The 138,736-nt window shown below is 62.5% G+C and overlaps 2 protein-coding genes across 8 annotated transcripts; both read left to right on the forward strand.

Annotated features, from left to right (window-relative positions):
• Positions 1–1,462: 1,462 nt before the first annotated feature.
• SNTG2 (syntrophin gamma 2) lies at positions 1,463–87,019 on the forward strand. The gene is made up of 18 exons (XM_049096046.1): positions 1,463–1,471; positions 1,586–1,663; positions 1,940–2,158; positions 7,518–7,574; positions 7,655–7,712; positions 14,547–14,590; positions 14,680–14,721; positions 18,081–18,168; positions 23,294–23,385; positions 43,639–43,766; positions 50,183–50,312; positions 51,555–51,593; positions 55,104–55,220; positions 61,381–61,452; positions 66,349–66,549; positions 80,715–80,807; positions 84,041–84,151; positions 86,794–87,019. Exons 1-18 carry the CDS (start codon positions 1,463–1,465, stop codon positions 86,917–86,919), a joined length of 1,704 nt encoding a protein of 567 aa, XP_048952003.1. The 3' UTR covers positions 86,920–87,019.
• Positions 87,020–95,654: 8,635 nt separating this feature from the next.
• TPO (thyroid peroxidase) lies at positions 95,655–131,593 on the forward strand. Of its 7 annotated transcripts, none has more exons than XM_049095407.1 (16): positions 95,655–96,157; positions 100,674–100,758; positions 106,052–106,221; positions 107,025–107,157; positions 112,220–112,349; positions 114,949–115,155; positions 116,443–116,979; positions 119,761–120,019; positions 120,433–120,603; positions 122,164–122,269; positions 122,939–123,147; positions 123,862–124,032; positions 126,704–126,835; positions 128,107–128,206; positions 130,500–130,631; positions 131,405–131,593. In XM_049095407.1, exons 1-16 carry the CDS (start codon positions 96,028–96,030, stop codon positions 131,463–131,465), a joined length of 2,733 nt encoding a protein of 910 aa, XP_048951364.1. In that variant the 5' UTR covers positions 95,655–96,027; the 3' UTR covers positions 131,466–131,593. The 7 variants fall into 7 exon arrangements, with proteins under 7 accessions (XP_048951364.1, XP_048951362.1, XP_025310582.1 ...); XM_049095405.1 differs by having other exon boundaries at positions 95,748–96,157; positions 122,164–122,401; XM_025454797.3 differs by having other exon boundaries at positions 95,775–96,157; positions 116,470–116,979; positions 122,164–122,401.
• The last annotated feature ends 7,143 nt before the right edge of the window (positions 131,594–138,736 follow it).

Consider the following 138,736-nt stretch of genomic DNA (forward strand, 5'->3'; position numbering starts at 1 on the left):
AGCAGCCGGGAGCCTTTCTTCCGAACTGTGTGGTTTCTTCCTCGGGTGATGCGGCGCGTCCCCTTCTCACTGGGGACGCCCGGACCTTGCGTTGGGCCCAGATCGTGGGCAGGGGCCCGGGTGCCTGCGAGCAGGGAGCCTGGGTGTGGCCCGACGGAGGGGGAGACGTGGGGGGCTCCCCCTGCGCCACTGGGGCTGCGGGAGGCGCTCGTGCCCTGCAGCTCAGCTGGCCGGGTCTCCCCGAGTCACCGGGTGACGCAGTCAGGGGCAGCCCGGTGCCTGGAACCGAGTGCGGGTCCCCCACCCTGTGCAGACCGCGGCCCTCAGGAGGCAGCGTGCTTTGCGCACCGCAGCTCAGCGCTCAGTGTGGTGCCCATGGGCCCTGCGGTCCCCTCCACTCCCGGCCCCGGCGGCTGACGGCGGGGGTCGTGGGCACCGAGGGTGCACAGAGGCTCTGCGGCCGTGGGGGACGCCGTGGGACGTCCCGTTTGTGTATGTTGTCAAGTCAGATGGAGTTTCACAGCAGCTGGGATGTGGGCTGTCTGTCTGACCTGCTGGGGTTTGGGTCGGCGGCAACCCGGTGACAGTGCGTGCCTGCGTGGTCGCGGCGTGCGGACAGCGTGCGTCGTGGTCGCGGGTGTGTCCGTAGCCCGTGTGGTCGCGGCGTGTGGCTGTGCAGTCAGCCCGGCCTGTTCCTGTATCCACCCTAAACCGGCAGGAAACGGTGTCCACGGGTTGCACCCTGGGGTGTGCAGGGGTGCAGGGGCATTGGGCGAGGGGCACTATGTGGGGTGGGGTCCACGGGCAGGGGTCTGTTCCAGGGCGCATGCAGGGGGCGCCCCCTGGTCTGAGCTCCTCCTTCCCAGACTTGTGCTCAGTCGCAGCCCCTGCGCTCGGTCCAGCCGGGAGGCCCAGCGCACAGCCCGCAGGGTGGAGGTGGGGCGGCCGGGGCAGGCTGGTCGCGCCCACGTGTTCCCTGCTCGCCAGCTGCCCTGGGACCCCCAGGGTGGGCATCCGTGTCCTGGGCCCGTCCTCAGGGCCCTGGCCCAAGGGGGCAGCCCCTGCCCTCTCACCGAGCATCCTGCCCCCTCCCCACCCCGCATGCTCCCTCCCCACCCCGCATGCCCCGGCACTACTCTGGGTGCCCCCTCCCTACCCCCACGTGCCCCCTCCCCACCCCTGCGTGCCCCCTCCCCACCCCGCGTGCCCCCTCCCAACCCCCCATTCCCCCTCCCAACCCTCATGGGCCCCTCACCATACCCGCGTTCCTCCTCCCCACCCCCACGTGCCCCCTCCCCACCCCACGTGCCCCCTCCCCACTCCCACGTGCCCCCTCCCGACCCCTGGGTGCCCCTCCCCACCCCGCAGGCCCCTCCCCACCCTTGCATGCAGGGTGACCCTGAGGCTGTGGGGCAGCTCTGTGCACGTGGCCATCCTGGGCCTGGCAGGGCACCCGAAGTCGATGCCGACCGTGCGTCTGACACGTGGAGGCCACCCCGGTCCGTGAGCCTGACTCCGTCCTCCGTCCTCACTGCCGGCCTCCCGCCTCCTGACCACCCCCCGATTGCCGTGTCGGGCGGGTGAGGGAGCCCCCGGCCCCGCCTCCCCCCGGAAGCCCCCCGAGCCGGCCCAGCCCGCGGCCACCGCTGACACGGGGGTTCCGGTAACGACCAGGATCCTCAGACGAGTTTTGCTCATTTTCGGCCTTCGCTGCTGCAGGAGATCCTCACACAGGTGCTCGCTTAGCCTCTGGAGCCCTGGTCGCCGCCCACACGGCCCTGGGGAGAGCGGGACCGCAGCCTTTGTACAGGTAGAAAAATAGATTCCAACAAGAGCAGTAACTTGTAGCTTTTAGAGAAAACTGATTTTCTTTTAAGAAGGTCCTTATTTAAATCCCGTAAAAACCGTTCAGAGACGTCAGAGTCCGGACTGTGCTTAGACTGACGAGGCCGCTGGGTGCTCTGGCCGACCCCACGTGCTGTGGCCCCGTCCGCGCTCACGCCCTCTGCTTCGCCCGCAGCCCAGGACCGGCCTCGCCCGGCTGCACCACGAGGGGCCGGGCGGCGCCTGTGACGTCCGCCTGAGGCTGACAAAGGACGTCCTCACGATCCAGAAGCAGGACGTGGTCTGCGTCCGGGGCGGCAGCCACTGCGCACACGTGAGTGCCCTGCGCCCCCGGGCTCCGATAGCTCTGCGGGCTCCGCAGGGGGTGGGGGGACGCGGGTGCGGGGGGGCGGGCGGGAGGCTGCGGGCAGGAAGGACACGGGTGGGAGGTGGACGCAGGTGAGGGGGGACGTGGGCGGGAAGGGATGTGGGGGATGCACATGGGGGGCACGTGGGGGTGGGGGCCGCGGGCAGCAAGGATGCATGTGGGGGGATGCAGGTGGGGGGAGACATGGGGGGATGCACAAGGGGGGGATGCGGGTGGTGGGGGGATGTGGGTGGGGGGCCTGTAGAGGGAGACCATGGGCGGGGGGACATGGTGGATACACATGGGGGGGACGCGGGCAGCGGGGGACACGGGGGGACACGGGCGGGTTGACCACTTACGGCTCTGGGGCTCTTCCTTAAGGAACAGCCGCCCCCATGGTTTTCGTGTCCCCCGCGTGGCGCCCTCCCTGCCTTCCTAGTTTCTCCCGTGAGCGCCGTCACCCCCCACCCCCACCCCCGCCCCACGGGCCACGGTGTGAAGTGGACACGTTCTCGTGGAAACGGAGAAGACGCGGAATGAGGGTCACCTATGGCCGAGCACCTGCTGCCGGAAGTGGGAGCAGCAATGGAGCCGCGACGTCCTGTTGGGAGCTGCTCCTCCGTCCCCGGCGTCCCGGGACCGACCAGGGGCCTCGCTGCCCACGCTGCGTCCTTCCGGCCTCGGTCACTTGGCCTGAACTTCTCCGACGGGGAAGCGACGTGCTGCTTCGATGCCACACAGTGTTGCCTGGAGATGACGGGAAAGAGCTTGGGGGCCTCCGGGGAGCTCGGCTGAGATGGGACACACCTGCCGCCTCCTGCGCGGCTCCGACAGCACGTCCACATCCACACGGACGCCACGTGTCGCTGCGCAGGCCCAGGCAGGAGCCACACGGACGCCGCGCGGGAGTCACATACTGCACAGCAGTTCTCCCTGTTTGGGGACATCCTCGCCGCGACCCCGTCCCGTTCGCCGTGGCCCCGGGTCATACTCTGTGGTTCTCTGGGTCCTCACGACCTTCTCCTTGGAAATGTGGTGCTCGGAGCCCTGCCCCCATCTCTAGCCTCGACCCAGAGTGTCCTCCATGGGCGCAGATGGCAGAGTGTGGGGTCCATCCTGGGACGGCCGATGCGCTCCCCCCAGAAGCGATGCCGGGCTCGTGTGCACCTCACACACGTGGAGGACGCAGGTGCACGTGCCTCCCGCTTGAAGCCCTCCTGCGCCTCCCGGGACCTCGCCTGCCCCTCCTGCGCCCTCCCCGGTCGCTGGCGCCGTTCTGGACGCTCCCTGCAGGTCGGGACAGAGGGCGGGGGACGGGTGCTGCCCCCACTGCCGCTGCCCTCCCTGTGGTCGGGGTCAGGGTTGGAGGGCGCGGGTCACCAGCCCCTCCTTCTACCTCCCAGCCCACTTGTCCTGGTGGGATTGGGGCAGCGGCGTTAGGGAAGTGTTGGTGACCGTTTAGGAAATCCTCCTCCCTCCTCCCACCTTCCCCTCCCCCTCCCCCTCCTCCTCCCCCCCCCTCCTCCCATCCCCCTTCTCCTCCCCCTTCCCCCTTATCACCTAAAGAAAATGTCTGTTTGTAGGGTAAGAAGTAGCTTTTTCCCATGTTTCAGAGTCTGTTTAGATTGATTTATTCTGCTCATCCCTGTACGGTGACACGTCTTCCTGAGTCCTGAGTTTATGCTCCTGGTTTGAGTCCGCACAAGGGGGTGGGTGCTCCCGGGGAGGGTGCGAGGGCGCGGGTGCTGGTCCGCGCTTACAGTCCCGGTGGGGGTGCCGTAGGGGACTGTGTCCTCGCGTTCCCGTGTAGGATGCAGGGGTTCGGGGTCTGAGCTCAGCTTAATGTCCGCCGCCCGTCTGCCGGCCTGGGCCCTGGGGACACCCTCGGAGAGCCTCGCAGGGAGCGGGAGCGCAGGAGGACGGGCGGCGTGTCCGCGGCAGGGAACGAGCCCAGTTCTGGCGTCGGCCCCTCTGGCGTGCGCGGGGAAGCGGGGGAGCCGGCGTCCGTCCACCTGCACGACCCGGGCCGAGCGGGTACAGGTCGTGCCCCCTCTGTCCCCTGCCACAGCAGGAGCACCAGGAAGTCCTGGCCTCGGGGAGCGGACATGGAGACCGTTGCGGACGTTGGCATCGGACACTTGGGGCTCCCATGCAGGCCGGGGCTGCATCACGGGGGCGTCTCCTGCGCGGACACGGGGGGTCGTGGGAGCATGACGGCCATGGAGAGTGACGCAGCGAGCTCCCAATGGGGGTGTCTGTGCACCAAGATGAAGACAGAGCAGGGAGCCCACACCTGTGTCCAGTCCGTCAACGCAGGAGACGCGGATCGCCGTCTGGGAGAGGACCCGAAGCCTCGCGCGCGCCGGCGGGAGCTGGGCCCCGGGTGGGCTCCCCAGGGTGGGCTCCCCGGAGGCAGCGGCCGCGTCCGGCAGGACGGCCAATCTCACTTGGTGCCGCTGACGGGCATCAGGCCTCGGGTCTAGGAGCCGGCGGGTTCTGGGCGGAGGGGCCTGCACGGCGGCAGGTTCTGCGCCCCGAGGGCCGGGTGGTGGCTTCCGCGCCGTCGCACTGGCTGCTTCCCCTCTTTGCTGCTTCGAAAAAGGGTTTAAAGGTCTTAAAAGTCTAGAGGTGTTTTTAGAAAAAGGGGCGCGGGCGGGTCAGTGGAGTCGGCTGAGGAACGGCAGGCGCTGCGGCCGGTGCCCCGGGCTCCACGCGTCACGACGTCGTCGAGCCCTGGGTTCACCTCTTCCGTAGCAGGCGCCCGGAGGACTCGGCTGGCATTTCAGTTTGGAGCAAAAGAGTCAGACTTGTGTTAACTTCCCGAGCCGGGGAGCCTGGTGTCGGGCCGTCTCCCCAGGTCGCCGCGGGCTGCCCGGCTCGGTGCTCGGGGACGCGGCCCTGTCGTCACCTGATGCTGCTTCCTCCCTGGGCTCATGCCCCGCGGTGCCCTTCGCTGCCCGTTCTCCGCTCCCTACGTCAGGCGGACGTAACCGTCAAAGCCCGGTTCGGGACCAAGGGATGAGACGGTATCTCCGTGAGGACCTCGTCTCTTAGGTTTGTGAGGAACACGGCCGGATTGGGCTGGGAACGGGGTTTTTGAATACTTTAGATTCCAGACTTCATTCTCCGCAAGTCTCATTAGACGCTTGACTGACTTGGTGATTGTTCCCCGACGAGCAGGAGCAGCCTGGCCGGAGGAGACCGTGTGTGGGGGGACAGGTGTGTCCCGTCGGGGGGACGTGGACCCCACGATGAAGGACGACCAGCCGGGCGGTGGAGTTAGGAGATGCCGTGGGATGACGCCCGTGTGCACCTGCGGGTCGGCCCGCAGGAGGCTTTAGGAGCTTCTCCAGGACTTTAAGTCCAGCCGTCGGTGTCTGGAGTGGCTGTGAGGTCACGGGGGGTCGGGACCCGCCGGTGGGGCCTGGGCCGGGGACGCCTGGTTTCATTGCCATCCATGGATGCTCACAAGTCCTGTTCTGAAACTCGGAATTCTTACGTACGGACGAGGCCACCGTCAAGCTGGAGCCCGGGTACGGACACCGCCCCCATCACGAGCGCCCGACGGCCGAGCCTTCCTCCCCGTGTGGACCCAGTGATGCCTCCGCGCTGCACGGGGGAGTTTGGAAGACCGGGAAGCTCTTCCCGAGAGCCTCCGCATCCTGACGCTTCTGTGAAGCCTGGCACTTTCCCGGAGTTCCCGGGGCTGCTCCGTGTCCGCGGCCCAGGCTGCCCACCCCCGACGGCATCCCCCCGCCATGCCCGCCGCGGCCCGTGCTGGGGTCCCCCTTCCTGTTCTTCTGCGGACGGCGGCCCAGCCTGTGACCCTCCAGCCCAGATCCTCTGCAGATACCGTCCCACGGGGATGGGACGGCGACATGGGTTGGGGGGCAGGCAGTTGGGCGCGGGGCCACTTCCTACGTGGGAACGTGACCCTCAACTTGCAGATGGAGATCTCGGCCTCGCAGGCGTCCCGTCACGCAGCCTCGTTTGCTCTGAAGGCAAGTCGACGGGTGGCAGGGAGTGGATACGGTAACGTGAAGACCGGGCCGCGGGGTCTGCGGGCTCCTTACCCACGTGGTGGAGCGTCGGCGACCTGTGTCCCTTCCTCACCTGTTGGGACGGGCGCCCCGGAGCTCTGCGCGCATGGACCCATTTTGCCACAAGGCGACCGTTTTCTGTTTTCCCCCACGATCCTCCCGAGGCTCCGGGGCTTTGTGGGGGAAGCTCCGCACGCACAGGGGCTGCGCCGTCCTCCCGCCCCGGGACTCGGGTCGCATCTCCTTCCGTGGCCCTCTGCGTGGCTGGGTCGTGCTCCCAGCATTCAGGGCGACAGACACCCAGGTCCGTCCCGTCGGCCTGGAGCCACGTCCCCGACCCTCACCCACACGGTCCCCGGCGGGAGCGTTACACCCACAGGGAGGCGCGCAGGGCGAGCTTCCCAGGTGAAGTGTGACCTCCTGGGGTGGGACAGACGCCCCGTAAACCCTGGCTCTGTCCTCATCCCGGGTCCCGCGGCCCCGCAGCCCCTGCCTTGTCCCCAGTCACCATGCTCGCACCCACACTCGACCAAACAGACCAACAGTGTCTACACTGTCGCTTGGAAGCAGGAGGAAGCGTGACATTCCTGGTATTCCCATAAAATCCTTCTGGGGCTGGAGCCGCGTGACCCTCTGCCCCCTCCGCCCCCTCGGCTGGCACGGCTGGCTGACGGTCGATGGTGGGTGTAGACCACGCAGAGCCTTGCTGGTGACGTAACCATGTACCGGCCTTGGAGTCGCTGCTGGTTGCAGCCGTGCCCAGACCCCTGGCTTCGTCACCACCAGCCGCGTGAGCCCAAGACGGGGATTCCAAGCACGTGAGGCTCAACGCCAACCCCTGAGACACGGGCCTGGAAGTGGTGGGACTCGCAAGAGGAGCGGTGGGAGGGAGCCAGGCTGGGGCCGTGGGAAGAACGGGTGCGCTGGGAGCGGTTGCAGCTTCGCCGGCCTGTCCCCGGGCACGTGGCCCTTTCTGGGGCCTGCGACCCTCGACCAGCGCAGGCGGGGCCCCTGCAGGACTCGGCCGAGCATCGTGCATGCGGTTGTGGGACGGCCTGTCCGTGTGTCCGTCGTCCGTCCGCTGGTTTATCAGCGTCCTTGTGGCCCAGGAACTCCGCCTGCAGGGGCGAGGCTGCTGAACGTGAGCACGTGAGCAGGGGTCCCTTTGCAAACGTGTTTCAAACGGTGACTTCAGTTTAAACAAAGAATCTTTTATCTGCATTTTGCACTCACTGTGATGCTGCGTTTTAACCTAAACTTATTCTGTTTTCTAAAATCTCTTAAAGCACAGAACTGTTACGCTTCGCAGACAGCCCGGTGGCAGCTTGGGTCTGAGCATCAAGGTAGGCACGTGTCCTTCCCCGTGAGGCTCCCCCGTGCGCGGGTCGGCGCGGCCCTAACCCTCCGTCCGTGTGCGTTCCAGGGAGGCGCTGAGCACAGGGTCCCTGTCGTCATATCGAGGATGTTCAGAGGCCACACAGGTAACGCGGCCGGACGCTGCTGTGCACCGGGGGCGGCTCGTCAGGCGGCGCGCTGGAGGCTGGCGGGCGGCTGCGCTGTTTGTCGGCTTCGTGGTTTGGCTGCTGTTTTATGTCCATCTCCTCTGCGCCCCCCGACACGGCCGTGCGGATTCACCTCCGCCGACACCCCAAGCCCTTAAGGAGGTACCGACTCCCCGCGGGGCCATCGGAGCCGCGCTCCGGGCTCGGGGACCACAGGGGCTGGGACGCCGGGCAGTCTCGGCAGGTGACCAGGCGCCCCTGGCTGCAGTCGGCCGCGCTCACGAAGCGTCTTCGGGAACAGCCGCGTCCCGCCCTCCAGGAGCAGCGGCCGCGTGGGCCTTGGGGGCGAGCACACCGCACCCGCCGCTGCCTCAGGTCACCGTGCGCAGAAGTGGAAGGTGCACGTGGGGTTCCTGCCCACACTCCCGGGTTGGGCGGCTGTTTTTGCAGCAGGGAGAGCTTTCCAGTAAATTCACTTTGTTAGATGGTGTGTAGGAGCTCAGCTCCTTCCTTGTTTTAAGAGTTTATTTACGTATTTGACAGAGCGAGTGAGTGCAGGCAGGGGGAGGGGGAGCTGGCTGCTGGCTGAGCCGGGAGCCCGACGCAGGACTCGATCCCAGACCCTGAGGTCATGCCCCGAGTTGATACGAGGGGTCAGACCCGACCCGACCACCCAGGCGCCCTGACCTGGTCCCCTGCGACCGTGCACCCTGCCAGGGTGGGAGCGTGGGACCCCGGGCTGCGTGTGCAGGGAGGGACTCCTGTCCCCGAGCCGGACGTGAACGGGAAGGGGGAAGGGGCCTCTTGGGTCCGTGGACCTGAAATCAGGGGCCGGGGTGCGGTGACCCACGTGAACTGGGCTCCTGAACACTGACGCCCCGCACTAGGGATCCGGCCGGAGGGAGCACTGGAGGACCTGCTCTGCTTTCTCTCAGACGCTCGTACTGTTCGCCCGCCTGCCCGCCTGCAGCCCCATGTCAGAGCACCCGGCAGCCCAGGGACGCCTGAGAGCCAGTCCAGGCCTTGGGCGTCCACCGCGTCCTGCAGAGGCGAGCGCATGGGGACACCGACTGTGACTCATTCGTGCAGAAATAAAAGATTTCAGGAGCACCTGGGGGCTCAGGGGTTGAGCACCTGCCTTCGGCCCAGGGCATAATTCTGGGGTCTTGGGATCGAGTCCTGCGTCGGTCTCCCTGCTTGGAGCCTGCTTCTCCCTCTGCCTGTGTCTTTGCCTCTCTCTGTGTCTCTCGTGAATAAATTCTTTAAAAAAAAAAAGGTTTAAATCACCACTTTGCATCATCCAAACCACTACGCAGTCCGGCGACTTGGCGAGTTGGGATTTGCTCCTGGAGACCAGAGACTCCGGGTGGGTGGGTGGTGGGAGGTGGGACCCTGTCGGGCCGGGGAGATGGCCAGCACCCTCTGCGGCTTGGAGTCCTGCCCTGGTGGCGGCAGGTGTCGCCGTCCCCAGAGGGAAGGCCCAGCCGTTGACGCAGCTTCCACCTCCCACTTGGGGAACCTGACGTCCTGCTGGTTTGGGGTCAGGAATGGGGCGGCTCTAAGCTGTAGGGTCGAGGGGCCATCGGGCTGCCACTCGTGCAGCCACGTTGACAAGCTCTTGGGGAGAACGCATGTTCGGGGCGTCGCGTGTTCGGGGCGTCAGCTGCAAACCTGCTGTCAGAGACCTGGGAAACCAGGCAGCGCGGGGAGGCCCCCACGTCCAGGAGGCGGCCGCCATGCATGAACTCGCCTGTGCGGGGATGGGCGTGAGGGGTGTTGGTGCGACGAGCTCCGGGGACGCAGCCGTCGACAGGGTGCTGGCCGTGCACATGAAGGGGCACGCGGACAGCCTGGGCGGACCTGCGGGCGAGGACTTTGCGGACGGCCGGTAACATCTGTCGTACGTCCAAGGGCCACGGGGCTGCCATGGGGAGCAGGCGCGCTGGTGGCTCGGGCACGTGCGCAGGAGGGGCCTCGCACGCGGGGGACATTGGGGAGCATGGAAGCGAGCGGCCGACCCGCGTGTGCTCTGAAGGGAGCCCGGGTGCCGTTCTGAGCTGCCGGCCAGCCCCGCAGGGTCCCTGTGTCCGTAGCGGCAGCCGCGTCCAGTGGCCTTGGGTCGGATACGCGGTGGCTCCGGGGGTCAGGGGAACGTGGGGGGGTCACAGCCCATGGCAGGTACGTGCCTTCCGGTGCGCGGTTATCTGTGTGAGGCTGAGGGGCTTGGAGCAAGAGCATTTGAATTAACGGGTGATTTCCCAAGGATGTGACATCCACAGAGGGGAGCTGCTGGGGGCAAGGGCGGGGCGTGGGCGGGGCGCAGATGGGGGGCTGGGTGGGGTGCAACCGGGGGCAAGGGCAGGGTGTGGGTGGGGTGCAGCTGAGGGGCCAGGTGGGGTGCAGATGGGGTGTGGCTGGGGAATCAGGGAGGGTGTGGGTGGGGTTCAGCTGTGGGACCGGGCAGGGCGCAGGCAGGGTGTGGCTGGGGGGGTGCAGGTGGGGTGCGGCTGGGGTGTGGCCAGGGGGTTGGGTGGGGTGCAACTGGGGGGCTGGGTGGGGTGCAGCTGGGGGGCTGGGTGGGGTGCGGATGGGGTGTGGCTGGGGGCTGGGTGGGGTTAACTGAGGGCATGGGTGAGGTGCGGGCAGGGTGCAGCTGGGGGACCAGGTGGGGTGCAACTGGGGGCCCAGGGAGGTGCAGACTGGGAGCCTGGCCGGGGTTGCACCTTCCATGTAGTTCCCGAAGCGCTTGGTGCTCTTCGGCTCTGCAGGCAGCGCCGGCACACCGTGCCCCGTGTAAGGCCGTGCCCGTTCGCTCTCGGGCATGGGCAGAGCTCCAGGCACTAGCTTGTCCTCCCGCGGATGGTGCCCTCCCAAGTGTGCATTGCACGGGGAGGCCAGGGCACACGCACGGACACAGGGCGTAACATCGGTTGTCGATGGTACTGTGACGAGAGCCGTGGATGAGCCGGCACCCCCTGTGCCCAGGCGTGAACCGTGGACCTTGAGGGAGCCTATCAGTGGGGACGTGCGGCACCCTCGTCGTGCGGTGGGGACGCTGGGTCACGTGCACCACAGAGATGGTCCGAGGCCCCAGGGCCGACTCCCAAGACCCCGTGAGGTGGGGCCGAGAATGAGCATCACGGAGGTCGTGGATTCAGGTCCAGGTGGGGAGGCGTGGGGCCGTGAGGTGCCCCAAAGGAGCGGGGCCTGTCCTCAGCACGGCACACGTCCAGTCGTCCGCGTCCAGCTCGCCCATCCTTCCGCGGAGCCGTCCTGAGCAGCCAGGGCTTCCGCTCCGGTTACACCTGCAAGACGGCCCCCGTAGGGCACGGAGACACGGGGCGGCGAACCCTGGGAAGGGCCATCTGCTCATCCGAGGAGGAGGAGGCCTTCGAGCAGCCTGTCACCCCCTTAACTGGAAGTGGACCCCAGGCCTACGCAGGCAGGGGGAGGGAGAAGCAGGCTGCCACTAGTGGGGAGCCCGACGCGGAGCTCGAGCAGCGTCCTGAGCCGAAGGCAGAAGCTCAGCCGACTGAGCCACCCAGGCCCTCGACTGCTCCGTCTTTAGGGCCCACAGCGCTGCGCCCTTCTTCTTGCTCGCCACGTGGTGACGGTCACGTCCCTGCTGGGCCCTCGCCCTTTCTGGCTGCACCCCGCCTCCTCCGCTGCTTCTCCCTGGTTCTCCTGTTGCAGGAGCTCGTAGCTGCCTTCCCAGGCTGTGCGCTTGCATCTGCGCCGGGCGTGCGCTCGGTCCTGCCAGGGAGCCAGGGGCGCACGGGGACGCGCGGACGAGTGGGAGGGCAGGTGCGGCGGCTGCGGGACCGCGTCGCGGAGCGAGCGTGAAAACTCTTCGAGGTTCCGGGTTCACACGGAAATTGTTCCTAATTTACTGTGTTTTATGCATAAATTTCCGGCAACGTGTGGCCGTTGCCGCCTGACTCTTTACTTGTTACTGGTTGAGGAGCCACCGGTGGTTACCCAACTGCGAAAAAAATCTTAGACGTGACGTAGTGAAATTGTGCTGCTCAAATCTGGAAACTCCAGCGTCTCGTCCCGGTTAGGCCTCTGTTTCGCGGTGACGAACGAGCTGGTGAGCACTTGTTCCTCGAGTCTCCGGTTGACCTCAGCGCCTCGCAGTCGTGCATCTGGGGCGGCGCCGCCTTTACCTTGTACAGAAATGTCTAAAATGTGTACGGGAAGCGCCTGCATACTCGTGGGCTTTTGTTTTTCTAATGATGACACGAAGGAATAGGATATAAGGGGCAGAGGAAATGGTGAGGATCGCAGCCCAGGCCGCGTGGGGCCCCGCGCCTCCGCGTGCAGCTCTGCGACCCCCGCCCACCGCCCTCCCTGACAACCGTCCCTGCTGCGTACGCCTGGTCCCCGGGGACTGCGCAGGACCTCGGCCTGGAGGAAGAGCAGGATCGGTACCTGGACGCGTGCACACGTGGATGCCCGTGCTCGGGCCGGGCCTGTGTGTCGTCACAGACCCGTGTGCCTCTACACACCTACGTGTGAGCGTGTGCAGAACGCACCGTAGCCACCTTACCGGAGATGTAAGCTCCGCGGTGGAAGGCCCACTACCCCGGAGGGTGTGGGGAGAGCTCGCTCGCCGGCTCCGGTCCGAGGATGGAAACGCCACCGGGGCCTCGCGGCTGGTGCGCGTAGGATGCCCGTTCTGGAGACGGCCCTGGAGTCTCGACGCGGAATCGAGGAGGTCGTTGGTCCTGGTTGGCTTCACTGTCCTCGCCGTGACGCGACGGGCGGGGAGATCTCGCCGACGCACAAAGATCGGACATGAGCGAGAGGCCGGCCCAGCTGGGTCTTGCGGTCGGCAGAGGCCATCAGGGCGTCAGGACCACCCCTCTGTCGGGGGCGCTGGGCGGGGCAGTCCCCCCTTCCCTCCAGGGGTGCGCCACGCTGAGCCGCCATCTGGGGCTTTCCCTCGGTCGGCGTCCTGGGGCAGCAGCAGGATGGACCGTGTGAGCCACTGAGGGCTTCATGGGGGAGCGCCGCAAGGTGCCGGGCAGCGGGGACGTCAGTTGATGACCCCGTGAGAATGTGGCCCAGTTACTAGGCTGTCCCCTCAGCCAGGACTGGGGCGGGTCCCACGGCCGGAACCGGAAGCTCGGGGCTCAGCTGGGGTGGGCGGGGCTGGGAGTGTGCGAGGGTCTGAGGCCCCGAAGGACGCACCTGCCAGTGGGACGCAGGTCTGCGTGCATGCATGACGCGCGTGTGCATGAGAGCACACAGGTGGGGAACGTGCATGCGTGGGTGTGAGCACGTGTGTGTATGGCTGTGCGTGTGGGTGCATGTGCGTCTAGGGCTCGGCGCCCCCTCCCTGGCCCGTCCTGCGTCAGCCCATCCACCTGACCGAGCCCCATGTGAACCCACCTGGTTCCTGCCCGGCCTCCGGGCAGGACCCTGGCACGTGTGTTCTGGGGTTTCCCGAGGTCCCGGCGCGCCCACAGACTAGGTGTCCTGCGCCGAGCCTCAGCTGCCCGCCGCCCGCACCTCTCGTGGGTCAGGCCGGAGTCGGATGTGGACTTGACCACGTGAGACTCCACAAAACCCGTGTAGGCCCAGCGTCCGTTAGCCCCGTGTTGCCCGGCGCGGGCTCCACCTGACAGAGAGTGAGCCCCTGACGCCAGCCTGTCCTGCTCCTGCCCCGGCTCGGGCCGCACGGGTCGGTCGGGGCGCGGGGGGGGCTTCCTGGGCAGAGTCCGTGTAGACGAGAACTTGGTCGATTCCCTGAACTCAGGACCGTGGCGGTTGGCAAACTAAAGGCCGTGCTGCCTTCTCGTCGTGTGCGATGCTCGTCGGAGACCAGGGATGGCATCGCTAGCGGCAGCGTCGGGCGTGCGTGGGCCTGGGGCCGGCTGCCGGTTGGAACGGCGCCGGCTCCCGTATTTAACCAAACACTAAAGACTGAAGCCAGCTCACGGGGCGGAAGTGGACACGCCGTAGTGTCGGGCGGCTGTGCTCGGGCTCCCCGGGCGCCTTCCCGTCCGTGTCCTCCGCACCGAGTCTTTAATCACACGCGAGTGTGTGGAGTCCTTCCCGAGGAAGAGCGGGCACGCGCATGTCTGTGGGCACGTGATATTCATGTTCCGTGTTGTGAACACACGCGTGTCGTGGAGGTAACTCTCTTAACGTGCTTAGCCTTGGTCTGTCTGCTCGCCGGGTGGGGCTGCTCCTGCGCTGCTGCCATCTTGCCTCCTCAGGGGCCCCCGCACGCGCATGTGCACACACGCAGCCCCTGCACGCGCATGCAGGCCCTTGTGCACCCACATTGCCGTGCCCCACGCACACTGACACACACGAGCTTGCATGCACGTGGTCACCCACAGGCGTGCACACACCCAGACACACGTGTTCACATGCACACTCATGCACACACGTTCACACAGGTGTGCACACATGCGTACTGGTACACAAACGTGTTCACATGCACACATTGCCCATACCCCACGTATGTGCGCCCTCCTGCACACACATTCCTTTGCATGTCCAGCCACACACATGCACGCACATGCACCCACACATGCACGCGTACGCACAGCCATACATACACGTGCACACACCCACGCATGCACATGCCCCACCTGTGTGCTCTCATGCACACACGTGCCCACACAGTCACCCACCCTCGCGTGCACGCCCACGCAGTCCCCATGCACACGTGTGTGCACGCTCATGAACATGCATGTGCCCCCACACGAGCCACCCCAGATGCTGCGACCCTAAGCTCGGGCGAGTGCACGGTGTCCCTGAACGTCTGCTAACACCTGTGCCGCTGTTGCGACCCTGCAGCCGACCGGACGGGGATGCTGTTCGTGGGAGACGCCATCCTGCAGGTCAGTGCTCCGAAGCGCAGCCGTCGGCTCTGTGTACACTACGGTGATCAATTGTCACCCTCAACCTTCTCCATTTGTCGTCTGTTCAGGTCAACGGCATTAACGTAGAAAACGCGACCCACGGAGAGGTGGTAAGTGTGGCTCGTCTTCTAACTTTGGTTCTGCTTGTCGTGTCCTTTGGTTAGTGTTTTTCTCTCTAAATTACGTTTCACCGAGTGGGTCATAGACGCGGAGATTGAGAAGGGGAGAGAAGCCCGAGGGCCTAGCGGGCGCGTCGCTGAGGCCCCTGGCTGCACCCTGCGCCGTGTGCGGGCCATGCGGGCGGTGCGTGCTGGCCGGCGACGGGCCTGCAGAGGCGTGCGGGGCGCTGGTGCTGCTCCGCGCCGACCCGGGAGCTGCACGCTGGGGACTGCGGGCGCGGCAGGCGTGCTCTGGGCGCTCCGCATCCCATGGGCAGGCAGGGTGGCTTGTGGGGCACACACCTGCGGACGGCCCGGGACGGGGACCCCGTCCTTCTGGGTCGGGTCAGGCTGCAGGATACAGGGAGGACGTGAGGGGCCCTGGTGCACATGGGGCGGGGGCGGGCCGGGTGGCTCCGCAGGGCGTCTCAAGTGACGGGGGGGGGGTGAAGGGGTCTCCGGGGGGCCCAGGGCAGGGCAGGGGTGGCCCGGGGGGGGTGAGCCCAGAACACCTGGTCCAGGGGCACTGGCATCACCGCCCCTCACGGGGAACAGGCGTGATTTCAGCCTGTGACAGCCCCGAGGGGGCGGCAGGCGTCCCTTCCTCAGGGTTCAACTTTCCATAAAACCAGCCTCAGCTCCCGGCGCGGGTGACAGCTGCTCCCCGACGGTCACCCGAGTGGGGCCCACTGAGCTCTGGGACTGCGGCTTGCAGCCCGTGCTGTTGCCCGCCCACCAGGAGCTCGCGTGCACCCCTCCTCTTCCCTCGGGGCCACGCTCGGCCCCCGATCCACGCCAGGCGTTGGGGAGGCACTTATGGCCGGGAGCAACATTTGTGGGTCTCGAGGGACCGTGGTGTGGGTGTCGGTGCCCGCGGCTGGGGCACCCCCACCTGTCACGGTCCAGCCGCGCGCCGGGTGGGTTCCTCTGCGCAGGTTTGCTTTCTCGGGGGACGGACAGGGCGCGACCCCGAGGGACCCCGGCCCGGGGAAGGCCGGGGAAGGCAGCGTCCCCCTGCAAACTCCTGCCTGCGCGAGTGCTCGGCACCTTGGAAACAGGCCTGCTCCGATCCTCGGGCCCCACGAGCTTCTCAGTCAGGTTGTGGGGTGTGTGCGCGCCTTGTCACAGTCATAGCGCCTGCAAGACACATGAAACCTGCGAAGGTCTCATGGATCACACGGTCCACACCAGCACGCGTCAGAGCAAATCATCGGAAAAGGAAGGACATCAGCCCTGCTCGAATGCCGAGCACCCCAAGACGACTCGTCCCCCCACCCCGCCGCGCTGCCCCAAGCTTCAGAGGAGCTCTGTGCCGCGGCAGGACAGAAGTCTGCTTATTTCCAGGTGACACGTGTGGGACACGTACCCCTCTCCTCTCCGGCACATTCCGCACCTCGCTCCGCATCGGGGCCCGGTCAGCAGCCGAGCGCGACAGCCGTGTGCGTGGGCAGGAGGAGGAGGAGGCCACCCTGCGGGTCGGGGGCCAGGCCTGGGGCGTGTGTGCAGGCGCAGCTCCCGGGCCGTCGAGGCTGGAGTGGTTTGGTGTGGCAGCACGTGTCCCGGGGATGTTGTCGTCACCCTGCGCCCTCACTGCCCGGCCTGCCCCTTCCAGGCCACCCCCATCCCCGTGCCCCAGGGTTGCGGTGTGGGTGGGGGGAGGCCCCGTGAGGACAGGATGCAGGAGGACATGGGGCGCGGCCTCGGACACGGGGCCCAGCGTCCACGACTCGCCCCTGACCTGGGCTCTGGCCTCAGGACCCTGGGGAGGACCCTGCAATGGAGCCCCGCCCCCCGGCTGGCTAAGCCCCTGGGTGCTCGAGTGGCTTTTGTTGAGATCTCGGGAAAGTCGCATGGAAGCTGCATCAAAGGATGAGCCTGGCGTCCCCAGGACCTGACACAGCTGGGCATGAGTCGGGCAGCCACCCGCAGCCCCGGGGGGACAGGACACAGGCGCCCCAGGAGCACAGTGCAGGCCGACGGGCGCGGTTACGAGTCTCCTTAGGGGCAGGGGCAGCCCCACGTGTGCAGATGCAGCTCCCGGGCCGTCGAGGCTGGAGCCTGTTGTTGCAGGGGCTGAGCTGACGGGAGAGGGTTGGAGGCGTCGGTGAGCGTGGACGCCCTTAGTCGGGGCTCACGGATGTTGTCGAACACACATACGGACGTCACAGTAGGATGGAGACGATGCAGGATGAAGTGGAGCCTGCATGACCCCAGGAGGGGCCAGAACACCCCGGGCACGCAGGACGTGGAGGGCGACGGTCCCCCGGAAGAGCCGCCCAGCTGCTCCAGCCCTGCGCCGCGGGCATCACCGTCACTCGGCAAACCCGACGTGGTGTCGCCGGCACTCAGCACACCTGCCCCAGGACACGCTGTGGTGCCCGGGTCCTCGGGGGCCTGGTCAGCCTTTACTAAGGGGGGAAGCGTTAGCGCTTCCCAGTACATTTTGTCCCCAGAAAGGCTCAAGCGATGGAAGGTGCGATGGGCTCAGACGTGGAGCGTGTGGGACGTGCGTGTCTCGAGTCAGGAAGAGCGTGAGCAGGCCGGCCGGCGCGTGTCTGCCCGCAGAGACGGGTCACGGTGACCTGACTTGCCATCGGGGGACGCTCACTTTCCAGGCTTCAATCTCCGTGAGCTCAGCGCATCTCGGATGCTCCGGGGCCGTCCCCTCCTCGAGGTGGCGAGCGTCTGCCGTCCCACCCATGTCCAGAGAGGGGGGCTGCTGCAGGCCGTGGGCTGTGGGGTCGCTTGGGCCAGACGGCGACCTGCGCGGCGCTCCCGACAGGTGCGTGATGGATCCCAGGGGTCCCGGTGGCCGTCGGGTCCTGCTGCATCCTATCCGCGTGGAGAGGCCGGTGCGGACAGTAGGGATGCCCCACTGTGCCCCCTGGTCCGGGGGCCGTGACGCCCCATCCCCCCCAAACCCTGAGGGTGACCCAACGTCCAGCAGGGAAGCGTGGGGTGCGCAGAGGGGGCGCCTGCCCGTGTCTCTGGGGTAAAACCCTATGGAGACCCCGAAGCTCGTGCGTGTGGCTGTGTCTCGGTTCCTGGCTCCCCACGTCTGAAAACTGGCGATTTGAGCCGATAAACAGCCCTCACCTGACCTGACCTTCAGGTGCTCGTCCTCAAGGGCGCGGGAGGCTGGTCTGCCCTGAACATGGGTGTGGGCCGCTGTACGCGACCTGGGGTACCTGGGGCCGTGGGGTCATCGCCCGCGTGGAGCAGAGGAAGCAGGCCAGGTGCGTAGGGATCTTGTCTTTTTAGCTGTGTCCCGTCCTTTCGTGATGGTCAAGTCGCTGTTCTTGTGTCGACAGGTGCACCTGCTGCGAAGCGCCGGCGACGAAGTGACCATCACCGTCGAGTATCTCAGGGACGCGCCGTCGTTTCTGAACCTCCCGTCAGGTAAGGGGCCGCGCGACCTTCGGGGCCCTGGGGGGTTCCTGCTCCCCCTGCACGTCCACACGGACGGCGCTGCCCAACGGGGGCAACTCGGGGCCGCGCTCGTGCTCTGCGGGGGGGACGCGTAGGGACGCCTCCGCTGTGCGTGGGCCTGCAACCCCGCGTGCTCAGCATCCCCAGGCGTCCTGTGAGGCCCCGCCAGGTCAGCTCGCTGGGTATAGTCACCCCCCCCCCCCCCGCACCTGCAGAGAAACACGTTTGCAGGTAAAATATCTGGGTCAGCTTGAGGAGTTTATACCACAGAACAGGGGATGATGGTGAGTCTACACTGGGCAGAGCCTGCCCTGCGCTCACGCGGGGGTTTCGTTCTCATACCTGAGCCCTGACCCGGTGGCAGGTGGCGAGTCGCACGTCTAGGAGGACGTGTTAATGTTGGGGTCGCCGTGACCTTTACCGACTACATGGCCGCCGTGTCCTCACAGCAGGTGTAAGGTCACCCCCTGGGGCGGAGCGGGGTCGGGTCCTGTCTTTGCAGCCGGGCCGGGCGCTGGGCACCTTCGTGCTCACGGGGCTGTAGCCGTGCTCGTCCCCTCGCAGTCACGTCACATCCCCTCGCGGTCAGGTCTCCCACCCAGTGAGTGTGTGGATCAGCCCAGGGCCACCCCGTGTGTTTGGTCTTCTCTCCCTCCTGCGGCTCCCCTGCTGTGGAGCCTCCCATCCCCCTACCCGCATCCCTGCCATGGAGCCCCCCACCCCATATCCTTTCTCCCACCATGGAGCCCCCCACCCTCCACCCCGTCCCCCATGGAGCCCCCCACCCTGCACCCCATCCCGCACTGTGGAGCTCCTACACCCCATCCCCGACCATAGAGCCCCCCACCCAGCACCCCATCCCCACCGTGGAGACCCCCCACCCCGAACCCTGTCCCCTGCCCCAAACCCCGTCCCCTGCCATGGAGCCCCCCAACCCCACACCCCATCCCTCTCCGTGGAGCGCCCCCACCCTGCACCCCATCCCCCACCATGGAGCCCCCCCCCACCCGGCACCCCCTCCTCCATGGAGCCCCACACCCCACACCCCATCCTCTGCCGTGGAGCCCCCCCTGCGCCCCGTCCCCTGCCATCTGGGGCTCAGCCTCCGCACTTGGGGCATCTGTGGCAGGAGGAGGGTCCACGTTTGACGGTGGTCGAAGGCCTGAGGCCCTGTGCTTCCCTCCCTGAGGACTAGAGTGGACCGGCTTCGGGCAGCGTGTCCCTGCCAGACCCCAACGGGGCGACGGCACCCCCGGCCTCTGTTCTTGGGAAGCTGGGCTTCCTCCCGCTGCTGCAGAGGGGCGGGGGAGAGGCCGTGTGCCCCCTTCCTGGGGGACGGCATGTCGCGGTTGGGGCGCTGGACGCGAGCCCTGGGGGCGCTGGGGTCGGAGCGCTGTCTGCGGGGCTGAGACAGGGCGCCCAGGGCAGTGGGAGGGGGCGGGAGAGGACAGAAGGTCAGAGCGCCGCAGCCCTCCCCGGGTGGCTGTCCCTCCCCAGCAGCCTGCCCGCCAGCCCCCAGGAGAGGACGACCCTCGGGGACGCGGGCGCCACAGGAGCCCTGCCCTGGCAGCTGCGCCGGGTGCCGGGGACTGGGAGAGGCGTGTGGGCGCGTCCAGCAGCTCGCGGGGAGGCGGCAGGCGGCTGGTCCTCTGGGCTGCGGTGACCGCGCCACAGCATGTCACGTCCTGGAGGCCGCAGGTCCCGCAGGACGGTGTCAGGCGAGGACCCTGCTCGTCATGTCCTCGGCACCTTTTACAAGGTGACCTCCCCGCCTTCTGCAGCACCAGCGCCTGCGTGTTCGGGGACTTAGCTTCAACCTACGCACCTCGGGGACACCCCGTCAGGTCACTACGGAGGCGACGTTCGGGTGAAGCACGGGGACTCGCGTGGGCAGGTGAAAGCGCGCGGAAGCTGGGGCGCATGACGTGGGGACGTCTTCCTCGCCCGACAGCACGACGGCTGGGGAAGCGTCAGTCCTCGTCCTTCTGAGTCCTGGGATGTCGTACAGCGACGTGGCTCTGAGACGCTCGTCCCACAACGGCCTCTGGCCCTCCCGCCGCCCGGGCTCCGGCCTCAGGCTCCGTGAGCGAGGACGCCAGGGTGTCCCGGGTCTTTCCAGAAAAACAGAAAGGCCCCGAGTATCGGCCATGCACACGGACGTCACACGTGCGGCATCGTGGACGTGGACGGCGGTGCCCTCGTGGCCTGTGTGTCCGTCCCTCCACCAGCCCCCGACCCCAGCATCTGTCCCGCAGGCGTCTGTCCCGCAGGCACCTGAGGCAGGTGGGGAAGGATGCTCGGTGCTGCAGGCCAGCAGCAGGGGCTTGACCCGGAGCCACCGCGGGCCTGAAGGGCGTGTCCCCGGCCGGGGACGTCGGGGGACTCTGAGCTGCCGGCCAGAGGGCAGGGGGCTGCGCTGTGGAGAGATGCGTCAACACCGGCCGTCAGCGGCCTCGTCGCTTCCCCGGCACCGCTGGCCGCGTCCTGCCGGCCCTGCGAGGTGACGTCGGCTGGACACCCAGGTCCCCATGTCTGTAAAGGCCTCTGGCTGCCATGAGGAGGGGCGCCAGCTGTGGCCGGGCCCCTGGGCACATGGACTTGCCCCCAGGCTCCCTCGGCCGCAGGGACACTGATTCTGCTCGTTCAGTAAACGTCCCTCCTGCTGTGGTTTGGTTCCTTAGGAAACTCTGGTGCCCTGAGCGCGGGGGACACGCGGGGCGCCTCCCACACTCAGGCCGTGGCGCCAGGGCAGGCTCGCCCTTGCCTCGCCCCCCCCCCCCCCCCCGCCCTGCAATCGGGTCATCACTGGCGGGAGCTGCTCTGCGCCGCAGCGGGGACCGCGCCTGGACCCCCCGATCCCGCATCCCTTGGCTGCGGCGCCGTCCTTGGCCATCGTGGAGGATACGGGACTTAGGGAGGCGTTGACTGCTCTCCAGCCCGGGGAGCCAGATGAGAGCCCACGTGGAGACGCTGAGGGGCGCCCCGTGCCGTCCTGGGGGGGTGCCGTGCAGTCAGGTACTGGACCAGTGGGGTCGCCCGATGCCAGCGAGCACCCCTGGGGGAGCAGAGGAGGACCGAGCGCGTCTCCCCAGATCTCGGGCTGCGCGGGTCACTGTAAATGCAGGAACGCGGCGTCCCACATGTGTGGAGAGGGGTGTGCGGGGGCGGGGGAGGGGGTGGCCGGTGCGTCTCTCCACGGCAGGGGCGGGTTAGGGGCCGTCGGTGTGGCTGCAGCTCCGCGTGCCCCAGCGCTCAGCCTCTGTCTGCGGGGAGCGAGCCCGGTGGCCGGGAAGGGCTGCACACGTGGCGTCACCGGACCTTGGTTTTGATCCAGGGAAATGGGTGAAGCTCGAGGGCATCTCGAGTTCACGTGTCCCAGACGGTGCCAATCGGGCTCCGGGGCCTCAGGCTCGCGCTCCCCTTCCTGCAGGTCCTTGCCGGGGGGACACTCCCGGGACACGCGTGGTCACAGGTGGCCGGCTGTGACACATCCTGCAGCTCTGCGTCCTTGGTACCCTCCCCCCATCCCCCGTCAGGCACCCAGACGGCCCCAGGCCAGGACCCGGGTCAGTGCGGGGTGCACAGAGGTCCCCGTGGGACAAACCTGGGTGCTCGTGCTCGTGGCAGGGGTCTCAAGTTCTCGTCTTCACGTGGCCTCACCACCAAGATGGGGCCACAGGTGCTCAGGTGGTGCCGGAAGACGTCGGGATGGGGTCGTCGGAGAACGCCTTCTGTTTGAAGCCATCCTCGCGTGTGGGGAACGGCAGGAAAGCTTTCTCCTTTCCCTGGAAAATTCGCTGTTGCGTGAAGGTCTGTGGCTTCATCTTCGTCTCGCTGAGCCGTTCAGAGCCGGGGGCGTCCTTCCCAGAGAGGGTGCTCTGAGCCTGAGCCTGAGCCCCGAGCGCCCCGAGCGCCCGAGCCGCGTGGACTGGGACAGGCACGAACCCAGCTGATTTCCTTGCTCTGTGGATCGACGGCGCTGGCTGGAGCGCCTGGGGCAGAGCCTCGTATTTTGAGGAAGCAAATAAAACACTCTCGGGGCTTCCAGCCTGGTTCCCGGGAAGTTATGGGGACGTCGACGATGGTGTGACCGGCGCAGGCGCCCTTTCTGTCCCTGCCCGGGGCCACCTCACGCCGCGGCCCTGAGGGGCGGGGACCCCAAAGCCACGGGCGGGCAGATTTGGGTGCAGCATGGCCAGGACGCAAGGGGCAGGAGAAACGGACGTGTCGGGGCGTCCGGGGGACTCAGTTGGGGAAGCTTCTGACCCTTGGTTTCAGCTCAGGTCACGATCTCGGGGTCATGAGGTGGAGCCCGTGCTGGCTCTGCACGGGGTGTGGATCCTGCTTGGGGTTCCCTCCTCCCCCACCCCATCCCCCATCCCCCATTCTCCACCCCCCTCTCCCCTCCCCCCTCCCCCCTCTCAAAATAAGCCCCTACACGAATCTGTAGGGCCCGTTGAGCTTCCCCGCGGGCAGCTTGGTGTCTGCGCCCGATGGGATGCATCGTGTCCAGGCTCCCCGGCGGCGCGGTCTCCATTCAGCGGGGGCGACGGGCGCGTGGCGGAGGAGCCCATAGGTCCCAGCGGTTACCTGCTGACGGCGGGTGAGGTGCAGGCGTTCCCGGCCCCCGACCTCTGCTCCCGGCCGGTCACGGGGTTTCTGCGCATTGAAGACCTACCTGATTCGTCATGGGTCTTCCACTAACGCGAGTTGCCGTGGCAGGATTAGCAGAAAACGTCAAACAAATCAGTAATTCGAAAATTAAGGACAGAAAGTCAGGACTAGCGTCTACATTAGCCGACACGACCGTAGTGGCGGGAAGTACGGGCGCTGAGGTCCCCAGGCCGGAGTGGACAGGCCCCCCGGCCCAGGCGGGCGCAGGCTCTGCACCCTGGCGCGCGGACCGGTGAGGTGGCCGGTCGTCCACTTTCTGCGTGAGGCCAGACGGAGGGGACGCTGCGGGCCGGGGGCCGGGAGGGCGGGCGTTGGTGGCACCGCCTGTCCGGGAGTCGGCGGGGGCCGCGGGAACCTCACGTGCTCCGGGCCGGGGTCGGTGCCTGCGCTCCTCTGAGTGACCGTCTCTGCTTGTTTCCAGGGTCCCCGGGGCCGGCCGGCGACCACGGCAGCGGGGCCTGCTCCCCCCTGTTTGACAGTGGCCTGCACCTCAACGGCGACCCCAGCAGCACAGTAAGCGCGGCTCCTCTCACCCCCTCTGAGCGGGAGCGCGGCCAGCCCACACGCCCCGGGGCTCGCGGGGACCGAGGAGGGTGCACGGGGCAGGGTGGAGGCCGCCCCTGCGCCGTGCGGACATCAGGCGTGATGCTCGGGCCCCGCGAGGCCGTGCTCCGAGGCCAACCCCAGGCCGGCCCCATGGGCCACGAGCCCCCCCCCTCCCCCGGCTGCTGACCCAGGGCTCAGAGCACGGCCAGGCTCCCTTGAGAGGGCGCAGGACGGGCTTCACTCACCCTCGGCAGGGGCCCTGAGCCAGTAGGACGCCCCGTGCAGGCGGAGCACGTCCTCCTGCCCCAGTCTCCTCCCCACCCCGATGGCTGGGCCCCCGCGGTGCCGCCTCCCGCAGGCCCAGAGCCCTCCCCGCTCCCCGCGGCGCCTGCAGCCCCACAGCCTCCCTCCAGGGCACGCAGACCCGGATCCTGTGAGCGGCCTCAAGCTGGTCTGGGGGAAACAGAGCGGCTGCTCTCCTCAAACGCCCGGCCGCTGGGCCTGCGGGGAGGGCCTGAGGACACGTTCCTAAAATTGCACCCTTTTCATTTTAATCTTTTAAGGTAGCTCTTGATATTTAAAAATTGCGTTAGCGTCTTTGTGAGTTTTGAAGCAAAACACTAAAATACTAAAAACCAGAGCCCAGGAGCTCAAGTCAATGATATGGGTGCCAGGCCCCGTACCGTTATCTGGCGCGCCCAGAAATTAGCGGCGTCCTGAGTCCAGAGCTGCCTTCTCCTTGGTCAAGGATCGCGTCATCGGTGTGTGGACGTCCCTGAAAATAGGCCGTTTTGTTTTATTTTCAGGCTTATAAAACATCACTCTGTTAGAGGCTGCTCGGTTTGTGCCTCTAGTTACGGGCCTGTTTTTAGGGCCCATGCGTGTCGTGTAGGGGCCGGGTGTCCTGTGTCTGCCGGTTGCAACACGGCATCTAACTCTGTGGATGTGCTGCTGTTTATTTATCGATTATTGATCAGCAGCGAACACGCAGCTTGTTCTCTGGGTTTTCCATCACTCGGTGCTGAGGTACGGCTGCAGCCACCCCCCGCCAGGCCCCTGCTGCAGACACCGGGGCTGGGCTCCCAAAGCAGCGGCGCCGCGTGTGCAGAGGCGAGCAGGTGCGTGTGCACCCGGGAGTCCCCGCTGGCCTGCGGCTTCGTGCTGCTACAGACCTTTTGGGTTTAATGTTTGCAAATACAGGTGTGTCGCGAGGATTTGTTTCCATTCCCGCCGCCAGCGCGGGGCCGTGTGCTTTCTCCTCTGCATTCGCCTTTGCCTGTTCGGTGAAGCTCTGGCCACGCGCTTGTGCGTAGACTCGAGGCTGCCCGTGTCTTCCTTTCTGACCCGTCGGGATTCCGCGCGGATGCTGGGAGCCGATACCCTGGGCTCCAGGTCGCCGATCCTCAGTTTACAGCTAGCGTTTTTGTTGTCCTTGCACAATTTTTCTGTAAATAGCCGTTGATTTCAGCGTCGCTGAACGCACCTGCGTCTCCATCTCGTGGACTTAGGGAAGCTTCTCTTGCCTTTGCCCGTAAAAGAGATTTGCTTGTATTTGCCTCTAAATACTTCCCGTTTGCTTTCCCCTTCAGGTCTCATTTTTGTAAAACGTGGGAAAAGTGGGGGTCAGATTCAGTTTTTTGGGAACCACTGGTGACCTGTTTCCTCAGGGACCATGGTGCCACCTGCATCCTCGGCCACGCGTCCTGACGGCGGGTTCACCGCTGACCCCAGTGTGCGCCGTCCGCGTCCCTAAGCCGGTTCTGCTCTTAATCCCTACGTGTCTGTAATTCATCCTCCCCTCTATGGCTCCCATCCTCTCTCTCCCCTGTTTTCGTGTGAATTTTTAAAAGCTCTGGTCGGGTTCCGCGGGACTCTGGGGATCGTTCTTGTGACCGCACAAAGTTTAGGCCGACAGGGCACGTCCTCTTTCCTGTTGCGGAAGAAACTTCGGGCATCTTTAATATTTTTCCGTAGGGTTTATGTTTATCCTTTTTGAATCCTGACAACAGATTGCTCATCCTCCCACCTCTTGGCTCCACGGGTCCACACACCAGCCGTTTCTTCTCATGCTGACCCCGTAATCCTTTCTCTCCGTTTGCACCCTTGCGCGCTCTTGCTTCTCGCGGCACAGTCTGACGCCTCATCAGGGTGTGGGGATGGCTGACCTGTGCTCTGGCTTTTGTCCCCGATCGCGGACTTTGAGGTTTTATTGGTCCCATTTTGCTACATCATCTTCTTCTTGATTTTAAATTATTTTGCTTAAATTTTTCATGCGTCTTTCTTCTAAAATTGTCCTCTGCACGTTTGAAATGTGGATACTTGCTTTCCATTCCTTTAGAGCCTGCCCTTGAGGCTGTGCGCTGGGGCTGCTTTGTTTACGGCTTAGAGACCCACGGCGACTTGAGCCCCTTCCAGGAGGATGCGGGACCCGGTGACTCCGCCGTCCCCGCTGCCCCCGCTGTGCGGGCTGAGGCCCCTCGCCCCGCAAACGTCGCTCTACGTGGGGAGGTTTACGGCCGCCCGTCCTCTACCCCGACCTGCTGTGCCTGATGCTCTCACGGAATCGGCGTCCCGTCTCCTCACCGACTCTGCTGGAAGCCACGGCCTGTGGGCGGCAAGTCTGTGTCCAGCTGTTTGACAACAAGTGACTGTCTCTAAACGTGGGCGTGTTTCCGTGTCTGTGGTTTCTGGCGTCGACGCCGGGAAGCTCTCTCCATGTGGCTGCGGGTACAGGGGTGTCTCCCGGGGCAGCTTCCAGCCCGGTGACCGGATTCCTTGTCTTCAGCACCTTGTGCTCCCCGAGTGTGCGTCCTCGGTCTCCATCCTCTGTGCACCCTCACGGGCCTCCCGCCATCCCCAAGTGGGGCTCCGACCGCCTGCCCAGCGCCCCTCTGTCGCGGAGCCTCGCCTCTCCACGGTTCCCTTTGCTGCCCGAGCATCTCGTAGGCCGGTTCCTGGGATGTCCAGCTCTGTCCAGCGTCCTGGTTGAACCGTCTGCTGAAGGCTGTTTTCTTTAAAACCGTCACGATAATGTGATTCCTCCTAAAGGAGAGAGTATGTGCACGGCGTGGGACACACCAGCAGTCACTCGGGAAAGGGGACACGGCCTGTGGGGGCGGGGGGCACACTCGGGAAAGGAGCACACGGGGCGGGGAGGCCCTCCCGCGGCCCCCGGCACCTGCTCACGGCCTCAGGCCGTCCGTGTTCTTGGGCTCCGTGCACACGAAACTCTCGCTGGTGCAGGCACGGTGACGGGCGGGTGCTATGGGTGCGTGTCCTCGGCCGTCCTCCTCACCCTTACCACGGCAGGGGGACGAGGGACGCAGAGCTTATAAATCCTCTTGAATTCACCGGACAGTCCACCTTCAGACAAAACGTCCGAGTTGTTCAAAACAAGTTACAGAGAATCTGAATCTCAGAGTCAAAAACTAGTCATTTTTTAAAAGATATCAAGACTCCGGGTGCTATAAACTTTTTAAAGACTGCCCACCCGGTTTTCAGGATGGAAACAATAATCCCACGAATGATCTGGCGGCGGCTAGTTGTACGTTCGGAGCCATCAGGCCTCCTCGTCCACGTGCGGCTGGGCGCTGTCATCGTCCCCCGTGCTCAGCAGCGGATTGTGTCCAACGGCAGAGATCGTGCTGGAATCACGGTATCTGCGGTCTCAGAAGGAACAGACTCCACCCTGTGCTGTGTTTCGTGGAAAGAAGAGTTGGAATCATCCTCAGACTCAGGATGTGGCGCATTTCCGACTGCGCCGTTTTCAGGATTGCTCCGATCCCTTTCCCTCTCCTGGGCCTGGGGCCGGCCGAGCGGGGGACGGAGTCTGCTCAGAGCAGGGCTGTGACCTCAGGATCCCTTGGGGCTGGACTTCCGGCCCCACGATGGACCCCACTGACCCCGCTGCGTCTGGAGCCTCTCGGGTGGAGGTGGCCCGGCCTCACGGGACACACGCTCCTGTCCACGGTTGCTGGGCGCGTCCCTGTGTGGCCTTGACCGCTTCTCTGTGTGTTTAGCGCCCTCGGCCCCCAGACGTGACCCCCCGCCCCCTGCAACCCGAGGTCGGCTCTCGTGCTCCCTCCCCGCAGCTGCGTGTGCCTCACGTGGTTTACAGTTTTGACTTCATCTTTGCTGTCTCTCTATCAGAAATCCTCCCGGGATAAATATTATTCACCACAACAAGGTCTCGGGCACATTGCCCTCATCTATTTAGGTTGAAAATTGCAGAATTTGTTTCTACGCTTCCCCGTGACCTCCCACTCCCCTGTGAGCCCGCTGGCCCCTTGGTACCGGGCAGTGGTCACCTGGGCGTCAGGGAGGCCACAGCACGCACCTTGATGCTTTCCTGCCCAGGAAGGTCTCTGAGGTCCTGAGCGGGACCTGGTGCTTCCGCCCTGTGCTCCCACTTGAGTTCTCGGGTGTGCACCTGACCCCCCGGGCCCCGAGCGACCAGATGCTTGCCTGCCTCCGGCTGCACTGGTGGATGCAGAGTAACACTGGTCTGAGTCCTGCCCCTCGTGAGGAAACCTTACCAAACCTGCAATTAAGGAAAAGAAACCTGATAGCAAATACCTGATTTTCTAAGCTCCAAATTTCCAAAAAAAAAAAAAAAAAAAAAGCTTTAGGAAACTGGGGTATTGCAAAGAACGAAATGATTCAAGAAACATACAGGAAAAAATATATGAATACGTAAAACAAAATTTTATAGAAATTATGAGAGAACAGGCAAAAATTGGTCCATATTTCCAAAAAAAAGAGCAGAATAATAAAATAATTAAACCAGTAAGCTGCTTAATGAATAGTAAATAAATACAGAGACAATGAAGGAAATGTTTTCATGAGAGAACAGATGGGCTCCCAGGTGGAGATAATGAATGAATGAATGAATGAATGAATGAATGAATGAATGAATATTTGACCGTTTGATTAAAGCAGGAGGCGCTTACAGGGAAGTATGCAGCTCGGAAGCCGCAGCTCAGGAAATTCCATTACACTTGTCGCACATCAGACTCCGAGTCCCCCGCCCCACAAGGAAAGGTCACCGCTACCTTGACCTCGGTCAACATAGGTTAATGTTGCCTGAGTTTTTTGAATTTCAGATGGAATCACATACTCTCACCTTTGTTGCCAAAAAAAAAAAAAAAATCAATCTTAAAACCAACGAGAGAAAACACTTACGAAAATTGACAGTTTCATTGACAGCAGGTTTCACGATGGTAACAGAGGAAGACAGAGAACCGTCCGGTAATGTTGTCAGAGCGATGGGGACAGAAGTACTGTTGATCTGTCCTGCTCCTCCCAAGGCCGTCTCTCCAGGACAAGGTAGAGATGGAGACTTGGCGACACGAAGAGAAGCTGAGAGACTGTCACCAGCCGACTTCCACCAACAGAATTTCCAAGGAGCGCATTTCAGGAAGAGAGATTAAAGTGACCTCGGAAGGGCAGCTGGAGATTAAAGACAGAAATATGTATGTGGAGCTACAGAAACGTCGTCTGTGTGAAGTGCTAGCAGCTGAAGGAGCAGAGATGTGGGCTGCGGAACATAGTGTGAACGACACAGACCTGGGGGACTGGGTTGAGCGTCTGCCTTCGGCCCAGGGCATGACCCCAGGTCCCGGGATCGAGTCCCGCGTCGGGCTCCCTGCATGGAGCCTGCTTCTCCCTCTGTCTGTGTCTCTGCCTCTCTCTGCGTCTCTCATGCATAAATAAATAAAATCTCTAAAAAAATAAGAATAATGAAATTGCATCACAAAGAATAAAATACCTAGGAATAAATTTAACCAAGGAGATGAAAGAGCTGTACACTGAAAACTCTAAGACATCAATGAAAACCTGAAGGAGACGCAAATAAATGAAAAGACGATTTATGATCATGGATTAGAAGAATTGATATCCTTAAAATGTCCATTCTGCCCAAAGCTATCTACAGATTCAGAGAAATCCCTTTCAAAATCCCAATAGCATTTTCCACAGAGTTAGAACCAACGATGCTAAAGTTTGCATGACGCCAAGAAGAGCCAGAGCGCTCTTGAAAAAAGAACAAAGCTGGAGGCATCGCGCGCTCTGCTTTCAAGCTGCATTACAAAGTTGTAGGAATCAAAACAGTGTGGCATTGACATAAAAACAGACACACAGATCAGTAGGGTGATGTAGAGTCCAGAAGTAAACCTTGGCTTATATGGTCAGTCGGTTTATTGCAAAGGAGCCAAGAATATACAATGTGGAAAAGATTCTCTTCAATAATAATGCTGGGAAAACTGGTCAGCAACTTGCCAAAGAGTGAACGGGGACCACGTTCTTAGAGCGTGCACAGAAATAACTCAAATGGAGGAAAGGCTTCAATCTAAGACCCCAAACCATAAACCTCTTAGAAGAAAATGTAGGGTATAAGTGCCTTGGTATTGCTCTTGGTGATGATTTTTTGAGGTTTGACCCCAAATGCAAAGACAACAAAAGGAAAAATAAACAAGTGGAACTAACCCCGCATGGGGATGTCCGGGTGGCGGAGTCGGTTGAGCGTCTGACTCTTGATGTTGGCTCAGGTCATGGTCTCAGGGTCTTGAGATCGAGTCCCCGCATGAAGCTGTGAGCTCAGCACGGAGTCAGCTGGAGATCGCCCCTCTGCGCCCCCCCCCCCCACGGAGTCTTCTGCACACGGAGGAAACCATCAACGAGAAGGAGAAAGCATGTGAGCTGTAAGGGGTTAATAGTCAGAATTTACAAAGAACACATATAGCTAAAGGGGGGAAAAAAACATTAGTTTGATTAAAAATCTGATAGAGGAGCTAAATAGATGCGTCTCACAGAAGGCACACGGGTGGCCGACAACACGCGGGGAGATGCTCAACGTGCCGCGTCCTCAGGGAGACGCCACCTCACACCCGTCAGTGGCTGGACAAGCAGCAGCTGTTGGGGGGATGCGGAGAAGGGGGGCTCGGGAGCTGCTGGTCGGAGTGCAGACCCGTGAGGCCAGTGGGGCGACCCGGTCAGCAGTGCTCTGCTGCGTACCTGCCAGACCGCGGATCTCTAAAGCTCTCATCGGCAGAGAAGAACTGAAACACAAACTCTTCCTGGGTACACCTTACGCCGGCACAGTGTCATGTGTCAATCACATCTCAGTAAAATTCGAGAGAACAATAGGCGGCAGGAGTGAAATCCGACTGGAGTCACTGGCCGCTAGCATAGACTGTTTAGATAAAACAGTGTCAGAAGGAAGGAAATTTTTTTTTAAAGATTTTATTTATTTATTCAAGAGAGACTCAGAGAGAGAGGCAGAGACACGGGCAGAGGGAGAAGCAGGCTCCATGCGGGGAGCCTGACATGGGATTCGATCCCGGGACCCTGGGGGCACGCCCTGGGCTGAAGGCGGCGCTAAACCGTGGAGCCACCCGGGTGCCCAGGAAATCTTTTTCTGTTTATTTTTTTTTTATTTTTTTTTATTTTTTTTTAATTTTTTTATTTATTTATGATAGTCACAGAGAGAGAGAGGCAGAGACATAGGCAGAGGGAGAAGCAGGCTCCATGCACCGGGAGCCTGATGTGGGATTCGATCCCGGGTCTCCAGGATCACGCCCTGGGCCAAAGGCAGGCGCCAAACCGCTGCGCCACCCAGGGATCCCTCTTTTTCTGTTTAAAACAAACATCCTAAAAATAAGTTATAACAACCAGAATTGGAGGTAAGAGGGCACAAGAGAAGAATGACCAAGGAACGGGGGGCTTGGGGTCCGTGGTCCCGTGAGGCCGGCAGGGCGCTGGCCGTGTCTTCACGGCCGGAGCGGCGTCCCTCCGTCGGGCTCCCTGCCGCGTGGGCTGGTGGCGCATGACCGCGGCTCTGGGCTGCGGCGCGGGGAGGTTTGTCGGGAGTGGGTTCGGTAGCGGCTTTGGTGCCGGGGGCTGCCCTCGTGGGTGCCTCCGCTTTGCGTTCTTCTTCGAGGGGGCCCCCAGAGTTGGCTCCTCGTGCTCACGGAAGCCGCCGAACGCAGGCTGCTGGCCGCCTGGAGAGGGCCCGCGGGAGCCCCGGCTGCCGTGCCCCTGAGTCGCTTTACGTCACGTGTGACATGGACCTAGGATTAGGCGTTGGTGTGTGTTGAGCAGGACGTGACAACTGGTGCAGCTGCTGGGAGGAGAAAAGACGCGACAGACCTTTAAGTCGATGACTCAATCACCGTAAAACGTGAGGCTGATTTGGCCGAGGGTGAACAGCTGCCTGCCCTGCGCCAGGAAATCTGGATAAAAATAAACGAGTTGCTCGGGACAGGTGTCCCCGGAGCTGGACTGAAGCCGCCCCAGAAGCTGTGTGTCGGGCCCTCGTGGAGCAGCCCGAGCCGGGGGTCTCGCGAGTCCTCACATCGGGGGATCCTGCAGTGGGCGCGGGGAACACGGGCCGCCGGGCGGCTGTGGCCGTGGGCTCCCGGGGCGACCTCGCCGGGCGCCGGGCGCGGTATTTCTGGAGCGCCGCCCTGGGTGTCGTCCTCGGCCCGGCGCCCCCGCCCCCAGAGCTTAGGGCAGGCCGTGTGCCGAGCGCGCGTGGCGAGTGCTTCAGGAAGACCCGCGCCAGCCGACCGCCCAGGCCCAGGGCGATGCTGAAGTGGCGCCCATGCGGCGCGGGACGAGAGCCATCGGCGCCTTACGGTGAATGTTACCGGGATCTTTTAATGACTGTACACCGTGGGAGCACAGTTGTGCACAGGGCCTGGGCCGCGTGCTCTGGGGCCACCCGTAGAGGGGAGAGTGCAGGGGATGAGGTTCCCTGGACGCAAGGACCCACGTCACGGGGATGGCGACGCTGGCGGCAAGGACCGCAGTGGGCAGAGCAGGTGTTCCACGGCCGCCATCCCCTGCACGCTGTGCGTTTACGTCACCACCTCCTTGAGCAGAAACGGGTAAAACCTGGCACCAAGAGGTGAATTCGTTGACCGTGGAAACGCAGCTGCCGCGTGCTTGCATTGGAACCCGAATGCACCGTCTGGCTCCGGGGCTCTGCGTTGGGTAACCGGGACCGCCTGGGGACGCGGGCCAACCCCACAGCCCCGCTCTGGAGCCAGGAAGCCGGGTCTTGGGAAGCCAGGCTCGCCAGGGGGACCAGCCCTCCCGCGGTGTCAGCGGGGACCACGCGCGGCGACAGCCCGCCGGGGTTAGGGCTCGCACGGCCGTCGGGGGTGGATGCTGGACGCAGGGTGGAGCCACACAGAGGAGCAGCTCACGGACCCCTTTTTGAGTTGGGTTTGGTTTTCCTCGTTGTTACTAAGTCGCAGAATGCCGGCTCATCCTCTTGTACACGAGGAGCGACTGTCTCTCATGCACTTTCTTCATGTCACCTCCACGCGAAGCCGGGCTGCGGGTGACCAGCTACTGTGGGACGAGGCTTTGCCACCTCGGGGCGGCACTGCATGGGTTAGGGTTGCGCTGGGGCTTGGCCCCCCTTGGAAGCCCCCGAGCCTACCCAGCAATGTCGTATTTCTCTAAAAATGACATTTGTCCCTCGCCCTGTCCTTTTCATCACGTGCTTCAGTGTCTCATTGATCCTTATCTTAAATAGATTGGGTAACGGCCGAGCCCCGCTGGCTTCCAGACGCCATGGAGAGTCTAGGAAGAGTCAGGTCCTGTTTTCTCTCCATTATTCATGTTTTGTAAGACATTTTTTTTTGTTCTTTTTGTTTTTTGTTTTTTTTTTTGTAAGACATTTTTAATCTTGTCATGATGATAATGATTTCAGTTTGCAGCATATGGCAACAATCTATTGTCAGGAAAGTTCGTTTGCTTTTAATAATTGTATTGCTGTGATATTTGAAAACTTTTACGATGCGAGTAATTTAGCTGGTTGTCTTCACAAAATTAATATTTATATTTTAGAATATCAGTCTAAACGTTTCCACTCAAAATATGCCAAATTTAAATAGAAAAATTTTTTACATATTTCCTAAGAAACGCCAAGACCATGCTGTGCGGCACTTGCTGTTCGTCCCCGAGACGTATGTCTTAATTTAGCTGCAGAAAAAGATCAGAATGAACATTTTCCCTCAATAATAATTCATATTTGATGGCTACTTGAGCCTTTAAAAGTTGCTTTTTGGAGAGAAAACACATGAGAAATATTATTTTGGGGGGAAACACACTTGATCAAACAATCACCCCTTTGTGGACCCAGCGGACGCGGCTCGAGAGAAGCTGCTGCGTTTGCTGGGACCGGTCCCCGGAGGCTGGCGTGCGGCCGGTTCCCCCGCAGCCGTGATGGGCTCGCTGCTGGCTCCTGCGGCAGGTGCCCCGGGCTGGCAGGGACACTCGGCGGGGACGCTCAGCGGGGACACGCGGAGCTCGAGGAGGACGGGGACGGCCGGGAGAGCCTCGCCGGAAGAGACGAAGCTGAGGATGCCCACAAAGCGCCCCCGCGACGTGCCCGGCCCTCCTGTCGAGCTGCTTACAGCCCGTGCCCTGCGCTCCTGAGGACAGAGGCCCAGCAGGTGCACCCACCCTGGCCCCGGCGGTGGCAGGTGCCCGCGAAGCCCCCTCCCTGGTCCCTGGGAGCTGGAGGACAGACCAGCACCCCACGAGCCCGCCGTGGATGCCGAGCCCAGGACCGTGGACGCAGGCTCACAGCTGGCAGCCCAGCGTCTGTGCCCCGGGGCGCGATGCGGTTCCTCCCTTGGTGCCTCCCTGGACCAGACGCTGCAGCTCAAAGGTGCAGCTGCATGAGCTTCAGGGAAGCCCCACTTTGCCAGTGAACGTGCCCGGGGTCCCGTGGATGGTGCATGTGGGAGCCGTTCTCCCCCAAGGTGGTCCCAAGATTCTGGCAAGATTCTGGCAAGTTCTCCGTGACGTCCTGCGTGTCCCGTGTTTAACACTGTTTCCTGGGAAAGTGTTGATCTGCAAACGAAGAACGGCCGGTCTCCGCAGGATGCTCTGCCACGTGCTCTGAGCCGCACCTGGGCAGGGGGGCCCGTAGGGGGTGGGGGGACTGCGTGCGCCCCTGGAGCCCAAGGCCCGGCCCCGCTCCCTCCCTGCGTCTGTGGGCGGGGGCACGGCCTGGGCCGTGGGGGGCTGCTCTCTGACTGATCACCCAGTCTCCTGGGAGCTGGGGGGGTGGCTGCCATGGGGGCAAGTACCTGCTGCCAGCCCCCCAGACCTCCAACCCCCCACAGCCCCTACATGTCCCCACATACCCCCCACATGCCCCCCACAACCCTTCACATGCCCCCATATGCCCCCACAGCCCCACAGCCCCCACATGCCCCCCACAAGTCCCCACAGCCCTCACATGCCCCCACAGCCCCTACATGCCCCCCACATGGCCCCCATAGCCCCACAACCCTCCACATGCCCCCCACAACCCTCCACATGCCCCCACAGCCCCCACATGCCTCCACAAGTCCCCACAGCCCCCACAGCCCCCACATGCCCCCCACGGCCCCACAGCCCCCACAACTCCCACAAGTCCCCACAGCCCCCACATGCCCCCCACAGCCCCTACAACCCCCCACAACCCTTCACATGCCCCCCACAGCCCCCACAGCCCCTACAGCCCCCCACCAGCCCAGCACCCATGCATTATTCCCAGAGGAGGCGCCTGGCACCAGCTGGGCTGCGAGATGTCATCAGGCCCGTGCTCCCCACTTTCCACTGCCTCGTGGGTGTGGATCCGTGTTTGAATGACAGGAAGCCAGAGGTGTGAAGGAAACCTGCCTGGGTAATAGGCCAGGTGTGTCATCAGTAGGTGTTGCTGCCTTTCTTCCCTGAAAGATACCATGGTCTGAAGTCAGCGTGGCAGCAGGCGTGGGCTGTGAGACTTCTCCATTCTGGGGATGACGGCGGACGCCCGACCGTGCGAGGCATGGGGTGTGCGGGAGCCGGGCCGCTCCCACGGACGGCACTCAGGTCCCTTCCCCACGCTGCCAGACCCTAAACAGAAATGTAAACGGAGCAGCGACGTGTGTGCACCCCCAAGGTGGCATCCGTAATGTCACGGAGATAAGCCCGGCCGACAAGCCCAACGTCCATGACAGATGAGCTGCGGGGAGTGGAGTGCACACGGGTGCTGGGCGGGTGTGGGGCCGATCTCAGGGACAGGCTGTCGCGTCTGTGCCGCAGCCACCACCTGCCTTGCACGTCACCCTTCCCGGGGGCCCAGAGGCAGCAACAGTAACTCTACTAGAGATTCGTAGAGGGAGCGTCGCGGGTCCTCCCGGCCCCGAGCAGCGAGCAGCAAAAATACGTAGCCGGGTCGGAGCCAGGGCTGGGATGGTTAAACAGCAGCTCATTAAAGGATATATTCGTGTGGAATAGACATTTACGTGTAGCTGGCCCCGTAACTCAGCATCCGTTCCTCCTTTATTTACAGTACGTTATACTAAGTGTGTTTATCTGATGCATGTACGTGTTTACCATCAGGCTGAGTTGCTCCAGAAAAACACGACGGCAGCGGCAGGTGTCCGGGGCCTCAGGGGCAATGCCGAGATGCAGGCGCCCAGGCCTGCAAGGTCCTTGGATTTGGGCCTCCTGGTGCTGCACTAACTGGTTGCTCTGCTCTGGTTTGTCCGCCGGCAGCTGTGCTCACCTGGGACCTGAGACCGTGGACAGACGTCAGGACGGACGGAGGACGGCCCATATACGTCTTGTCCACAGGTTCCCCGAGTGTGTAAATACCTCAGGTTTTTTACTGATTAAATTTACTGATTTAAATTCAGGCCCTGAAGGATCGAGTAGTGAGTTCTCGCTGACGAGTGCTTCCTCGCAGGCTGCGCTTGGGCGTGTGCGGGTCTGAGCTCCGCTGCAGCATCGGCACGACCTGTGTCTTCGGACCACTGGACGCCTGGCTTTGCCTGGGCCCCCCGCTCAGCGCCCGGCCCTGTATCTGATGACCTCACACGTGCTGTCCCTGGGACGACTGTGCACGCAACAGCCACGTCTGAGGTCGGCGTCCCCCATCCTTCCGTGTCGGGGACCTGGTAACGAGCATAAGAGACCAGAGCTGTGAGCTGTGTTTGAGCTGTTGCAGGAGGAAGCACCTGCCGTGGGGAAGCTCGTGCCACTGTCACCACCGCCACCCTCGGAGCACACGTGACCACCTGCTGCAGGCCTCAAGGCCTTGCAGGGACCTCTGGTGTCACGGGGAGGCAGGGGATGAGGGATGCGCCCAGCGGATGGGGCAGCCATCAGGGCGAGGGCACCAGCAGCCACTCACAGGCGGGGGTGGTGGCGGGGCCAGGCCTCCGTGGGCGGCCCTGTGCCACTGGGGAAGCAGGAGAGAACCACAGAGGGAGACCTGGGCATCCTCGCCCTCGCCTACGGCCAGCAGCTGCCATGGACACGGTGCCCACAGTGCTCCCCGCCACACTCAGAGTTTCAACAAAAATCTTTCTGCCTCTAATAGATTTCTACCAAAATTACATTTAATTATATTAGAACTGTTTTAATTTTATAGTTTTGTATGAGTACTAGATAAAAATTATAATTCCTTTTTACTGGAAATGTAGAAATGGTGAATTACTCTTCTTGGGGTGAATGTAATTTTTATTCACTATTTCTGAAAAAAATAAAAGCAAATCCACTCCTGGTTTCTTTATTTTGTTTTTCCATTTTTTAGGAGTGTAGGTGAGGTGCATCTTGTTTTCCACACACAAAAAAAGAAGTGTTTACGAAAGTCTGACACATTTTGTTCTAATCCATTTCACCTCTAAAAGCACTAATTTTATTAGAAACCTAACGCAGGGCAGCCCCAGTGGCGCAGCGGTTTAGCGCCGCCTGCAGCCCGGGGTGTGATCCTAGAGACCTGGGATCGAGTCCCACGTCGGGCTCCCTGCATGGAGCCTGCTTCTCTCTCTGCCTGTGTCTCTGCCTCTCTTTGGCTCTCTCTGAATAAATAAATAAATAAATAAATAAATAAATAAATAAATAAATCTTAAAAAAAAAAATCTAACACAGTCTGAATGACCTGGTCTTCCTTACAAGGAAGACTGAAGACGGGCCGTGAAGCCAACAGTCACTTTTCAGTGCCCCTCAGGAAAGGCTCTGACAGAGATACCCGAGGTCAGCAGTGCTGGTAACATTGCAACTCCACCCCAGCCAGCATGGAGAAACCGTTAACTCCCAGAATCCAGAAGAGCAACACTGCGGGCATGAAGGTCACCATAAAACTGCTTTGACTAAGCCAAAAACCAAGCTTTGGAAACCCCTACAGGTGAGACCGCATCGGAGGCTGAATGGCTTAAAGTTACAGAGGTTTGGTAAACACCTTCGTTGTCCACAAACCCACCCCAAGATAGTTAAAAAAAAAAAAAAAAAAAAAAAAAAAAAAAAACCTACGTTTAAGGTGATTATGGTTAAGGGAGCCATCTGTTGAACAAAAACCCACAGGCAGAAAATAGAATCCACAGTCACTACCTTGTCATTGACAATGTCCAGTACGCAATCAGAAATCACTAGTGATGCAAAGAAACAAGAAAAAGTGATAGGAAACTAAGAAAAATATAACCAGTAGAAACAGACCCCATGTTAAGATGTCGAGTTTGGTAGACAAAGGTCCTAACGCGGCACTTCAGATATGTATAAGGCCTCAGAGGAAAACATGGTCTTAATGATTGACCACATAGAGATTCTCAGTGAAGAAACTGAAATTTCAGAAAATAAATCATAATCATAGAACTGGAAGTGCAACAACCGGAACAAAACATCCACTATGCTGGCTTCCCACGGATTGAAGATGGCAGGAGAGCTGGTCAGGAGACTGGCAGACAAAAGGAAAAGTTGCCAACCTCAGAACAGAGAAAAAGACTGACAGACGAATGAGCACCAGTGACGTGTGGCCACGTCAAGCAGAAGAGTCCAGAAGGAGAATGGGAATGAACACCAGCTGGATGCACGTGAAGGAAGCCATCTGCAGGTATGTCCCCATCAAACTGATGAAAACCAAAGAGGAGGAGGGAGTTCAGGCAGCAGCCAGATTTAACAAGGTATTTCCTACCCAGGAACAATGATGTAAATGAATATTCACTAAGGATTTTTACATGCAGGGGAAAATATTCTTTCAAACTTAAGAAAATGTCACCAGCAGAGCTGCACTAGAGTAAATCCTAGGAGATGGCCTTCCAGACGAAAGGACAGGATGCCAGATGGAGACGTGCATATACAGGAAGGAGTAAGGAGCACCGTAAATGGTAAATATGTGCATGATCGCCGCTCATGAGCCAGCCCTGCATTGGGCTCCACACTCCACACTCCAAGACTCTCTCCCTTCCTCTCCCTCTTCCCTTCCCCCTGCTCATGTGCACACTCTCTCTCTCAAATAAATAAATCTTAAAAAAAAAAATAGCACCAAAGGTAAATACCAAGCACATGAGCTGCTCTGTTATGAAGTTCTTTTCTTTGTGAAGTGAGCTGTGGGAAGGCGGGTGTATCAGATACAAGGTGTGAAGTGATGCAGTATTGACTCAGAGTCAACACTGATAAATTCAGGATGGGTATTACTATCCCTATAGCCAATAGGGAGATAAAAAAAAAAAGAATAAAATTGAAAAGAGAATTAAATTGAAAAAAATAAAATTGAATAAAAATGGAAAAGTTAATTAATCCCCACAAAGACAAATATGCTCAACAAAGTAGAAAAAGTCCAAGAGGAACAAGTACTAACCGTATGTGATTAAACCGAGTGACATGAGAATTACATTAAATGTACATGAATCAAATATTCCAAATAAAACATAGAAATTATCAGATTGAATTAGAAAGACCCAGTTCTGCTTACTACTGAAAATATTATTTAGATATAAAGGTACAGACAGGTGGGGATTAAGAATGGAAAATGTATATCTTATAAAAAAGTAACCATAAAAGGTGGCTTTGTTAATAGAAATAGACTGGCAAAGTCTCCAAGACAAGGAGTGTACAAAAAAAAGAGGAACATTTCATTGTGATTAAAGTATCAATTCATCAGGAAAACATTACAATTCTAAATATGGCTTGCACCTGATAACAAAGCGTCCAGACACATGAACCCAACACTGGCAGAAATGAAAATTAGACAAACCCATCATCATATTTGGAGATTTTAGTACTTTTTGTGCAGAAGTTGGTAGGACATGTAGACAGAACATCAGTAAGGACAATAAAAGACGCCACCAACCGGAACCTGACTTGACTTTCAGAGGGAATGACACCCAAACCCCGTAGGGCAAGCACGGAGCATTCACCGAGATCCCATACGGGGCTCCCGTGGGCTGTTGAGAATGATAAACACAACAATTCTGGAATTGGTGAATTCCATCAAAGGAATAATCTGTGACCTTCACAAAGTCGTCCAGAGGAGAGAGGAGGATGACACGCATCCCACTCACTCTGCTAGGCCAGGATAATACTGAGGCCGGAACCTTCCAATGACGTGATGAGTAATGAACGTCACAGACAACAGCCCTCGTGAATGTGGATGTGACATACGAGAAGGTCAGAGGGATAATATGTCCTGGGCAAGTGAGGTTTTACTCAGCCATGCAAGCCTGGCACAGCTTTCAGACCCCAGACGCACCTGACAGCACGGGGATGTGTTCATAACGTCCTCCTGCGGGGAGCAGCCGGGTCTCCCTCAGCAGGTGCATGCAAACAACAGAGTACCGCTCCCTGATGACGATGCGTGATCGGTGAGTGCATCTCAGACTTCCTGCTGGATGGAGCCAAGTGTGCACACCTCCTGCAGGGCTCTATTTGTAGACGTTCTAGAAGCCAAACCACCGTACCTGGGATCCCCAAGGGCGCAGCGGTTTGGCACCTGCCTTTGGCCCAGGGCGCGATCCTGGAGACCCGGGATCGAATCCCACATCGGGCTCCCGGTGCATGGAGCCTGCTTCTCCCTCTGCCTGTGTCTCTGCCTCCCTCTGTGTGTGTGTGTGTGTGTGTGTGTGTATATGTGTGTGACTATCATAAATAAAACAAAACAAAAAACAAAAATAATACAAACCACCGTACCTGATTTGACAGACGTCAGATGGGTGACGGCCTGGGCTGGAGGGCAGGATTGCCTGCAAACAGGCACAGTGAGCGTCTGCTGCTGGGGGTGGGGGTGCGGAGGGGCAGGGGTCGTACGGAGGGGGTGGAGCTATCCCGTCTCCCACAGACTCTGGTGGCTTGTGGCCTATCTGCTGGTCAGAACTCAAACTGCACGAGTCCATCAGCACGTGCCGTGGTGGGAAGTATGTGCCTCAGTGGAGTCAGTTAAAAATAAAAGGATGAAAAAATAAAAATAAAAAAAAATAAAATAAAATAAAATAAAAGGATGAGTTGCAGAGTCCAGAGCCATCCAATGTAGAAATGTGACAGCAATACCTAAAAAGTTGCTTTCAAATCTTCTGTAAAGTATTAAAGCAACTAATATTTTCTTTTGTTAAAAAATAATGACTTAGGGCAGCCTGGATGACTCAGCGGTGGTGCTGCCTTCGGCCCAGGGCGTGATCCTGGAGACCAGGGATCGAGTCCCGCGTTGGGCTCCCTGCATGGAGCCTGCTCCTCCCTCTGCCTGTGTCTCTGCCTCTGTGTGTGTGTGTCTCCTGAATAAATAGAACCGTTAAAAAATAATAATAATGATGTACATACGTGTTCAGGCGTATCACAGAGGCGAGGGCTGGTGTTGGCGGGGTGGTGCAGCAGAGCCTGGAGATGCGCCCTCCCGTGCTCAGCTCCCGTGCTCAGGCAGATTAGGGATTGCGGCTGACAGGCAGCAGCCTCTGCGGGGGCTCGACTCGGCAGCGTTCTCCGTCCTGTCCTCGGGCGGTGCGCGTTCCTGACAGGCCATCAGCCTCTCTGCCCAGCCCTTACTCTGCTTCCCGGCTGGAGCTTCAGTCGTGTCAGGGAATCCCGTAAAGCGTGTGAACCTGTGTTCTCTTCCATCAAATGCTAATAATCGCTAACTGATATTTAAATATAGACACGATTCCAAGGGAGTTACTGAGCAAGAGGAGGTTCTCCCCACGCAGGGAATAAACAGGTCACATCCTGTCACGCTCCAGAAGCAGAGTTTCTGTTAAACAGAAGGTGCTCTGCCTCCGGGAGCAGAGGTCGGTCTTCAAGTCCCGCTTTGTGTCAACTATGACCCATAAAGGTTCCTTTGGTACCACCCTTGGTGATGGCTACGTGTGGTAGGACCCTAACTAGGTTTTAGAGAATGGGGGAAGGAGCGTCGGGAAATACACGGGTGGATGATGAGGTTTGGACCGATGTCCTTCTCTGTTTGGGTTTTGTATTTCCTGGACTTCGAGGGTGCGGTCCTGTCTCTCCTGTGCTCGGAGCATGTGGCCTGCGGTGGTGGTCGTCAGCCTCATGTGTGCCCTTGCGTGCATGTGCCCGTGCGTGCATGTGTCCCTGCATGCATGTGGCCGTGCATGTGTGTGGGCGTGCGTGTGTGTGGCTGTGCGTGTGGCCGTGCGTGTGTGCCTGCAGAGAAGAGGTGACGCGCAGCGTGCTACCTCTCACTCTGTGGTGACAGATTTGGAGGTTTCTTCTCTCATCTGCATTTATTCATTTCCCCAAATTGTATAAATCTTGTCTTAAAAGTTCTTGGTTTTGCTTGAGTCTCCATCCTGTGGCATTTTGGGGAAACAGGGAAGGTGTGTGAATGCGTCACCATGGGGACTCCCGGCAGAGGGGATGTGCCCGCCCACCCTGACACGGTGTCCCCTTCCCGGCCGCTGCCCCATGGGCCACGCACCACAGCTCCGTGGCCCCAGCCGGGCCAGAGTCCACCTCATGGTCACCGAGGCTGCTCCTGGGAAGGCCCTGCGACATGGTCAGTCTCACGCAAGCGTGCCACAGCGGCCTGCTCTTCCTTAGCCCCTTGGCAACTTGGCCGCAGCATAAAGGAAACGGAGGAGGGCCTGCTTTGCGTTCCCCTCCCGAGGTCGGGGTCTCCCACGGTCGGGGTCTCCCACGGTCGCCGGCAGTGCCCGGCGTGTTGGTGGCAAAGTGCTGACTGGTGCGGCCCCTGGCGCTTCAGTTCCGCAGGTGGGAACACCCTCAATGCTTCTGGAAGCTACCAGGCTGAGGTCTGGGGCAGAAATCAGAGTGGAGGAGGTCGGCTTTGTGCAGGAGGAGAGCTTCCCTCGGGGGGACCTGCTCACACTGCTCACGCGAGCTTCCTGAGGTCAGAGGCTCCAGAAGGTCCACCTGGACTCAGTCTGCGTGCGGTTCTCATAGAGAGACAGGTGCAGGCTTTCCTGCGGGGCTGGGCCCTTGACTCTGTTTCCCTGGGATGCCCTCCTCGGGTCTCCGGGTGGCACCACAGAGGACGAGTTGCTGGACGTCCTGGGGCAGGAGCAAGGCACAGACGCCGTGGGGACGCACCTGGTGGGCTCCTTCTCCTCTGCGGGGTCCCCTGCCCTGGTCTGGGAGGGGGCGTTGGGGCACCTCGGAAGAGCCCCTGATCTATCAGTGGAGCATCAGGGAGACCTGGGGTCGGCTTCTTATGTGAAAGAGAACAGCAGGGAACTCGGGCGTCTGTCGTTGGCATTTGGAACCACTGCGCTGGGTCAGGCACTGCCGTGACCCTCGCCCCTGCCCAGGGCTGCTTTCTTCTTCCGGGCTGTCGGCTCCGCAGTGAAGATGGATCAGTCCCTGTCACCCCCCCGCCCCCAGAACCCAGACGGGAACCTCGGGGTCCTCTTGCCTAGAGCCACCTGTGATTCTGCTGCTGGCGGGTACCTGCCACGTGGGGTCGGGCCCCAGGCCTGTTTGCACAGGTCCCACACTTCCCAGGCTGCCTCCTGGGGTCTGCAGGCCCCGCACAGGAGTGGCCGGCCGGCTCTCTGGACCCATCGGCCCCGCATGGTGCCCACATCCACTGGACAGGGCGGCCTGTCACCCACGGACACTGTGGCCGTGTGTCCCAGGCTCTGTGGGGTGCCCAGGGCCAGAAGGCACCATCTCTGTCTCGGGCCCAGAGTCACTCTTCTGTGACGCTGGAAGTGGGGGTCCCCCGGCCCCCTGGACTCAGCACTCGCCAGCTGAAGTCTCTCCCCATCAGTTCCCCTTTGACCTTTCTCTCTTTTGTGCCGTAGTTTAAGAAAACAGTTTAAATGCTCATGGAAGCGCATCTGTTTCTTCCAAGATCTTTGAGGAAATTATCACACGATTCCGTAACAGTTGAAATGTACCTGATCTGAGTTTTCTGGGGCGCGGTGTTGGGCCTGCAGCCGGTGCCGCCTCACTGACTCTGTCACTGTTGGTTCTCCTTATTCTGCACAGGCTCCATCGTCACCCTCCTCGCCCGTAGCTAACGAACCAAAATACGAGAAGCGCTGGCTAGACACGCTGTCCGTTCCTCTGTCTATGGCTCGAATCTCAAGGCACAAGGCTGGAGCGGAAACGTTAAGGTGTGTGACCCGGGTCCAAAAGGGCGAAAGCTCACGAACCCCGTCCACTGGCCGGTCCGTAGGAGCCCCTGAGGGCCCCGAGCGTCCGACCGCGGTCGTGTCCAGGCAGATGGATGAATGGAATGGAAGCCAGGCGGTGATCCGAGCAGCAGCTGCTTTCCTAGGAGCAGTGGTTGTGTCAAGGGCTGACGTGTCTCTCGTTAGCTCTGCTCAAACGTAGCGATTACAAGGAATCGTATGTCCACTTGTGAGTGTCCACAGGACTCGACTGGAAATAAGACCGCATTCTAGTCCAAGCTGCAGACGGTTCCCGAAAAGTCATTTACACCCTGTGGGCCTCTTCGTCGACACCAGTGAAGCGAGAGGCTAGGCCAGCATCCGCGTTGCGTGATGCCCGCGGCACTTGGAGCGAGGTTAATTAATCCGTTTCAAGCCTGTGTGTGTGAGGGGTGTGTTTTGTGGAAGGAGAGCATTTGCTGTCTTGCCCGGAAGGGTGACAAATGAGTAGCTGTGCTGCCGGGGCCCCTGGAAAGGCCGGCAGGGAAGCCCCTGCGGAACGTCCTTCCTGTCGTAAGACGGGCGTGCAGAGAACCGCATGGGCCGTGCGTGTCAGCAACCGAAGAGTTCGCTGTTTTGAGATTGAGCATTGGCTTTGATAAAATGTGCGTGCATGCCCACGTGTGTACATGCCTGCCTGAGCGTGTGTCCGTGTGCACACCTGTGTGTGTACATGCCTGCCTGAGCGTGTGCCTGGGTGTACACCTCTGTTTACACACCTGCCTGAGTGTGTGCCTGTGTTTGCACCTGTGTATACACACCTGCCTGAGGTTGTGCCCGCATGTGCACCTGTGTGTACACACCTGCTTATGTGCCCGTGTGCACCTGTGTGTGTACATGCCTGCCTGAACGTGTGCCCCTTGCGCACCTGTGTGTGTACACACCTACTTGAGCATATGCCCATGTGCACACCTGTGTGTGTACATGCCTGCCCGAGCGTGTGCCTGTGTGCACATGCCTGTGCACACCTGCCTGAGCATGTGCCCCTGTGCGCACCTGTCTGTGTACACGCCTGCCTGTGTGCCCGTGTGCACACCTGTGTGCATATGCACCTGCTGTGTGTGCCTTCGTGTGTGCTCGGGTGTCAGGTGGAGGAGAGGGGAGGCCTGGGTTCTCTTCAGGGAAAGGGAAAGTGTGTCTGATAAGGCTTCCGATGGTTATAATCGATTCTCAGTAATAACCGACATTAGTTACACAGTGTTTTAAAGTGAGTGTGCACATTTGTGAAAGGTGCTTGTGACACCATAGCATGAACCCCAACTGTAGGGTCGAGTGTTAAATGTGTGGCCGTCTTTGGAAAAGGTCAGCAGCCATGAAAAGTTAGGAGGGTGGGAAGAGGTAAAGGGAAACCTGGATAGAGACGACCGATGGTCAGTACTAGGTGAGAGGTGAGAGATGACGGTACAGAGGCTGGGGACACACGGGGACAGAGACCAGAGCTCCACGGTAGATACCCAGGTAGGTGGCGAGTAAGACAGTGATAGACCGTGGAGGTGGAGGCGACGGATGTTGGAGATAGACGATGGATGGATCGATAGAGGAGAGATTGATGGATAGAGAGCGGCGACAGACGAAGGATGCGCAGGAACATGGTCTGCAGGTAGATGACGACAACAGGTAGGCAGGTCAGTACAGACGTCGTGTGTAACGAGCCGTCAAGGTTCCCGTGGCCACAGATCCCTCCTAAAAGATGCCCGTGTGCAGTTTTCTTAGGACCTGCTGCTCGGTTGGAGCTGGTTTGTTCGGAGCCCGACGGGCCGGGCAGCGGCTTTGGATCTCCACCTACCGCTGCCCGTGACCGCAGGGCTCCCGGGAAACTAGGGCCATTGAGTGTCCCCGAGCTCCCGCTGGCCGGCCGCCGTGCTGTGTCTCGGGAAGGGAAGACCCGACCCGCCTGTGGCGATGGGCCTGGTCTGGGCTTGCTCGTGCTTCTGCCTGGACCCGGAAAGGAGGCCGGTTCGGGACTCCAGGACCTGGACCTGGGTGGGCTGTGTGCTCGGGGGCGGGGGGAGAAGGTGGAGGCAGGAGGAGCCGCACGACCGTCCCAGGCCATCCCCATGGCGAGGACACTTCCTGAGGCCGCTGCAGACCAGGCACGTTGTGCATGGGCTCCCGGGGGTGGACACGCCGCCTGACCCCGGTGACACGGCCCACAGGAAGGAGCCCTGTGTGGGGTCAGGATAGGGGCTCCTGGGGGGACACGCCGCCTGACCCCGGGGACACGGCCCACGGGAAGGAGCCCTCGTGTGCGGTCAGGGTAGGGTCTCCCAGGGGTGGACACGCCGCCTGACCCCAGGGACACGGCCCACGGGAAGCAAGATAGCGACATCGCCTTGCGCCTTTCCAGGGCCCTGTGGCCTCGCCCTGCGAGGCTGTTTCTGGGCTCGTGCTTGTGGCCCGCGCAGGACAGAGGAGAAGATGTGGGCGTTCCTTCTTCCCACGGTTTTGTGCGGGTCTGAAGAAGCTTTGAAGTGCAGCAGACACTGGTGGGTTCCTGGTTCTGTGGACCAAGAAGCCTCACGGGGAGGCCGGTCTCACTCCGAGTGATTATCCCCCAAGAGCAGCATCGGTCGGTCCGCGACGGGTCCCCCCCGCCGCCAGCCGGCTTCTTGCTCCCGCTTGGACCGCCTCTTCGTGCGTGTGCGCGGGTGCTGGCCGCAGAAGGAGGAGGCAGCTCTTGGCCTCCCTTGCCGAGACGTGGGCGCGCAGGAGGCGCGGCAGGAGGAGGGAGCCTCGGGCCCTTTGTCCCGCTTGTGTTTTGAAGGCCACAGCGGAGGGGCTCCGGGGGGCTCAGTCGGTTGAGCATCTGACTCCTGGTTTCGGCCCAGGTCGTGGGATCGAGTCCCCGGGACACCCAGCCACACGCTCCGCAGCGGGTCTGTGGGAGATCCCCTCCCCCTGTGCTCCTCCCCCCACGCTCACTCGCGCTCCATCTCTAACAAATACATAAAATCTTTTAAAAGCAAAAGAGAAGAACAGTGAAACGATGTCTTGCCTTGTACAGCAAGATGCCAGTCTTCTCTGTAGGAGGTGACCTTATCCTACAGGAAAGCGCCCGTCATGGGGATCCCTGGGTGGCGCAGCAGTTTAGCGCCTGCCTTTGGTCCAGGGCCTGATCCTGGAGACTCGGGATCGAGTCCCACGTCGGGCTCCCTGCATGGGGCCTGCTTCTCCCTCTGCCTGTGTCTCTGCCTCTCTCTCTCTCTCTCTCTCTCTATGTCTATCATAAATAAATAAAAATAAATCTTAAAAAAAAAAAGAAAGCGCCCATCAGCAGCCAGACAGGCTTCCCGGCGTCCTGCATGGGGCCGACACGCTGCACAGAAGCACGTTTTGAGGAGTGACGCTGCGCCCACAGCGATCCTGCTGAGCACTCTGACCTGTTTTGGAAAGGATGGTCTGCCGTGAGCGTTCCTGCCGGGACAGGACTCGTCTGTAGCTCGTTGTCTGTGGTTGGGACCCCGGAAGTCACGGCCTGCGCGGCCTGTGGGTCAGGCGCGGTCGAACGGAGGGCCGTGGGCGTCTCCGTGCGGGGAGCAGCCCGTGTGGGATGTGGCTGGATCCGGGGCGGGGGAAGCAGGCGCGGGGCACTCGGGGTCTCATCTGTACCGGGTGCCCAGACAGGCGGCTGGTGGGGTCAACGTCGGCGTGTCCACAGCCGAATCCCCACGCACGCCCAGAGCTCCTAGGCCGCTCCGCCGGGCAGGCCCCTGTCCTCGTCCCCCTCGTGGGCCCTGGCCTGGCCCGGGGCCGCGGGACCCCGCCTGTCACACACCTGACCGGCTCTCTAACTACTCCTGAGACGAAACCCGCCGAACCCAGGTCACGTGGGTTTCCATTTCTGCTGCCCCAGGGGACGGGCCTGGGTGTGCCCCTCAACGCCCGCCCCACTGCTCCCCAGAGACCCCACCTCTCCAGGGCACGACCGCCCCCAAGACCCAGGTCGGAGGTTCCCGAGGTGCCTCCTGGTGCGGCTTGTGGGGAGGCTGCAGAGGGGTCCGCAGGTGGAGCCGGCGGGAGCACGTGGCCCCCCACTCGCGTCTCCAATCCCGTGCAAGAAGGCAAGACCCTCGGCACAGCCCCTGGCCAGCCTCATGCTCCGTGGCGGCTCCGGTGAGCGCCGGGCCCGAGGTGGCGTCTGCGTCCCGGGGGAGGACCCGTGGGGCTCAGGGTCCTGGCGCCTGGGGCGGGCCCAGCAGGTTCAGGGACCCGGACAGCAGACACGCACATGTAGTGTGGCCTGTAGGGCCGCAACCAGCGCGGCTCCAACATGCAAATGACACTATCCGCGTGGTGGCGTGCTGTGGTGAGAAGCGAGCTTGTAGACGCCGAGACAGGGCTCTGTGTGCATGTGCCCGTGTGTGTGCACGTGTGTGCATGTATGTGCGCGCCTCATGCCCCGCATGCTTGCTCCTTTGCGGTGTCTCGTGGCCTCGGGCACATGCGTTACCCCATCAGCGCCATCTCCCTGTCCCTGTCCCTGCGGGGACTGCGTGGGGGTGTGTAGAGCGAGGGTGGAGTGGCGATATGTGTGCGAGAGGCCGGACGGAGCCCACGCTGAGGCTGCTTCTCCTCATGGATGGAAACGTGGACCTTGACTGTGTTTTAGGTGGTCAGGTGGTCATCGTCCAGAGCACGGGATCTGGAGGGACAGGGTTGGGGCCGAAGCCAGTCACCAGGCTTGTCAGCTGCCCCCCCGGGAGGGGACGCGGTCCCGATGGTGCAGCATGGGGACCCTTCCCAGGGTCGACAAACAGGCCTGCGCATGGTGTCTTCTCATCTCGGGTGGACGCTCCAAGCTCCGTCACGAGCAGAAGGAACCCACGGCCTGTGCGTCAGCCTCACGGCCTGAGGGCCTCCAGTTCTGCAGGGACCGCAGCGCACGCGGGCCGTACTTCCCCCGGGTCCCATCCCGGGTCCCCGAGAGGCAGCAGCAAGCCCCCCAGGAGCCCTTGGTGTGGCCGGTCCTCCCCTCCCATCCATGACAGTTTCTGCACATGGCCTGGTTTGTCCCCAGGGAAGCCCTTACTGCCGATCCCTGAAACCCGGGGTGGGGTGCCCCGGAGTGCCGAGCCCACCGGCCGTGGTGTCTGTGGGTGTTTGCTGCGACGGCAGCCGTGGCCATGGGGACAGAATCCTGAAAAGGCTGAGCAGATGCTCTGACTGCAGAGCCGTGTGGCCGGGCTCCGCGGGGCGGTGGGAGGGGACGGGGGGGACGGAGAGGAGGTGGGGCCTGGACTGGGGGTGGACACAGCCTGGGAGGGGGAAAGGAGGAGGGGAGGGGGACAGAGGTCGTGTGGACGTGGTCAGGGGTCCGGCCTGGGGAGAGTAGAGGATAGGGGGACAGAGGTCGTGTGGTCGGGACTGGGGTGGACATGGTCAGAGGTCGGGCCTGGGAGGGGAAGGAGAGGGAGGGGGGACAGAGGACACGGGGTCGGCATGTGTCCTGGGCCAGAGGGGAGGACCGTCCGCTCGGGAGGTGGCTCGGGGACGGGGTCAGACTCTCGTCCCGACTGACACGTCTATCTGGCCGTCGTCTGCGCAAGGACGTGAGGGTGGGCGGCGTGGACTGATGCGCCGTGTTGTCACAGAGAATGCAGGAAGCGGCCGGGCAGCCCTTTCCGTGGCAGCTGCGTGGGCCAGCGGGGCCTGCAGAGCCCGGGGCCCCCTTGGGGCGTAGGCAACAGACGCTTCTGTGCTCGGAGTTCTGGGCCAGACGTCCCCGCGCAGGTCCCGTGGGGCTGGAGCTGCTCGGGGCCTCCTCCCGGCTTGCACACGGCCGTGTCCTCCCCGGGTGGGGACAGAGCGCCGGCGTGTCTTCCCATGAGGACAGCAGCCCTGCGGGGTCAGGGCCGCACTCAGGTCACCCATCCCCAGGGTCGTGCCCGCGGGGCATCGCGGCTGGAGCTCGCGAATCACGGCAGTTACGTGTGGGGAGCCTTTGAGAAAGGCTGCGCGTGGTCAGGACTGAACCAGGGCCGTGGGGCGCTCCGTCGTAAATCAGAGGCCGTGTGCGCGGTGAAGTCCCGTGGACGCCGAGCACGCCGAGGTCCACCTGCCGGGTCGTTGCGTGGGGGCTCCTGGCGCCGCGGTTCCCAAGGACCCCAGGGACCCCGAGACCACGACTCACCTTTACTGAAAGACCCACGGTTACTTCCTACACCGCTTCGCTCTTGTACTTTTTAATTGAATTGGAGATGGCCTTTAGGTCTGGGTTTCAAAGCTGGGAACCTAATTTTGGGGGCCGTACGTGCTGGTCGCGTGGCCGCGGCTCCCGTGGGCCCCGGGCCGCACTGCAGGTGCCGTGGGTGTGGCCCCCCCTCGGGCCGTGTGCACACCGTGGCTCCCTCTTCCCGCAGGTGCAGCGCGTTTGAGGTGCTGGCTCTGGACGGGGTCAGCACGGGGATCCTGCAGTTCCGCTCGGCCCAGGAGGGCGCCGCCTGGCTGAGAGCCGTGTCTGCGAACATCAGGGACCTGACGCTGCAGAGTGTGAGCAGACGCCCCGTGATTTAGGCCTCCACGCTTTGTCCACGAAATAGTGTGATGCTTTCGTTATTTATGATGGACCCTAAAATAGTTATAAGATTAATAGGGAAGCATGTAGTTGTCTTCAACACACCATCAAACCCCCCCCCGCTGCCCCTCCTCACCCTGCAGCAGCACCTGCCCCCCATCCCCACGCCCCCTTCCCGTCCCCAACCCCCACTACCCCACCTCCCGCTGCGCATCCTCAACCTGCAGCAGCACCTGCCCCCAGTCCCCACCTCCCTGCCTGTCCCCACCCTGCAGCAGCACCTGCCCCCATCCCAACCCCCTGCTGCCCGTCCCCACCCTGCAGCAGCACCTGCCCCCAGTCCCCACCTCCCTGCCTGTCCCCACCCTGCAGCAGCACCTGCCCCCCTTCCCCATCCCCCACCCATCCCCACCCTGCAGCAGCACCTGCCCCCCCCGTCCCCACCCCCTGCCTGTCCCCGCCCTGCAACAGCGCCTGCCCCCATCCCCCACCCCGCAGTCCCCCCCTTTCCACACCCCCTGCTTCCCGGAAGCTGTGAGACGGGCTAACCGAGCACATTCCCGTATCTGGGAAGCGGCACGGTGCTCGACTTCGGTTCTGCAGCCCGGCGCGTCTCTAGGACCCGAGTGTTCAGACCTGACATTTCAAATTCCGCAAGAATCTGGGTGGACTAAAAGCAAAGAGAAAAGCAAGCAGGGGAGGTGGGTGGGTGCGTGCCGGTGCCCACGGCAGCCCCAGGCCGGGCGAGTCTTAGGTGCTCCCGCAGGCCGAGCCCAGAGGAGGGAAACGCCGTCGCCCCCGGAGCCAGGCTCCCCGCCCCCCGCCCCGCGCGTCACTTCTGGGCCTCCCCCCACCCCGCGGCTGCATCCCAGGACCTTGGGGCCACTTCAGTGAAGGAGCTCACGGAAGGGGAACCCCTGGGATCCCCAGAGCAGCAGGCGTCTTCCCCATTTTTCCAGATGTTGACACATAAACATCTCCCATCCCAAAGCCTCACTCACGCAACGTGCTGACCTGACACAGAATGATTTCCGTGAGTTGACCTTAGGACTCCTTTCCGTTGTGAGGATTGCTGCCGTCGTGGTTTGGTTTTTGGGTGAGAAATGCCCCGTGGAACACACAAGCTCCCAGGGACGCCCCGTGCGGCTCCGACAGGTGGGACACTCGTGGCATTTCGGTTCTCGTCCCGCTGACACCTTGCCTCCCTCTCTCTGCAGGTGAGGATGGCGAACAAGTGCTGTTCCTCCTGTGACCAGGTGGGTCCTGCAGTTTTCACGCTGAGCATGCGCGAGTCTCCACAAGCAGCTCCTCCTGGTTTTGGAACTTGATTTGGGACTTTGGGGGGTGAGTCGGGTCCTTCCCCCAGGGCAGGAGGAATGGCCTGGTCCTCCCTCCAGGCGACACGGGCTCCGGGCGGCTGTGTGTCTGTGGGGGAGGCGGGTGCCGGGTAAGCCGAGGGGTGTTCCTTGTTGCAGACACACCTGCATGATGTGGCTTCGTGCGACTTCCAGACACTTCCTCAACCGGAGAGCTCTGCCCCGGAGAGGCCTCTGGCCAGCAGATGGTGGGGGGTCAGGGGAGCCTGCACCCTGGGCAGGTGGCGTCCCCGCAGTGACCCAGGCCTGCTGACCAGGATCCACCCCTCAGTCCTCAGGGCAGAGCCAGCCATGGTGGGCTGCCTCCCCGATCCGGGGTGCCCCCCACTAGGTCTGTGGGTTCACAGGGCTGAGCCGCCTCCTCGATCCTGGGTCCCCCCCACTAGGTCTATGGGTTCACAGAGCTGAGCCACCTCCCCGATCCGGGGTCCCCACCACTAGGTCTGTGGATTCGCAGGGCTGAGCTGCCTCCCCGATCCAGGGTCCCCCCACTAGGTCTGTGGGTTCGCAGGGCTGAGCCACCTCCCCGATCCGGGGTCCCCACCACTAGGTCTGTGGGTTCACAGGGCTGAGCCACCTCCCCGATCCGGGGTCTCCCCCAAGTCTGTGGGTTCACAGGGGTGACCCCTCTGCCCAGGCAGTTTGAGCAGCAGAGGAGGAAGCTTGGAAGCCACCCTGTTGGTCGTGTCCCTCCCGAGAAAGTGCAGCTGGGGCTGTGAGCGTGGGCAGCGAGTTCCCATCACGCCTGGGTGGGTGTGGGGTGTGGGCGCCCGCTCAGGGCGCTGGGTGCAGCCCTCGCACAGCCGGCCCAGGTCAGGAGGCCTGCGGCCCGGGGAGCCCGCGTGTGCAGGGCGGGAGCAGGGCTGCTGGAGCTGGGCCCTCCAGTCAGTGGCCGTAAGCGGCACGGACGCAGAGGATGCCCCGTTGAGCTCGCCTTTACCTCTTGTCACGTTTTTCTTGATCACGACCAGTCCGATCCGCATTCAAGAGCTGAGGCTGCTTGGCTGTTCATCAGCGAAAGTTCTAGCTCGTCCCCAGATTAGTAAGGTTCCTCTCTGTCCTTGCATCAAATGCCATTGTCTTGCTCCGCGCTGTGTCTCCAAGGTGGAGGCCCTCGTGGACTCGTCCACGGGGGACGGAGCTCCATGGCCCACGTGCAGAGTGTGTCCTCACCCGTTGGGTTGGCGTCGGCCGGACACCGGACCGGGCCCGTCCGCTCGCCTCCGGGAACGGTCCCCCCCCACCTTGATCCTGGACATCAAGATCGGCAGCGCGTCCCACGGGGTGGTTCTCACGACACCGCCGGACAGAGGGACGCTCGGTGTCCTAGGAATGCGGCGTTTCCGTCGCTGGGTGGGACGCTGCCCGGACTCCGTGGAGGGCCCCCGCGGTCCGCGGTCCTCACAGGAGGGCAGGCGCGCCGCCCGCAGCTTCCACGGGGCTCGAGCACCACGCGCGGAGGAGCAGCTCCAGGCCGGCATCGCGCGTGCCTTGTCTGGTTAGGGTCTCAGCAGAGCTCAAAGCAACTTAAAGCTCTCCGAGGAACAAAACCCCCGAAACCGAGAACACGAGGTGGTCGGGGCGGGAGACGGCAGCGCAGTGGGATCATCTTGCTCTCGCTTCATCTTGGCGCGGTGTTATGACTTAAACCGCGTTTGTGCAAGGCTCCTCAGTGCCCCCGTGTCATTAACACCTGTGTCCTGGTCCCAGGTAAGCCCTTTCCTGGTGACAGTTTGGCCGGAGTAACATCTGAGCCGCAGTCTCTTCCGTAAGGTCACAACGCTTTAATGCGTAACCTAAACACTTTTCTCTGACCTTAAAATTTCTATGTTATGGCTTCTCAGGGGCTCGAGTTAGTTTATTAGGAAGGAAATATCAGAGATGGGTGTTACCGCGTGGGTTTATTGCCGCACCACCCCTGCCGTGTCTCACTGTGCTCTTGGCAGGGGACTAGTGCACTTTTTTTCCAGGAAGTAAACATTTTGTCTATGTGATAGGAATTTAGTGAAATTGGGCCCTTTAAGAACAAGAAGTAATGCTTTTCTCATTCTAAGCAGTTAATTCCTGATTTTGATATGTAGCAAGGATATATAATATTTGAATAAATATTTGAAAAAATAAGTGTATTTAGGAACCCCTGAAATTGGCAAAAAACAAATCTAAAGTAGAATTAGAAGATCATAGAAAAGGCCTGGAGTGTGTGTGTATATATATATATATTTAGACTCATATTTAGTGAATAAGATGACTGTATACTTTGCCATCCAAACAGAGGCAGGCCCTTCTGGGATGACGGCCAGCCTAACAGGGACAGTCATACATTTAAAATTTCCCTGGGCTATATGTTGGCAAATTGAACTCCAATTTAAAAGAGAAAAAGAAATAAGAAATAAAAATCATATCGTGACCTGTAACTAAAAAAGTCACAGAATGTTGATAAAATATAATAAAAATCATTGAAATGTGAAAAAAAATTTCCCTGGGCAAACCAGAACACATGTTCCCTGCTAAAATAGCAAATAGCTCTGTACATTTCCAAATGAAATTTCACCTGGAAAACTTGAGTTAAAGAGAACTGTGAACGCCTTATTCACCAAATCCAAAAGGAACCCGAATCTCAGGTAACATGGGCTTTTTCTGTAAAGGACCAGCTGTACAGCGTCATCCGAAGGACACTTAACTAATTATCTTGACTCATTCAAGTGGGAAAAAAAAAGGGCTTTCCTATGGAAATGGCACCAGAAGAGATAAATGAAAATATGCTCATTTGTTATAATGGTCGTGTTCTCTTAATTTAATCATAGTGATGTGATCAGGTAGGTGTTCATAAAAATATAATATACGTTTCTTGGAAACACAATAAGCCATTAGAAAATTCATAATGTAAAACATAAAATTAGGTAACCTTAAGATTATTTATGAACTACATATACCTAAAAAAGATTTCATAAAGTAGGCAAAGTTTCCAATAACAGCTAAGCTCTAATTTATCTCTGCTAATTGATCCAGGCCGAAGTCAATTATATATGGAATTTCATTAAGTTTACGTAGTTTATAGGCATTTCAGATGATTAATAGTCAGAGTTTTATGAAATTTCTTTCTGTGAGTTTCCATTTGCATCTTGACCAGGACATCTTTCACCAGGTGTGGGAACTGTCCTGCAAACCGCAGAGGCAGGATGACACCCCCCACCCGAGCCCCCAGGACAGTGACCAGCCTGCTACGGGAATGGCCCCTCCAATTCCTGGGACAGTGACGCACCTGCTACAGGGAGGCCCCCCAGCTCCCGGGACAGGGACGCACCTGCTATAGGGACGACCCTCCCAGCCCCTGGGATAGTGATGCACCTGCTAGGGCTTGGGTCTAATCTCAGAGGTTTCCGTCTGCAGGTTGTGCACATGGGGTGGGTCATCGAGAGACTCGAAGACACCGGCTCCTGCCAGACCTGCTGTTCCAAGTTCCTAGTGCTGAAAGGCTCGTCCCTGCACGTGTTCAGCACGCCGCCGGTAAGGACGCTTGGGTTCCCGGGGGAGGGGCCGCCCACCTGAGGGGCAGCGGGGTCAGGGGAGGTGAGACCGTTTTTATTCTACAGGACAGGCCTCGGGGGTGCATCTGTGTTAATGAGGCCCAATTGAGGGGAGATTTGGTTGTATAGAAAGTTGGTTCTGGCCTGGTGCTCAGGAGCACCTCGCCATCTCTGGAGGAGTCTGGGGGCCCCGCGGCTCTGAGCTCCACATGAGCCCTTGTCAGGCCAGGGAGCTCCAGCCACTCACAGAGTGAGACATGTCGGGCATCTGGCCCCATGTGGACCCACCTGTCACTGCATCGGGGAGGCAGCTCAGGGGCGGAGGGGGACATGCTCCCGGGCATTGCTCCCGCACCCGTCCCGGAGCGGCTCCCACGACCCACCCTAACCCTCCCGGCTCACCTGGGGAGTCCCGTCCTAGTAATGCCCGTGGAAAACTAAAAGGCGAAGGCCGAGGTATTTATAAATATTCAATCCGAGGATAGCGCGAGTTCACTTATGTGCATGCCTCCTAATGTCATTAAGTTTAAACGTCCCTGGTGACCTCAACTGTCGGTGCTAAATATCACCTGTAAAATCAGAGTGAAGTAAATGCTCCCAGGACAGGCTTGTATTAAACGGAGATTTACGTGGGAGTTGTCTGTCCTGACAAAATCCTGGAAGTGCACTCGGGTCTGGGAGCATCTCACCTGCACCCACCTCTGCTTCACCACGCCTGGCATCACGCCTCTCGGGGTGTGCGTGGGCCACAGAGTATCCATCCCCGTGTGTGCGTGGACCACTGAGTATCTATCCTGGGGTCCTTCCTGGGAGCCAAGAGGCCGGGGCGCTGTTGTCTCGGCAGTAAGTCTCGACCCCTGGCCTGATGCTCCGGGTAGAAGCAGCAGGTGTGAGTTGTCCCTTGTCCCGTGGCAGACGATGGTCTGTAGTCCTGTGACAACATCTTGGTCCCTCAGGGGACGCTCTTGGGTGTCTCCCCGCTTAGGTGGGACAGGATGGCTGGGGGCTGGAATTGGGTGCTTCCCCTGCTGGGGTAGAGGGGGCCCCAGCAGCAGTGGCCCTGGCTCAGTGGCCCCCAAGGTGCCCGGGAAGAACTGTGCTCTGGGGCATTCCAGAAGGCTCTGGGGGGACATCCCCTGTCGTTTTCTGTGGGAACCTGGCTGGGCTCCTGCAGGGGAACCTCGCAGTGTTGAGTGGCCTTGCTGACCCCATGATTGGGGGCCCTGCTGGTTTGACCTCTTGGGGTCGCACACCCGGACCCCCCACAGTTTGCTCCCAAAGGTCCGCGTCCTCCTGCCGGCGCAGGTCGGGGCAGTGGGCTCCCCTCCAAGGCGCCGCCCTGGGGGCCCAGCTGACCTGGATCCTCCTTACGGCCCGTGTGCACCAGGTTTTCACTTGTACCGTAGGGCCAGTGACTTGCAGCCTCCTCGCGCACCAGACACGGGGTTATGCGGGCTTAAACAAATCGTTCTCATGCATTATCCAAAATAACAAAAGTCTACCTTTAAATGGGGACTGGAAAGATTGTATAAGACAGTAAGGAGTTTTACTGCGAAAATACCAGGAAAAGAGGAGCTTCACAAATAAGCTATAAATTCCTAGTTGTTGGCTGTGGGCCGTGACCCGAACCTGCCCATGTGCCAGCGCAGGACTTGACGAGTGTTGTTACCTTTACCGACAGTGTCCGAAGTGTGGGCGCCGGACAGTGGATGGCAGCCGGCACGCCCCACGGGACCGCGGTGAGCATTGAGAAGCGGCACTAGGACATTCAGAAATGTGTTTGAAACTCTAGAACATGTCAATTTAACTGATAAACTTTGCTGTTAGCATTCTGCAGCTTCTCACTGCAAAAGCACCACATGAAATACAGCAAGTGAATTTATTCCGAAATATGTACAGGTACTTGGCCGGCCCTTGGACGTCGTAGCCTGGAGCTGGTGGCAATTTGCCAGTAACGATTCCGCTCGGCCCCCAAATCTGTAGCAATCGCATGTTAAGTTTTTTTTTTGTTTTTTAATTTTTATTTATTTATGATAGTCACACAGAGAGAGAGAGAGGCAGAGACAGACAGAGGGAGAAGCAGGCTCCATGCACCAGGAGCCTGATGTGGGATTCGATCCCGGGTCTCCAGGATCGCGCCCTGGGCCAAAGGCAGGCGCCAAACCGCTGCGCCACCCAGGGATCCCCGCATGTTAAGTTTTTATTGTCTGTATTTATGCTACGGTGACACGAAACACGAGGGTTCTGAACCTGAGACAGACTTGCTGTGACTCCCCGCACATCTCAGCGCCAGTTTCCGGGCGCCACTGCATTCCACACGGACAGAGGTCTGAGCAGAGGGGGGACGCAGCCCAGGGGAGACTCTGCCCTGCTGACCATGCAGACAGGGCTCTGTGGAGACGTGGGCTGCAGCCCGTCACCTGTGAGGAGACAGGTGGCTCCAGGCAGGCAGGTCCGCAGGTGTCCCTGACGTTTCGCTTTCGCTGTCCCATTTCCGTCCCCGCTGCCTCTCCTCTTTCTTTCACTCAGAAAGCCTGAGCACACTCACGGAGCCTGGCTCTCAACACGTCAAGTCACAACACTTGAGTAAGTTTCTGAAAGGTCCAAAGATTCTCTGCCGGATACTCCAGGAAGAGCTGGAAGAGAGTCATGTGTCAGGGATGGTTTCTGAGCTCCCTCAAGATGAAGCAAAGGGACAACACTGATGCCAATCAGGGAAACGAGGGACAAGGGGCTGGAAGAGTCAGGGGCACGGGGGGCGTGCACACTCCCGGCTCCGGGTCCAGGTGTCGGGGCAGAGGCGGGGCCCGGAGGGGGGCTGGCCCATCTCCCAGGCCCACAGGTGCTCCCAGGTGCTCCCAGGTATGGGTTAAAGCAGGATCGTTCTCAGCCGCCTTCCTTCCCACCAGCCGGTTCTTTCTGACTCGCAAATTGGGATCTGAGGAACCGTGAGCTCCTCCTGTTGGCAAACATCAGTAAAGTGTGTTGATGACAGTTACAGGGCCAGTTTCACAGCGTCTCACACATTAACGTGTGAATTCCGTGGCAGTTACCTATGAACGTGCAGGAAACACCAGAGGCAATTGTAAGAATGTCAATTAGGCAAATGTATTCTATCATCTAGAATTTTTTTTCCTAAAAAGAAATAGTTTAATTGAAGCTCTGTAGGCTGCAGCGATGCCAGACGATCGCGTGTCTAATGCAGAATTACTGTGTCGCCCCTGGGGCTGCACGGTAGGTGTCCCGATACTATTAACAGACAGATACTACCTCCCATGGCCTAAAATTTCTGCTACATTCAAAATCAAATGTGGTCCCGAAACGTAGAAACTGCCGACTCTGACTCCGTGCCCGGGGAAGAGTATCAGTGGCAGGTGCTTACAGACCTTCCCGTTTGTGGCAAAGTCTGGTTATTCCCCTTTCGTTGCCTGCTGGTTGGAAAGGTTGAGGTGCCCCGTGGGTCAGGGTTCCTTTCCCCGCTGAGTCCCCGGGAAGGCGCGTGAGGATCCGGGCTCCGCTCCCATCCCCGTCTCTGCGACAGGCAGGCGTGGGCTCTCCTCGGAGCGCCGCTCCTCGTCCTCTCCTGCCGTGAGGAGATCTCCCCCGCTCCCCCGAGAGGCCGTGCAGACTGGCCACGTGCACCTGAGGACCTCGGGTGTAAGGACGTGACGTCACAGAGCATCTAGTTCGCAAAGCCAGCAGGCCCGACTGAGGATGATCTCCGCGCAAGGACGGTCTCCTCGCTCACTCTCCACCTTCCTCCCCAACGTCTGTCCGTCTTCCTTGCCTTGTGAAACGGTCACACCTGGACTGTTTTCTTCACAGTCCCCACAAAGAGTCGTCACTGGCCCATATATTTAAGACACAGCTCAGATCTGCTCGGGCTGGGGTGGGACCTGGGGACCTGCATTCCAGGCAAGCTCACAGGCGGTGCTGGTGCTGCTGGTTCACATGGCCTCACACCTGCAGAGCTTTCTAATACATCTAATACATTTTAAGTAAATTTACTTAAGATTAAAAGTTCAGGGCAGCCCGGGGGGCTCAGTGGCTTAGCGCTGCCTTCTGTCCAGGGCGTGATCCTGGAGACCCGGGATCAAGTCCTGCGTCGGGCTCCCTGCACGGAGCCTGCTTCTCCCTCTGCCTGTGTCTCTGCCTCTCTCTCTCTCTCTCTCTCTCTCTCTATCTCTCTCTCTGAGTCTCTCATGAATAAATAAATTTAAAAAATTATAAGTCCAGGCCTCTGAGCCCCACTCCACGCTTGCCAGCTCTGAGTCACCCAGATGGTGCCGGCCCCTGCCTCCTGACGGGCTTCGCGGGCAACTCATGGCTGTGCTCGGTTGAGATCTCACCCCATCACTCACCGCTGCCCTCCAACCTCTGATTCTGAACTTAGATCAACCCTCTGATTACACACAGATATGTGGACACACACACACACACACACACACACGTGTAATCTGTCACTTTACTAATTCCGGAGATGCTGGTCGCATCCTGGGAAAGGCCATGTCCTGCATCATCCCTCCGTGTGCGGTGGCCGGGTTTACTGTGGGATGTGCACAGCCCAGACACTTTGCAGAGTCAGAACTAATGAAACAGAAGGTGAAAGGAGCCCCGAGGGGCATCCTGGGTCCCTTGGGGGCCATTTGCATCAAGCAGGCCCTTAGGAATGCCTGGTGCTTGTGCTTTTGCTGAATCGGAGGAGCGTTCACAGTTGCGAAGCTTGAGGACGGCAGAGCCACGCGCTGACGCAGGCGTGCATAGTGCAGGTTCACAGCAGCGAGGAAGCTCAAGGGAGAATGTTCTGGACACTGGGGTTGTTTTCTTTGTGTTTCTGTGATTCTCCAAAATACAGCCGCGTTGTTGTTTCTGGGAAAGTTGAACAGTGTGTCCAGGTTCATCCTGTGGCTCCGTGCTCTCCTGCGCCCCAAAGTGACCTTCCAGGTACCACTCTCACTGACCTTCTTGCTTTTATATTTTACCTTTTGCATCATTGTTTTGGTGTTTTTGTTTTGTTTGTTTGTTTGTTTTTTTAAATCACAGGAGCAGTGACTTAACTCTGGGTCCGTTGATATTTAAGTGGCAACACATCCCTGTGATTTTCGTGTCATTAACTGCTCGGTGAAACGTTTCGAGGAGATGGGTTTGAAATGCCTGGTTGCGTCCCCGTGTTTATTTGGTGGAACGATTTCGAGAAGGTCACCACTTGGCACGTCAAGTACCTTCAACATTTCAAAGACACAGTGAACCTCTGATTAGTTTCATTTTTTTTTTTTATCTGTAGTTTTAACAGCTGGAAAACAAGTGCCGGGTGAGCAATAAACATCAGGATGTGTCACGGTGTTGACTATTTCAGGTCTTCTGCGGGAACAGCTCTGCTGTAGATACCCGTGGACTGAATCGTCAGCTGTGTCCAAAAGTTGGATGAGTTGATCATGATTATTGTTAAAAGAGTTGCAAAACCCAACGGCAGGCCAATCAAAAACATGTTGATAAGCTAATAAATTTGTATTATTTCTGGAATGGAACAAACTAGTAAGTTTAGTCCTAAACCACAAGACTGGACACACGCTGGAGGTCACGCTGCAGCAAACGCACGGACTCACCCACGCTCACACACACTAGCTCTACACTTGACCTAGAATTGGTCCTTAGTTCAGTGTAAAGGGAATCCGAAATGAATCGTATGCCTGCACCTGCACAGGCGTAGTGGATGAGCCCCACACACACCGGCGAGCTGTGCCACGCGCCGACGGAGGCGAGCCGGGCTACTCCTCACATCCACCACCACGTACGAGGTCCGGCGTCCCTGCCGTCCTGCTCGTGGCTTAGAATGTAGTTAAGGCAAAGACATGGCGACTCCCTCCATTGCTGGAAATGTTCGCATTTGTCCAACTAAAAGTCGTGGTTTTTTTTTTTTTTTCACGTACACTGTGCAGCCTCCTCCAGCCTCACCGAGGCGTACCCAGCAAAGCCACAGTCCTTTAAAGTGTGCAGCGTGGTTGTTTGACGTCTGTGTACACGGACGCCGTGAGCGGCCTCCCCGGCCGAGTTAACGAGCATACACAGCGTCTCCTGTAGTTCCTTGGGCAAGGAGGAGGATGCTTATGGTTTATGTGTGTGTTTTACATTTCTTACAGGTGAGCACGTTAGACTGGGGACGAGCAGAAGAAACCTACAACCTCTGTGAGGTCCTATTTAAACTCCACAAGGTGGGTGTCCTTCGTACAGGGGATGCTTTCGTATAAATAGGATGTGCCTCCGGGTTTAAGGAGTACATTGCAATAGTAAGATAAGCCGAACATCTTCTGTATTCACCCCATTTCCCATCCTCAGTGATGCCACCCTGTTGCTCATGAAGGCGGATGTGTGGGTGGGCGGGCGGGTGGATCGTGTGCACGAGTGGGATGTGCGCGTGCACTGGGGAGAGGGTGTCCCCGTTACCACCCCCTACAGTAACATCCTCCAGGATCTTCGGTTTATTGTCGTCCTTGCCGTTGTTTCCAATCAGTCAGATACGAGCCCGGGTCCTAAGAGTGCTTCTTATGAGGGGCTGGCCTGAGCTGGCCAGAGCGACGGATCCGTGTCCACTCCTACAGAGGGAAGTACTCATTGGCTAGGGACGGGCAAAGTGTCACCCGTTACACACACGCTGGGCCTTCCGAATCATCCCGCTTACTCGAACAGTTCCAGAGTAGCGCATCCATTGCCACAAAATCAGTTCTGTTTCTGCCGGGCTGACACCTCACCTGGGCCTGGCGGGGCCAGGGCTCGGGGCTCCCGCTTACCCGGGCCGTCGCGTGTTGCCCTGTCGGAGGGGAGGACAGCTGGCTGTGCCAATGCGATTCCACCAAGCGGCACAGGCCTAGGAGACACAGTTATCCCGTCGGTGGACTTTTAACAGACCTCAGGTTTGTAGAGGATTCGTTAAACCATGAAATCATACACCGGGGTTGGGAAGTGGAACCTGAGATGGAGAACGAGGGAAGGAAGTGAGCCGGGCCCCTGAGCGAGCCCAGGGGAGGGCGGCTGGGCACCCCTGAGCCACCGCTGCCCCATCCCAGCGGCCTCGGAGTGCTCCTGGCTGTGGCTGGTGCCCAGGCTGGTGGGGACGCTTGGGGGCTGCTCGGAGAGGACCAGGGGATGTCACCCCCCGTCATGGGGCAGAGGTGCAGGCGGCAGAGCTTTCCTGCCCTGACCCTCAACCCGCTGTGCCCGGACCCGCTGAAATCAGGCCGCCCCACAGTGTGCGGGCAGCAGGCGGGTGGTGACTGCGGCAGAGGGTTTGTTCTGTGTGAAGTGCGAGCTCTGGAGTCGGACGGGCGGACTCCCCGCCCTGAAGTGTAAGTTTCTCTTTTTTTTTTTTTTTTGTATATTTTTTATTTGAGTTCAATTTGCCAACATATAGCATAACACCCAGTGCTCATCCCGTCAAGTGCCCCCCTCAGTGCCCGTCACGCATTCACCCCCACCCCTGCCCTCCTCCCCTTCCACCACCCCTGGTTCGTCTCCCAGAGTTAGCAGTCTCTCATATTTTCACTCATTTTCTCTCCTTTCCCTTTATTCCTTTTCACTATTTCTTATATTCCCCAAATGAATGAGACCATATAATGTTTGTCCTTCTCCGACTGACTTACTTCACTCAGCATCATACCCTCCAGGTCCATCCACGTCGAAGCAAATGGTGGGTATTTGTCGTTTCTAATGGCTGAGGAATATTCCATGTATACATAAACCACATCTTCTTTATCCATTCATCTTTCGATGGACACCGAGGCTCGTTCCACAGTTTGGCTATCGTGGCCATTGCTGCTATAAACATCGGGGTGCAGGTGTCCCAGCATTTCATTGCATCAGTATCTTTGGGGTAAATCCCCAACAGTGCAATTGCTGGGTCGTAGGGCAGGTCTATTTTTACCTCTTTGAGGAACCTCCACACAGTTTTCCAGAGTGGCTGCACCAGGTCACATTCCCACCAACAGTGCAGGAGGGTTCCCCTTTCTCCCCATCCTCTCCAACATTTGTGGTTTTCTGCCTTGTTAATTTTCCCCATTCTCACTGGTGTGAGGTGGGATCTCATTGTGGTTTTGATTTGTATTTCCCTGATGGCAAGTGATGCAGAGCATTTTCTCATGTGCATGTTGGCCATGTCTGTGTCTTCCTCTGTGAGATTTCTCTTCATGCCTTTTGCCCATTTCATGATTGGATTGTTTGTTTCTCTGGCTGTTGAGTTTAATAAGTTCTTTACAGATCTTGGAAACTAGCCCTTTATCTGATACGTCATTTGCAAATATCTTCTCCCATTCTGTAGGTTGTCTTTGAGTTTTGTTGACTGTATCCTTTGCTGTGCAAAAGCTTCTTATCTTGATGAAGTCCCAATAGTTCATTTTTGCTTTTGTTTCTCTTGCCTTCATGGATGTATCTTGCAAGAAGTTGCTGTGGCCAAGTTCAAAAAGGGTGTTGCCTGTGTTCTTCTCTAGGATTTTGATGGAATCTTGTCTCACATTTAGATCGTTCATCCATTTTAGCTTCTTACTGTGTCAGTGAAGTCATCTGAGGAACAGGGGCCGTAATAACCACTGAGGGTGTCCCTACTGGGCGATCCTCTTTGCAGGGCTGTGTTGGTCAGTGTGATGCTGTTGCCCTGGCCATGGTGAGTGCTCACTCCTCACGGCCTCCCGGGCATCATTGGGGTCCCTTCCCGTCCTGTGCACCCCGGGAGCAGGGGTTCTCCACCACAGTCCACCTTGTCTTACATGAAGTCACCTGGAGGGAGATTTAAAGCGAAGCTGAAGATTTCATTTTATTTGAGACGTGGCCCAGACGTCTGCATTCATTCTACAGGCTTCCGCGGTGATGTTCACATGCAGCCAAATCTCAAAACTACTCGTAGCTGCCATGCAGCTGGTGGACGGCTCCCTGCAAATAAACACCCTTTTCTTGCTCTGACAAATCCCTTTGAGTCATTGGATAGAACCTTAGCGATCAGAGGTGTTGCTGTAGCAACACCCTTAACAAAACCCTGAGAAGATTAATTGGCTGCAACACTGGTCGTGATCGTAACTGTATTGACTTATTCCTCCTTCACGCGTTTCTTCTTCAAATGCTGCCTTTTCACTTACTTACTTTTCTGCAGTAGTTGAAACTCACTTGCCCACTTATTAGCTCATGCACTAAAATTAAAGTCCCAGAGACAGAGAGAGCGCGCGTGAGCTGCCTCTGTATTGATGATCTACTGCTGGGAAACAAATAACCCAGACGCATTGGCGTGTAGGACAACGCACGTTATCTCAGCCCCCGGGGCAGGCAGTGTCTATGCTGTTGCTCACAAGGCGACCAGTGGGATTCGGTTCCTGGAGGCTGTTGGACTGGGGGCCCTGCTCCTTGCCAGGGGCAGCCCCCTGAGCCTCGCCAGTGGCCCGCTCCATCAGAGACAACCCAGAACTCGCACCGTATTCATTGGTGAGGCTGAAGTGGAGGATCTGGGGGGCTACAGAATCAGGGTGCGGCCTCTGCTGCCGGGGTTCATTTAGAATTAGGAACACGGGCACAGCACACATGCGCACATGCCACACACATGGACACACTGCACCACACATGCATGCACACGTGCACACGCCACATCACATACATGCATGTGTCCACACATACCACATGTGCACACACATCACACGTGCACATGCAACAACACACATGCACACCCCGCACCACACACGCACATGTGCATATGCCACGCCAGACATGCACACCCATGCACGTGCCACCACATCACACACATGCACACACATGTACGCACCATATCACATGCATGTGTGCATGCACACGCCCGCACCACACACGTATGCACACACCCATGAGGCAGGAGTGTCTGACCGTGCACGAGGATAAATGCGTCTGGGGAGCCGCAGCGGTGGGCACAGTGCCGGGGGAGTCCTGCAGAGCGGACCCCAGGGTCAGCGGGGGAAGTCAGGGAGCCCATGAGCCTCCCACACACACATCAGCCGTCACTTTGCCCTGCACACCTGCACCTGGAAGCATCAGAAGGACACGTGCAATAAAAGCAGGGGGCCAACACCACGTTCAGGGGGATTTTGAGAATTAATGTTGAACATGCATGTCTTGCTCGAATGGCTGGCCTCTGCCTCAGGATACCTCAGAATCACAGTGAGGAGCCCCAGCACCTGGGCAGCCTCTGCCGCCGCACCTGAGCAACGGTGAACACGGCCCGCAGGCGCCCGCGTCCTCAGCGAGGCTGTCTGCCCTCTATCCCCTTCACGGACACGGCGGTGTCGGCAGAGTCCACGCAGAGGAACAGCACGGCAGGCTGGGTGTGCGCGCAGGCATGTGCGCGAGGAGGGCGCGGGCGTGCGGTGCTCGTGGCTGGGGCGGAGGGAGGGCGGCCCCCAGGCAGGTGTGCCCCGTGATCCCACGGCCGCCCGCCTGATGTGGGACGCGGACATGGCCCAGTCGCCGCTGCTAGGCTGGGTCCCTAGAGGCCTTGGAGAGACGTGCAGACGCCACAGCCCCCAGCCCCCGCCACCCACAGGGCACACGCTCTGGCCTTTGCCCTGGAAGTGTTTCCGCGTCCTTGTGCGCAGTCGGGGCCGCCGGGGTAACGTCCCTGACCCTGGGCCGAGGGCCCGCAGACTCGGGGGCTTCATGAGCAGGGGGTCCCCTTGCGCTGGCAGAGCTAGGTGGCGGAGGGGAAGTGCCCGCGGTGCCCGGTGAGTTCGGGGTGATGAGCCCGGTGAGGGCCTGTGGTGCTTTCACTGTTCGCTGGTTTTATGCCGAATGGGAGCAGGGGAGTCTCAGGACGTTACCTTTGCCGATCAAGTGACACATTGAGGCAGAAGCTGTTGGGACCAGAATTCAAGTGGAAGGTGCTTTTGCATGTAATTTGCTCAAAATCATGTTTCTCTGGGGCCCATTTCCACAGGAGCCATGTGCCTCCCGGTGTGGCCGGGGTCACCAGCGGTCCCCCCACGGGCTGGCAGCCGCGTCCCGGTCCTGGCATCCCTGATGCGGTCCTGGCAGCTCCAAGGCGTCACAGCGTAGGTCCTCGGCCCTCGGCCCATGTCCCGCGCCAACACGCGCCCGCTCTCTTCCAGCTCTGGCTCCCTGACGACTGCTGGCTGCACGCGGACTCCGGCCTGGAGCCTTGGGGCCTCGAGGACCCGCAGCCCTACTGCTTCAGCGTCCTGGTCGGCCACGGCCAGAGCCGCCGCTTCAGCGTGGAGCTGGGCAGTGAGCTGGCCGCATGGGCGACGTCTTTCCAAAGAGCCACCTTCATGGAAGTGCAGCGAGCAGGGGTGAGTGCCTCCCGCCCCGCGGGGACGTGTGCGGTGCCCGACGCCGTTCGGCCGTCGGCCGCTTGTTCTGGGCCAACAGGACTCTCACGGTGGAGCCCTCTCGCCTGCGTCGCCAGGCCCAATGGCGTCCTCCCGGAGGTGCATGCGGGGCGCGGTGGCGACGGGTCCAAGCCCGGGTGCTTCGCATCTCCGCGCGGCGCACGTCACGTCTGCAGGGAGCCACGCGCGTTCCCTCCGAGCCCCAGGAGGCGCGGGCTGCCCCAATCCTGGCTGCGCGGCCCCATGGATGGTGCGCGAGTCCCTGGATGCTGTCACGGTCAGGTGCTCGGTGGCCCTTCCTGGGTCCCGGCGATCCTGGGCAGAGTCTAGACCAGCTTGTGTGGCCGCGCTGCCCCTTCTCTCGATGGCAGACACATCACTCATGCGTCTGCGCGTCCTCAGAAGGCATCAGAAGGCATCACAATCCTCATCCTCCTGGATCGCGGAGCTCCCTTCTTGGGGACGTCAACCAACAAGTCAGAGGCAGAAAAGCAGCGCTGTGTGCGTCCGGGAGGGGACGTTGGCACTGACAGCACAGGGCTCCCCAGGCCCCAAAGGCTGCCACGTCCCTCCCATCCCATGTTTGAAGAGGGAAGATCCTGTGTCACCGTCTGCTCGCATCCCCAGGTGGCTACCATGGCCGGGGGTCGGGGTGGGGGCTCCCTGGGAAGGCTTGAGCGTCGCTGCCACCTGTGGGGTCCACACGTCACCCTTTGGCGTCCACGACCCTCCTCTTCCCTGGGGCAGCGCGTCTGGGAGTCGGGTTCTGATGCCCCCGGGGACCCGCTTGCCAGAGGCGCTGCAGGCGGCTGAGGGGGGGCCCTGAGCCCCCAGACTCCCAGTCCCTGATGGCGGGGACACATGGCGGCTCAGCACGGCTGAAGTACTGGAGTGTGGTGGCCCAGGTGACCTCGATGTCCTTGCACAGAGGCCAGCGTCACACTTCTGTGTGACGCTGGGGGAAGAAGGCAGCATCGTGCATCCGCCTGGTGTGCAGGGGCTGGGTCCACGCTGTCCCTGGCCGTGCCGCCCGTGAGGGGACATTCGAGCCCCTGAGGAAGGAGTGACTCAGTTACCATCCAGGAGACTCACCATGACGTCCTGCAGTGGCAGGAGGCTGCAGGACCCACCCTCCCCTTAAAGAATGGGCCTGAGCCCCTCCTTGTGCCCGGGGCAGGGGCAGGTCGGGGCACCGGTGCTTCCTTAGCCGGAAATCCCGCCAGGGGCCGTGGCTGCTCCCTCTGTAGCATCCTTGGTCTTAGGGTCATGTAGGGGGAGGCCAGCGAAGCCGCCTGACGAGGGAGGCCGTGAACCCTGGGCCGGGACACGGGGGGAGTGCGCCCGGTGAACTCTGGGGCAGTGTCCTCTCGATCAGGTCCAGGATCGAGATGGCCAGGGCCTCGTGGGTGCAGGAGACCAGGATGACTGTTCCTGGCGGAGACCGTCCGGTGACATGCGTACGGGGTCGGCTGGTGCAGCAGGTGCCCCCGGAGAGGCGGGGTGTCCTCGAGCAGGACGGGAGGGTCCCCCATGGCCTTCCCGGTGTGCGATCCTCATGCCCACGGGGGCCTCTCTGAGACACCATCCTGCATGTGTTGCACCCCAGGGGGAGACATCCAGCGCCGGCGACTGGGTCCTGGACTCTTGGTTCTCGGGACTCGGACGTGGGAAGGAAGGACGATCCGGTCTGGACCGTGGGGGGTCGGGGCCTGGCCTGACCATTTGTCCCTCCAGGAACGTGGGCAAAGTACTCCTGCAGGCTCCTCCGTTTAACCTGCGAATTAAGGATCGTGGAATGGACGCCGCAGCCATCGAGGAAGCGGCGTTGATCCCGCTGCGGCCCGGGGCCAGCGGTGTGCGGTTGGGGAGGGAGCCTAAGCCGCGAGCCTGCCCTTTCCCTTCACCGGGAGAAGACTCCAGGGCCACCTGGAGGGGAGCCTCGGGCGGCGCAGCCCCGGTGCTCTGTGTCCCCTCCCCGCACCCGAGTCGGCCTCACGGAGCAGCTGCTCCCGTTTCCTGACCCCGATCTCACCGCAGCCCGGAGCCCGGCTTCAGTCCTCGACACGGTTTAGGTCTGCAGCGTGCATGGGGTTGTTTTCCCTTCTCCGTGTGCAGCGGGCTGCGAGCCGGCCGGGTCCTGCCTTAACCTCCTTATCGGTGCTTCTCCGTAAGGATTCCCGAACGAGAGCTCTGGGCGTGGGCTCAGGGCACCTCTGGTTCGGGCTCGGCGGTGGAGAAGCGGGGGGCTCGCCTCCTGCCCGGCGCTGGCTCAGCCACGTTTGCAGACTAATGATGTCTTGAGTATTATGTGTGTTACACACCCGCACAGACGCCCGAAGTCCAGGCGTCCTTCACACGCGGGACCGGATGAGGGGCTTCCCTGCTCGGGGCGGCCGGGGGCGCAGTCGGGGGGCGTCCGCCTGTTGGCTTCAGCTCAGGTCACGATGTCAGGGTCATGGGATCGAGCCCCACATCCGGCTCTGTGCTCAGTAGGAGTCGCCTTGGGATCCTCTCTCGCCCTCAGTCTCTCGTTCTCTGTTTCTCTTGAAAAAATAAACACACAGAAGTGCCCGGGGGCTCAGTGGTTGAGCATCTGCCTTCAGCCCAGGGCGTGACCCCGGGGTCCTGGGATCGAGTCCTGCATCGGGCTCCCTACATGGAGCCTGCTTCTCCCTCCACCTGTGTCTCTCATGGATAAATAAATAACTAAAAATAAGGAAATAAATGCCGAGCCCCCTGGTTGTACAGGCTGTACGACTCCAGGCTCAGGTGCAAGGGCAGGTGTCACGTACGTTCTTCAGGTGGTTTTACGCGGACGGCAGCACCGGTTTTTCTTTCTTACTAAAAACACATTCATCACATGCACAGAGTGCTTTGTAATGTGCAAAATGTGCATTTTGTCCACGTCAATTTATTTTTTTTTATTTACACCAGCAATATCCTCTTAGAATTTAAGAAAAACAAACACTGTCTTTCCTCATCCCGACCTGCCGTGTGAAGTACCTGCATCCGGGGCGCTGCCTTTGGCCACAGCGGCAGAGACGCCGGCCTTGCCTGACGATGACACCCGGGGACCGTTACCGTCCTCCTGCAGGGGCTTCCTGCGGACGCACGTGCTCTTCCCGCCTGCACCCGGCTGAGCTCCGACGTTCACCTGTCGGCCTAGAGCGTGAACTCCGTCCTGGTCGCAGGCCGCAGCGGCCTTCTGCTCACCTTTCCTGGAGGAGAGCGCTTCTCCCCCCGCGGTAGGAAGACGTGGGGTCACCCCTGGGACCTGAGGTCGCCAGGTTAGGTCACAAGCGCCAGTGGGTTAAGCTGCTTGTCGGGGAATGCCGTCCGCCGCCCATCATCCGCTCTGGGGCCTGGGGTGCGGTTGGCCTCCCTCCCCAGTGGAAGCGGCGTGGACGGTCAGAAAGCTTGCGACCGGGCAAAGCTATGGGGCCAGGCAGGTGCGGCGTTGGCTGTGCACCCCGGGCCCACAAGGGTTCCTGGGTCTCCCACCCACACGGTGGAGGGCACGGCCCCGCTCCTGCCCTGTCGGGCACCCGAGTCGTTTCTGTGGGTGCTTCTCGGAAACTAAGGACAGGATGTTCACAGCTGTGTGCCCGGGGGAGGAATGGTGGACGGACACCCTGCTCTCCGCCTGCGAGCACCAGCGCTTCCCTAAGGACACGGACGTGTAGCCAGCGCCGGGGCCACGCGGACCCAGGGCCCGTGAGAGGCAGGCAGGACACCGGGAGGCCCACGCGTGGACGTTCGAGCCAATATCATTAAAGGTCTCGGCGCCCGGGCGTCACCCCCTGGGCATGGGCATCCGTGCATTTTGTGAGATCCCTTGTGGTCCCTGTGCGCCAGGGCAGGGGGCCGCTGGGTGACTGTCGCACCTTCTCCGGGCAGAAAACGCAATAAATCATTTATGAAGCCTTGCCTCATAAATACTGATTTGTCGTCACCGAGTGTCGGGGAGGGACGTCCGCCCCCTACACTGCTTGGACCTGCGGCTCCGCGAGAGAATCGCAGCTCGGCTCGGCGTCCGTCCTTCTGAGTGTCCTGGGTCCTGGTCCCTGCGTCTGACCGGGACAGCGGCCAGTGTGGTCCCGCCACAGCGCACCCGCCTCCGCCCTCTCGACCACTTCACCTGGAGGCTTTATATATGTCTGCCGTCACCGTCGTCCGTGGAGGCTCACGGGGCCCGGGGCCCCGTTGCTCCTGGCGGCGTGTCCCTCCGTAGGGCTCCTGTCCGCGCCGTCTCTGTAGGCGCAGCAGTGAGGGAGGCCCGGCCGCCCGCGGGTGGGTGCAGGTGCCGGGTGAGGGCGGCTCAGGGGCAGCTCCTCCAGACGGAAGCTGCAGGGCTGGGAACCCACGCTGCGCGAGGGCTCGGTCTGCTCGGTCTGCCTTCCAGCCCAGCGGTCGGGCCTCAGTGCCCCCGGCCTGCAAGGCAGACGGACGTCCCCAAGACTGGGCGTGTGAGAGTGTGTGGGTTTGGGGCTCATCTGCCATCGTCGTACGAGGCGGCCAGGACCTGCTGACCACCATGGGGACCGGTCCACAGAGGAGTGAGCGGCCTGTCATCGGAAGCAACCACAGAGTCCAGCTTCTCGGGGACGCAGCCACCGGCTGGACTGGAGCAGCTCCAGGGGGGAGCAGCCTGCTAGGGCGCCGGCAACCGGGTGTGTGCAGGGGGCAGGGGCAGGGCAGGCGAGGACATGTCTGGACCGACAGGTGCGCTGGCGGAGGAGGGAGCCGGGTCTGCGATTGTGCGCCAGCGAGCTCCGCTGTGCAGCTCCCAAGTGGAGGCAGGAAGGGGGAGCACGGCTGCCTCCCGCCTCCCGACAGGGCCTGTCCATCTTTCCTCTGATCTGGGAGGGACACGCCTGCAGCCCCCGCCCGCCTCAGCGTCGCCTCCAGGTCCGCCCTGCGCGACCCGCCCCGGGGCACCTGCCCGCACACCCGCCCCGTCCCCGCCGGGGGAGCCCCTCGAGCGGGCACTGCAGCCGGGCCCCTGTCCGCGGCTCTGCTGCCCTGGCTTCCGGCACCTCTCCCACCTTCTACCCCGCGGTCCCCCAGCCTGGACACCCCCAGCCCCAGGTCCCCCGAGCTCAGGACCCCCCATGGTGATGATTTTGTGACGAGAAACAACTGAGCAAGGTCAGCCTCTGCCTGCGTGTCCTGGGACCCACCGGGAGGCTGACCGCAGGCGCTTTAGCGCGAGGTGGTGACCGGGGCTCAGCGGGACCTCAGCCACCTGCTAACCCCACTTGCTGTCCCTGACCTGACGTGCCTGTGCTTCATCATCCTTCCTGGGCAGAGAAAAAGCATTTGAAGGATCACAAGCATTTGTCTTTGAAGATGCCATGAGCTGCTGCAGCTGCGTTCCTGGACGCCTCAGATATGGCAGATGGGACGAAGGGGACGGGAAGGGCCCAGGAACACCGGGTCCCAAGGCCATGCCTGGAGCTCGCGGGCCCCACCAGCCCTCGTCCCTCCGTCCATCCATCCATCCGTCCGTCCGGCAGGCCAACCTCGGACTCTGCCCTGAGGAGGCGAGGCCCAGAGCCCTGGGCTGGCGTGGGGTCAGCGGTCCCGACACCTGGAGGCAGCCCTGAAATCAGGTATTCGGTCCCAGATCCCACGTCGGTCCCCCAGCGTCTCCTTGCTCACCTCCTCGTCCAGTGCTCGACGTTTTGGCCGCGTCTTCCTGGTGAGCGGGCCTTGGGACGGCCGAGCCGGGCGAGCGCCAGGACGGTGCTCGTCAGGTGGACCAGGCGTGGGCTGGGAGCGTGGAGCCTGGCGGGGGCTGCAGGGAGCGTGGGGGCAGGTGCTGTCCGCGGGCCACGTCCCAGCATCACGACGGCGCTCCCACCGACCCTAACAGGGTGCATGGGCTTACGCGCACGACAGGGGCATTTGCTGCCTTCTTAAGTATTTTTTGAACTTGTAAGAGTTCCAAATAAGTCACGTAACTTTAGTCCTTGGTTTCCTTCTTCCTAACGTGATGGCCGTTTTCTCTTTAAGTGACGTTATGAAATGTAATTAATTGATGTTTATAAGGCGCTTGATATTGAAATATGCGCAACATAATTTCCTTCAGTGCCTAAATCAATCTTCCAGACACACGTTTAAGAAATCCCAAGCTTGAGGCATTAAACACAAAACACTGCTGTCCGTGAGCGTTGGGAACACCACGCGCAGTTCTACAAGTACGCTCTGCTATTTCTCCCGAAAAAAATGAACCCGGAGGACCTGAGACGATCCAGTGAAATATTAAGCAGCACTTGGATTAGAATAGATTTATGGGATCATTAAAAGGTAATTATTGGTTCATTACCAGAAGCACCAGTTTAATTACACGATTAAGTTTCAGGTGGTTTTCATTACACACAGGAAGCTTCCTGCAATTCCCGTTTACCTGCTGGTTTTGCTGATGTGGTTTTGCCACCAGATTTAAGGGAGGTCCGTCGATCTAATGGTGCAGCTGATGCTGATTACTCTCTAAATGCTTTACTTCCCTTAAATACACAACATTCCCCCGAAAGACCTGCAGGGCCCTGAGCTCGGGGGCCGGGGGAGTGGGGGAGCCCTCTTCCTCCGTCCAGCATCCTCACGACTCTCGCTCGGACAAGGAGCGCCTGGGCGGTCACGCGGGTCTCAAGGCCACTCTCCAGCCCCATCTGAATTCATGTTAAAGTTGAAATTTTTTTCTTTAAAATTTAGTATTTGTTTGGAGGAACAGTCTCTGTGCTTGACTCACGAACAACCTCATTATTAAGCTTACTAGATACGGTCATATTCAGACTTTCTAGAAAGATCTAGGTGACCATTGACATGACTTTCTAGAAAGATCTAGGTGACCATTGACGTGAACGTGACTAGTGTCCCGTGTCTGTCAGGCTTGCTGCTGTGTCCCACACGTCCCAAGCCGATGCTCACCGTTTTGTGTCTTCAGATGAGCCCCATGGACACACAGGCGCCCGCGTGGCTGGCGGGAGGGGTGGAGCTGGCCTGTCCCGCTCCGCTCGTCCCTGCCTGACGGTCACATCCTCGAGCCTGGTAGATGCTGACGCGTCCCGGGACGGCGTGTCCCGCCGGCACCACTCCAGGCAGGCAGGTAACTGGGTGCACGCGAGCATCCGTCCACACTGAGCGCGGCCGGGGCTCCTGGCTTGGGTGGCAGGCGGGGCTTCCCGGAGCACAGCTCGGAGACACCGTCTGGGAAGGGCAGGGCTGAAGTGCAGCGGAACGCGACATCTGTTCAAGGACGAGCCTGAGAAAACCGTTTATTCGCAGCCGACCTTGGGGGGCATTTGCTGAAAGTCACAGAAAATTGGTGCAGAGGCGTCCAGCCAGATGCAGCCCAACACCTGGAGCGTCTGCATCAGCTCCGTCCCTGCTGCTGCGGAGACCGAGCCGCCCCACGGCCCACGGGGGCCCTCGGTGCCAAGCTCCCGCTGTGGGTGCAGCTCCTCCCCCAGGGCCTGTGGTGCCCGCCGCCAGCGCAGGGGCCAGCGTGTGCCTCAGAGCCAACGGCCCTCCAGGCCCTCTCCTGTCCTCAGGGCCGCCATTCCCCCTGGGCCCACCCCCATCCTCAGGGCCACCATCCCACCTGGGCCCGCCCCTGTCCTCAGGGTAGTCGTCCACCCACCCCAGCCCAGCTCCATCCTCGGGGCCGCCGTCCCCCACCCCGGGCCCACCCCCATCCTCGGGGCCTCCGTCCCCCCCCGGGCCCACCCTGTCCTCAGAGCCACCGGCCTCCAGGCCCCCCATCCTCGGGGCCACGCTCCCCCCCCAGGCCCAGCTCCGTCCTCAAGGCTACTGTCCCCCCTGGGCCCGCCCCTGTCCTCAGGGCCATCATACCCCCCTGGGCCAGCCCCCGTCCTTGGGGCCACCATCCCCCCTCCCCCAGGCCCAGCTCTGTCCTCAGGGCCACCGTCCCTCCCCAGGCTTAGCCCCGTCCTCGTGGCGGCCGTCCCCGCCGGGCCCACCCCTGTCCTGAGAGCCACTGGCACCCCCCATCCTCGGGGCCGCCGACCCCCCAATACTGTCCTCCGGAGTCAGGGCCCTCCGAGGAGGCAGGGAGAAGCTTTCCCCTTCCGGGCTGCACGGCACTGGACAAGGACCAGCCCTGATTGCCTTCCCTGCTGGCTCCTTCCTTGATCCCGCCTGCGAAGGATGCTCGTTCACAGGCCCTGGGGCCTCCGCCCTGCCCGCCCCAGCACCGTCCCTGGACACCGTGTCCGCCCCGTGCTCGGCCTGCGTGTGTGTCTGTGTCAGCAGCAGGCAGCCTGCGTGTGGGGCAAACGCGAGACTGCACACAGCTGGCGAGGGTGGGCATTGAGGCTGGGATGCAGGGGAGGCACCTGCTTGCACGTCTCGGGGGATGATGGGGACAGGGAGACAGGGATGCCCCTGTAGATGCGCTGGCCCCGGCCCTGGCCGCCAGCAGGGGACGGCCCGAGACAGCCAGCAAGTGCCCGGCCCTGCAGGTGACCAGCACCCGGTGAGGACGCCGAGTGGGGAGACAGGACGGCGGCCGCAGAGGCCTGTGGACGAGGACGGGCTGGGCCTGCAGTCGCCTCCTCTCTGCCTTGTTTAAAAATTAGTTCTTTCTTAAATCTTTTTAGTCTTTTTCCTCAAATTTACAAATTTTTATGAAATAGTTTTAAAGACTTCATACCTTTTCTGTAAGGAGATGCTAATAATGTATAGTTTAAGGGAGCACACGTCCCTTGGGGCGGGATGCTTGTGTGTGAGTGACAATGTTAGTAAGAAGGATAAGAGCCCGAAGGCACCGTCGCCGGCGTGGCGTCCGTGTCCTCCTGGGAAGAAGGTGCATGTCTGCGTAGAGTCGGGAGGCCCAGCCTTCGATCCGTGACCTCGGGAACTGGCACAGAATCTCTGAGGCCCCCTTCCCGCCTGCCGGACCCGGAAGGGCTGCCGGTCCCGTGCTCTCCTCTGGGCGGCCACGTGGGCTCCCACCCCGTCAGGCACCCCCACCACCCCGTCCGTGCACACACGTGTGTGGGTTCCCGTGCACCTGCCCTGCTGTGCACCAACAGCCCCACTGCAGCCGCATGAAGAGTAAGACTCGCTCCCAGCCTGGGCGTCCGTGTGGACCGAGGCCCCACGTCAGACGGAGCACTGGGGACGCGACCCGGGCCGGGGTCCCAGCTGGGGATTGGCTGACGCCGCGGGAACGGGGTCGGCCTCCAGGGAGAGAGGGGGCGTCAGGCCCGCGGCGCGGTTGCGGCTCCCTCGGGCCGTCGGGCACGATGGCCCTTGTGGCTCAGCCTGCCGCTGCTGTTCCCTCAGGAAAAACAGTTTCCAGACTGAGAATCTGACCTACGAGCCCCTGGCCGGTCGGGGCCTCCTGTTGCTGAGTCCTCAGAAACGCGTTAGGTGTTGACAAAAGGGAGACGCGTTTCCCAGGCGTGCCGCGCTCACCCGTCGGCTCCGAGGCTCCGCACACGTGGGCCTTCCCGCAGCCCTGTCTCCGGGCGCAAGAAGGAGCGTGTGTCTCTCCTTTCCCGTGACGCAAAGGTGTGCCTGTAGCCTATCCCGGATGCAGACGTACGCGCGGGGCTTCCAGGAACCTCAGGACGTGCACACACACATGCTTCCACTGGCTAGAGGGGTGGCATGGTTGCCGTGGGCACGGGGTGGCGTCGTCCCTACGGGCACCGCAGCCGTGTGTGCTCGCCCCAGTTACGACTCACCCACTTCCTCGCTCTTCCCGGTGGGAACGTTGTCCCTCTGAGTAAATGCAGCCGCTCGTTTTTGAACCAGAAATGCACCAAGTGTCCCTAGGATGCCAGGCTTCCAGCTGGGCCCCACGCACGCTGGACTGTAACCCCCCCAAGCCCACCCAAGACGAGAAGCCAGCTTCTGTGTCTGCAGACTGACCTGCGTCACCTGTCATAACCCTCCTGCTGTGGCACCTCCCCCGGCATCCATCCCGCGGCGTCCCTCCCGCAGCGTCCATCCTGCGGTGTCCCTCCCCCGGCATCCATCCCCCGACGTCCCTCCCCGGCGTCCGTCCGTCGGTGGCCATCGCTGGGGACCTGCCCAGCCTGCACGCCTCGGCCGAGGGGAGAACCCGCACTCGCCCCGCGCTCGCCCCGTGGAGGGGCCGCAGGTCCATCCTCTGCTCTCGGCTCCCTCCAAACACCCGAGTTCTGGTCCCCAGTGACAAACCCTGGAAAGACTTAAACAGTGTGCGCTTTCTTTAGACATTTTTGTTCCATCAGAACGAAGCTGCCGGGCGGGGAGGGTCTGTGTCCACACGTGAGCGGGCCGGGGCGGGGGACACGGCGCCAGCAGCAGGGGGCCCTCCCGCCTGCCCGCGCCTCCCGCAGCCGACCGGACAGAGCGTCCACAGAGCCGTCGCCGCATCTCCCAGTCACAGAGGCGCCCGGAAACCCTGGACACGGGCCTCGGCTCCTGAAGCGCCGCCCTCCGTGGGTTCCAGGACGGCCCGTGCCCCGCGGTGATGGACAGAGCCGCCGGGCCGGGTGGCCGTTAAGCAGAGACGACTCACGCGGGAAGGGAGACCGTGCCGTCCTTACAGGCGCTAGGCTCGTCCGCGGGGGTCCAGGTCAGCGAGCAGAGCCTGCGGCCCCCACCCCATGGCTGTGGCCTCCGTGGTGACCGGGTGGGGAGGGGAGCTTCCTCCTGGCTGTGACCTGTCCACCTGCCACCCTCCACGCTAGGCTCCTTCGTCCCAGCGGCTGCGAGCCTGGGCCCCGCCCGGTCCACCTGTAGCCACAGGACCCTGGGAAACCTGCTAACAGTGCCCCTGCCTCAGTTTCCCTGTTCTGTAAGAGCGCGGATCTCCCAGACTTGTTCGGTGTCTGTACGCAGCTGACATCCGTGATGCTGAGGATGACACGTGGCACGCGGTGTGGGGAGGCGTCTGCCGTCACCGCTCCCTCGGCGTGGGTGTCGGGTGCCCCCTGGCCGGGGGTGGGTGGCTCCGCAGGGGACAACAGGGCGGGTCCGTGGTGGGTCGTCCATCGTCCGTTGGCCACGTTGAGGACACAGCTCTAGAGTCGGGGCCTGAGTCCCGCCGTCACCTGCCGCCCCGGGGGGGAGCTCTCTGCTGGTCCCCAAGGCATCGCCCTTCCGTCCCCTTCCATCCCCTTCCGTCCCCTTTGACCCCGCGGCACGCTCAGGTTCTCACGGTGCTGGCACCTCGCGCTCGTGGGCAGGATCCCTTCTGTCGCCCAGTCGGGCCAACACCCACGCTCCAGATGCCCCTTCCTGCTCGCCCATCTAGTGGCAGCGGCGGGTGGCTTCCAGCACAGCCAGGAGGACCTGGAACGCGCTGGGTGGCGCCGTGTCCCCATCACGGCCTCGCTCAGCCTGCTGCCCTGTGAGACCTGCTCTGCCGCGCCTTCGGGACCTTTCTGCAGCCGCGGTGTTCCCAGGCGCCGGGGAAGGTGGGACGGCCGTGCGAGCCTCCGGGAGCCTCCATGCGCCCCTGGGCCCTGCAGTGTCAGGCACGCTCGCCGTCGGGGCCATGGGCTCCGTGCTGCGGGGACCTCAGACCCTCAGCCATGCTCTCCACGGCTGCGCTGGCCTCAGTTTCCCCCCACAGATTGTTTCTGAAGCAGCACATCTGTGTGCCCCGCCCCCGCCAGGGTGCCCAGGTGCGCATGGACCCGTCCCCCTGGAGGCTCATGGGAGGGCGCCCGGGCTGTGCACACCGTCACCCGGAGGGCGGGGACCAGGCGCCCGTGGCCGGCACAGCCCGACAGGCGAGAGCTGCAGCCTCGTGTGAGAGGCACGTGACACCCGCCGTGCAACCCCCCCATGGCTGCGCTCCTGGCCGTGGGCCCTGATGGAGAGCCTCCTGCCCCCCCACCTGGCCCCCGCCTGGCCCCCACATCTGCATCGAGCCCAGATCTCGACAGCACCGCAGCCCTCGGGGCCCTGGGCGCATCCTCAGTAGTGATCGAGTTAATTTTTAAGTGTTCAGTTTGTTACGTTAAATAACGCGGTGGCACAAACTCAGTGATCTTTTAAGAGTTGGTGAGTCAGGAGGGTCCCGGAGGGGCCGCAGGGCGTGAGGACCACACGCTGTTGTTGCTTTTGTTTTATTAAACATTCTACGTATTGATTCATGAGACACGGAGAGAGGCAGAGACACTGGCAGACGGGGAAGCAGGCTCCCTGCGGGGGGCCCGACGTGGGACTCGATCCCGGGACCCCGGGGTCACACCCTGAGCCCAAGGCAAAGGCTCAACCGCTGAGCCCCCGGGCGCCCCTGACCACACGGTGTTGAAGGCCCGCGTGTTCTTTCCTGCGTGTGTCCCACACTTGGCCCAGAAAGGCCGACGGGTGCAGACCCCAAAACCCACCAAGGCCTGCTCCCCGCTGCCCGGGACCAGGACGGGCAGCCTGGTGCCCAGAAGCCTCTTACACGGAACCAATCCACTGCAGCCAAACACACAGACACCTCACGCCCCCACCCTCAGCAAAGGCCTCCGCCCTCCAGGGGCTGGTGGGGGGGAAGTGGGGCCAGGGCGTCCCCCTCCAGGGGCTGCCGCAGGGGGAGTGGGGGCAGGACGTCCCCGTCCAGGCAGGCACAAGCGCCCCAGGCAGTGTCAGGCGTCTCCCAGCGTCAGTGGCAGGGAGCAGGGGCTGGAACTCCCATCCCGTGGGCAGTGAGGGTCCGACGCCACCAGGACCAGAGGGGCCCCGGGCTCCCACCCGCCCTGGCGGCCCCGGGACAGCCCGGCCCCGGAGGGTGAGCCAGAGATGCAGCTGGAAGGAGTTGGATGAGCTCGAGGGCCTCACAGCAGAAACAGCCGGGCTTCGTGAGGCCCACTCCTCATGCCTCCGACGGCGTGTGGGCGCCAGCACGGAGACGCCGTGTCCCAGCAGCCACGCCACACGGACACCAGGGGAAAGCGGGGAAAGCTCTGCAGGGAGGCCCGGCCACTGTGCTGGACATCGGAGCGGGAGGCAGACGGAGCTGGTCACGGCCCAGGAATTAGGCAGCGCAGCCCCGCGGGCTGGAGGGGGCTGACCTTCGTGCGGAGGTGGAACTCGGGGGGCAGGGGAAGTCAGGGGGTCCCCTGATGGGAGCCCCCGAGTGGACGGACGGAAGGCACTGGTCCCCCGTCCCGCGTGATTGCGGGGCTGCAGCTCCCGTCTGCAAGCTGCTCACCCGGTTGCAAGGTGACGCCTTGCAGGAGACTCGCGTTCCTCTTCCCGTATTTGCTGCTTGTGTTGGGAGTGCTGTGCACACTCGTACTGCACGGCCTCTGCGTTTCTGTGTTTATGTCCCTTGCGGGTGGACATGTGGAGACGTGTGCCTGGGGCTGCGTGTGTGTGTGGGGGGGTGCACACAAGTGCATCTGGGGCTGCATGTGTGCGTGTGCACGTGCAAGTGTGCCTGGGGCTGCAAGTGCAGGCATGTGTGCACGTGTGCACCTGTTCCTGGGGCTGCGTGTGCGGGTGTGTGTGCACGTGTGCACCGTTCCTGGGGCTGCATGTGCACGTGTGGGTGTGTCTGGGGTTGCGTGTGCGGGTGTGTGTGCATGTGTGCACCTGTTCCTGGGGCTGCGTGTGCACGTGTGGGTGTGTACACAGGCGCCCGCACCAGAGACAAAGCCAGCCTTGTCCGTGTGCCCACGGCCCAGCAGGTGACCCACCCAAACGAGCCCCCGGCGGGGACAGGGAGCCACGCGGCCACAGCCTCCCCCTGCGCGGGTCCGAGGTTGGGCGTGGCTGTTGAGGCTCCTCAGAGTGTTTTCCCCAAAGCACGCGTGGCTTCCCCGGGAGCAGGCCGGGACCTCCTGCCCTGCGGGGCCGTGAGTGCGTGGAGGGAGTGCAGCCGCCCCCGCTCCTCCCGGACGTGGTAGCAGAGGGATCCAGGGGTCTGCGGTTTCCGGAACTCCCTGTGGCTTGGGACCCATGGGCCCGTGTGTGGTGACGGGGTGCCCGGCGCCCACGCGGTAGGGCACGTGTGCCCGTGCACACAAAGCGGGAGAGTACGGCCTGTGGGAAAACGTCGGGTCCTGCCAGAACCGAGGCTGTGATCGTGGGGGGATTATTGCCTCCAGCGAGTTCCCGTCAGACCCGGGGCCGGAGAGTCTTTTCTCAAAGCCGACGTTCTTTTCTAGTCCAGGACGTACACGTGCAGCTGGCAAGGAGACCCCCTGTGCTTCACGGTGGATTTCGCCTTGGGCTTCACCTGCTACGACAGCAAGACAAAGGTAAGGTGCCAGCAGGTGCACAGGGCCCCCGTGATGCGCGACAGGGTCTCCGAGGAGCAGACGTGTGTCCGGCCGCCGCCAGCCCTGCCAGGGTGGCCATGTGACCGCGGCGCCCTCACGGCCAGCGTCTGTGTGCCCAGAGCCAAGCCGGGCCACGCGTCCCCCCACTGCATGGTGTGGCCAACACCGCTGCCCCCAGCACAGGCCGGGCGTCCTGCTCTCAGGAAGGACCCCCTCCCCCCCGTAACGTAAACACTTGGAAGACACGCATGGGCTGCCTGACGTACAATCCTGAGCATTTTGCGGAGACACTGCAAGGGCTGCTGGTGGGACTCGGCCGGTGCCAACCCCACAGGGGCCCAGCTGACTGGCGTTTAGAACAACAATGGGGTCCACTTGTGGGAACATTTACCACCAAGAAGGTTTCTGTGCCCCATCCAGCTCCAAGGCCACAGAGAGGGCGTGGGCTCCCCGACGGCAGCACCGCTCCCGCGGGACGGGCTCCCTGTGGCGCTGGACAGTGGGCAGAGTCTGCACCCGGGAGGGCGCACAGAGGAGCGATCCAGCATCGTCTGGGGTCTGGGACCAGAGGGACCCTTCTGCGGTTTTGCTCACCGCCTGGGGGCGTGCTGCACGCTAGCTGGACACGAGCTGCACGCTAGCCTCGTCTACAAACGAGCTTCCCATCCAGATTTTCTCCCGCCGACGGGACGGTCCCGCACACAGCAGGAGAGTGATGCACCTCCGCGGAGGTGATGCACAGGGTCCTCCTGGAAGCCCTCGGGCCTGAGCCCCTCTGGGCAGGAATCCAATAGCCCCATGAGGCCGAGGCTGACCTGGAGCAGAAACGTGAGATCTGCGAACCCTGAAGAGGGATGACTTTCCCGTGGGAGCGGGGATGGCGGTTCGGGTCTGGCCAGATGGGGCGGGAAGAGCCACTCCTCGTGGCCGCGCAGCAGGGTACCGCGTCCCTGACACAGCGTTGTCCCGCACGGCCGTGGAGGCCCCACTTCCCACCGTCACAAGTTAACAAGTCACATGCTAGGAAGGACGTGGGCGGGGACGGCCACCGCGTGGTGACCCACAACCTGGAATCCTAGCACAGGACGGGCGGCAAGGGTCCTCCGACACGCTCTTGACGCGGGACGGTCCTGGGATCACTGCAACCCCAGGCCCGCGATCGTCTCCCAGCATCAAGGCCAGCCTCCCCCAGCGGGTGGGAAGACCCCGCACCCGGGGCCGAGCGAGGCAGCACCAGCGCTCCCTGCGGCTCCCAGCGCACGTCACCTCCCGACCTGGAAGGGCCACTGGGTTTTCAGAAGCGCTCAGTGTCCCGACACTAAACGATGGCCTAGAACCTCCATCAGGTGACACGAGCAGACACAGCATCCACCGTGGAAATGGCACATATCGTTTCTTAAGGAAAAGTTTGGGTTTTAGGTTCAAGGAAGAAAAGTTCAGAAGGAGTTTGAAGTGACTTGGAAACTGCCCCCCGGGAGAGGAGGTGCTGCTGCTCGGGGGGGCCCCCACCCGCCGCCCTGCTCCTGCCCCATGGTCCTGTCCTGTCCTGTCCTGTCCTGCGTGGGTGGGAATGGGGTCGGGACAGGGACAGGGGTGGCAGTGGTGTGGGGCGGGGACAGGGTAGGGTGGGGGTGGGGGCAGGGATGGGGTGGGGGTGGGGGTGGGGGCAGGGATGGGGTGGGGGTGGGGACAGGGTGGGGACAGGGGTGGTGGAGGGGGTAGGACAGGTTAAGCATGGAGAGAAGGTTCTGGACCATGAGGCAGCGTAGCCCAGGACTCAGCTGAGGGTCACCGGCAGGGCCTTCCCCGCGGTCACTTCATCCCCCTTTGTCTGCGGTATTTCCACACCTGGCACCACGTGAAACATTAATTATCGGGGTTATTCCTAGAACGTCATCCCGACGGGAGTCGGCCACCGCTGAGCCGTCTCCTGATCCGATCTGAGCCGCGTACGGTTTCACCGCGGTCCCCAGGGCTGCTTGGGCCTGGCTGATTTTGTCAGGAATCGGGTGTAACCACGGTGCCCTCGATGCCCCCCACTTCCCGATGACCATGCGCAGGATCCCGCGTGAGTGCCAGGGCATGCTGGCCCCACAGCACACGGGGTTTGGCTGGTTTGACCCTTGGAGGCAGCCGCAGAGCCCTGGGGCCCGGGCAGTGGCCCAGCGCCCTCCCCACCGTCCCCACTGTGCTGTCCGGTTGCCTGCGTCGGGGTGGCCCCGAGGTGGCCCCGGGGTGGGGGCAGCGGGCCACCTGTTCTGGAGGCCACTCCCCAGGAAGCGGTGCCTGCAGTGTGAGTCTGGGCAGAACCTCCTCATTCTGAGGTAAAGAGGCAGTGAGGACACCAGCCCCCCGAGGCCGGCGTAGACCTGCCTTCCTCATCGTGAAACCAAAGACCCGGTATTGTTCCCGGAGACCCACAGAGCTCCAGCACCTGAAGGACCCTGTTCTGACGCTTTGCCCTGAAACAAGACGGGATTCGAAAACCCAAGAAAGACGTGCAAGACCCTGAGGGCAGTGGGGGTCGGGCTCAGCCGGGGCGGAAGCCCACTTGCCTTCTGAGACCCTCGGAGAAGGACGGGCGCTGCTTCAGGCCGGCACCGTCATGGAACAGCTCGACCTTGCCGGGCTCTCCCGGAGACCAAGCCGTTGCCCGTGAGCTGTCCCCGAAGACTGACTTGTGTAAAAGCCACTAAGTCTTTACTTGCTGCAGACCCTTTCATAATTAAACAGTAAGAATCTCTAAAGCAGGTCTCGCCTCTGAAGCTCCTTGGTAACAAACCCGTAGTGTCTGCAGCGGCGTGAGGTGCTCACCGCCCTCTCGGTGAGGCCGCGGAGCTCCATGGGGAGCCCCACGTGGGGCCCGTGGGCGGGACTGGCTTCCCCCCCGTCTGCACCGTGGGCCCAGTGCAGCAGAAGGGGGCCTCGTAGTGGGTTTTAGTCTCACAAGCAGATAAAGGAGCGGTGATCACACGACGCTGGGAGCCTGCGTATGGGACGGGGAGGGGCGGGGCGGGCAGTGGGACGGAGAGGAAGCGGTGGTCGGAGGAGGTCACTTGGCTCAGACGGGGCGCGCTCCGGGGAGTTAGTGCACGCTCGGGCCAGGTGAGAAGGCTCAGCACCTGCCTGTGCTCCTCAAAGCAGCGTATTTACGATGTGCCTAGACACTAGTTCTTGTTTCTGAATCACTCATTAAGTCCCTCCTTTTGCAGAATGTGCTCTGGAGATTTAAGTTTTCCCAGCTCAAGGGATCTTCAGATGATGGAAACACCCGAGTGAAGCTGCTCTTCCAGCACCTCAACAGCCGACAGATAGAGGTGAAGGTAGGGAGCCCGGTGTACGCGGCCGCCCGGCCACACGCGGGTACGACCTCAGTGGTCACGGGATGAGTCTCCGAGTCCCCTCCATGCGGACCGTGGGCACAGGGGTCCCATGGAAGAGCCCAGACCATCTCGGTAGAGACGCTGGCGGCGTAAGACCGTGGTCACTGGAACACATTAGCAGATTCTGCTGAAAATCACAGGTTCCTTACTAAACGTTAGCAGGAAGTCAGTATTTAAAAATACGTGAGACGGGGCGCCTGAGTGGCCCAGTCGGTGGCGCATCCGGCTCTTGGGTTCGGCTCAGGTCATGATCTCAGGGGCGTGAGGTCGAGCCCCACACTGGGCCCTGCGCTCGGCTCGGGGTCTGAGATTTTCTCCCTCTGCCCCCTCCCTCCCTGCACATGTACGTGCACACGCTCCCCCTCTCTCTCCAAAGACGTGAGAAGCCGGCGTCGAAAGGAAGTTCAGGTTCACCGCACTGAGCTATCGTCTTTACCTCCAACAAGGGATTGGCGTTGTCCATATTTTATGGATGCGTGTGCTGTCAACAACCCAGTTTTAATATAACTGAAGAAAAGTCCAAAGATGAACCCAGGGAACTAAAAAAAATAATAATAAAATAAAATAAAAAATAAATTAAAAAAAAGAAAGAAGAAACAAAAATGTGAGACCTGTGAGCACATGCCATTTGGAAACAGATGCAACACTCGGCCTGTATCTTGTTCCAATGACTTCAGGGGACACGTCACCTCGACACCATTGTCTCTGAATGTCTGTTCTTAGCACCTCTCTATTGAGCTTAAAGAAATAATGTCCCACGTCTACTTTTTTAAGCACCAAGCGCAACTGTACAGAATCTGTCAACATTCTGAACTTTAGGAAACGGATAAAATCAGTCTGAACGTAAGCACCATCGAGGCACCTGGGTCATGAGCCGTGTGACACAGCCACTATGTAGGGTATGTGGAGTCCGGGGAACCTGCCACCAGCAGCCTGGGAACCCCAAGAGGGAGCGGGGACACAAGATAATATCACTCTTATATTTGGCATTTTCTGCGTTAATACAGTGACCATGCATAGCGTCAGCACGTCCTCCTCTTCTCATTGATCGATTGATTGGCTTTTAGGGGGTGGGGCGGGGGGAGCCAGCTACAGGTTTCCTGCTGAAACCCCACAAACCTCTTATTCCAGTGCGTTCTCTAGGCATGAGGCAACACTGGAAGTTTGAGGGTTTCCCGCCCCTGCTGCCCCAGGGAGACTCCCGCCACCTCCTGCCCCTCTGGGGTGTTGGGGCCTTGGTTTTTCCACCTCTGCCCCGTGACCACTCCCCGTGAACTCTGGGGTCTGTCACCCTTCCCCACCCCGTCCTGGCCTTACCACAGGTCCTGATCTTTCTCCCCGGGAGCCGGACTGAGATTACAACCCCACCACCCCCAGCCCCCTGCCCCTGCCCGGGTCCTGCTCCCTCCGCAGCTCCCCCCCCGCTGGGTCCCCGGGAGGCAGAAGTGGGGCCCTGGGTGTCCAGTCCCGGTTGTTCCCAGCGCCCTCGGATTCAGTCCCACATGCAAGTGTGCGTGACCTCATGGGGCGCCTCATTGGTCCCGGGTGCACATCTGTGCGTGGGGCGAGCATCCCTGTGGGCGTGGCTTCACCACCAGCTCGGGAGCCACCCTTGGGAAGAGCCAGGCTGAGGCCCACGTGAAAATGCCGTGTCGGGGTTGCCGCGGCGTGGAAGCTGTCCCCTGGGGTGCTGGCCCTGCCGCGTGGCAGGTGAGGCTGTGGGGGGGACGGTGTGCAGGGGGCTGGCCTGCGCCCATTCTGCGCACACTCCTGTCTCTGTGAATCTCACCAGTTGGTGTTGGGGATCGTGACCTCCAGGGACAGCCCGCCCCGCCCAGCACAGCGTCCTCCAGGCCGGTCCCGGCCGGAGCAGGTGCCGTTCCTCCTCCCTTCGTGGGGCTGGATGGCGTGTCCCCGTGACTCTTCAGTAACCACGGGAATATTAGGACGCTGTCGCCGGAGTGCACCTCAGCCTCTTGAACGTTTTGCATCTCATTACTCAGCAAAAGCATAACTAAACCGTAATCGATCATCAATAATCAAGTGTAGTTGTCAAGGTTAAGGCTCATTTGCATGCAACGGAGGAACTTCGAGGAACGTGGGCTGCAGAAAGGGGCTCCTGGAGCCGCAGTGGCTCCGGGCAAGGGACGGCATTGAACAGATTCTATGCTTTTTGAGCTCCAAGAAAGTCACTCAAATGCAGCTACACAAATGAGGAAGGTTTATCGTCAAAGGCAGAGTCTGGTGATCGAACACGACCACAGACACGAGATCCCGTCCTGCACGGACACGGACAGGCTGGGTGCTTCCTTGCGTCTCACGTATGTAAGGCTCCATCTGTGCTGGGTCGGGGGTCATGTGACCCTGGCCACACCCGCCAGCCGGGTCAGTGCCCAGGTGACACGGTGACACGGATCTCAGCCCAGCAGCTCCTGGTGTTCAGAATAAAGCCCAGACCTGACCGCGCTGTAGCCCCGTGACCACGCGAGTGCACGTGTGTGCATATGCACCCTCCCGTGTGTGCGCGGCCATCCTCAAAGCAGAGCGCGTTTCCAGCATTTTATTTCATTTTTTTCTTACAGGAACTTGAATTCCAGGACCTGACGGCCGTCCTGCACTGCGTTCACGCCTTCCTCGCAGCAAAGGTGGCCTCCGTGGATCCCGCCTTCGTGGACAGCCAGAGCATCGGAGGAAGGCGCTTCTGTTGAGTGCTGAACGTTAAATTATTTTAAGAAATAACTCTTTTCCTGCAACTGTTGCAACTGTGTGTGATTTTATAACGAGCCTATAGTTGTGATACCAATAAAAGACGTCACTAGTTTCCAGAGATGGGTCGTTCCTATTGGGTCCGACGGGCCAGGGCGCCGCTGGCGTTGTGTCCAAGTCCCCCGAGGGTGGGCTCTCACCACGCGCTCCGCCTCCCACGTGGCCAACAGCAGACGGCGTTCCCATAAACCAGGTGCTGGGAGATGCTGAGAGCCCTCTGCCTGGTTCCCCCGGAAGAGGAGGGCTTCATGAGCCTTGGGGTCATTAGTTCCCCTTTTCCTCAAGGAGGGGCTGAGCAAAGGCGCTCATTCGCTCATTCAAAAATGAGTAGGAGAAACGTGTCGGAAAGAAAATTAATTTCAAGTATTTAATGTTAATATTATACTTTTATAAACTATTATATAATTAAATAGCACAGCACTTAAATGCTAATTTAAATTACTTTCCTAACTCCTGAAGGAGAGCCTGTGCTGGAGTTTCCTTGTCTTTTCAACTGTTTACTGCTTCTGAAAAGGTCCTTTCTCCTTTTGTCATTAAAAGTGACTTAATAGGCTCTTGGTCTCTTAGGGAGACTGCCTGAGGTCTCCGAAGGATCCCGGACAGGAAGCAGGTCAACCATCAGATGGTAAAGTTTGGGAAAACAGTTGTAGGGAAAGGTAGGTGTTTCCTGCAGCTGGTGTGGGAAGGCAGGTGCACGGGGCCCAGCCCCACGGCCCCATGTAGCGGGTATTTACGGGCACACAGCGGACTCAGAACAGGCATATTTAGGACATATCCATGCGTAGCGGGTACTACGTGTGTCACACACACAATTCCCGTTCACGCGGTAACGGCTTCTGGGCAAGACCGACACGGGCAGAGGATTCAAAGTGGATTTTAAATATTATTCCAAGGGAATGGTGTCCGCAGAGCGTCAGGCACCGTCCGCCGTAGCGTCTGTTGTGCCCTTCGGTCACCGTCACTACTCGCGGCCCTGGGGACAGAGCCTCCCCCCGAGCGCAGCTGGGCCACCCCATCCTGCAGCGTCTCCACGGCCGTCCTGGCCTCCACCTGCGGCAGAGCCCAGACTCTCGAAAACAGGAGGTGCCCTTCTGCACCAGAGTGAAGACCTGGCGAGGATTTTGTTGTTTATTTTCATGAAAACTGTAGATTTTTAAAGTGTCCCTTTCCTGGATCATAAAGAAGAGAATAATACATTCCCAGGAAGTGTTGATGCTGAAATTTACATTTGTAGAAATACACGGGGCTCTGAAAAAATGCACAACTTTTTTTTAAAATTAGAAAACAGCGAAAGTCCTAAGCGAGCGGTGGCCACAGCCACGTGTCCTTCCCTCTGCGTTCCTGCTGGCCAGTCCTGCCAGCACAGGTGACATCCCTGCCCCCAGGTGGCCCCGTCAGGCCCCATGCAGACCAGGGAGGAGGGTAAAATGACAATTATCGCTGCAGGTGGAAGCAGAGCTGGCCAAGGGCACAGTCTCTCCGCCAGGCTGTCGGGTGCTGGGTTGGAGATGGTTTTATTTTCATTCACAATATGTGGCTAATCCTAAAAATCTCAGTTTTGCGCCTTACTCAGTCGGGGCCCCCGCGGATCTCCTGTGTGGGAAGCTGGCTGGTTCGGGAGACACGCTCAGGGCTGTGCACCGTCCCCTCTGGGCTCACACGCAGGTGCACCCTCGCTCCCGCCGTACGGGGCAGGGCAGGCGCAGGCTCCGTGCAGGACTGAGGCCGGGCTGCTCGCGGCGCCGGGTGAGCCAGGCCCTCGGACCCCAGGCTGAGCCCGATTCTGCCTCGGAACTCACGCCCCGGCCCCGGGGCTCCTTCTCGGGAAGGAAACGGCTGTCTTGTAAACGTGGCCTGTTTTCCCTCCCATTCTTGGGGGTTTTCTATCCCATTTCAACGGGAACTATGGAAACCTGGTGACAAGGACTGTGGTCAAAGTGGGGACACGACCCTGGACGGTGGCTTAATCCACGCCACCGTCCCGGCTTTCATTCCCAGTCGGCCTTGGGGTGGCCGCCCAGCTGGGTGGGGACAGGTGGGGATGCAGTCCCCTAACCCCCCACCTGTGGGATAGGACCCTAAGGGGCTGAGGCCTCTGCGTCTGACTCCTGATCCCGTGCCCAGCCCCCCATGACCTAAGAGTAAGCACGTTTATCACACAACATCACATCACCCCCACGTGAAAACAGCGCTTTTGTGAAAGCAGAGCACACGTAAATGCTTCTGGCAAAAGGAAAAAACCAAATCCACTTTTCTAAAAAAAAAAATCTCCCAAGGGCTTTGGCAGCCAAGATTAGCAATGACGAAATGCAACACAGAATATGGTTGGGACAAGGATTTCTATTTTATTCGTTTATCGAATAGTAAATTATTTTTACTGTAGCAAATGTATGCTTTTTAAAATTAAATTCAATTGATTAACATACGGTGGGTGGATTATTAGTGCCAGAGGTAGAGGTCCAGGGTGCGGCATCCCACCACGTTTGCTCCTTCACGCCCGTCCCCCAGTGACCCCGTCCCCTCACCCGCCCCCTCCAGGAACCCTCAGTTTGTTTCTTGTCATTAAGAGGCACTGACGGGATGAGCCCTGGGTGTTATTCTATATGTTGGCAAATTGAACACCAATAAAAAATAAATTTATAAAAATTAAAAACAAAAAACAACAACAAAAAAGAGTCTCTTATGGTATTTTGATAGGGATTTCATTAAATGTGTACATTGCCCTGGTAACATTGACATTTTCACAATATTAATTCTTCCAATCCATGAGCATGGAATATTTTTCCAGCTCTTTGTGTCTTCCTCAATTTCTTTCAGAGTGTTCTGTAGTTTTTAGGGTATAGATCCTTTACCTCTTTGGTTAGGTGTATTCCTAGGTATCTTACACTCCTAACTCTGGGAAATGAACTAGGGGTGGTGGAAGGGGAGGAGGGGGGGGGGTGACTGGGTGACGGGCACTGAGGGGGGCACTTGACGGGATGAGCACTGGGTGTTAGGCTATATGTTGGCAAATTGAACCCCAATAAAAAATAAATTTATAAAATAAAAGAGTCTCTTATGGTTTGTCTCCCTCTCTAATTTTGTCTTATTTTTCCTTCCCTTCTGCAGTGATCTTCTGTTTTGTTAATTATGGGAGTGAGATCCTATGATAATTGTCTTTGTCTCGGTAACTGACTTCACTCAGCATCGTACCCTCCAGGTCCCTCCCCATTGAAGCACATAGTGGGTATTTGTTGTTTCTTTTTTATATATATAAATTTATTTCTTATTGGTGTTCAATTTACCAACATACAGAATAACACCCAGTGTTCATCCCGTCAAGTGTCCTCCTCAGTGCCCGTCACCATTCACCCCCACCCCCCACCCTCCTCCCCTTCCACCACCCCTAGTTCGTTTCCCAGAGTTAGGAGTCTCTCATGTTCTGTCTCCCTTTCTGACATTTCCCACACATTTCTTCTTCCTTCCCTAGTGAGTGAAGTGATTCCCTAGTGAATATATTCCCTTTCACTATTATTTATATTCCCCAAATGAATGAGAATATATAATGTTTGTCCTTCTCAAATTGACTTATTTCACTCAGCGTAATACCCTCCAGCTCCATCCACGTCGAAGCACATGGTGGGTATTTGTCATTTCCAATGGCTGAGGAATATTCCATTGCATATGTAGACCACAGCTTCTTTATCCATCATCTTTTGATAGACACCGAGGCTCCTTCCACAGTTTGGCTATTGTGGACATTGCTGCTAGAAACATCGGGGTGCAGGTGTCCTGGCGTTTCACTGCATCTGTATCTTTGGGGTAAATCCCCAACAGTGCAATTGCTGGGTCTTAGGGCAGGTCTATTTTTAACTCTTTGAGGAACCTCCACACAGTTTTCCAGAGTGGCTGCACCAGGTCACATTCCCACCAACAGTATAAGAGGGTTCCCCTTGCTCCGCATCCTCTCCAACATTTGTGGTTTCCTGCCTTGTTAATTGTCCTCATTCTCACTGGAGTGAGGTGGGATCTCATGGTGGTTGTGATCTGTATTTCCCTGATGGTAAGTGATGCAGAGCATTTTCTCATGTGTCCCTAACAGTAAATTTATACCAGCAATGAGAATATTAAATAATATATATTTTCCTGAGCAAAAGTTTTCTCTTGTAATTAATTTTTCCTTTAAAACTGGAACCCGGGGGCAGCCCGGATGGCTCAGTGGTTGAGCATCTGCTTCTGGCTCAGGGCGCGACCCCGGGGTCCTGGGATCGAGTCCTGCATCGGGCTCCCTGCATGGAGCCTGCTTCTCCCTCTGCCTGTGTCTCTGCCTCTCTCTGTGTGTCTCATAAATAGATAAATAAAATAAAATGCTCTAAAAATAAACAAAAGTGGAACCAAAAGCAAATGCAAAACCAGACTACCCGGTGTGTCGTTGGGGGAAGGCGGTGGCCTGCGTGCGCCAGCAGACGTCTCTGGCTGCGTCTTACCCTCACACACAGACCAGAGTCTTCCTCACCCTCGGAGGTCTGGTGGCGGATTGCCGAGTGAGACCCGCTGCCCGTCACGGTCCGTGGAATCGCCCCGCCGTGGTCCAGGATCGCGTGCCAAGCCTCCACCCCGGGAGCTCTGGGGGGCTGTCACGTGGCCACTCGTTCACGGGCGAGGACTTTTGTGAGCCTTCGTAGGAGCGCAGCCCCGACCCAGAGACGCTGACACGGGGCGAGATCAGGCCCCTGCCCTGCGTCATTGGCTTCAGGTCGTGCGTCCTTGGGCCTGAGGGAGGTGCTGCAGCTGAGCCCCACAGCCTCTCCCGCCCCAGAGGAAAAGTGGGGGCTCAGCGCACAGGTGCCCGGACGGTGGAGCCAGCGCCGCAGCCCCGCATTTAGGGCGATTGCTGGCGCCCACTTACGTGTATTCTATTTGGAAAATAAAGTCGCTCTTGGCTTATACTCTCTGATTTCAAACTCAGGATGTAAATAATTTGGGTGCTTGCCTCTGTTTTTTTTTTTTTTTTTTTAATTAATGAGTGACTTGAAGTTACTCGAGAGCAGGGGTCAGGAAAGCCCGAGGCGTGGGCCACGTCCAGTCCAGGGACGGTTTTTGTAAACGCAGCTTCATTGCAACGTGGCCGCGTTCATTCACGGGGACCTTGGTGGCCGCAGGGAAGCCAGGGCGGCCCCAGAGTCCCGAGCAGGTGCTGCCGCCGCAGGGCCCCTCCTCATCCGCAGGCTCACTGAGCACGTACTCGGACCACTTGCTAGTTACGAGATTCTGAGCACAAAACTCACGTAACCAAGTCCGTCCTTCTGGGCGCTGGGCCCCCAGACACAGGGACGTGGCGAGCACTGGGCAGTCGCACTGCCCCGGGCACGGTGCCCCAGGGCTCAGAGCAGGGCCCACTGCTTCCCCCCAGGGAGGGACCTTACAAAGCCCGGGCCCCACAAGTGGCGGAAAGAATGTGACTCGTCTTCTGCGACGCGAGCTGCGGGTGCCACCAGGGTGGAGGGAAGTGTCTGCGGGAGCCGAGGACAGGTGGAGACTGCCGGGGCCCCGCCCCAGCTGGGGACCTGCGGGGACTCATGGGAGGTCCTCCCCGAGGTCAGCGCCCCGTTCAGAAGCTCGGCATGCATTGGGAAATGCAAACTGTCCAGAGTGGGCAGAGTCAGGGGGCTCGGCCCCCAGAGAGCCGCAGCGGCAGGGCGTGGCCGTGGGTCAGGGAGGCAGGCGGCAGGTGCTCTGGACAGACAGATGCAGCAGGGCTGGTGTGAGTGGAAACTCCAGGAAGCCTGCGGGGAGTTCCGTAGAGATGGGCTCACTCGCCTGAGCTCCGGTCGCTCCGAGGCTGGCGGCCCAGCAGCCGCGGCCCACAGCGGGAGGAGGGGCCCTGTCCGCGCAGGGGCCTCCAGCCCGGGATGTGGCCAGAGCAGGGCCCACGGGGCTCCGCCCCAGGGGAGTCCCCACTGCGATGTCACTGGTGGGAAAAGGCCCAGACCCGCTGCACCTGCGCCACGGGGAACCCCAAACCCAAACCCGGAGGTCGTGCCCTGGTGCTCGACCTTGTCAGCCCCCATGGGCCTGACTGGGTTCCTGCGGCTCTTCCAGGCCAGGCCTGTCTGCCCCGACGGCCAGCCTCCTGCACTCGGTCTCAGCCCCCCCCCCCCACGTCAGTCCATCCACGTGGGCCGGGGCCCTCTCCCTGCTAGACCTGGCAGGTGCCGGCTGACTTGAAGTGAAGTGTGGGGGACACGTGGCTCCGGGAGGAACTCCCCAAGCGTGAGGCACGTGAGCCTGGGCACAGCAGGCACCTCGCACCCAGGAAGGTCACACGGCCTGAGACCGCGGCTGGCACACGCACCCTGCACCGCGGCCTGTTCGTGGTCCACGCGCCCTGGGACGCAGCCCCGCTCCTCGCCGGGGCCTTCCCCGCACACCCACCCGCCGCCCGTCCTCAGGGGCGGGAGGCGACCCAGAAACGTGCTTCCAGAGCCTCTTACAAGCAGTTCCTTGGGTCAACCCTCCAAAGTGGTTATTTTCACTCTCTCAACGTCAGCAACAAGTCTGCAGGAAGGTCGACGACCTCGGAGAGATTTTCTTAGAAGAAACAGAATGTTCTGGAACACGGTGACGACATGGAAAGGAGAGTGTGTGCCCCATTCCGCAGGTGGATGGGAGCCAACCCTGGGGCAGGGCTTCTGGCCTCACCGAGCCTGTGAGTGGCTCTTGTGATGGAAGTTTCTGGAAGGATTCGGGGGGAGCCAGCACCCGGTGGCTCTTGGCTGGACCCCTGCCCGCGACGCCGTGGTCCTGGGACCACCCCAACCCCGGGCGGAGGGCGTCCTCTAACGCAGGGCCGGGGATGCTTCCAGGAGCCGAGTCGTGCGGTGCAAGCTCCACTGGTGGAAAAAGGAACAGCCACGTAGTCCCGCGGGAACCCTGCTCTTGACTCGTGCGGGGCCGGGACCCCAGGGCTGCCTGGGTGCTCGGTGCTCGGTGCTCAGCCCGAGTGTGGGGACATGTTGCCGTCTGTGAGGCCCCGACGCCCCGGACATCCCACCGCGCTTCGCCGCTTTGGATTCTACCCTGAATTTCCTTGTTTCCGCTGGAACTTCTTGTCCACCTTTGTCTTGGTGGAAGAAGAAATCTATTCCTTCCCGTCACGTTCCTCCTCCTGTCGTCCTTCTCTGGGAGCACCTGGCGTCCTTCCCACGCTCGCCGTTCCCCCCGTTCCCCCCAGGCCCTGGCTGCCTCCCCGCAGAGCCTGTGATGCTTGCAGGATGCTTACGGCACCACTTCCTTGTAGAACTCTGGGCTTTTCCGCACAGGCTGCCCCACCTGCGCCACCTGGACCTACTGCCCCTCCCGCCCCACCTGGACCACCTGCCCCACCTGGACCTCCTGCCCCCCTGGACCTCCTGCCCCACCCGCCCCACCCACCCCACCCACCCCACCTGGACCACCTCCCCACCTGGACCTCCTGCCCTCCCTGCCCTCCCACTCCCGGCGTGCTGCGTCCTTGCATCTTCCCCCAGAGGCTCTTCCCTGGAGAACCTTCCTGCCAAAGTCTCTAGAAACAGATGCGCTGCCGTCCTGGGCCTTGGCCCCTTGCATCCCTCGACCCCTCCATGCCGCGCGTCTTCCTTGCTTTCTGGCCGCACCCTTATTGGGCTCAGTGGATCTTGGAAGAAACTCACAAAGTAACAGCTAAATATGTGTATTTCTAGCTGACAGATTATTTCTGCAGTTGATGCTGGGCCGGAGGTGAGGACGTCGCCTAAGAAATGCTGCAGAACGGCTGTGTAGATGGGTTGGGGTGATCGAGCCTCCCACGGGTGTGCGTCCCCCTCCCCAGGCCCCATCGACGCGGGGCTTCCCGCTGTCACCGTGACGGAGGGGCGGGGTGAGCCAGCGACGGTCCGGCTCAGGCTCTGAACGCCGCCCTCCTCAGTCCCCAGGCGTGCCCGACCGCCACCGCCCGTCCACACGCATGCCCCTGCCACAAACCAGCATGCGCTCCGAGCCTCGGCCAGCACAGACCTAGTCCCCGGGGTCCTGCAGGTCCAAGCTGAGGGCGCCGCAGGGAAGCAGATCCAGGCCGCAGGGCTGGTTCCTTCTGGGGCCCCGGGGGAGAGTCTGTCCCTCGCTCCTTCCGGCTCCGGGGCACCTGCGTGGTCGTGGTCCCAGCCCTCCGGCCCCTGCCGCCGCCCCCAGGCCTGTGGCCTCCGTCCCGCGGGGGGCCTGTCCCCTCGCCACCTCGAGGCCCGTCACCCCATCTTGTGTGCCGAGTCCCGGGCTCCGGGTTCGGATGTGACATTGCTGGATCCCTGCCGCTCCTTGCCCCTCAGGGTGGGTCTACGTGTCCGTGAGGACCCGTGAGGACCTCGGCGACGGAAGCCCGGCTGACGGCGCATCGTTAGCCGGAGGGAGGCCCCGCGGCCACGAGCTAGGCTGACCGCATTCCTGCTGAGTCCGCGGCCGGAGAGGAGGCCCACCCCGAAACACTGCCCCCACCGGCCAAGGGGCCCTGGGCCCATCTCAGGCCCGCGATGCAGACCGGCCCCAGGTCGGCGGGAGCCCTGCCTCCTGCACACGGCGTCCGTGCCCGCCCAGCCCGGGACAGGCGCCCGCTGGCTGCGCAGACCCAAGACCAAGACCCCAGGCGCCCGGGCTCACGGCCCACCGGGAATGGCCGCATCCGAGGGGCGACCTGCTGGCTTCTCCCCCTCTACACGCACACCCTCCCCCCTTCTTCCATCGCGGGGCCGGGGCTCCGCCTCTCGAGGACCTGCTCAGGCGACACCGGCTTGTGACGGCACCAGGCAGCCTGGCACAGACCCAAGGCCCCGGAGCCGCCGCGGCTCCTGACGCTCGAGTGGGCGCCGGAGGGTTTATAGGGCGGCAGCCTCGGCCCCGCGCAGCCGCACCCTCGGTCCGGGAGGAGACCAGTCTCCCAGGGCTTCAGACGCAAGCTGTGTGGTCGGGCCCGGTGTCGGGACGAGTAGGGAAGAGCCGAGGAGAGAGCGTCCAGCTGACGACCGAGTTCCCGGAACAGCCGCCCCGAGCACGCTGCCCCGATGGTCGGCCTGGTCCCCGCCGGCTCCGCCTGGCGGGGGAGAGCACTCGCCGTCCTGGGCGTCACGCTGCTGGTGGCCCTCGCCCGCGGCCTCCTCCCCTTCTTCCTCGGAGGCCGGGACCTCCTGTGGGGTGAGTAACAACTAGGTCTGTGACCATCGACCCTCGACGAGGTCACTGTCCACGGTCGCCATCGGGGGAGTCGGGGGACCCCAGCACAACCCCACGCGTCCTCTGATCATTGAGAATCCCTGTATTACCTGCTGAATATCTAAAAAAAAACATTTCTTTGGGAGAAATTGCTTATGCCTTTGCCGTAGACGCATTTCCTGTGAATGATGCATGTTCTGGAAGCAGAGTCCTGGGTGACAGACGGGGCTGAGAGCCCACCCCAGCCGCCCGCACCGTGGCTGTCCAGCAGACGTGTTGCCAGTGAAGGAGTTGGTCCTCTTACTTCATTCCTTCCATAAAAACCACAAACTAGCAAAGCTAGAAGTCGGGTGGCAAACGTGACCAAGTGGTCATGCATCGGAGCCGTTCATCTGACCGTCGCCGCCTGCCTGCAGCACATTTTTAGATTCAGGAATCACAGTTTAAAAAAACCGGGACATGTGGTCTCTGCAGCGTCGCTAGAGCGATACTCTGTTATTGCCCCGTCTCCCAGAGTTGGATTTTCTTCCTGCTTAAACCCGGAATACGTGTATAAGTGACGCACAATGCCCCGTCTGACCAGAACGCTGCGCTCCGGGGTATTTTATTGCCAACTGCCATATTTTGGAAGCTGGCTTATTAACTGCTTACGTTACAAATTACTTACTTAGAAAATATATTTTCTCTCCTAGTGCTCCCAGTTTACATTCATTAATATAACGGATAATTTTTTTCCGGTTGATGACCAGCTAACAGCAGCTTAGAAACGACATGATCGCTGGTGGTAAACCTTCAAAGATCATTTTCATTGGTCACATTTCACTGTAGCCGAGTTAACTAGTGATGCTGCTGTGCTTCTGCGTGAGTTCGGGTTCTTATCACCAGACTGGGTGGGGTCTTCGTCGGGCTGGCAGCCGGGAAGAGGACCGCCACCCAAGGGGGCCCAGAGGCCCGGGTCCAGGGTCCGGTCACCCCCGGGGGCCCCAGAGACCAGAGGTGCAGCTGTGTCCAAGCTCACTGTCTTTCTGGGTCCTTCCATGGAAGCCCCACCCCTGGACCGCAGACCGGCTGACACGCGGTCAAGGACACATGTAGGTCCCGGACACGCACACCTGAGGGTCAGGCTGTGGCCTACGGCAGTTTGGGGGCAGGAGCGAGGCCGGGGCCCCCTCGTACTAAGGTACAGCTCCAGAGTGGGACCCAGGTGGGTGCAGCTCAGGGGGCAGTAAACGGCGGCACCTGAACGTTCTGGGCAAGAATGAGTTGGTGGTGGAGGGAGATTTAGGGTTTTTTTCAAGATTGTATTTATTTACTCATGACACAGAGAGAGAGGCAGAGACACAGGCAGAAGGAGAAGCAGGCTCCATCCAGGGAGCCCGATGCGGGACTCGATCCCGGGACCCCCGGGGGGGTCATGACCTGAGCCAAAGGCAGATGCTCAACCGCTGAGCCCCCCAGGCGTCCTGGGAGATTCCATTTTTGCTTGAAAATACCTGCATGGCCCCGCGAGCCTAAGGAGAGGGCGAGTGCCCTCTGCAGACCGGTGGAGGTCCCCACAGAAGTCCTGTTCATCAGCACAGGGTGGGGGGGTGCACATCGTCCGTGCAGAGTCGAGACCAATGCACCATCACCCCCACGGCAGGTGCGCCACAAGCTGCAGCTGCCACGGAGAACCGACGCCCAGGAGCCACGGGAGGCACCGCAGGCCCCGCGGGAGGCTGCAAACAAGCCGCGGCGAGGATGTGCCGCGCCAGGGAAGGGGGCAACCTCCTCCGGCCCATCGGGTCTCGGCCAGCCACCTCCGTCAAGACGGCCCCCGGCGCAGGGCTCGGAGCGAAACCAGTCCCAGGTCAGGGTGCAGCGACGCGGGGGTCTCCGCGGGGTGCGGCCTCCCGGAAGGCAGGTCCAGGCGCCCCTGTCCTTCCCTGCTGGTCACGAGCACTCCGGAAACGCTCCACTTGCTTCCTTGGGCAGCACGGGGGTTACTGGCCCCCGGCCTCCCAGGCTCCAGCCGCCCACACGTACACGATTATGTCCCCGGGAAGCCGGGACCGTCTCGGAAGGCAGGTGTCCTCCGGTCGGACCCGCCCTGGAACTCTCCAAAAGGGAGAGGGCAGGTGCAGAGTCGCCAGGTCTGAGACGCTGGGGGTGCGGGACGCGGAAGCAAGGGCGGGCCCGCCGCCCCAGGCAGGACAGAGGATCTCAGGAGTCCCGTCTGCGCTGCCGTGATCGCACAGGACATACTCAGTCCTCCGACACCAGGACGGATGTCTCCTGTGTAGACAGTCTGCTCCCCTTTCTTGCTCACAGGCCCCTAAACACTCGGGGTCTCCCCTGATAGTGGCCATAGGATCCCTTTTTGACATTAATAAGGAGAACGTGGAAAGCTCTCAGGTGACCCGGGGTGGGGGTTGGTGGCCGCAGGACCCACCATGGGATGCGAGGCCCCAATCCCGCCTCTGGGGAAGGAACAGGCTGGAGGGTGGACCCGGCACCAATGGCCAGTGTCTTCGTCACCGTGACTCTGTAACGAAGCCTTTACAATCCCAGAAGCACGGGGCTTGGAGCACGTCCGGGTTGGGGAACAGAACGCCCCCGCTGAGCTGGCCCCAAGCGTCATGGGGACCTCACCCCACACATTTGTCCTCCAGCTGCTGACTTGCATCCTTGAGCAAGCTAGTGGATCAAGTGTTTCCTGAGCTCCACGGGCCACTCTGCAGAGTCAAGGGGCTAAGAACCAGGTCCTCGGAGCCCCCCGGGGGTGGCCATGGGCCACAGGCACAGCTGCCGTCCTGGGACTTGTGGCCCGTGGCCCCCATGCCCTGGGCTGTGATGCCACCTCCAGGCAGATCCTGCAGGACTGAGTGGAAATCGGAAATCTGGGCCTCTGCGGGGTGTGGGGAACCCCCTCCCAAGCTGGAGCCAGCCCTGAACCCGAAAGCCCACCGACCCAGCTCCTGCAGATGCTGCCAGGGACGGTCACGCTGGAGAATCAGGTTTCCCTGGGCGAGGGTTGTCAGCACCAGAACATATTTCATACACACGCTCTGAAGAATAACCTGCAAGCCTGTGCCGCTGATGTGAAAACGCCAGCAAAGGCTTGGTCGGAAGACACTGGAGAAGGGGGGGGGGAAGGGAAGCCCAACCCACTAACGGTCGCCAATGTCCGGGGTCGCCTGTGCCGCAGACCCGCTAACTGGCCCTGGCCACTGCCCAGCGACAGCCAGCGCTCGGTCTGCCATCGGGAGGAGACCCCGACGCGGACGAGCTCGAGCCCGCCCTTCCGGAGGCCACGCGGGAGGCGCACACAGGCGGGAGGACGGACTGAAATGCGTTTCCCGGTGCTGGACCCCGCGGCGTGTTGGGAGGAGCAGCCGGGAGCACCCGAACCCAAGGTGAAGGGTGCACAGGGCCAAGAAGTTGTCCCCAAGGGGACGGGCTCCAGCCAACAGCGAGCGCGGCGCCCCAGGGAGGCCCGGCAGGGTCCCCACGGCCCCGGGGTCCTGGCAGCCGCCCCACGTGGCACAGGCCTAGCAGCTGTTTGCTCTACGAGGCTGGCGCAGGTGCCGCCGCCTACCGGGCCAGGCCGCAGGTGGAGGCCCTCCCAGCCCCGCGGCAGGTGAGCAGGTGAGCGCGGGCCGAGCGGCTGCGGGGAGGTCAGCACCGGAAGGTGAAGGAAGGGACGAAAGGCCGCCACTGAGCTTGTCCTCGCCGGGCCTTGCTGGCCGGGAGGCTGGGAGCCACCAAGGGGTCACAGGTCGGGCCTGAGGAGGGGCGCTCGGGGGGCTGGCGGCGGGGACTGGGGAGCAGAGCCACCCCTGACGCCGGGAGCACCTCCCGCCTCCGTCCCAGCGATCCCCGGGCAGCGGAGCTGACGTGAGCACCAGGCCGGTGGTGCAGCCTCGGGGGGCTCCCGGGGGCTTGGCTCCAGAGCCGCTGCACGGACCCACGGGCGCAGGGTCCCGTGGGCAGGGCGCCTGTTGCCTCTGCGATTCCCACGGATTTCCCGAGCCCCCGCGCGGCCCCCGTGGCTCGCGTTTTCATCCCCAAGGCCAGCACGGGGACCCTGGGACTGTGCTCACACGGGCGCTGGGGGTTAGGCCTCAGTGTACCAAGTTCCCGGGGACTGAGCGCTCGGGGCATAGGACTTGGTAAACAGCTCCAGCGTGAAATAAAATGCAAGTCTTGTCATTGGAAACCGCTGCCGTATGGGAGTAATTCATCTTGGTGAAACGCACAGCTTAAATCAGGGAAATATCATGAATTCACCATGTCACTGGTCAGGTAACAGGACTCAGGGCTCTCGGGGTCACCAGAGGGCGTCTGGGCGGGCGGGCGGCTCTGCAGGGGGAGCCCCGCCCCTGGGATGCGTGGAAACAGGGCCCACGGGGCACCCGGGTCAGGACCCCGCACACGGCCCCGGAGCCCGTGGGGGACACTGGCTGTGGTAGAGGGTGATGCGCTCGAACCTGCTTCCATGTGGCACCTTGTCCCACAGGACAGAGCGGAGAGGCCAGTGTCCTTGGCGTCGTGGAGGAGAGCCGGCGCGTGGTGGACGGCGCCATCCAGCACACCGTGAGGAGGTAGGCCTTCCCGCGGGGCCGGGCGGGGCCGGGTGGGGCCGGGTGTGGCCGGGGCAGGGCTGCGGAGTCCCGGGCCGGGACAGGGCTGGCCCCGTGCGCCGTCCACTGCCAGGCCCCATCTCCAGTCTCCCAAGGAGGAGCTCACCTCCCTGGTCCGTGGCAAGGTCCTCAAAGAACGAGGCACAGAGCAAAGCAGGGTGATCTTGCCAGGACTCGGCACTGCAGTCCTGGAGGCAGGCGGGGGTCCAGGCGGCTGGCTGGGCGTCCCAGTGCCTGGTGGGGGTCCAGGCAGTAGGCGGGGGTCCCAGGGGCTGGCGGGGGTCCCAGTGGCTGGCAGGGGTCCAGGCAGCAGGTGAGGGTCCAGGTGGCAGGTGGGGGGTCCCGGTGGCAGGCAGAGGGTCCAGACGGCAGGTGGGGGGTCCCAGTGCCCGGTGAGGATCCAGGCAGTAGGCAGGGGTCCAGATAGCATGCAGGGGGTCCCAGCAGCAGGCAGGGGTTCTCGGCGGCAGGCAGGGGGTTCCAGGCGGCAGGTGGGGGTTCCAGGTGGCGGCGGGGGGGGTCCAGGCAGCAGGTGAAGAGTCTAGGCAGTAGGTGGGGGATCCTGGTGGCAGGTAGGGTTCCAGGCGGCAGGTGGGGTGTTCTGGTGGCAGGCACAGTTCCAGGTAGCAGGTGGGGGTTCAGGTGGCAGGAGGGGGTCCAGGTGGCAGGCAGGGTTCCAGGCAGCAGGTAAAGAGTCTAGGCAGCAGGTGGGGTATTCTGGTGGCAGGCAGGGTTCCAGGGAGCAGGTGGGGGTCCAGGTGGCAGGCAGGGTTCCATGCGGTAGGTGGGGGTCCAGGTAGCAGCAGGTGGGAGTCCAGGCGGCAGGCGGGGGTCCCAGCTGCAGGCAGGCTGCTCTCCTGGGGGCAGAGAGGAGGAGCCGGGAGGCCAGAGCGGGGTGGGCTGGACACAGCCTCACGCGGGCGTTCGCTGCAGGACCAAGTCCACCTGTCCTTCTGCTCCAAGTCCTTGAGAAGCACCTTGGTTTTATTTATTTTTTTTATTTTTTATTTATGATAGTCACACAGAGAGAGAGAGAGCGAGGCAGAGACACAGGCAGAGGGAGAAGCAAGCCCCATGCAGGGAGCCCGATGTGGGACTCGATCCCGGGTCTCCAGGATCGTGCCCTGGGCCAAAGGCAGGCGCTAAACCCCTACGCCACCCAGGGATCCCCAGCACCTTGGTTTTAAATGCATGACGACATCAATACTAAGGGACTGTGGTCACAGGAGATGTCGTAGAAGCGACAAGGAGCAGGTCTTAGCCTCAAGCTCATCTCGTCGGCTGTTGACTCATAACCACATAAGCTCTCACAACGGGTCACAAGGCAGAGTGGATTCTTTCCAAATTGCCATTATTTCGCCCAAAAAATCCCCTGCTGTCCATCTTGGCTGCAAGCCAGTTTTTACTTGTCTTCTAAGCGCTTGAGTCCACACGGGAAAGAGAGAGACACTGTGTTTCTCGTGCCTTCACGGGAGCGGTGCCGTGTCAGGTTACCCTGAAGAACGGGGACGGTCGTGGGGGACGGTCGTGGGGGACGGGCTCGCGTCCCCGAGGATGGACTGCGTGCTGGGAGCGTGTGGGACTCAGCGGGGGCATTTTATGGGAAAGATCTGCTTTTGGAGGACCCTCGAATCATGCTTGACTCACTCAAACTCTGTTTCTTGAGCCAATGCCGTCTGCAGTCCACGCAGCGGGCTGTGCGCCGGGTGCCAGGCCCGCAGGGATGGGCCGCGCTTCACGCCCCCTCTGCACACACGCACGCGGCACCTGCCCCTGAGGACGGGCACGCTGCAGATCACCAGACACGTACGGCGCTCGACCAGCTGGTGAAGCATCAGCTTGCAGGAAAAATTTTAAAGATTTTATTTATTTATTCACAAGAGACCCAGAGAGAGGCAGAGACCCGGGCCGAGAGAGACGCAGGCTCCGTGCAGGAAGCCCGATGGGGACTCGATCCCGGGACCCTGGGGTCACGCCCTGAGCCGGAGGCAGATGCTCCACCGCCGAGCCACCCAGGGGCCCTAAAACATGTTAATCATGAAATATTTTTACGCCTCGAAACAAATCTAATGACTTTGCAGCTGGAGAAGAAACCGGCTTTCTCATCACGATACGCAGAGTAGACGCCGTGACGCGCCGTCCCCGCTCGCTGTGCCGGTGGGAAAACAGACGAGGCCCTGCCCGTGTCAAGACGGCGGGGGGTCTGCGCTTTTGTGGACAGGCCAGCGGCCAGCCCACCGCGCCCCGTGCTGATGGTAGAGGCGCTGGGGACGGAGGCGTCACGCTGTCACCTCAGGGGGACCTGCAGGGTCCGTGCGGCCCGAGGCCCCTCCCTCCCTAGATGCCCCGAGCTCGAGGCCCCGCACTTTGTCCGTGAAGCAGGCACGTCCTTCGCTCACCGGACTCCCCGGGGCTTCCGCGTGTGCCCCGCCGTTGCGGCGGCGGCTCGGGGGCTCTGGCTGCCGTACCTGTGGGTTTGTCCAGTCTGGGGATGGAGGTGGCGCTCTCCCACAGTCTCACTGTTGACCCCGTCGCCGGCAATTCCAAGTCTGCGTCCCTGGACCTACGATGGAGGCAGCACCCTAAAGTCACCAAGATGAGGCCCCCCACCCAGCGTCACCTGCTCTTCTAAAGCTCCCGCCGTGCCCTGGGCGCGCCCCCCACCCCCGGCCCCTGCCCTGGACAGGATGGTGGGACGCTGTCTGTGCTACGCTGGACCGTTTTGCAGGGGAGACACCACCTCCGCCTTCCGACGCTGCCCCCCTTTAAGCAGACTCCACGCCCAACGTAGGGATTGAACTCATGACCCTGAGAGCAGGACCCTGAGCCCGCCGGGTGTCCCCAAAGCTGCCCCTTTCCTAAGCGTCCCTGTGAAGGTGGACGGGGAAAAAAGAGGGAGCATCCTTTGCCCCACAAGGTGTCAAGAAGCAGCCCAGAGCTCCAGGGGATTGTCCCCAGCGGCGTCTGCCCCCGTGCGCACACCGCCCCACCCTCCGCAGGCTTTCCCACGCGCCTGTCCCCGGGTCACGGCTTCCGTGGGTCTGAGCACCAGGGCGGGGGCACATCCACGTGTCAGCGGCTGCCCCATGACCCCAGGCTGCAGGTGAGATGCTTTTTTTCCAGGGACCTCCCGCTGCACAAGCCGGGCCGTGGGGCCTGCCTCAGGGCCGACGGCTCCTCCCTGGGCCTGAGGGGACCTGCACCCTCAGGCGTCACAGGTGCACGGGGAGGCAGCCGCCGTCTCAGTGTCCTCCCAAGGCTCATTTGGCTGTTGCGCTCTGAGGACCAAGGACCGGGTCCCTGGGGCTGCCCGGGCCGGCCACGTCCCAGGGAAGGAAGGCTGTCCGTCTCCCTCCTCCCTGCGCCCTGGAACTGGGGCCCGGATTCCTTTTACCCCCTTGATTTGTGGGGAGGCTCCATGGAAACGCCACGACGACGAAACCAATCACGGACGTCATCGGCGAGGTCTTCTGAGGTGGCTTCTAGATGTTTCTTCAAAAGTCTTCTAGGACCAGCGTCCAACGGGAAGTCCCTGCGGCTGCACCCGGGGTCCTTGGGGATTCGGATCCAGGACACGCAGGAACTGGAAACATGCTCGGAGGGGAGGCAGCGTTTGCGCGGGCGAAGCCAGCGGCCTCCGCGCTTGTTGGAAGAACAGGGACCGGGGGGGGGGGGGCAGGGGGCAGGTCAGCCCCACGGGTCCAGGGTCTGCACGGCGGGGGCTGGGCGCCGGCTCGCAGGATAGAGGGGGGCGGTTGGCACCACTCGGCGCTCGCACATCATGTCCGGGAGCCGCCGGGCCACCCCCCGCAGCCTCCGTCGTGGCCCGCGACACCCTGACCCCCGTCCCCCAGCCGCTCTTCCCACTCGAAACGCCGAGAAAGACCCCTGACCCGTCGCCGCCTCCCGGTTACGGTCGGCGAGCTAACGGCCGTTTGCTCCTTGCTCACTAACCAGGGAAAGCATCGGCGTGTTCCAGGAAGTCATTCCACGGCAGCGAGGATCCGCCGACACTTCCGTGCTCGCTCACTTGGCCTGTGAAACAATGAAACGCGCAACCCGAGTCCTCCAAACGAGACCACTTCTCAGTATTTTTTATCCTGATCCCTGAAAGGCTTCCAAAGCACATCCTAGGCTAAAGCCGCGGTCCCTGCGCTGGGTGCCCGGCGGCTCTCGTGAATTCTACTAAAACCAGGAGAAAAGTCCCATCTGTGGGTGCCTGGTGGGACTGGAAGGATCAAGCGCCTCTAAGGTCTTCATTCCCCAAGCGCATGACCCCCGTGACCTGATGCAGGCGTCGCCCCAGCCGCCACGGGTCCTCTGCTGGAGGAGGGAGCGGCCGTGGTCCTGCTGCTTGGGAGAGAGAGAGACGGACGCACAGGGAGGCTGACAGACGGGAGCAGGAGGAGAGAAGATGGGGGGGGAGGACCCGGAGGGAGCAGCTGCAGACTCAAGGAGGAAGGTGCATGAATTGGCCATGGGACCCCCGTGCCCACGGCCAGGACCCACATGCTCAGGACTATGACCCCACGTACCCCAGACAGTGACAAGGGTCACCAACCCATCAGGGGCAGGAAGGTGCTGGCTGCAGGCAGTAGTGGGAGGGTCCTGGTGTCCGGGTTCAGGTGGTGGGGGGAGGGTCCTGGGATCTGGGTGCAGGTGGTGGTGGGGAGGGTCCTGGGGTCTGGCTGCAGGCGGTGGTGGGAGTGTCCTGGGGTCTGGGTGCAGGCAGTGGTGGAGCATCCTGGGGTCTGGGTGCAGGCAGTGGTGGGAGCGTCCTGGGGTCTGGGTGCAGGCAGTGGTGGAGACGTGTTGGGTCCCGGGTCAGGGGCAGACGGCGACCTGGGCCTGGGCTGAGGTGATACATGAGAGCCCGGGGACCGTGCAGGTCGCCCCCACCCCCCCCCCGGGCCGTCTGGGCTCTCCCACAGCAGGTTTGTTGCCGTGTTCGCCCTTGGGGGTGATGCTCTGGCTGGAGGGGAGGAGCTGGGCTGGGAGCACTGGCTGGCCCGGGGCCCTCGACGGGGTGCATGCACCCAGGGCCCCAGTCCCCGGGGAAGCACGACGAGGGCATCCACCTGGACTTTGGCGAGGAGGTTTATCTCCCGCTGGCCCCGTGCTCGGGTCCGGGGACGCCCACCCTCCAACCCGCACGGTGCTCGGTGCTGCTCCCCGGCTCCTGCCCCCACAGTCCGCTCGAGAGCTTAGAGGTTGCTTCTGAGTGACCCACTTTATGTCCCCCCTTGTGCCATAGAGACCTCAGCAAAAGGGGGCTCCCTTCCCCGTCGCAGCTTCTGTCTTTTTCCAAACTCCCCGAGCCGACCAGCCGAGCCGTCTCCCGAGCGGCGGAGATCATGGAAGCCTCCGTGCAGGCCGTGAGGACACGGGTCTATGGGAAGCTGGGGCGATCTTGGCCTCTCACCGGTAAGCGCCCCGAGGGGCAGGCCCCAGGGCCTCGACCCAGGACAGCATGGCCAAGGGAAGGTATCTGGGTTCCCCTGGGAGGTCCTGCAGCCCCCTCCGGACGTGGGGAAACGGCTCAAGCCCCCAGGCAGCCCCGTCCTGGCATCAGAGAGTGTGGGGGTGTTGGCGCGGCCCGGACGGAAGGTGGGGGTTTGCAGGAGCTCGTTCAGGAGGCGCAGTCACGTGGGGGCAGCGGGTCGGGTTGAGAATGAGGGGCAGTTGGGGGTCGGGGTGAGGATGTGGGGGCACCAGGTCGGGGCGAGGATGGGATCATCTGGGGGTCAGGGCAAGGATGGGGGGCAGCTGGGGGTCAGGGCAAAGACACAGGGGCATTGGGGGTCAGGGTGAGGATGCGGGGGCATCGGGGGTCAGGGCGAGGATGGAGGGAAGCTGAAGGTCGGGTGAGGACGTGGAGGCGTTGGGGCGAAGACCTGGGGCGCCGGGTGGGGGCGAGGACATGGGGCCCCGGGTCGGCAGGGGCTCGGCGGCGTCAGGCCAGCGGATGGCACCTGCTGCACAACAGTCACCGGCGGCTCCACGCCCCGAGCTCTGGCTTCTTCGCCGCGGGTCGCGGAGCCGCCGTCGCCTGTCAGCCCGTCTCTGCAGCGGGAGGCGCGGGTTGATGAGCGGCGGCCTGAAGGAGAAGCCGGGCCCCGTGGGGAGCGACCGGGCCCACGCGCGTGCCCAGCGCAGAGGTCGGCCGAGGGAGGCAGCGGGGAGGTTGGCCGCTGCCAACGGGGATGACGCGCGTGGTGCTCCCCTAGACACGCTGCCCGAAGCCGTGCTGGACACGATTGCCAACGCGTCCGGGTGTCGGCCCCACATGCTGCCCCCCAGGTGCCCGGACACCTGCCTGGCCCGCAAGTACCGGCTCATCACGGGCGCCTGCAACAACAGGTGGGTGCACTCCGGCTTCGCTCCGCTTCGGGGGCAGCGGGGTTAGAGGCCACCCGGAGGGGCTGCGGGCCCTGGGGGGGTCTCCTCCCGCTTCTCAGCACCCTGGGCCCCCTCACACGGCCAGTCCACGGGCGTCCCCTGGAGCCACACCATCCACCAGTGTCCCCTGGACACCGCCCCACCCCATCCACGAGCATCCACTGGAGCCACCCCATCCACTGATGTCACCCCATTCTGGACGCCACCCCACTCCATCCTGGATGCCACCCCACCCCATCCACGAGTGTCCCCCAGGCTCCTGTCTCCCCACCCAGGGTTGTCATCCAGGCCCCTGTCCCCCACCTCTGGACATCCCCCAGGCTCCTGTTACCCCACCTCTGGGTGCCCCCCAGGCCCCTGTCCCCCACCTCTGGGCATCCTCTGGGCTCCTGTCCACCTGTGGGCATCCCCAGGTCCCTGTTCTCCACCTCTGGGGGGCACCCAGGCCCCTGTCCCCACCCATGGGCGTCCCCCAGGCCCCTGTTATCCCATCTCTGGGCATCCCCTGGGCTCCTGTCCACCCATGGGCGTCCCCAGGCCCCTGTTCCCCACCTCTGGGTGTCCCTCAGGCCCCTATCACCCCACCTCTGGGTGTCCCCCAGGCCCCTGTACCCCCCCATGGGCGTACCCCGGGCCCCTGTCACCCCACACGTGGGTGTCCCCTGGGCCCCTGTCCCCCACCCATGGGTGTCCCCCAGGCCCCTGTCACCCCACCTCTGGGCATCCCCTGGGCTCCTGTCCACCTGTGGGCATCCCCGAGGCCCCTGTATCCCCCCCATGGGTGTACCCCAGGCCCCTGTCACCCCACACGTGGGTGTCCCCTGGGCTTCTGTCCACCCGTGGGCATCCCCAGGCCCCTGTGCCCCATCCAGGACCTCTCCTGTCGCCACAGGCTCCTCCGCCAGCCTCTGCCCCCCAATGGCGCTGGGTGTGCCCGAGGGACAGGCTGTGCAGCGCGGGCGTCCCCAGGGCACACGGGACACCCCGCGCAGGGCAGTTCCCGGAGGCGGGTCCGTGCCACCCGTCGGCGTGCATGTGCTCTCACTGCCCGGGTCCAGCCCACTCCGCGGGGTCGTCCGACGGCGGTTGTGCAGGGAGGGGGACGACAGGCAGGCTGGTGTCCTCCTGACGCGTGTTCTGCGCCCCTGGATGGTTGTGGCTGCCCCTGCGTGGCTGGCTCGGACTTCGGGCTGGAGGGCACGTCTGGGGTGAGCAGGACGCAGGCCGTCCGTCCGTCCGTCCATCTTCCCAGGCCCCGCAGCGGCCGGACTCCCCTACGCGGTTTCCGGGCTCCGGGCTCGGATGTGCGGGTAGTTCCGCCGCCACGCGCTCCCTGTTTTTCACTAAAGCGTCAGCGCCGTTGGTCCCTTACTCCCTGGGGCCTGCCCACGGGTCCCTGTCTCTCCTGGACGGAAGGTGGACGCACAGTGGCCTGTTTCCTGCTCCCCTCAACTCTCATCCGTCGTGGTGCCGCCGGCTCGGGCTCGGGTCCTGCCTCCCGGCCGCGCGACCGTCTCTAGGCCACATGCGCTCAGGGCCCCGCTGCGTGAATTCTGAGTTCCCGAGGGCTGGACCTAGAAGCTCCTCACTTCTACTAGCTTTCCCGCAGGGGCGCGCGGGCCGGGTGTCCCGTGGGGTGCGGCCTGGCCTTCGCTCACCGAGACTGTCCGGCGGCTGGACACATCACACGAGGCATTAGCGGCAGCGGCAAGGAGGCTGTCCCGCCAGCAGTCCTGTTCGCGTGACGTGATCGGCACTGCGAGGGCTGCTGGCGTGGGAGCGGGGACGGCGCCCGTGGACGCGGGGCCCTGCTCTGCGCTCGGGAGCCTGGTCCTCTGTGGGGCCTCGGTTTCCCTCATCCGCGCATGAGCGTGTGGGCAGCACGCCGCCGTCGTCCCTGGGAGCAAACCCGGTCTCCAGATACGGGGAGCGGGGTGTTAGGTGAGCGGTGCCGTCGGGTCGGGCCGCAGGACGGGGCAGTGACCACCCGGTGGCTCTCGGCCATCTGGGCCGTTTCTGCCTCCACGAAGGGCGACGGCGCTTACCTGGCGCAGTGTGTCCGGTACTGGTGTCTGCCTGCAGCCCTCGACCGCGACACCGGAAGGGACGTCACCGCGGGATGACCGGACGGGATCTGACCTCTTGGTTCGTGGCCCGAGGCTTCGCCACAGGCCGTGAGCGTGACCGCTGAGGCCGCGGGGAGGCTCCCGCCGGGCGGCAGCTGTGACCCACCATGCGCGGCCACGGCTGCTTCTCCAAATCGCACAGAATTATTGCGGCCCGGGCTTACGTTGGGTCATCGACGACGGCCCGCCAGCCCGGCCCGCGCCCACCGCCGCCCACCGCACGGATGGAGACCCAGACGCCGTTGGCATCGACGCGGCGACGGAGACGCGGCCCGTCAGCGGGTCCATTCCCCGGCCTGCCATTCCCCGACACTGGGGACACCTCGCGGCTGCGGGACGTGACCCCACTACCCGGTGATTCTGCACGGAGCCCCCTCGCCGGAGAATCTGGCCTCCAACCCCGGAGTTTGCAGATGGAGGGACCCGCCCGAAGGCAACGTCTGACGTCTGCTCCTGAGTTATGGGCCCCGGGGACGCCGGGCGTCAGGGTGTAATTCCGTGACAACGTAATTCTCAGGTTCACTCGTCGAAACAATTGTCAAAACCCAAATTAAACATGGGCTCCGCCTTCTGAGCATGAGCAGGTGAGGGTGCACATGCGCTCGCCCCTTTCTCTCCGGGCACCTGGGTGCTCCCAGCCACAGGTGCTCGCGGCTCCCGCGCCGAGCATCCTTCACAGAGCGGCGCCCCCGGGGCTGCGCTGACACTGCTTGAACCGGCGGCCACTGGACAGGACAGGCCGGCTGCCCGGAGCACGAGGTCGGGGATGGTGGTGGACGAACCCTGAACTTGAATTGGAACAAGAGCCGAAACCACACAGGACCCGTACGGGGCCGCGGCCACCCCGGCCCGGGGAGCCTGACCCTCTGAGGAAGCGCGTGTGTCGCTGCTGCTGCTGCTTGGATGGGACATGTGGGGCCCAACACGGGAACAAGCGTCGCCAGACGGGTGAGGCTTCAGGGGTTTTGGTATCGACCCCACACCCGTGATGGGAAGGCACGTCCTGGGGCCCGGGCGTCCACCCACGTGGATCCCGCCCTCTCGGGGCTTCGGCACCTCCGGTAGGAGCTCCAGCCAGAGGCCCCCGCGCCGTGCACTGAGCTTTCTCACACCTCGGACCGACGACAGAGCGTCAGGCACGGTGGAGCCACGTGGGAAAGGTTGTCACTCAGAGGTCAGAGCTCCATGAGGGCCCCCCAGGATGTGACACCAGGTGACACCTCAAGACACCTCGAGAGCGTGTGCCCCCTGCCCCCTCCCCCACCCCCACCCCCCCCCCCCCGCTGCCATGGCCAGGAAGACACTGACTGCAGCCTCCCAGCCTCCAGCCTCCAGCTCGGACAGGCGGGAAGACCTGCCTCTGTCTTTCGGACCCGGGATGTCAGGGCATCCGGGGTGCCTGAGCCTCGGACGGGGTGCTGGCACGTTCAGCTCATCACAGCGATTTGGAGGCGCCGCGGCCCTGGTAACGTCTCCGCCAGAGATGCTCCCGTCTGCTCACCCAGGTCAGCTTGTGACCATTTCCCCAACGCGGCCAAGCCCCCGAGCCTCACAACCCATGATGCGCAGAGGACCGGGGATCCCACGGCGGGCAGGGCCAGTGACGCATGAGTGACGTCGGCCACGCCGGGCTGCGGCGGCCCTGTGACAGCCAGTGACCCCGCCGGCACTGTCGCCGTCCCAGCACGGCCGCACTCCCTCCCGGGGCCCCGCGGGCAGGGTCCCGCCCCGGCTGAGGACCCACGGACATGGGCAGGTGCCCCGGGGCTCTCGCGACGGCCTGGAAGCTCCTGGACGATCAACGTCCATCAGCAAAACACTCACCACGCGGTGAAGCGAGCGTCTTGTTGGTTTTAATTGGGTGACGCTGTGCCTCCCCCGGGCGGCACGTCCTGGACTGTCAGTCACGGTGAACCCATAAGGAGCCGGACCCTGTGTTCAAGCGCATGCCCGCGTCCACGCGGACCCATCCCGCCCCTTGTTCTGCAAATCGAGCCACTTCGGTGTCCTGGAGTCAACAGCGGGTCGATAGTAGAACGAGGCCCTGCGGGCCCTGTAGACGCGCACATGCCTGTCGCTACTGCCGCCGAGCCCCCCCACAGGCTCCCGGTCGGGGCAGCGGCCGCCAGGGACACGGCGGTCAGTCCAGGGCCGCGGGGCACCAACCGCTCAGTCAGTCCCTGACGCCAGGACCGAGTGTCCCCTTCAAACGCAGCGAGTCTCCGAGGCCCAGACCGGCGACGCCCTGGGGGGCACCCGGTTCCCTTCAGCCCTCAGCACCGCGTCGAAATCGGTCCCGTACGTAAGAAGGATCCATGAACACGCTGTCCTTAATAGCGACGACGACTTCGGTCAGAGCAAAGCAACGAGCATATGAATATTTATATTTCTGAAAACTCCAAAACCTGTAAGAGACCGTTCACCTCGTCACGATCCTGCTGACTTGGCTACATCGGTGTCCCGAGTGCCTGCACCTCGATGCGCAGGCTGATTACTGAGTCTGGGTCCCGATCTCTGCCAGCTCTCGCCCCCCGGCCACGTGACCTCCCGCACCGGGCACTTGTCCCCACGTCGCCCCAAAGTGGCCGCCTGACGCCGTTCCCGGCAAAGACCCTGCAGCCACCACAGGGACGCCCACTGCCGGGGGTGCCCACGGGTCTGGTTGATGAATGCCAGGGAACGGGAGTACCCTGGCCATCTTATGCCCAAATAGCCATTTTTAAAAAATATCAAATTTTTTTCAATAAGAAAATTTGCATTTCTTTCATGCGTTGCACTGATATTTCCATTCGAATGCATCTATCAGTTTTTTTGTTTTTTGTTTTTTGCTTTTTTTTTTTGTTTTTTTACAAATACAGGGTATTTTGTGATTGAACGTGTCACGTTTATTTCCACAGAGACCACCCCAGGTGGGGAGCCTCCAACACAGCGCTGGCGAGGTGGCTGCCGCCCGCCTACGAAGACGGCATCAGTGAGCCCAGAGGGTGGAACCCCCACGTCCTGTACAGCGGCTTCCCGCTGCCCCCGGTAGGCACCGTGGCCCGCTGCGCACACTGCACTGGACCAGGTCCCCGAGACGCCCCCAGACCGCCCGCCGTCTATGCCAGCCTGCCGCTGAGACCCTGCTCAGGACGGGGGGTTCCCGCGGAGGCTCAGGGCCGGTCCCCTCCATCCCCCAGCACCTGTGCACCTGCTCAGGACAGGGGCTCCCTGCGGGGCTCAGGGCCGGTCCCCTCCATCCCCCCAGCACCTGTGCACCTGCTCAGGACGGGGGGTTCCCGCAGAGGCTCAGGGCCGGTCCCCTCCATTCCCCAGCCCCTGTGCGCCTGCTCAGGATGGGGGTTCCCCGCGGAAGCTCAGAGCCCATCTCCTCCATCCCCCAGCACCTGTGCACCTGCTCAGGATGGGGGCTCCCTGCGAGGCTCAGGGCCGGTCCCCTCCATCCCCCCAGCACCTGTGCACCTGCTCAGGACAAGGGCTCCCTGTGGGGCTCAGGGCTGGTCCCCTCCATCCCCCCAGCACCTGTGCACCTGCTCAGGACAAGGGCTCCCTGCGGGGCTCAGGGCCAGTCCCGTCCATTCCCCAGCACCTGTGCACCTGCTCAGGATGAGGGCTCCCCAGGGAGGCTCAGGGCCCGTCCCCTCCACCCCCCAGCACCTGTGTCTGGCAGCTTTGCTCAGGGCTCCATGTTTTAGGAGCTGAGGTGTGGAGGGATTAGTGCCACCGGCCAGTGACCAGGACAAAACAGATTTAGATCAAGGCTCATCTAATTTGGCATCATTTTGCCTTTTCTGGGTTTTTTACATTTTTTTATTAATATTTATTTATAAGGGTGGAGGGGAGAGCAGAGGGAGAGAGGGAATCCCAAGCACGCGCCCTGCTGAGCCCTGAGCTCAGGCCCCAGACCCTGAGGTCATGACCTGACCGAAAACCAACAGTCAGTTGCTTAATGTACGGAGCCGCCCGGGGGCCCTTCATTTTTGACATTTTGAAATAAACTCCTTTACTCCTTTACCCGCCGGCAGAGGATGAGGCGTAGCAAAGATACTTTTTAGTGTTTAGCGTTTCACTCATTGATGCCAGTGGGTGGCTTTACCCCCAGCATCACGTTATTTGGTTAAGCAAGCCATGTCCAATCCACCAATCGCTCTGGTTAAAAAGTGGGCATTTTACCCTCAATCCGACCACTTGCTTCCGTGACTTAGTCTGTGCGGCCTCGTGCCGTGTGTGACGAAGGACGTCTGCAGAAACATGACAGCGACGCTCTGTTCAGCCTGAGAGGTCGGGACCTGACCACAGCAGCTTGGGGACCAGCACGCCGTCCCCCACGAAGCCATCCCCTTCCCCGGGCAGTTCTTGCTGGGGGCCACTGAGCAGGAGGATGGGTGCTCCTCGCAGCCGGGGGCCCTGTGGGAGGGCACGGGCCCTCGGGTGTCTGAGGTCCCCCAGCCTCCGTCTGCCCGTCCCTAAAGAGGGGTAACACCTTCCCCTTCCTGCTCGATGCCAGGCTGTTCAAGCCCCGCGCCCTCCGGACTCAGCGCTCAGGGACTAGGGTCTGTAAACCCATATTTGCCAGAATTTCACGGCTACTTAGAACAATGGGGCTCAGGAATCCTTACACGGGCTGGTGATGTCCTGCTCCTGCTGAAACTACTCAACGCTACCACCGTCCAGGTGCGGGGCTCACGGGGCCACCATCCAGGAGTGATGCTCTTGGGGCGACCATCCAGGCGCGGGGCTCACAGGGGGACCGTCCAGGTGCAGGCCTTAGCGGGGTACCGTCCAGGCTCAGGGATCACAGAGGGACTGTCCAGGTGCAGGGCTCTCGCGGGTACAGTTCAGGTGCGGGGCTCACAGGGGGACCATCTGGTGTGCACGGGGCTACAGAGCATCCTCTTCCCCAGCCCCTGAAGCCGCATCCCCTCTGATACAGGTGGGAGAGGCTCTCAGAGTTTAGGAACCACACGGTTGTGTTGGATCCCCGTGGAAACCCAGGCTCGCCCCCATCTCAAGGTCTGCAAACGTATGGTAGCCTGGGAACAGCCCTCCGGGCCCCCGGCCCTGCCCCGAGTCACAGCCATCACCTCACTGATGGCCAGACGTTCAGTAAACGACTCTTGGTTTGATCCCGACGACAACCCCAAAGGTCAGCATCTCACAGCCACTCACAGACAAAGAAATTGAGACTCAGAGCAGTTACCTAAGGCCCCAAATCACTTCAAACCAGTGCGTTAGGCTGGACACAGCCCACGCGTGCCTTCCCCACTAACGCCCCGGGCTCAGGGTGGTGCTGTGCCGCACCGCTGGATCTTCACGGGCACCAGCCATCTGTGAGCAGGCGCCACACCTCGGTGTGCCGGTTCCCCGTCCCACTAGCGGACACAACCTGAGGACTCCCCGTCCCGCCAAAGGTCACGACCTAGGGCTCCCCATCCCGCCAGAGGTCACGACCTAGGGCTCCCCAGCCCCCCAGAGGTCACGACCTGAGGGCTCCCCATCCCACGAGCAGCCACGACCCGAGGGCTCCCCATCCCGCCAGCGGCTGCCGCACCACAACGCAGGCTCCCCCAGTGACCTCTTTCTCTGCAGACGCCGTCCCACGTGACAAGCTGGTATCTCTCACCAGGTGCGGGAAGTGACCAGACAGGTTATCCGGGTCCCCAACGAGGCCGTCACAGAGGACGACCAGTATTCGGATCTCCTGACGGTGTGGGGCCAGTACATCGACCACGACGTCGCGTTCACACCGCAGAGTGCCAGCGGAGCTGCGTTCGGGGCGGGAGCTGACTGCCAGCTGACGTGTGAGAACCGGAGCCCGTGTTTTCCCATCCAGGTAGAATCTTAAACTTCCTAAGATATTCATTATGGCAGACGTCACTTACAGAATGGGAGAGCTAGGAAGTGAAATGTCAAAATCCCCACGTGTCCTACGCGGGGAGGTGAGTGGTCGGGAATATCCTGTGCATCTGGCCAGAAGGTGTCCACGTCTGTGTGTGCCCACGTGTCCTCTCCGTGTGCAGCTCTGAGCCTCGTGGGGTCATTAGCCATAATTAGTGCACTTCTCCCCACTTCATTAAGTGGACAGAAATTTGATTGTTTTAGGGCTTCTTAAAGTCTTGAAATATGCATTATGGCTCTTTAACCAAACCCCTCGTCCACGAGCATCTACATCGTTCTAAGCTCTGCTGCTTCCACGCCGCCACACGCGATGAAGCGAGGCACATGTCAGGACATGTCCACCCATCGGCGGGCTGTGGGGTGGCCCCAGGGCTGGGTGCCGGGACGACCAGGGTTTCCACAGACGAGCCAGGTGGTCCTTGTAAATACTGTCCTATCGCCCTCCTCCCGCAAGGAGGAGCAGCACACGGAGGGGCTTTAACACCTCCCTGCAGGGGCGGGTGGGGCGGGCCCCTGTCGCGTCGCTGACCCCGGGCCCGTTGCCTCACTGACCCTGGTGGGAACAGGTGGGGACGGGCCCCTGTTGCCTGCTGACCCTGTGGACTGGGTGGGGACAGGCCCCTCTCTCCTTGCTGACTCCTGGCGGGACTCGGTGGGGACAGGACCCCTCACCTCGCTGACCCCAGCAGGACCAGGTGGGGACGGGCCCCTTTCAACTCGCTGACCCCATAGGACTGGATGGGGACGGGCCCCTGTGGCCTAGCTGACCCTGGGCCCCTGTCATCTTGCTGACCCTGGCAGGACCGGGTGGGGATGGGCCCCTGTCACCTCGCCCTTGGCCCCTGTCCTCTCATTGACCCCACAGGACCAGGTGGGGACGGCCCCCTCACCTCACTGACCCCGGTGGGAACAGGTGGGGATGGGCTCCTGTCACCTCCCTGACCCCATAGGACCAGGTGGGGATGGGCCCCTGTCACCTTGCTGACCCCACAGGACCGGGTAGGGATGGGCCCCCTCACCTCCCTGACCCCATAGGACCGGGTGGGGACGGGCCCCTGTCACCTCGCTGACCCTGGGCCCCAGTCGCCTCGCTGACCCCGCAGGACCGGGTGGCCCGCTGGAGTGAGGGCAGGACACAGTTCCTGCCAGAGTGCAGGGGGACGGGCTAGAGCGCCGCCGGCGTCGCAGGCCATGGCCCCTCCTAGGCCCGGGGTCTCTGCAGAGCCGGCTGACCGCCCTGTCCCGGCAGCTGCCCCCCGATGCCTCGGGGCCCGCCTGCTTGCCCTTCTCCCGCTCCTCTGCCGCCTGCGGCACCGGGATCCAAGGCGCCTTCTTCGGCAACCTGAGCTCGGCCAACCCGCGGCAGCAGATGAACGGGCTGACGTCCTTCCTGGACGCGTCCACGGTGTACGGCAGCTCCCCGGCCTTGGAGAAGCAGCTGCGCAACTGGACCAGTGCCGAGGGGCTGCTCCGCGTCAACACGCGCCACTGGGACGCCGGCCGCGCCCACCTGCCCTTCATGCGGCCGCCCGCACCCTTGGCCTGCGTGCCCGAGCCCGGCACCCGCGGGACGGCCAGAGTGCCCTGCTTCCTGGCGGGGGACAGCCGTGCCAGCGAGGTCCCCACTCTGGCGGCCCTTCACACGCTGTGGCTGCGCGAGCACAACCGCCTGGCCTCGGCGCTCAAGGCTCTCAACGCTCACTGGAGCGCGGACACCGCCTACCAGGAGGCGCGCAAGGTGGTGGGCGCCCTGCACCAGGTGCGCAAGCCGCTGGGGTGCCCCGCGTGCTCGGTGGGGGCGGGATAAAGCGTGGGACTCCGACACGCCCACCGATGGCCCGAGGCTCACGTTACACACGCAGCTGAGCCCGGACGAGCCGGGCAGCGAATGGTGACCTCGCGGCATTGGTGGAGTGAGCGGGAGCCGAGCGGGCTCCGTGAGCGGGCTGGAGGCCCATCTGCGGGACGATCCACCGCGGCCTGAGGCCCGGCCCCGTTGGGAGCACGATCCCATAGCTCGTCAGACGGGATCCGACCTTGAACAAAGTGGGGTCTCACCCAGGCTCAGGGGAGCGGTTCTCGGGCCCCACCTGGGGGTGTCTGACCCCCGCCTCCGCCCTGGGCAGTTCTCCCAGCTGTGTCCGCCGCCAGCTTCCTTGTGTCCATGCCCTTTCCCCACGCGTGAGCTCCGTGGGCTCTGCTGTCCCGGGCCCTGGACCAGCCGTGCCCGGCGAGGGTGCTCGGGGGTGTGTGCTGAGCCTGCGAGGAAAGCCTCAGAAAGTCACCCCAGGAGTCCCGCCCCGCGTCTGCCCAGGACCTGTCAGCCTTTCTTGGCGTCACCGTTTACTTCCAGGTTCCCTGGCGTGCTTTTTCAGCCAATAGCTTCTCTTTGGTGTTTTATGCAAATACGGTGGAAACCCTAAAATAACGCGAGGTCGCGTCCAGCGTCGATAAAACCTTTGCGAGATGTGGGCTGCATCTGAGGGGTCCCTGGTGGCCCGTAAGACTGTCCCCCTTCCCTGCTTCCCTGGCCTGGATCGCTCCCTCCTGACAAGCATTATGTCGTTAAAAGAAGTGCCTGCAAATTAGGAGAAGAGAGAGAGAGAGAGAGAGAGCGCGCCCAGCCCCGCGGCTGCCACCCCAGCTCTGAGCGGCCAGGCGCAGGGACATGCAGCGGGGGCTGTGGCTGCTGCTCCCTCCACGCACCCGGAGCGGAGGTGCCCCTCTGCCTCCTGCACCCGCCCAGCCCCATACCAGCCCCACACCAGCCCCGCTCCGTCCCCCAGAGCCCCACGCCGCTCCCCGCAGAGGCCTCTGCCCAGACGTCTTCGGCAACAAGCCGCCAGGACTCCCCTCTGTCCCGAGACACACAGCTCTGGGCGGCGCAACCCTGGGGTCTCCCTCCCCACGGGGCCTGTGCGGGTCTGCACGGGGACGCGCTCAGGACGAGGCACCCAGTGCCCTTGGCAGACCGAGCAGCCGTGGAGCCCGGCCCACGCCGGGTGGGAGGGGCCGCCTGGACCCCTGGGCAGGTGGGAGAAGCCCTGGGACGCGCCTGGGACGCCAGCCTGGGCTGAGGACCAGGTCCTGCACGACCAGGTCGTCACGGGTCTGCATGACCCCCCGTGACCTGGGGCCGCTCTCTGCTCCCCGAACCTCCCTGGGATGAGCCATCCAGCTGGCGGCGCTGGGCCAGTGTCCATCCAGCGTCCATCCGGCGTCCCCTGGCCCCGGAGGCGGGGGTGCTCCCCGCGGCTCTCCTGCAGAGCACAGCCAGGCACTCAGGAAACACGTCCTGTGTGGGAGGGACCCCGATAAGGACGCAGGTGGGGCAGCCACTCCTCCAGCAACCGGGGGCCCTGACAGGCTGACCCCCGAGAGGCCCGTGCCCAGACGGGACGGCTCCCCTCAGCTGACCCGCCCTGGATGCCCCCCATTGGCCGAGGTTGCTGCAAAGACCGGAAGACTCCGACGCTGATTTTTACAGCAAAGGGAATGACTGTTGAAGCTGCAAGCGGAGCCCTCGTGCCCGGTCCTCCCGGGACCGTGCGTCAAACAGAAGCCACGGGTGCTGGCGGCCTCGGGACCGCTGCCGGGGCTCCAGGGCTGCAGGGGCGCTGGGATCGGAGCCCGGGGCTCAGGTGCTGCAGGCCAGGCCCCCGCCCTGTGAACCCGCAGGCCGAGGGCCGGCCGCGTGCGCTGCAGGATGCGCGTCTTCCCGGTGCCACCAGCCCCACCACGCCCTCCCCCCTGCCGCCCCCAGCACGCCGCTGCCCTCGAGAGCACCGAGGGCCACGCGACGCGTCCTCCAGGCCGGGACCACGGTGGGAGGAGGCCTGGTCTGTGAAACCCATGCGCGAGGTTTGAGTCCCTGCCGAGGAGACCCTGCGGGGGGGCCTCCTTCCGTTCCCGCGAGGAGAGCCCAGGAGCTCAGACGCAGCCCGGGGAAGGAGGAAGGACACGGGCCAGCATCCCTTCTAGTCTGCGAGAGCCGCTCGGAGCGCGGGCCACCCTCCCACCCTCTGTGCCCGGCACTTCCTCCCCGCGGGGGTGTCCTGCGGCTCGCAGCCACCCTGGCAGTGGACGCCCCTGCCCCGTGGGCACCGCGCAGGCCTAACCCAGAAACCCCGGCAAAGAGGCTTCGGGTCCGGGAGTGTCCGGAGCTCTCACTTCCCTTCTGAGCTGCGGTGTCGACGGGGCGCCCGGGGTGAAGGGGTCGAGGGATGGGGTCGGGGGTGCAGGGGGCAGCCCGGCATCTGTGCGGTGCACCCCAAGTTTTGTGGGGCTGCCTTGCCCGGGCGGCGTTTGGGGGTGTCGCTGACATGGCCCCCCAGCCCCATAAAGGTCCGAGCTGTGAGGATGCCCATTGGATGCACTCACCTGTCCCCTCACCTGGATGGCCTGTCCCTTCCGGGACCAGTCTGGCCCCCGGATGCGCAGCAGGAGGTCCTCCCCCGTCGCTGCGTGTCGCCCAGGGCGGCACCCTCCCCTGCGGCCGGCCGCCCCTGCTCAGAAGCCGTCCCGCTCTCCCTTCTCCTAGATCATCACCTTGCGGGACTACGTCCCCAAAGTCCTGGGCCCCGAGGCCTTCCAGCAGCACGTGGGCCCCTACGAGGGTTACGACCCCACCATGGACCCCACCGTGTCCAACGTGTTTTCCACGGCCGCCTTCCGCTTCGGCCACGCCACGGTGCACCCGCTGGTGAGGCGGCTGGACGCCCGCTTCCAGGAGCACCCCGGCCTCCCCCCGCTGCGACTGCAGGACGCCTTCTTCAGCCCCTGGAGGCTCCTCAAGGAAGGTGCGCCCCCCCCCCCGCTGGTGCTCCCCAGATCCGCCCGCCACCCCGCGCTGCTCCCTGTCACCTCCCGGCCCCGCCAGCACACTGAGCTGAGCTTGGTCCCTTAGCTGTGCTCACGGGAAAGTGGCTCCAGCGCTCGGCCAGACACCTCCGTGGGCTCTCTGATGCTCCTCGGGGCTCCCCGGCTCCTGCCCTGGGTCCCCTTGGGACCTGAGACCTGCCCCCCACACTGCCGGTCAGTCCCGGGCCCCACCGGGTGCCGGCTCCCCGCAGGCACGACCCACGCGGTCCCTGAAAGCCGAAGAACCGCACAACGTGAATGCGTGGCCTTGAGGGGTTTTCTGTTAAGCACAAGCCGGGTTGTCCACGCGAGGACCCTCGGACCACCTCGCCTGTGCCGTGATGTTTTGCAGGTGGTCTGGACCCCCTGCTGAGGGGCCTTCTCGCGAGCCCCGCCAAGTTGCCGGTGCAGGAGCAGCTGATGAATGAGGAGCTGACCGAGAGGCTGTTCGTGCTGGGCAGCTCAGGCAGCCTGGACCTGGCGTCCATAAACCTGCAGCGGGGCCGGGACCACGGCCTGCCAGGTCTCCCCACTCCCGGCTCCTCCCCGGGCTCCCCCCCGCCCGACTCACCTCCCACCCCAGGGCTCCTCACCAGACTCCTCCCCAGGGCCACCCCCAGGCTTACCTCCCACTCCCCGGGCTCCTCCCCAGGCTCCTCCCTGGGTTCCCCCCAGGGCTCCTTCATGTGCTCACCTCTCGCTCCTGGGCTCCTCCCCATACTCCTCTCCAGGCTCCTCCAGGGGCTCACCTCCCACTCTCATCACCTCCCCAGACTCCTCCCTGGGCTCCTTCCTGGGCTAAACTTCTGCTCCCAGGCTCCTCCCCAGGTTTCTCCCCGTACTCCTCCCCTGGCTTACCTCTCACTCCCCGGATCCTCCCAGGGTTCCTCCCAGGGCTCCTTCTGGAGTTCCTCCCCAGACTCCTCCCCAGGCTCTTCCTCAGGCTCCTCCCGGGCTCCTCCCCATACTCCTCCCCTGGCTTACCTCTCACCCCAGGCCCCTCCCGAGGCTCCTCCCGGGCTCCTCCCATACTCCTCCCCTGGCTTACCTCTCACCCCAGGCCCCTCCCGAGGCTCCTCCCGGGCTCCTCCCATACTCCTCCCCTGACTTACCTCTCACCCCCAGACTCCTCCCCAGGCTCCTCCCCAGGCTCCTCCCTGTACTCCTCCCGGGCTTACCTCCAACCTGGGCTGTGGGGCTCACCACAAGTGCCTGTGGGGTCAGCAGCACAGGGCCTCCAATCCCCCGCCGAGTTCTAGGGCTCTGGTTCGTCCACGGGGGACCGTTCAGTGCTGCTCAGAGGCCGGCAGCATGTCCAGGCCTCCCAGTGGGGCAGGAGCCCGGCGTTTAGGAAGAGCAGCCCCCAAAGAGGCAGAGGGAGGGGGTCTGGCCTGGTGCTTGTTGGGGCGTCGCAGGCCCACTGACCGGCCGTCCCTCCCTCTCACCGCTCCCGGGGCCAGCACACATCCTGCCACCTCCAGCCTGTCACCCACTGGCAGTGCCATCTCCTGGCCACTCTGTGGACCTGGGACCCACTTCCCGGGCTGCCCCCAGCTCCCCACTCCATCCCCGGCCCCGTCACCTGTCCCAACCCTCCCCGCCCCTCCCTGACCCCCGCCAGCCGTGGCCTTTCCTCCAGGGGACCCTGTAGTTCAGCTGCATGGTCAGCCTTGCTCACCCTGCAAGGCCCCTGCTCCCAACACCCAGTTTGGGTGTATGGACCTGCCTGGCACCTGGGGGCTCCTCCGGGCCAAGGGCACCCCTCACAGGTCCCCTCTGCTGTGTAGCGGAGGGTCGTGGACCGGCCACAGGGAGCCAGTCCCGCTGCCTCGAGGCCTCCCCCCTAAGCCCCTGGCGGCGGCACTCTGGTCACTGTGCAATATGGTGTCTGGGGTTCATCCTCACTGACTTGCCGGCATGTTACGGGGCAGGGTCCTCAGGGAGGCCCTGACTCTGGGCTGGACTATTCCGGCACGTTCCACTCGGCAGGTACGAGGCAGGGCAGTGGCTTTCCGTGGGGCCCAGCTCCGGTGAGGCGGCGGGGTGGACGCGCGGAAGGAGAGAACGGCGCTCCTGCCCGCAGGTTACAACGCGTGGAGGGAGTTCTGCGGCCTGGGCCGGCTGCACACGCGGGCCGAGCTGCGCTCCGCCGTCGCCAACGCCACCCTCGCCGGCCGGATCATGGACCTGTACGGGCACCCCGACAACATCGACGTCTGGCTGGGCGGCCTGGCCGAGCCCCTCCTCCCCCGGGCGCGCACGGGCCCGCTGTTTGCGTGCCTCATCGGGAGGCAGATGAAGGCTCTGAGGGACGGAGACCGGTGCGTGTCACCGCCCGGCACTTCTGCGGCCCGCGGTGCGCGGGTCCCCAACCGGGCGCTCAGGTCACCTGGGCACTCGCACGGCCCGCCAGGCCGTCCCTGCGGGGCCCTGATCCCGGGTCATCACACAAAGGGAGCCCAAGCACGCTCAGAGCTTGAGCCCTGAGCTGCTGTTGACGCGTGCAAACCGCGCTCTCACGCCCGAGCGGCCATCGTGTGGGGAGCGCCCAGAAACCCACCCTCGGCTCTTTCCTCGCCCGTCTGCTGCACCGGGCGGGTGTGCACTGACCGAGGCGTGAGGCCCGGGCCCGGGGACGGCGCCGAGCACAGGGCGTGCGCTGTCCCTCTGTCGGCTCGGCCCAGGCCCCGGGGGTCCCCCAGGGAGGCGGCCTAAGCCACCCCTGGCCCCGGGCCCGTGGGTCAGGCGTCAGGCGTCTGGCAGCTCCGGGCAGCGGCACAGGACAGGACACCCCGTGCACCCCGACGGGAGGCCCCGGGTCACAACTCCCTGCAGCGCTCAGCGCCCCCCACCCGCAGGTTCTGGTGGGAGAGCAGAGGGGTGTTCACCGACGAGCAGCGGCGCGAGCTGGCGAGGCACTCCCTGTCCCGGGTCATCTGTGACAACACGGGCCTCCCCAGCGTGCCCGCGGACGCCTTCCAGGTCAGCAGATTCCCACAGGACTTCGAGCCGTGCGAGAACATTCCGGGTCTGAACCTGGACGTGTGGAGGGAGGCCCTTCCGCAAGGTGACCTGAAGCCCTTTGTTAGATTGTGTCGTAGCACGTGGATTGTTCAAGAGTGTTGTGTGCCGCAGGTGCACCCAAGGAGGGGGTGAGCCCCCAAGTCAGCCACGCACGGGACCCTGAGTAGGGCTGGGCGGGTGGGCGTGGGGTGTGGGGCGCGGGCTGTCCACTGGCCTCCATGGCGCCGTCGCAGGATGCCCTGGTGCCGACAAGCTGCGTGCCCACAGGGCGGTGCAGAGGCGGCTCCGGCTGCATGGCGGGAAGATGGGAGGTGAGGGAGTCAGGAGGGGCGGGGAGGGGAGAGACGGGGTGAGAGGGAGGAGGGCTCAGATGGTGAGGGGGGCAGGGGGCCAGGGGGTCAAGGAGGAGAGGAAGTAGGGAGGTGAGGGGGTCAGGAGGGAGAGGAGGTCAGGGGGTTAAAGGCTCAGGGAGGTGAAGGGTCAGGGGGGAGAGGGGCGCTGGTGGGCGCCCAGAGGCCTCATCGGGGAGGTGCGTGGTGTGGTCGTGGCCGCCACCCCCGGACGCGGGTGCTCTGCTGCGGGGACCAGGCGCAGGGAGCCGGCCCGAGGACCGGGGTGGGTGTGGCTCGACCCGAAGCACCTGTGTGCCCAGGCGAGCGCGGCCCGGACCACTGGTGGGGCGTGGGGTCCGTGCCGGGGGACCCGGGGCCAGCAGGCAGTGAACGCCTGACAGGCTCCACCTTCCATCTCTGTGCAGGCGACGCCTGCGGCCTCCCCGACAGCCTGGACAATGGGGACGTCGTGCTCTGCGGCGAGGCCGGGCGGCGCGTGCTCGTCTTCTCCTGCCGCCACGGGTTCAAGCTGCAGGGCCCCGAGCAGGTGGCCTGCTCCCCCCGGGGCGGGGCTGTCCGGGCCCCGGTGTGCAGAGGTCAGTGGCCACCAGGACACGCCTTACTCACTTCACCCCCAAATCGGCGGTCCTCAGACGGGAGGGAAGGGCCTGTGTCGCTCACCAGGAGGGGCCTCTGCACCTCATGATGGGCCGCGGACCTGCTGGGGCACCGAGGAGCGCTCCTTCCCGGCCACCACGCGCCCCGCTGGCCTCTCCTCGGCGAGTGGCGGGCCCGTCCCAGCACGGCCATCAGGGTGCCACGGGCAGGGGAGGGGACGAGCCAGGGACCCACAGGAAGGGCCTCCGGAGACAGTGTCTCCACCGAAACTGAAAAGAAATGCTCCACCTAGAACAGCCCAGAGCAGACTCGACACCCGCTGTGTCATCCCCCCGGGCCCCGGGCACGCGGCTGCGGACGTGCAGCCAGGACGCCGGCGCCAGTGGGTGACCAACACCTGTCACCTGTCACCTGGGGGCCCCGAGCCGCCTCCCACTCGCCCGTCACCCGGGGCCCCGAGCTGCCTCCAGACACCTGTTACCCGGGGGCCCCGAGAGGCCTCCCGACACCTGTCACCTGGGGGCCCTGAGCCGCCTCCTGCTCACCTGTCACCCGGGGCCCCTGAGCCACCGCGCATGGCCACGGCCGCAGTACGGAGCGCCAGGCTCACAGCAGGATTTAACGCGCAGACCCGGGGAGATGCACGCTCTCCTCTTCCCTGGACCGCTGCTTCTGCGCTGCGCACCCCCCCCCGGCCCCACCCCACACCCCCGCCCGGCCCCCACCTCCACCCCATGGAGGCTGAGGGAAGGAGAAGCTGGCAGATGAGCAGTGACGAGGGCTTTCCGGAGGGAATGCGGAGCGGATAACAGGCGGGGTGTCGCAGCCCTTTATCTTTGCTGCCCAGAGGACCAGGAGCCACGGCTCCGTCTGGGACAGTGGGGCCCCGGCCAGCACCCTGTGCTCAGGGGGACACAGCCCCGGGGGTCGGCACTGGGGGACTCAGCGGGGCTGAGACCAGTGCACATCTGTCCCCCGCCCTGCGGCTCCCCCAGCCGGGAGACCACAAACGTGGGGCTGCTGACCCGGGTGAACGTGTCCCCTGAAGGCCGCTGCAGTCCCGACCCCGACCCGGACCCCTCGAGGACATATGATTATGGCCAGTACACGTGGGACAAGTCCAGCTGGGGGGACGCCCTCACCCCCGCCCTGCACCCCACACGCACGTGCTCCGCGGACAACGCCGGGGGCTTCCGTCCGCCACTGCACTCTGGTCACGCCCCAGCCCTGCAGGGGTCACCTCCCCCGGCGAGTGCCCGTGCACCCCGTCCCCAAGTCGTGCAAGAGTGAGGGCAGCACAGGGTCCGGGATGAGGGCGAGGGCCCAGCTGGTGTCACGTCGCTCCCCAAACACGGGTCGGCCCAGCACTCAGCGGTGCGTGTCCTGGTTACCCACCACGCGCTCCGTCGCCCGTAACACGTGGTCTCGACAGCAAGACCGCTGTGTTCCCTGGAACTGGCCAGAAAAGAGACGTTATTTGAGGAAAAGCTGATGCGGCAAGTGACCTGGAAGCGTGTGTCGAGGACCCAGCAGGGGGCTCAGGGCAGCACCCCCCCCCCCGCCCCCGCACTGACGGCGGCTCACCCTCTGCGGCCTGGGAGCCAAGGACGTAGCCAGTGCTGCCCCGCGGGTCAGGGTCAGGGTCAGAGTCAGGGTCAGGGTCAGGGTCAGGGCTGTGGCCCAAGGCCTTGCTCCCTCGCTGAGGGTGAGCGCGGGGCTGGAAATCCGTCCACCGGGCGCACAGACCCAGCCCCGGCCCGGCCCGCGCTCCTGCCCTGCACGGCCAAGTGCTCCCCGGAGGGGAAGGCGCCAGCGTCCCCAGGGAGGCTCTGGCCCCACGTCTGACGAGGCGCCGCTGCCCACAGCCTCCCGTGACTCCACTGCCCACCCCGGCCGCGCCCCAGCTGCTCGCCTCACGCTAAGCACGAGCGCGTGGCTCCCACGTGATCAGCCTCGGCCTCGGCCGGGCCTCCTGTGCGTCAGGCTCAGCCCGTACAGCGCAGGCACAAAGTGGCCGGCCATCTGCGGAGCCGACCTCGGGGCCGGGGGTCACCCGGCAAGAAGGAAGCGGGTGCTCGGGGAGGGGCGGGCTGGCCGCCAGGGCACAAGGGGCTCTGGTCTCTCCCACACGGTGCAGGGAGCGTGCAGGTGCCCCGAGGTGAGGGTGGGAGCTGGGGGGCATCGCCTGGCCTCTGTGTGCCCTGAACCCACGTGCCCTGACCTCTGCATGCCCTGACCCTCCTATGCTCTGACCTCTACGTGCCCTGACCCCTGCGTGCCCTGACCCTCCCATGCCCTGAACCCATGTGCCCTGACCCCTGCATGCCCTGACCCTCACGTGCCCTGACCCTCCCATGCCCTGACCCCCACGTGCCCTGACCCCTGCATGCCCTGACCCTCACGTGCCCTGACCCTCCCATGCCCTGACCCCCACGTGCCCTGACCCCCGCGTGCCCTGACCCCCGCGTGCCCTGACCTCTATGTGCCCTGACCCCTGCGTGCCCTGACCCCTGCATGCCCTGACCCCTGTGTGCCCTGACCCCAGCGTGCCCTGACCCCTGTGTGCCCTGACCCCCACGTGCTCTGACCTGTGTGCTGACCCCCGCGTGCTGACCCCCATGGGTCCTGCCCCCCATGTGCTCTGCGCAGATATCAATGAGTGTGAAGACGCGAGCCACCCCCCCTGTCACGGGTCGGCCCGGTGCAGGAACACCAAGGGTGGTTTCAGGTGTGAGTGCACAGACCCTGCGGTGCTCGGGGAGGACGGAACGACGTGTGTAGGTGCGTGCCGCCCCTCGTGCACCCCGAGACCCAGGCATGTGCAGGGCTGTCCCCCCCCAGGCCTCTCTCCCAGGCTCAAGGACAGCATCTCCTGCCGTGTCCTCACCCCCCGTCCCTGTGCCATCGGGGTCCTGATGGCCACCGGTCTCCGTGATTGGGGCCCAGCCTCGTGACCACTGACCCCAGGTCACTCCTTGGACCCGTCTCCGTACAGCCACGAGGAGGCTGGGGGACATCCGGCAGGTGGGGAGGGCCAGGGCCTTCCGGGCGGGCCCAGGTGCGCTGAGCTGGCTTGGGCCCCCCGTTCCCACTGTCCGCCCTGGAGGCCGGGGCAGCTCTCCGACAGCGCGCACCTGCCACCTGCCGTCCGGGCGCACAGACCCCGGTGCGCGTGTCTGAACGCGGCTCGTTCTTGTTTTGGAAACAGCCGAGTGAGGCAGCCCCTCCCGGGTGTCTCTCGCCCGCACCTGGACGATGCCCGGGCGCGCCGTGCTCCCTGCGGGGCCTGCTTTACGCGGGCGACGGTGTCTAACCTTTAACCTGCGAGGGGATTTCCCTCCTCCTGTGTTTGTCCTTGGCCTGTGCTGACCCCGGCAGACCTGGGGGCGGGTCGTGTGCGGGACCCGCACCACACACAAGGGCTGGCGATGCAGGGCAGAGACCCGCCGGGTGTGGCACAGGCGCTCCCCAAGTCCCGTCCCTGAGACGCTGCGTGTCCCGGGGATGCCAGCAGCCCCCCTCCCCGGCCTCGCCCCGTGCAGACGCGCCCCTTCTGCTCTGCGCCCACCAACCCTGCTCACTGCTCACAAACATTGGCCCTGTGGCTGGGACACCTGCTGCATCTGGCCCCCACCCGGGGCTCTGAGCCCTGCCCGACACATGCCCCAAAGTGTGCCCTCTACGCACTTCCGCCAAAGGCAGGGCTGCCAGGGGCGCGAGCTTGTGGTGTCGCAGTGCGCGTCCCACCACCTGCCCGCCTGGCCCCTGTCTGAGCCCAGGGGAGGCGGGCCGGGTCCTCAGCCCCTCCGCCAGGGGCTCACGCGTCCCCCCTGGCCGGTCCTCGCGGGAGGGCCTGTGGCCTGAAGACGGGCGGGCACCCCGTGGTCTCCACCCGCTCTCCCCACCCGCGTGCTCCGGAGAGCCTGTTGGAAGGGCCCTTTGGGCAGATCTGTGCCCCCAGGGTGCGCACCGTCGCGAGGAGAGGCGAGCCCCTGGGGACCCTGGCTGCAGCCCTTGGCGGGTGGGCTTGGCTAACCCGCTCCTCCCCCCAGACTCCGGGAGGCTCCCGAAGGCGTCCTTGGTCTCCATCGCGTTGGGCATCGTGCTGGTCGTTGGCCTGGCGGGTCTCACCTGGACGCTGGTTTGCAGGTGGTAAGTCCTCCCCGGAAGCCCACACGAGGTTGCTTTCTCCCCCGAGGGCAAGGCTGGTCCCGCATCGGGGTCCCCGCAGGGAGCCTGCTTCTCCCTCTGCCTGTGTCCCTGCCTCTCTCTGTGTCTCTTGTGAATAAATAAATAAAATCTAAATAAAAAAAAAAAAGAAGTTTGGGGTAATAGTGCAGGCGGCCCCGTGGCCTCGACCTCGCACACGCCGTGACAGATGCCGGGGTCAAATCCCGCCGAGTACTCAGCAGTGGAGAAGCCTCCAGCCCCCGGGGCGCGACCAGGCTCTCGGGTCTGTTTCTTCATCAGGATGTGCACGTGAGTGTCGGGCCAGGTCTCTGTCTGTGGAGAGACGGGGCTGGTGCCGGCAGAGGGGCCGCCCCACCGCAGAGTGACCGGCTCCCTCCCAGACGGTCCCGCCGCACGCAGCGGCCCAGAGCCCGCCTTGACCTTCCAGGCACGGAGGTCCACCTCCCACATCGCTGTAAGGACACCGACAACGTCACCGAGGCGCCCGTGTGCGCCCTGCACGCAGTAGGTGCCCAGCGAGCACCGGCTTTGAACTCACGACCGCCTCCCAGCTGTGGCTTGTCCTCGTATTCTTAGTGGATAAAACGTTAACTAAGGACACCGCACAGCCAATCGTCCTGCAAAAGACAGACGTCCCCCTTGCTGAGTCTGCTCCGACCTGCGCGCGGCTCCAATTTAAGGGCCTTCAGGCAGAGGTCATCTACCTACAAAACCGACGGCCTGGGGACAGCGAGACTGTGTCATCCTACCCGCCGGGTTTGGCGGCCGAGGGGGCAGCCTCCAGCCCGCACCCGCGCCCCGACACCGCGCAGCACGCCGGCCACGGGAGGGACAGCTGGGGTCTGGCGGCCGGCGAGGGCTGCGGTCCTCACGGCCACAGGCTCTTCCAGGAGAAAGTGCAGCGGCAGGAGCGGGGCGCCCGCGTGAAGGGGTCTGTCCCTGCGGCCGTGCGGGGAAGGGCCCAGCCTCGAGGCTGAGGCTGCGGGAGCGCAGGCGGCCTCCCCCCGGATTTCAGTCACTGAAGCAACCTGGGGTCAGGACTTCGCAGCCGCGGCATCCTTACGGGGCCGGTACGGATGTGCAGGAAGTTAAGGCTCAAATCTCTCGAGTGGATAGGACAGAGGCGTCGCAGGAGGGCAGAGGCCCGCTCGTGGGCCCTTCACAAGGCTGTGAGCAAGGGGATGTGTGAGCCACAGAGCCAGGCCCTGCCTGCCCCTCCCATCACCAGAGACACCGAGGCCGCATGGGCCTCGCCGGGTGGACCGGGGCCGTTAGGGGGCTTGAGCGTCCTGTACAACGTGCACACGCGTGTTCCTGCCTGAGCCGACCGCAGGGAGCTTCTGATGGGAACGACCTGTGCACTGAAGCCACTGTGTCCCTGTCTCCGTGCACCTGGGGCCCCCGTGGATGGATCCCAGGATTCAGGGCTCCAGTGGAAATGGCAGCAAATCACAAATAGGCAAAGAGCAAAGGATGACCTAGTGGGGACCCCACTCCAAGGGGGCCCTTGGGGCGGGTGCTGCAGGAGGGCACCGGGGGCAGTCCTTGGGGAGCCCGTGTCTGCACCCTGCATCCAGACGGAGGGGCAGAGACCCCACGCGGGCTTTGAGAGCACAGCCGTCGGGAAGGAGGCCTGCCCTGGGCTCCCCACTGTCCCTCTGCAGCCCAGCCCGGCCGGTGTTCCCTCTCACGCCCCCCCCCGCCCCCGCCTGGCATCCCCGCCCTGGGCCCCCCGCTGTCCCTCTGCAGCCCTGCCCGGCCGGTGCTCCTTCTCGTTCACGGCTCCGTGCATCACTGGACTGTCCCCTCCGTGTGCAGCGTCCTCTGCACCCGCGGGTCCCGGCTTGTCCGCTTCCATCCGCCCCGCGACGTTTGACTGAGCCCGGGAACCTAACACGGCGACCAGCAGCGGGGGGCCTGCCCGCAGCTCCGTTTCCCCCCCGGGGACTGTGATTTGCCGGATGCATTTCTGCACCAAGTAGACGTGCGATGGGATACGGACGGTGGGACTGGGGTTGGGGTGCTCACTGGGCCGCTCTCCTGGGCTGCAGCCGGGGCTCCAGGCGCCCCTCGGCCGACAGGAGAGCTGAGCAGGCCATGTTGTGTGGACCAGCAGCCCCGGGGTCCCCCCGGCTGGTCGGGGAGGCGCCCAGCACCGCCTGCAGTCACAGTGGCCACAGGGCACGGGCGTGACAGGCACTACTGGGTTCCTCTGAGGGGCGCCAGCCCTAACCAGGTGCACACTTGTCCGCAGGGCACATGCGGGCCGCAAAGCCTCACTGAGCATCGCGGAGTTGGGCGGAAGAGGAGCCCCCCCGCCGGGCCGTGGAGCGGGCCAGGACGGCGCCTCTGGCAGCCTGGTGCCCCCCCTCGGGCCGCAGGGCAGGTGGGTGCGCGCCGGGGCGCGGGCAGGGTCACCACACATCGCCTATTCCCATTTGGACCAGGTCATCAAGGAGGTCCCGGGGCTGCGACCGGGCTGCTCCCCCCTGCGGATCGGGTCCCACTTCGCACCTTCCTGCTCTGCATTTACTCCTCATACAAACCGTATTTATACGGGACGGATAGTTCGTGAAAATTTTAACCGACTGTTCAAAGAGCGTAGACAAGTTAGGATGAGCGAGCCAGAGCGAGGCCCTGAAAATGCGTTTCCATGTGTACAAACCAGTTTGAAATCGAGGGCCGATTGCAGGCATTTGCCTCCACGTCACCCCAAGTCTTGGCCGAGGACTGACGGCCAACGAACCGGAAGCTGAGAGGAAAGGCTGACTTTGAAAATGCATTAAAAAAAAAATGTGATCATTGTAAGAGGTGTGAAAACATCCGGTCTAGACTTGATTTTACTCTTTTTTTTTTTTTTTTTTAATAAATTTTGTACGCACAACCGCAAGAGAGGCAAAGCCGGCAGTCACCGGGCGCGCCCCGGCTTTTGGCGACGTAGACGGTCCCCGGCCTGGGACACCCTGTGCCCGGGGCGTCTGCCGCAGAGCAGGGGCTGCGTTTGCTCCCAGGCAGGGACCCCGCAACGGCCCCATGGGAATGCACCCACGAGCCCTCTCGGCCACCCTGAGGACGCGTGTCCCCGGGCCCCCAAGCAGCCCGACCAAGGCCCGGGGTCCCGTGGGTTTCCGTGTGCTCAGCACCTCTTCTCTCCTGCAGGACCCGGGCCGTGGACCCCACATCCAGTAGGAGCCACGTGGCGCAGGGAAGCCCGGCATGAGCAGGGGCAGCTGCGGGCCACCTCCTGGGAGCAGAGGTCGGTCCCCAGCACGACGGGGGACGGTGTTCCCTCTGGAAACAACCCCGACCCCCACGTTTCTACCTAATAAAGTGTGTGCCGCTTCCCGAGCCAGAGTCATGTGTCGTTCACACTTGCTCCCGTGGGATGGGGCCGGGGCACCTGCCCATCGTTAGAGGCCCGGTCAGGACCGCGGTTCATGGTCCCAAAATCGCCACTGAGGCTGCTTTCCAAACCAGGGCCCATGTGGCCTGTGCCCTAGTTACACTCTAGCTCAGGCCACTGAATGCCGGCCCTCAGCCGCATGCCGCTGTGTGCACCGCGCACCACTCCCCGGGGCTGCCTGGACACGCGCCTGCACGCTCACGAGCCTCTTGGTCCTGCCCGACAGACGGGGACACATGCTTTCCCTGCCCTCATGTCTGTCTGTCCCTCTCCTCTTCCTTCTGCCCCGATTCCCGCCCGCCCACCCGCTTCCCCGCGTCCCGCGTCCCCCCCGCTGCCCTTCCTGTGGGTGGTGTGGACAGAGGACGGCTCTTGGGATTTGTGTCGCCCCCCAGGGGCCGGCCCCGCTCTGGGCACCTGCTGCTCACCCCAGCTCCCCCCGCACGCGGGTACCCCCCAGCCTCGCCGCCGTCGGGGGCCGGCCGTCCCCACAGAGCAGCCACCGTCATGGCCCCGGTGGTCCACACCAGATGACCAGTGGCAGGCTGCGACCCCGCCGAGGGGGCCAGTCCCACCCAGGCCGCCAGCAGCTGGGAAGCCTTCCCTCTGCAGAACCACGCACAGGGCGCCTGCCCCAGCCGCGGACCGCAGTCACCGGTGGGGACCAGCTCACCCCCAAGCAGCTGCCCTGTCGCCAGGAGGGAGCGCTTGCCGAGGAAGCGCTTGCACCACAGCCCTTCTGCTCGTCCTGCCAACACCGTCCTGGTCCTCACAGGTGCTGGGTCATCCTATCCACGACCCCTGTGCCCCCCGGGGCTCCTGCCGGCATCGCGGCCAGCGGGCAGCCTGCGGGGACAAGTCCTTGCCCTGGGATCTCGTTTCTGTCCTTTGTGTCCCAGCTCATTGTGCTGACGAACACTCATTGGCCAGAACGAACACTCCCGGGTCGTAGGGCTCCCAGGATAATGAAGTACTGACGGTCCGATCCCGATGACCCTTGGCGGGCGTGAACACGGTCACAGCGTCCTTTCACTCGCCCGCGATCCCTACACCGTGAAGTCAGGCACTTTGCTGGCACGACCATTCTGGGCCGTCCGCAGCCAGGATTTATGAGTTTGTTGGGACCTGAGCACAGGAGAGCTGCCCGTGGGCCCTGTGGGCGGCGTTCCAGCAGCCCGCCTGTGTCCCCGGCCCGGCTCCCCTCCCCTGTTCCCAGGATGGCCCTGCAAGCTGGCCGCGTCTTTGGGATAATTAGCCTCAGGGGACGTTAGCCCCAGGCGTCACCCCAAGGTCACTTTGTGCAGCTCCCTCATTGCTCAGAGGAGCAGTGGAGTCCCGGGTGCCAGAAGGGACCTGCTCTGGCTCACGGGGCGATTAAAGTTCAAGGATGGTGGAAACGCCGTCCCTGGGGCTCCCTGCGGATCCACCTGCCCCCATATATCCCCAAAACCTGGGCTTCGAAGGTCGTGAGCTGTTTGGGGGCATCTGACCGGGTCACATGGGGGGTGCTGGGCATGTTGCACGTGAGCCTCACCCACGAGCACCCTGGACCCCACTCAGGCCTCTCCTCGGTGACAAAGGCAGGGAGCACTGTCCCCGAGGATGCCCCGTTTCCTTGGCAGGCAGCACCACCTGCTGGGCCCCACGGGTGAACACACCCCGAGCCCGAGGCTTAGTTCCTGCCGGGCACCCAGTGCCCCGATGGCGCTTCTCCCCCTGCCTCTCTCTCTCTCTCTCTCTCTCCTCTCTGTGTCTCTCACAAATAAATAAATAAAATCTTAAAAAAAAAAATAAAGCCCACTTTGTGGTCACTTCTGTCCCAGGAAGCTGCACTGGGCGGGGGAGCGTGCAGGGCCCCGAGTCGCCCGGCAGGGATCACATGTCGAGTCGCTGTGACGTGCGAATCAGAACACCATCCATCCCCCAGTGGGGCAAATATGCAAGGATAGACGTTGGCACTGATTTCTTCATGAAATGTGATTCTGGAGAAATGTTGCTCTGTTTTTATTAATGTAGATTTTCCAAAAGAATCTAGAGGACAAAAGACTCATGTCCTGTGATAGAGCTGCTTCCCGAAGTCCAGGCAGGAGGAGGCTGTGTTTGCAGGATGACAGGCCGGGGGTCCTGCCGCGGCTGCTTGGGGTGCAGAGGCAGGAAAGGCGGCGCCCGCCCGGAGCACAGGCTGCAGGTGCAGGTGCGGGCGCTCCCGGGCTCTGCAGCCCAAGGACAGGCCGCCGGTGCACCGCTCCCCGCCCCGCCGCCCCCGAACCCGGGCCCCCGGAGCCGGAGGGAGCGAGCTCGCCGCGCGGCCTGACCCCGAGCCCCCCGGCGGGCTGCGCCTGCGACCCACCGGCCGGGCCTGCAAGAGCGGTCCGGGGCCCTGGGTTCGAGGCCCGCCCGGGGCAGGTGCTCCCGCCGTTCCCCGCACGCCCGCTCTGCAGCAGAGCCTCGATCTGCTCTCCCTGCGGCAGCGCCAGGGAAACACGAGTGGCCCCTCCCGGTGGCGATGCCTCCGCTGCAAGAAGCGTCCGTGTCGCCCAGGACGGGGACGCGGGTCCTCCGTGGCCGTGAAGCCTTCCTGCCCTGCTCCCAGGGCTCGCGTGGAGCCCCGCCCTCCACGGAGCCCCGCCCCGCACGGAGCCCCGCCCTCCACGCAGAGCCCCGCCCCCACACGGAGCCCCGCCCCCGCACGGAGCCCCGCCCCCGGCACGGAGCCCCGCCCCCGCACGGAGCCCCGCCCTCCACGCAGAGCCCCGCCCCCGGCACGGAGCCCCGCCCCCGGCACGGAGCCCCGCCCTCGGCCCAGACCAGCTCAGGTCCCGGGTCTGAAGCTCATGAGTGAGTCGCGTGTCCACAGGCTGCACGTGCTGGGGCCGCGCTCCGCCTCTGTGGGCGAGCTACACGGGGGCACCTCAACGCACACGGACCCCCCGACCTCTGGGTGCCCCAGCCTCCACGCACCCCGACCTCCACCCGCCCCGACCCCCATGTGCCCGCTGCACCCCCACTAACCGTAAGGACAAGCGCGGCAGGAGGGACCTGCTTCCCACTGCTGTCCCCACGAATAGTCACAAGGACTCCAGCTCCTGGTCAAACGCGCATTCGTGTTCTATGCTGTGCAAAAATTGGCGCCAACTGTAGAAGGACAGAGCATCGGCCCCTGTCCCTGGGTCTGGGGTGAGGTGCGGCACCAGGCTCTGCCTCTGGGCGGGGGCTCACCGGGGGGGGGGGGGGCGGCTGGCGGAGGCCGCGGGGGGCGGGCGGGCGAGCGCCGTGGGCTCGGTCGGCGGCATCCGAGGCGGTGGGCAGGGCTCATTTCCTTGTGGGTTTAGATGGAGAGCGGCTTCGGCTTCCAGAGAAGAAGGGTTGAATTTGGGGGTTTGGGTTTGTGTTTATTGGTTTTGTGGGATCTTGAGTTTGGTTTGGTTTGGTTTGGTGTTTTGCCCGCTGGTTTTGGCGGCCAACCAGAGCCCGCCCACGGCGAGGAGAGGCTGCCCGCGGGTCCAGGCAGTGGTGACGAGGGGAGGGACAGCACGTCTGCGGGCAGGGATGTGCGTGGGATCTGGGCCTGCGCTCCGGGTGGGGACGGGCAGGGTGGGGACCAGACAGTGGGTCCCCAGCAGAGGGGGGCATCGGGCCATCCTGCCCCTCCCACGCCAGCAGCCGTGGAGTGTGAGCTTGTGACAGCAGCTGCTGGGGACAGAGCCAAGCTTCAAGCCCTGAGGCGCGAGGGCAAGTCCACTGGGCCCCCCACCCGCATCCTGGTGAAGCGGCCTCTGCCCCGTGAGGGAGGAGAAAGGACCGGGGGACGGCCTGCATCGGGGACGAGCAGCCAGGCCGGCCGAGCGGGGTTGGCACTCACCCTCACTTGGGCCAGGACTCAGGTGAAGCCCCGCACCCCCGCGCCGGCCGCCACTCTTGCCGTAGTCGCTCAGCCCCACGGATCCGACAGGTGCAGGCACGGCCGGCCGCCGGGGTGGCGCCGAGTCCCGGCTGCTCCAGGCCCAGGCCCCCGGGCCCCAGCTCCAGGGACGCGGTTGGTCCCGACACAGCAGCGTGTCCTGCGCACAGTCGGCCTCGGCCAGGCCTCAGGGGGAGGCTCTCGCCGTGCACAGCAGAGCGCCCTTTCTCCAGGACAGCTCAGAATCCTTCCTCATTTCTGGGGCGCGCCGGACCCCTCAGACGCCCGCTCAAGCCCATCGGGCCCTGCGTCCCAGACATCCAAGTCAGGGTGATGGCATCTGCCGGGTTTGGTGTATTTTTTTTTTAATCTTTTATTTATTTACGACAGTCACACACACAGAGAGAGAGAGAGAGAGAGAGGCAGAGACACAGGCAGAGGGAGAAGCAGGCTCCATGCACCGGGAGCCCAACATGGGACTCGATCCCGGGTCTCCAGGATCGCGCCCTGGGCCAAAGGCAGGCGCCAAACCGCTGCGCCACCCAGGGATCCCCACACACATGGTTTTAAACGTAGGAAATCTTGGGGCGCCCGGGCGGCTCCGTCGGTGCAGCGCCTGCCTTGGGCTAAGGGGGTGAACCTGGGGTCCTGGGGTCGAGCCCTGCGTCGGGCTCCCTGCTCCGCGCGGCCTGCTCCTCCCTCTGCCCCTCCCTTGTGCTCGTGCTCTCACTCTCTCTCTTTCTCAAATAAATTTTTTTTACAAAGTAGAAAATCTTTCTGAGAATTTTACAAAAACTCGGACCCCCCACGCCCCCAAGGGAAGCTGTAAACCATAAACCAAAGTCGTGGATCAGGAATAACCGCGCCTGGGGCGGCCTCATGGGCTCCGGTACTGCCGCTGCGCAAAGCTTGGAGCCAGAGTTCTGAGCCGCGTGCGCTGCTGGGTTAGACGCCACTGCGGGTGCTGCAGGCGGAGGGAAGCCCCCTCGTGTCCCCGTCGGAGCCAACCGGCAGGACAGGACCATGTGCCGATGTTGACGGAGACGCTGTCCCCGCGCCCGGCGTAGCTGGAGCGGCTGGGGCTGGAGCCCGGGACCAAGGCCGCAGGGCGCCTGCTCTGGACGCCGCTCCCAGGCGCCGGCCGCGTGGCACCCCAGGCTGCGGCTCCAAGTGTGGACGCGGTCCCTGAGTGGGCTTTGCAGTGCTTCCCCGTCCACCCCGGCCCAGGGAGGGGCCGGCCGCCCACTGGGGACACGCAGGGAGCCCCGTGTCTGCACGCCGTCCCAGGGACGCTCCTGGGGCGACAAGGATGCGCGGCAGGGATGTGGGGTTGCTTCCCACGGGGCAGGCGGTGAGCAGCGCAGTGGCCCAGACACACCCGGCCGCCCCCTCGGCCGTCCCAGGACGGCAGGAAGGACGCTCCGCAGCACACAGCGGCCCCTGACATGTGCCCCAGCCTGGTGGCCACGGCCTGGGACATGGTGGTGGTCCGGCGGGTGCTGGGATCCCCGGTCCATTCCGGGCGGGGGACGGCTCTGCTGGAGCATCCACAACCTGGCCCTCGGGGGTGCCCACATCCACGGCCACACCTATGTGCAGGTGACCACCCCACCCACCCAGGGAAGAGGCCAGCCCCGGGGAGCTGACCTCTGCAGAGGGGGGCGGGGCAGGGCGCCCCTGGGGCCCGTCCCCCCCCCCCCCGACAGCCTCCCCTGCGCACCTGCCCTGCCTGGGTCCCGGCCGCCAGGTTCACAGCCCTGCTCCCACGTCCCCTGCTCATCTGACGGCCCCCAGCCCCTCAGCCTCCTCCCGAGCGACCCCAGATCTGCTTCCCAGCAGCTGTCCTCCCCTCCAGTCCCGACCCCCTTGTCCCGCGGAGCTGTGACCCACGCGACCCTGTGTCGGCAGCCGTCCCAGGAGCACACGTTTCAGGGACACCCTGTGACGTTTCCTCACGGAGCCCGAGTCCTTACTTTACCACGAACACCATCATCAGAGTTTTCATCAGGAGCCGTTGAAATTCTGCGGAGCAAATGAAGCCCTGAAAGAGCCAGGTGGCGCCTCCTCCAGGAAGCCTTCCGGGCACCCACACACCTGCCTCCTTGTTGCCTCTGGAGCTCAGGACGCAGGTTCCCTCGCCGGGGACCGCTCACCGTGGCCAACAAAAGGAGCCCGGAAGGCCGGCTCTGAAGGTGGAGGCCGCCAGCGCCGCACATCGCCCCTTGCCCAGGAGGGCCGCGCCGGGACAAAGTGACCTCCACCACCGCGGGCCGATCGTCAGGAAGGGACGCACGGTGTTTCCTCCGGTGGTGGGAGCTTCAGTACCTCCTTTCTGTCTCTGAAGGGACCGGGGACCCCCGTGGGTCAGACGCGCCCCGCGGGGTGGCTTCAGGTGGGGGGGCCGGGCCAGGGACGCAGCACAGGCCGTGGTGGCTGCAGGGAAGGCCCCCCGACGGCGGGGACGGACGGGATCTGCCCTTGACGCCTGCGACGGTCCCTGGGCAGCCAGCAGCAACCTCCCCGAGCTGGATCGGAGCAGGAGGCCCCACTGAGGCCGGATGTGCAGTGAGGAAGGACTGCATCACACGCACGAGTCCAAGACGGGCCCCGTCACTTGGGACGCCACCCCGACCGAATCCTGGGGGATCTTCCCCGTGTGTCCGTGCACCGTGTGCCCCGAAGGACAGCCCGCGGACCAGAACCCTCGCCAACGACGTGCGAGTCCCTCGTAAAACTCAGCCCGTCACCCGTCAGGGCCTGCATGGACGTCAGGACACGAGGGCGCTGACCACCACGGCCCGTCTGGGGCTGGGGCTGGGTCTGGGTCTGGGGGCGGCTTTGCGCCTGTAGGACCCCACGCGGACCCCCCCTGTGCTCGGAGGATGCAGCCCAGCCCGACCCCACCTGAGCTGGTCGTGAGAGGCACCGTGTGTCCTGACGGCCAGGCCATCCCGTCGGAGGAGTGGTCACAGCCCCTCTGCCCCTCCGAGCTCTTGGTTGGGTGGGGGGGCTGTGGGAAAGGGGAGGTCAACCAGAGAACAGAGGACGCTTGTCAGCACACATGCCCCCTGCACACCTGGGTGGCACCAGGGACGTGAGTGACCCCAGGGCCCCGGGCTCCAGCCTCGATGTTGCCTCTAGCCAAGATGGGGGAGGCGGGAGGGGCAGGTGGGGCCGCAGGACAGGC

Source organism: Canis lupus, chromosome 17 (assembly GCF_003254725.2).
Source record: "Canis lupus dingo isolate Sandy chromosome 17, ASM325472v2, whole genome shotgun sequence".
Taxonomy (NCBI): Eukaryota; Metazoa; Chordata; class Mammalia; order Carnivora; family Canidae; genus Canis; species Canis lupus.

Coding starts and splice junctions, on each gene's coding strand:
- SNTG2 (XM_049096046.1), top strand. Junction 14,722..18,080: donor ACGCGACCCACGGAGAGGTG/GTAAGTGTGGCT, acceptor TTGTGTCGACAG/GTGCACCTGCTGCGAAGCGC. Junction 80,808..84,040: donor GCTACGACAGCAAGACAAAG/GTAAGGTGCCAG, acceptor CTCCTTTTGCAG/AATGTGCTCTGGAGATTTAA.
- TPO (XM_049095405.1), top strand. CDS start 96,028: ATGGTCGGCCTGGTCCCCGCCGGCTCCGCCTGGCGGGGGAGAGCACTC. Junction 96,158..100,673: donor AGGCCGGGACCTCCTGTGGG/GTGAGTAACAAC, acceptor CTTGTCCCACAG/GACAGAGCGGAGAGGCCAGT. Junction 123,148..123,861: donor GAGGGAGGCCCTTCCGCAAG/GTGACCTGAAGC, acceptor ATCTCTGTGCAG/GCGACGCCTGCGGCCTCCCC.